A 107,016-nucleotide genomic window follows, 5' to 3' on the forward strand; every position below is an offset into this window, starting at 1 on the left:
GCTTTTTGATATGGAAATATTTGAAGCTATAGTATATGAAGTTTTATCCAAATATTTTAAGGAAAAAGACAGACACTATGGTAACTACTATTCTTTAAAAAAAATTATTTAGCTATTTCTTATGTTTATTTTAATTAAGGGAAAAACTTAAAAAATTAGGATATATAGTAGTAACTCTTTTTGATCTCCTATTAACTTGTTTTGAAGTCCTGTAATACTCCCAAGATCTTGTTTTGACTGATTAGACTCTGTTCCATTCTGTGCGATAGTAGCAAGTTTGAAGGTATAGGCAACTAATTTGAAGGCAATAAGATTCACAAAGATGCCCATTCTGGTTTGACTATTGTCTCCTTTGGAAGTCCTGTAATGTTCACAATGCCTAAGTTTTATTGGTCTTGTTCTCCACTGTTTTGTCGGGCTTTATAATATCTAATGAGATGGACAATTCCTTTTAAGGAAACAAGAGACAATGTTGATAACCATTGTTGATGACCTTGTACTCTGTTCTACATCATGTGCTATGTCTATCCTTGGTTTGGACTTACAGCTTTGTTTTGCCATATTTGACTTTATTCTCTCCCCCCCAAGAGAGTAATGAGAACTGAGGAGTAATAAAATCCAAAATGTATAAATTTTGTTATAAAAAAGAGAGGGAGGGGAAAAAAAAAGAGCTCTAACGGATATAACAACAAGTGTGTTTAGGGATGTTAAATAGCTGACTATATTAATGTTTTTGGATCATTGAACACAGCTGTTTGCAGTCTCTCCGTTTGAATGTCTACTTTGTATTCTTTGATACTGTGATTTGAGCAACTATTTCCAAGATGATATTATGTAATCTATTAACAGGTGATTTCTTACTGTTATGTTGTTTTTTTGTAGTTATGTATTATGTGTAACCTTACACTGCTTTGTTCTGTTTTGTGTTTTTCTCTTTTTCCTCTTAAATAAAAAAAAATAATGTAAATAATAAGCATTAAAAACTATGCAGATGGACATCAAAATGACAGCAGTGTGTTAGCGAAGGAATAGAAGAACATCGCACTTTTCTCTTAGTTTGATTCTCATATATTAGTGTATCCAAGTATCAGCACATGTTATAAAAGAAGAGAATACAATAAAGCAAGGCTAAGGTGAACACTTGCCTTCATTTCAGCATTTCTTGTTGTGCAGTGTTTTGATCTTCTGTGCTTTCCTTTTCTTGAACCTAAGGTGCTGCAATGAAGACTGGCAGTTATAATTAAAAAATGAAAATGAAATAAAAACAGATTGAAGTGTTATAAAAGCCACAGTATACTTTAGTCATGCAATTTAGATTTAAAACTTTGAGATGAAATGTACACATAGATACTATTAAATAGAAATTTCATGTCATTGAGAAAGGAAAACCAAGAAATACAGAGCAAGCAGAAAAAAGAATTGATGTTTATTTTCAGAATGCTGTACTTGAAATGTGTTGTTGAACACATTATCTGACCTCTCTAAACCTGTATTTTTTCATTTCAAAACCAGAATAAAGCCTCTTATCTCAAGGCATAGAGCATAATATTGAAAGCTGTAGTATATGAGGAAAGGATTTATAAGATATAAATTCCTGTATATATGCTAGCTATTGTTTTATTGTTAAGAGATAGATAGATAGATAGATAGATAGATAGATAGATAGATAGATAGATGATAGATATCCAACTCACTAGAAAGAAAGAATTACTTTGGCAAGAAATTGAAAATGATTTTGATATGAAGAGTAGAATCAGATTATTAAGGTATTTAAAACAAATACAGAAATTTTGGATGGATACAATTGGTCAAGCCTCCTGGACCTCTCGCTGCTTTTCTGTGATTTTGGTACTGGGAGTCGACCTTAGGATGTTGAGCTTGCCATGCAGGCGGTTATGCGGCTGAGCTATAGCCATAGCGCCCACCGCCTTTCAAGGTAACCCAAGCAATAGCCACTGCATTCAACCGCTGGGCTCTGGCACTAGCTTCCTAGTAAAGCGAGTAACTGTCTTTGCGCATGCACATCTCTCCCGGCTCGGAGCTGTTCTCCAAACCGCCTCTGCGCCTGAGCATCTCTGGCTGACTGAGCGTGGCCTCTCCGCAGTCCCCCAGCACCGTGCCTAACTCCTTCTGGCGTCCTGCTCTCCGCTGTCTCCTTGCATGCTCACCTAGCCTTCCCGGTGCTGAGGAGTAGGCTCAGTGCCAGCTGGGGCATGGGGGGAAACCGGCTCCCCTGTGCTGTCTGTCATCCGCGAGGGCGGGATTTGTCCAGGCTGCCCTGGCTGAGGGAGGGAGGAGGAGGGAGGAAGAAAAGAGGGATGAGGCAGGAGGTGGGTGGGGAGAGCCCAGCCAAGGAAGAGGATAAGAGATCTACTGTAATTCCCTGTGAAACACTCAGAATTCACATTGGTCATTTCTGCGGTATATGAGTCCTACACTCTTTTACTTCAAGTATTTCTGACACCTTTTCAAGGATTCCATATCTTTGTTGGTGCTGTCGTTCAGATTTTGAACTGTTTGTTTGGTTTAGCTCATGCAGAGGTTTACCTATTTCCCTGAAATTCACCAGAGGCAATATACTGAATGTAATTACTGAGAACTTTCGGTACAAAGTTGCCTGTTTTTTTCATCTTTCCTAAGAAATTTTCATTGATTTCTGCTACTTGTTATTTGTTTTCTTCTCCCTTTGTGATCCCTTGCTCTGATTTAAGGGGGCGTCCAGAGCTCTTCTACTTACTTGCTTCCCCATTCTTTTAGTTATATCCATGTTTCTTTGTTTATGTTTATACACATATATCTCTTTCTAAAATTATATATCCCCCCTTTTCTCATTTTTTTTTTTGGAAGGGGGGAGATGTTACAACAGGTTCGAGACTGGAGAGGTGAGGAGACTTTGTAGCTTATATGGAGGTTTTTAGTAGAATTTTACCTCCCTGTGAATAATATTCAGCTTTCAATTTCCAGTGCTAGTAGTTATTCCTGCATTCAGCAGTAATTTCGTAGAATCAGTAATGTAAAGCTCAGGAGTTTGGGGCACAGGTAATGCCAGAGGAGGGGGGAAAAGAGAAATAGGGGAAAAAAAGAAAAATTGGGTGCTATTGATGTTAAGGGTATATTTAGAAAAGAATAACAGGGTAAACTATACAAAATTGATAGTGAGAAATGGGAATCGAAAAAGATTCTATGATTGACAAATAGAAAAGTTTAAGGTAGATAATTGAGAAAGAAGAAAGGAGAGATAAGTAAAATCGAGAATGATTAAAACACAGGAGAAAGAAGCCAGTCAAAGAGATATGGTACAAGTAGGAGAAATATAATGAACTGAGAGAAATTCCCTTACCCTCCATACACTATTGGGAAGGAAAAAAAGAAAAATAAGAGTAGGCAAAGCACTGATACACGGACACACTCATAAAGGAGAACAATGTAGAATAATGGGGTAGAAGTGTGGGGAAAATGTATAGAAGGAGGAAAACAGCCAAGAGTAAAAATCAAAAACAATAAAATTGTTTTTAAAGTACAATAAAATAATACGATCAAATAAAGAATAATAAAAGAAAATTTTCTATTGTTTGGGGCACATAGTCCCTTCTTCAGACTCATGTTGAGAAGCAACTCTTAGGGCAGGGCATGTCTTTATACACATTGGAAGTCTAAACTGGCAGTGTGTGCCCAGAAAGGCGCGCTCAGTATAGAGGTCTGCTTATAGTGGAATGAAGCACCAATGTGAACTTCCAGTCCTGTGCATTCCTGCTTTTACTTTTTCATTTTTATTTTATTTTTAATTTTTTTCTTTTTGGTGATACTAGGATCAAACACATAACCTCACGCTTGCCAGGCAGGCCCTTAGGCCAGTAAGCTGAATTCCCAGTCCTAGTCATTTTTTTTGTACTGGAAACTAAACTCAAGACCTTGCATTTGCTAGGCAGGCACTTATGCCGCTGAGCTATTTTAACTACAGGAACCTAGTCTGTGATCACCCACACTGGCTCTCAGGAGGGGTCCCCACATCTGCTCTCCAGCTGTCTGCACTTTCCCCTAACAGTCCTTCCCTCTTCCGTTTTGGGAACCTGGAAGCATGACACAGCTGCAGGGCTATTCTGGCCCCTGGGTTCAAACACCCAGCCTTTTCCTACAACTGCAACACCACCAACTTCAGCCCTGTGCATCTTGTCCTCAGGTATTAGACCACAGTCACTCACCAACTATTGACTCTGGAAGGACACTTGGAAAACAGACTCACATTCTTTGTGCATCTCCAAATAGTCCCAGCATAGGTTTTTGTTTCTCTGTGAGCAAAGATGTTATTTTTACTTGGCCTCCCAGCTGGCAGCTGTGCAGCCGCTGCCCACAATGCTGTGTGATCTCCTGTCAGCAGTAGTAATCTATTTCTTCTGTGTCACTTAATCCTATTTTCTTCTCTGTCTGTTCTTTGTGTACCTTCCACTCACTTTGGTTTCTCTCCAGGCTGTTATTTTCCAGACTCCAGACACTTTGTTCTCAAGAAACCGAGTTGCTAGCACTCACTGTTCTGCCATTTTCCAAGATTCTGATTATATAAGTCTATTTATAGGAATCCTTATAGATGCCAAAAAAATCCTTAGTACTAATTAGTGAATTCAGGAATTCAGCTCAATATATAATCTACTTTCAGAAATTAGTTCTTTGCTTTATTATTGAGCTATCTATCCATAAAGTTAAACAATAAATAAGCTCATTTATTATAGTATGAAAAAGAATAAAATACTTGAGAACAAATGTAATCCATGTAGAAAAAGACCATTACACAGAAAGTTAAAGTATTCATGAGAGACACTGGAGGAAGCATGAGTACATACAAAGACATCCCATGTTCATGAATTGGAAGAATTAGTAATGGTAAATTATGCGTAATCCCTAAAAATTTTATAAATTGAGCATAATTCCTATCAAAATTTCAGTGACATTTTCATTAAAAATCTCAGGAAAAATTGAATTTGCTTGAAATCATAAAGTTAAGAAATAGCCAAAGCAACCAGAAGAAAGTAAAACAGAGCAGTCCCCATCACATTTCCTGACATCAAATTATATTCAAAGTTACATTAATTAAAACAGTATGCTAACCAGATAATAGGGCAATGGAACATTAGGAAGAGGATAGAAATAAGCCTAAGTATATTTGGTCAACCCAAAACAAGAATATACAGTGAGGAAAGAACAGTCTCTTCTGTAAATGGGCTTGGGAAAACTGGGTATCCATATGCAAAAGAATGAAATGAGAACTTTATCCAATACCCTGAAAAAAGTCAACTCAAAATGAATAAAGGCTTAAATATATGAGCTGAAATCATAAAATCTTGAGGAAAATGCATAGGTGAAAGATACTTGCTATTGGCCTTATTAATTTTTTTTAGAAATCACACCAAAAGAAAAGGCAACAAAAACGAAAATAAGCAAATAGGATTGTATCAAACCAAAGTGCTTTTTTACTACAAAAGAATAGTCATAAAAAGAAAATGTTAGCCTGCACATTTGGATAAAACATTTTCAAATTCTAAAACTAAGATTCAGTTAATATCCAAGATCTGTAAATAATTTGCATAAATCAATACAAAAATTCCAACTTACTCAATTGGAAAATGAACCAAGGGCTTAATACACACTTTTCCTCAAGGAGGACACAAAAATCAGGCACCCAGTAAGTTGTGCAACATCAGCAACCATCAGGAAAATGGAAATTAAAAACACAATGGGACACTATCACATACCTGGTAGACTGGTAGGACAGACATTGTGAAAATATCATGAGATAACCGTGTTGAGAGTGTGGAGAAAGAGGGTACCTGTGCCATGCTGATGGGAACACTCATCATATAGCCATTACAGGAGACAATACCAAGTTTCCTCAAAAACGAAAACTACAAAAGATGCAGCACATTCTGCTGGGTATATACATAAAATAAATCAAATCAGCACCTTCCAGTAACATCTGAATTCTCACATTCATTGTAACATTATTCATACCCTAACCCTACCCTAAGTGTTCATTGATGGGTAAATGTTAAAAAAAAATTGTGTATGATGATATACTATTGTGTTTTTCACACATGACCCTAGATAACTGATTTAAATAACTCCCAGAAAGATCTCAAGTGACAAATAGCATGTGGGATGGAGAAAGAGCTGGTGCAAAAGATTGGTTGCTGCTAATGGAACTGGACGGAAAACATGATGAGAGCTGGTTGGGGCAGTGTACCAGCTGATTGATTCATCTGGCTGGATAGTCACATGTTATCTCCAACTTGGATCTTCTGCCAAGGAATTCATAGTTCACTTCTGCTCTGAGTGGGTATGGAGTTATTCAGTTCAAAAGCCCTATGTAAGAAAAAGGAAGAAAATGTCTTTGCTAACAATATGCAAAATAAGTGCTTTTATTGACACTTGCGTAGGAATGAAGCCCACAAGTGTTGGCTAGGATTCTCAGCTTTTCACAAGCTACCTAGTATCTGTTTTCTCCTTTTTTTCTCTCTTTTTTTGGATGTCTAAACTCAATATGGCTCACCCACCTTATTTGTTGTAAGTCAAGTAACAATTTGCCCATTTTTCCACGCAGAATACAAGTTCTCATATATTCTGCATTCCTCAGTGTCTTTCTTCTGTTGGGTAATTACTGTGATCCAGATGGTATTTTCTCAGTGCAAGAGTTAAAATGTATTATTCTAATACATAAATATGTGTATTAGAATAATACTAGAATGACATATCTAAAAATTTCTCTAGCATATATTACAGCATAACATATAACACACAGAGAGAGGGAGGGGATCAAAACATGACACAGAAACCATCAAGAATAAATAAAATGAAACTGACTTGGGACATAAAATCTACCTTCTAGTTCCAAGGCTGGATCAGGAAAAGAGCCTTCTTGACCAGGTTGAGATTTTCTCCTCTATGCACACTACAGAGATGAGACATAGGAACAAGCAAAAAGCTTCTGTGCATGTGTGTGAGTTCCAATATATGCTTATTGATAAGGGTAAGAATTGTGGAGAGACTGCACCTCCATACACATGGAGGTAGGGTGGGGGCAGGACCTCAGCTGGCATCTGTGTCCACAGACCTAGAATGCTGACCAAAGTCCTGCCATGGACAGGACAGTCCCTATGCTCATAGTGTAGAAGCTTCTTGGGGAAAAGAACAATACTGCTACAGTTTAGAAATCCTGATGGACATTTTTTTTCTCAAAATTTTCACCTTTATGTGGCATGGTGTCTAAATTCAAGTGCTGCTGTCAATAGGACTCCCAAAATACCTTTCTTTTTGGTGAACTCACAATAAATACCCTGATGAAAAAGGATCAAAGGATCTAAACAGATGTTTCACCAAAGACACAGATGTGGTTAAGAAGTCTATGAAAAGGTGCCTGATACCACTAATCACAGGGAAAGGCAAAATAAATCCACAACCATAATGACACAGCACCTTATATGCATTAGAGTGTGTATAATAATTTTTTTAAAAGAAAGTATAACAAATGTGGGAGAGAAAGTGTTAACAGAACCTTGTACACTGCTGTTGGGAATGTAGAATGGTACAATCACAATGGAAAATGCTGTGGAGTTTCCTCAAAAAAAAATAGCACCACTTGACCTATCACCCCCTTTTTTGGGTGTACATTCATAAAAACTTAAATCAGAGATCCCAGCCACACTCAGCTGTGTTCAGCAAGTCTCAGGCCTGCCTTTCAATCCAGAAAACTCAGCTGCCAGCAGGAGTGAGTCCTGTGCACCATCCCGAGCCATGGGAGACTTTAAGATCAACACCCCCAGTGCTCAAGGATCCGCCCAGCTCCCAGCCACACTAGACTAGCTTTGGGAGGTTTGGCGGCACAAGTAGATTATGCCCAGGGACCTTCTTCAATCAAGGGAGTTGAGAGCAGGTGAAGTGAGTTCCAGGGCATTGGTCCTTGCCCAGGGAGAGCTTTAGTCCATCATCCACAGTGGTTAGGTGCCTGCCCAGCTACCTGGAACACTGAAGGTGTCACAGGAGGACCTGAGGACCTGACTGGACCATGCTCAGCAACCTCCATTCAGTCCTAGGAGCCCAGGGCATAGGAGACAATTTTGAACACACCCAGGGGAAGCCTTGGAACAACACTTAAAACACAGAAAAATAGGAAAATGACAAAATGAAAGATCAAAATGCAATCTCAAACCTCTAGCCCATCCTAAGAAAGCCTAGTAGCCATGTACATAGAAGAAAATATATGCCATAGACCTGAAATATCTGTAGTAATAGCAACTGAAATAAAGAAGCAATCCCAGGACGATTTAAAGGAGTTCAAACTAGAAATAATCTCCCAGGTAAAGAAGAAATGATAAAAGTAATGAAAGAGATGCTGAACACAACTAAAGAAGGCACAGTTAAAAAATTAGAGGAACAAAACAAAAAGAATCCCTGGATGAACAATTTAAGAAACAAATAGAATGCATGCAGCAGTTTCAAAGGGATATATAGGAAATCAAAAGTTCCATCAAAAACTGTCAAAACCGACTCAACAAAAGTGAAGATAGACTTTCAGACCTCGAAGACAAGATTGCAGCTAGTGAACAAGAAAGGAAAAATCTTTTATAAATAACAAGGAATCAGTAAATAACAATTCAACAGCTGCAAGATGATGCAAAGAAAAACAACACAAGATTGATAGGGATAAATGAAAAAGAAGAGGACAACACAAATGATATCAAAAGGATATTTAGAGAATTAATAACTGAAAATTTCCCAAACATGAGAATAGAAACTGACATCAGGATCAGTGAAGCATATAGAACTCCAAATAGCCATAGACAAAATAAAACTACACCTAGACATATAATAATCACCACCCCAGAAATTCAACATGAGAATGGAATGCTAAAAGCTGTTAGAGAGAAAACACAGATCATCTACAAAGGAGAGCCTATCAGAAACACAGCAGACTTCTCAACACAAACAATGAAGTCAAGAAGAGATGGAGTGAAGTATTTCAGATCCTAAAGGGAAATGATTTTCAACCTAGACTGACGTACCCTGAAAAACTGTCATTCAAAGTGGATGGAAAAATAAGATACTTTCATGACAAAGACAGCGAAAGAACTTCATGAACAACAAGCCAACCCTGACAGTCTCAGAAAAAAATGCAAGGTAGACAATTAAACAGAATGGAAAGATAAAGACACAAGAGCAGCAAGATAACATGTCAGCAGTAAACCAATATATAACAGTTAAAACCATTAATGTAAAAATCTCAATTCACCAATTAAATGAAACAGACTGGCAGAATGGATTAAGAAGCAACATACAGCCATATGCTGTCTGCAAAAAATCCATCTAACCCAAAAGGAAACATACAGAATGAAAGTCAAAGGATGGAAAACAATACTTCATGCAACAGGAACCAAAAAAAAAAAAAAAATGGGGTAGCTATTCTATTTGCAGATAATGTGAACTTCAGACCAAGAATGATCCTAAGAGATAAAAAGGTCACTACATACTGGTTAGGGGAAAACTTTAAGAGGAAGATATAACTATCTTAAATATATATGCAACAAATTTCAGAGCACTCAGTTATACAAAGCAAGTATTAATAGAAATGAAAAATCAAATTAGCAATAACACAATTATAACAGGAGACCTTAACACACCATTGACACCAAGAGACAGATCAACCAGAAAGAAAATCAGCAAAGAAATAACAGAACTGAATCACATCTTGAACAAATGGACTTGATAGACATATACAGAGTGTTCCATGCAACAACATCAGAAAATACATTCTTCTCAGCAGCACATGGGGCATTCTCTAAAATTGACCATATGCTAGCTCACAGAACATATTTAAATAAATGCAAAAAAAGTGAAATTATTCCATGCATGTTATCAGATCATAGTGCCATGAAACTAGAAATTTATGATACAAGAAAGTGCAAAAAAAAACCCTCACAAACACATGGAAATTGAATAATACACTCTTGTGCAATCAGTGGGTCACAGGGGAAATAAAAGAAGAAATTAAACAATACCTACAAGCAAACAAAAATACAAATACAACTTACTGGAATCTGTGAGATGCAAAGAAAGCAGTCCTCAGAGGAAAATTTATTGCACTGAGTTTCCACATCAGGAAAACAGAACGAATACAAATAAACAACCTGATGCTACACCTCAAACTTCTAGAAAAACAAGAGCAAGTCAAGCCCAAGGCTAAAAGAAAGGAGGAAATTATAAAAATCAGAGCAGAAATTAACGTAATAGAGACTAAGAAAACAATCCAGAAAATCAATGAATCAAAGAGTTGGTTCTTTAGAAGAATAAATAAAATTGATAAGCCCCTAGCCAATCTTATTTTTAAAAGGAAAGAAAAAGTTCAAATTCATGCAATAAATGAAAAAGGTGAAATCACTACAGTCTCTGTGGAACTACAGAAGATCATCAACACCTATTTCAAAAACCTCTACTCTCATAGGTTCAATAACACAGAAGAAATGGATGGATTCCTAGAAACATATGAAGTATCAAAGCTGGGTCAAGAAGATGTAAAACTGCTGAATAACCCCATTTCTATTAATGAAATTTAAAATGTAACTAAGTCCTTACCTACAAAGTAGAGCCCAGGCCCAGACGGATTCACTACGGAATTCTACAAGAAATACAAAGAAGACTTAATGCTGACACTCGTCAAACTCTTCAATGAAATTGAAAGGGAAGCAATTCTTTTTAAGTCATTCCTAGAAGCAAATATTACTCTAGTACCAAAACCTGAGAAAGACACAACTAAAAAAGAGAACTACAGGCCAATCTACCTAATGAACACAGATATAAAATCCTCAATATAATATTGACAAACAGGATGCAGCAAATCATCAAGAAGATTATACACCATGACCAAGTGGGATTCACCCCAGGAATGCAGAAATGGTTCAACATACATAAATCAATAAATGGAACCCACTATATCAATAAAGCCAAAAGTAAGAATCACATGATCATTTCTATAGATGGAGAAAAAGCTTTTGATAAGATTCAACACTCACTCATGATAAGAACCCTGCAGAAAATTGGAATAGTTGGTCTTTACCACTATATGATAAAGGCCATCTATGACAAACCAACACCCAGCATCATATTAAATGACCAAAAACTGAAGGCAGGCCTTTACCTTAAAATCAGGCACAAGACCAGGATGTCCCTTATCACCGCCCCTATTCAACATAGTACTGGAAATACTAGCCAGAGCAACAAGACAAAAGAGAGAAATAAAAGGAGTAAAGATAGGAAAAGAGGAAGTTAAATTATCATTATTTGCATATGACATGATATTCTACATAGAAGACCCCCAAAACTCCATTGAAAGACTCCTAGATATAATAAATAAATTCAGCAATGTAGCTGGGCACAAAATCAATACTCAAAAATCAATAGCATTTTGATACACTAACAACAAAATCACTGAGAGAGAAATAAAAAAGCCACACCCTTCGCACTAGCATCCAAAAAATTAAATACTTAAGAATTAATCTCACAAAAGAAGTAAAAGATCTATACAGGGAGAATTATAATACCCTGAAAAAAGAAATTGAAAAGGATCTTAGAAAATGGAAAGACATCCCTTGCTCGTGGATAGGAAGAATAAATATTGTAAAAATGGCCATTCTCCCAAAACTGTTATACAAATTCAATGCAATCCTAATGAAATAACATCAACATACCTCATAGATCTAGAAAAATCATGCCTAAAATTCATCTGGAATTAGAAGAGACATAGAATAGCAAAGGCAAAGCAGGAGGCATCACAATCCCTGACTTAAGGCTATACTACAAAGCAACTGTAATAAAATCAACATGGTACTGGAATATAAACAGATCTGAAGATCAATAGAATAGATTAGAAGATACAACTAGGACTACCAATACACTCAACCACCTTATCTTTGATAAAGGGACCAAACATATTCACTGGAAGAACGACAGTCTCTTTAATAAATGGTGCTGGAAAAACTGGCTCTCCATTTGCCGAAAACTAAAACTAGACCCATGCCTATCACCATATACTAAACTAAATCTAAAAGGCTCAAATATCTGAATATTAAAACAGAAACACTAAATCTGTTAGAAGACAAATTAGGTAAAAATCTTGAAGACATAAGGGTAGGTAGAGAATTCATGAGCAGTAATCAAACTGCACAGGAACTACAGTATCAATAGCTGGGATCCATCTTTTAAAAGTTTCTGCATGTCAAAAGAAATCTCCAGCATAGTGAAAAGAAAACTCACAAACTGGGAAAAAAATCTTAGTGAACTGTGCCTCATACAAAGGACTTCTGTCTAAAACATATAAAGAATTAAAAAAAATCAGACCCTGAAATTCAAAGACCCAATCCAAAAATGGGCAGCTGAGATGAATACACAGTTCTCAGATGAAGAAATACAAATGGAAAATAAATACATGAAAAAATCTTCATCATCATTGGTCATTAGAGAAATGCAAATTAAAACAACAATGAGATTCCATCTCACTCCAGAAAGAATGGTCAGGGTCAAGAAAACTACCAACAATAAATACTGGAGAGGCTGTGGAGGAAAAGGAACACTCCTGCACTTTTGGTGGGAGTGTAGACTGGTGCAACCACTATGAAGATCAGTCTGGAGACTCCTCAAAAAGCTGGGAGTGGAATTTCCATTTGACCCAGCTATTCCACTTCTAAGGATATTCCCAGAAGAACTGAAAACATCATGCCACAGTGATATATGTGCACTTATGTTTATAGCAGCACAATTCATAATAGCCAGATCTTGGAAACAACCTAAGTGTCCATCAACTGAGGAATGGATAAAAAAAGTTGTGGTATTTTTTTTACACTGGAGTACTATTGAGCTATACAGAATGATCACATTGAGATATTTATAAATAAATGGACACAGGTTGAGACCATATTCGTAGACTTCCGGGAGAATATGGCAGATAGATAACAGCAGCATAAAGGCTCTCTGAGATAGCCAGCTTAGAATCCAGGAATGGTGTGGTGTGAGGAGTCCTAAGCAAGGGGAGATATACCCTGCCAACCCAGGAATGAACTAAGCTGAGAGAAACCAATTGGAAATGCAATCCTGGTGCTATAACCGGACCAGATAAAATCTCAGAGCTGAAGTCGGACCCCATGCCTCTAGAAGCCGCAATTTGAATTTCCTGCTACTGCTGCTGCATCTGAATCGGCTCAGCAGGGACAAAGAAGTGAAACCTCGAAGAGCAGGAATCGGTGAACAGAGTTGAGAGTGGGACTGGTGGGAAGCCCTGCATTGACTTGCAGTGAGTGAGAGGAACGGGGACCCTTTCATAGACTAGGAGGCTTCAACAGAGGACATTCTGGGACCGGGCAGACTAGCCAGAACAGGACACTGCAGTGACTTTAGTTACATATTCCCCTCTCGAGCAGGATTGGTGGGGAGCCCTGACCTGGGTGATGCCATGGACTAAGACCCAGTAGGCTAGGCCAAACCAGGTCCCAGCACCTGACGGTGCACCCTAGCAGTGAAGCCTTCAATAGGTTGACTGACCTGGAGGGGCAGGCCCAGCAGAGGCTGCCCAGGTCTGTGTCTCCCTAGTACACTGCAGTGGGTGGGAATACCTAGCCAGTGCAATTCAAACAAACTGTAACTGACAAAGAAAGAAACTGGGCCTCCTCCATATGCTTGTATGGAAGGAACAAAAAATATGGGAAGAGGGAGCAACAAGAAAGGGTCCTCATCCCCTAATCATGAGAAGACTGATCCAGTAAAGGTAAATGTAAAGGAGAATGAGGACAGAAGACATGCAATATCAGACACGGCACCAACAGACATAAAGCAATATCTCTGGAGCCTCATAGACGAGTTCAAAAGTGAAGTATTTAATGACCTAAAGCAAGATATAAGTAGAATAGTTAGAGAAATGCTAAACACTTCCCAAGAAAAAACAGATGGTGGAATGGAAGAACAGAAAAAAAGGGGAGAATTGTTTGATGGAGAAAACATAGAATACGTGAAGCAGGTTCAAAGAGATTACCAGGAAACTAAAAACTCTATTGAAAGCTGGCATAACAGTTTGAAAGAAACTAAGGATAGATTATCTGAACTGGAGGACAGATTTGTAATGTGGGAGCATGAAATGAAAAACTTCTCAAAAATAACAAGGAAACAAACAGCAATAATACAAAGGCTTGAAGATGATAAGAGGATCTATAATTTAAGAATTAAGAATGTAAAAGAAGAAGTAGGGACACAAACAAATGAACTATAAAGGCTATTCACAGAAATAATCCAAGAGAATTTCCCTAATTTAGCAAAAGGTAAAGATACTCAGATGTATGAGGCATACAGGACCCCAGCCACCTACAACACAAACAGAGATATACCCAGGCATATAATAATCAAAATTCCAGAAATGCAATATAAGAACAGAATATTAAAAGCTGTCAGAGACAAGAAACAGATCACTTACAAGGGAACACCCATCAGAATTACAGCAGACTTCTCAGCACAAACCATCAAATCATGAAGAGCATGGAGGGAAATAATTCAGGCTTTGAAAGATAATAACCTCCAGCCAAGATTGATATATCCTGCACAACTATCCTTAGAAATTGATGGAAAAACAAGGTGCTTCCAGGATAAAGAGGAACTAGGGTAATTTGCAACCACCAATTCAACTCTACAGAGACCATACTCATAAGCAAAATAAATCAAACTCACATATATAAATACCATATAGTCTCCCTAGTATAAGAAATGGTAAGAATACATAAGAGTTTATGGTAATCATAAACTCCATTACATTGCTTTGAAGCCTTATAATGTTTGCATTCATTAGTTGGAATGGTTTTATCTTGGTTTGTGTGATTTTATTATCTGTGATAGTATGAACAGCTATTTTGAAGAAAACAAGACATTAAAATAGCCAGTACTGATTTAATATCATCCTACTGTGAAGTCCTACTATGCTTTTGTTCTTCTATTTCCTTTGGTTCTATCATGTTATATCTTATTGGATATTATTATGTGTGATAGTATAAACAAATTTTCTATGGAAAATGAGATACTATAGTAGCCATTGTTCATTCTTTGTTATTTGGTTCTGAAAGCCCTGTAATGCTTTCATTCTCTTGAAAGGTTTTATACTGTTTTGTTATGTTTGATACTATTATATATGAAGTTACACTCAACTATTTCAAAGGAAGAGACATTATGGTAGTTACTGTTAACAATGGGTTGTCTTGTGGTAAAATGCTGTGTTGCTTGCATTGTTCCTATCTGATCTGCCTTGTTTTGTCCTCTTTTGCCTTAATATCTTTAAAATAAAAAAAGAAAAAAATTAGTTTCTCTCAGAGAGAACCTGTATTCCTATGATCATTTCAGCATACTTATAAAAGCAATGATTATGAAAACAACCTACTGATTTCCATAACAGTTGTTCCAGTTTACCCTCCTACAAATAACCTAGGAGAGTTTCTTTTTCATTACAGCCAGTGTTTGTTATTTTTTGACTCTTGATGCTAGCTTTTTTTTCTGGTGTAAGATGGAATCTTAGTGTTGTTTTAATTTGCATTTCTCAATGGCCTGAGATGTTGAACATTTTTTCCATATTGGGCCACTTACATTTCCTTCTCTGAGAAGTGTCTGTCCATTTCACTTGCTCATTCTTGACTGGGTCTTTTTTTTAGTTCTTTGTATTTTCTAGATAACAGTCCCCTGAGAAATAGCTGGTGAAATTTTTGCCTGTTCTTTAGGTTGTCTCCTCACTTGATTCATTGATTCTTTTGCTGTGCTGGAGCTTTTAAAATTAGATGTGATCCCATTTGTTGATCTTCTTGTTATTTCTTGTGCAATTGTCATTCTGTTTTGGAAATCCCTTCCTATACCTATGAATGAAATAAACCAGACACACAAACAAATAAAACACATATCTCTCAGCTGAGTAAAGAAAAATACAGAGAGCACAATAAAAGATGGCTGGAAAGAGGAAAGGAATAGATTTCCTGTAAATGGAAAGGGGTCCAAGAGATCAAGGGTAAAGAGAAGTTTAAATAACTACAATAAAGGTGTATCACATACAGGAACCTAATACCCTCAGTGAATGCAAATATATGTCATAAACATGAGATAATAGTTATGATCTCAATAAGAACAAACATGAGGAAAAGGAGTAGGGAGAAGGAAAGGGAAAAGGGATTAATAAAATAACCAAGCTATATACATATACCCACTCCCCAAGATGATTAAAAGCTGCATGTATTATAAACATGTACTAATAAAAATTTATTCATAATAGGTATTACTGATATCAGTAGTAATATCAGTACAACTAAACACTGACTTACTAGGAATTTAGATTTAGAAATAGGTATAAAAATAAAACTGACAGCTGCTGAAAGTTATTATTAGTAAAATCTCATATACTGGAAAACTTTGATTGATAAATAAAATCATGATACAATTTAAAATATGAAAAGGAATGTACTCTAATTAATATAATTCTTTAAAAGAAAAAAGAGAAGGCAACCTAAATGTCCATTAGCAGATGAAGAGATAAAGAAACTGGCTTATTTATATAATGAAGTATTACTGTCTTAAGAAAACCCTGTGACATGGTGGACATTGTACTAAGTGAAATAGGCTGGACATAGAAGGACAAACTGCATGTCCCATTCTTATGAAGAATCTAAAATGTTCAAACTCTGAAGCAGACTAAGATAGTAATTACCATGTTCTAGGAGGAGGGGATAAAGAGAAGGGAAGGTTTATGGAGTACAAAGTTTTAGTTATGAAAGATCAATAAATTATGGAGGTCTGTTACACAACATAGGGTTTATGCTTAACAGTAGTCTATTGGCTCCACAAATAACAGTTTGCAAAGAGGATAGATCTTAAGTTACATGTTCTATCACCCACATTTTTTAATTAAAATTACTGAAGAGGGTAGGAGGAAATTTTGGGTAATGATGAATATGAATGGCTTTAATTTTATTGATGGCTCCACAAGTGTATGATCACCTTCAAACTTACAAGGTTGTATACATTAAATAGTGCATCTTTTTTACATGCCAAACATATCTCAGTTAAGTGGTTTGAGAAAAGAATTTATGATCTGAGGTGACAGAGAGTGAAAATGAAAAGCTCACAAAAGAAAACAATATAGAGTGACTGAAAATAAAGGGACATGGTCATCTGGCACATGAAAGGCGATAAAGAATTGATAGTTCAAATATTCCATTCAATGGAATTTAAAGGAAAGTGAAATTCAGTGGATCAGTGTTAACAGAGGTATAGGTTTCAGAATGAGCAGATTATCTTTAGAAGCTAGACTGGTCAAAAAAAATCAAAGAAAAATACATGGGAACGCTAATACTGTGGTACCTAGAAACAAGAATGGAAGTCAAGGCCAAGAGTGTAAAGCCACAAACCAAGAGAAAGCAACAGCAAATCAGGCTGGGGTGGGAAGTGTTTGTTCAGCACACCTGCTGTTGTGTGAAACTTCCTCGTGGTTCAGTGGCAACAGAGCATGTAATACATTGATCAAGGATTTCTACTATGTTGTGGATAGCCAAGTGTCACAGCCCATAACTTAGTACAGATAAAAATGTGGCGAATAACATGCACCAGAGATAGCAAATATGGATGAGGTTATGTACAATATCAGTGGCTGGCTACCAAAGCAACTCTGTGGTCATCCTAAGCTTTGTCTTGGGAAGAGAGTGGTTCAGGAACACTCTGGAGGACGGCCAGGTGACTGCCACTTGATATCTAGTCTCATCTGCATATGTGTAACTGAGGTAGTCATCACTATTAGGGAATAAGTTGTATTAGAAATAAAACTGACTCTATTACAGCATGAAGCTGGAAAAAACATATACCATGACCTGTTTTATAATAGGATTCCAGTATAATAGCAATGCCATGTGCAAGAACCAAGCAACACTGAGGTTTGGAGATAATAATCAGCATTATTACATGGGTGGACCTGACTGGAATTGTTTCCAAGGAAATTGTTCCCTCACAGCTGGAGGAAAGAGCCATTTGTTAACTGGAACTTGATCTTTACAGCATGCACAATAATGGCCAGCCATTTTTGGAAAACAGAAACTTAGCTGAGAAAACAGAAACTGAAGTAAACTGGCAGGAACCAACACCATCTTATATTCCTGAGGAGACAATTTTCTATTACACCAGAGCATTGCAAGAACCTATTTCACAAACTAGGAGGTGGTAGATGAGAGATGCCTGATTAAAAAGAGAAACAAATCACATGGCTCCTGAAATAAGTCATCATAAATTAAAATGATTAGACTAGCCCCCAGGATAGGACCTGACAGCTAGTCTGTGGGAAGAGTGAGCAATAGTCCAGGGCATCCACCATGCTGCTCCATGGCTCAAGGAGACATTCATCCTAGGATGAAGATAGCTATGTGTTAATAATAAAACAGCCCTATTAGCACAAGTACAAGTGGCTTTGTTATGAAATCCTGCTTCCAAAAATTGAAATGGGAAAAATGAACCGTTCCCTGCCAAATGGAGAGACTGGGCATTATAGGTTCTACAATATGTGAAATGTCATGAGCAGTATCAAAAGCTAGGAGCAAGTCAGCATCACCAGTGGGATAGCCCAAGGGGAGGGTTGGAGTTATGGGTTCGCTGGGATGTGGAGCTAGGCAAAGAAGATAGAAGCATCAGGAAATCACAAGACTCTAGAAGCACCAAAGATGATAGCACTGACTGTGCGATAAAAAATTATGGTTTGGGTACTGAAAATTAGACTGGCTAGAGTGTGGCATCAGCAGAGAACCAAGAGCTCAGGGATTCTAACTGGGACAATAAGGCAAACTAACTAAAATGGAAATATGAGGCCTGGACAGGCAAAGAGTTGAAGTGAGCCAGGAGAAGTCAATTCACAAAAGGCAAGCAAAGGGTTCTCTGAACCCTAGAACAGTATGCAAAAGAATGGATAATTCCCAAGGCAGCTCCCCTAGCCATTGCCCACCAGTTGCTTCCTCTGCTGCCCCATAACCTGCCCCTACCCATGCCTGAATAAATTAAGTAGCTCTTTCACAATACCTGGGCAGTTGCTTTTGAGATGAAAAGACAAGTGGATACAGTAGGGTCCTAGATCTCAAGATATGCAGACATGAGTTGTTTTTGCAATCATAAGCCATTGTGCAATGTCCTGGTCCCTGGACCCAGAGTCCTGGCTATTCAGAAAGCACAGATGTGGTGATGCCACTTAACTCACAGGTCTGCAGGGAAGGTGCAGATGTGATAATGGATGGAGAGCATTCATGAACTCTAAGGTGACAAGTAAGCACAATGTGACTGGTAACCACATATAACAGTGGCAGTTGTCCAGAGAGCAGGTGGGATAAGTATGAGTCAACAAGGAAGAAAATTGTTACACTTCTTTAAAGGAGTTCTCAGGAAACTGGGACTGAATGGCTCAGGTTACAGGGCAGACATAAATATGGAGTGCCTGCTAAGCCAAGAATCATTTGCCAGGAGCTCCTGGGACTCTAGAGGAAGGGAACTGTGAGTATCTCTGTCCATTCCTTATTCTATTTTCCCCTTGTTCTGTGACTGTCCCCTGCCATCAGGGCTGTTTATCCTACTGGTATGGAAGAAGCACTGGTCTGGGTTCTGGTTCAAGGCTCTAGTGCAGGAGTCATGGATGTGGGAGGTGGGGGTCATAGTGGGGTAAGAAGATGCTCTTCTGCCCTTGATTCAGCTTCTATGGTTCAGGTTTGCTTCCTGAGTTGAGTTAGAGGGGACAAGTATGCTGTGACACTCCTAAGACCTCAGATGCTACTGTGTGGAAATACTTCAGTTTATGAGTAGAAATGCCTATGATTTTTCTTAGTCCCCAGAATCAAAGGAACCCAGAGTTCAGCTGATGCAGACCAAGGGACATCAGCCTTGCTCTGGCATGAGTCTGGTCTTCAGTGCTCAGGACTAAATCTCTGCCAGAATGAGGGCAATGAAATCTACTACTAGATTCTGAGTTCACCCAGGTATTTCTAAAGACCCTTAGGATACCCAAGAAACTTATGAAGTCAAAACTGAAAAAAGTTAAGTGAAAAATAAGTGCTATCTACAGCTCAGAGTTGCCAGCAGCTGGAGAGGGAGGAATTTCTCTGGTCAACAGCACCTGTCCTCCACCACCCCTGTCAGCATGCTGAAGTGCTTCACCTTTTCACAGGGCTTCTGGCTTCAATGCCTCAGTGGCTCCCACTGGCTCTTTCCAGTCTCCTAATTTCAGTTTCTTTCTTTGAAAAAATGTTGCTGTGGTATGGATCTTAAGTGTTCCCAAAGGCCCATGTGTTGAAGGCTTTGTTCCAAGCCTTGGGACAATAATGCAACCTTTAACAGAGGTGGTCTAATGAAAGGAAGCTGGATCTTTGGGGCCATGTCTTTGAAGGGGATATTGGAACCCCAGGCCCTCTTCTGTCTCTTTGCTTCCTGGCTGTTATAAGATGCATAGGGCTCCTCTGACATATGCTTTTGCTATGATGCACTGTCTTGCCACTGTTCCAGGTAACCATGGACTGAAACCTCTGAAACTATGAACTAAAATAAACTTTTCCTTCTTTTAAGTTGGTTGTCTCAGGTACTTGTCACAGTGATGAAAATCTAACAAGATGTGCAATGTAGGGTTGACCCAGCTCCCATACCACCCTAGATGCCTTATGGATGGTTTCTCTTGCTTACCCCCAAAACCAACCATGTGACACCACCCTCTTCCCCTGTGCACCCCTCCTCTATTCTCTCTCACATGGTCTGGGCAGTCCTCTATGTGTCTGGTTCCTCCAGATGCTAATTTAGTATCTCTGAAATGCCTCACCTGGGCTCCCTCTATCACTTTCTCTGTGGAATCAGTGCTTGGTTCAGGGATGCTAATCACTTGGTATACAAGCAGCCACACTCCTGGATGGAGCTAGGGACAAACATCATAAAGTAGTCAGAATTCAGGCTCATTTTCAGACCAGCATGTAGACTCCAATGCAAACCTACTCATCGCAGCAAGGAAGAGGAAACAGATTTTCCTGGTCTTAGATGATCCAACTGCCTCAATAGCATATGCAAGGAAAAGGAGGCCTAGAACGGGAAAGGGTCCTGCCCAATGGATCCTTCTTTATGTGACAGGTGGCCTTAGAGAGAACATTATATCACAGCCACAATTTTATGGGCCTCTAAGAACAGATGGTCACTGCTGTGCCCAGACACCCACATCACAGTTCAAACAGAATTTATATCCTCCAAGATCAGGTTATATACCCATCTCCCTGAATTGTTTTTGAATGCTTTTTCCTCTAAGTCGCACAGCAAGAAGAAGAAGGTAGAAAGGGAGATTTCTAATCAAAACAAATTAGGTCAAGCCCTATCCTATTTTCTCCAAACCAACAACATGACCTTTCTCTTTCTATCCTTCTCCCCAGGCCATGCTGCTTCCCCTTCTTTCCTTGCTGTATCTGCTCACACAGCCCCAGGGGAACCTGGGAGCCGTAATGAAGAGCTACCAGCCTAGAACACTGGCCAATGCCTGCACTCTGGTCATATGCAGTCCTGCGGAGAATGGCTTGCCTGGCCGCGATGGCCGGGATGGGAGAGAAGGCCCCCGTGGTGAGAAGGGTGAACCAGGTAAAGTGGGGACCAGGGACTTATCTGGTGGGGAGAGAGACCTTGAATGATAAGCAATCTGCGTCTGGGTACTCAGTGATGAAAGATTTTGTGATAGGCTTCTTTTACCCCAGGGAGTGAGTTTCTCCTCACTGTTCATTCCACAAAAAAAAAAAAAAAAAAACAAAACTCCTCTACTAGCTGGCAAATGTACAAGATATGATAGAAACACATGATGAATGTCTAAACGAATTGTTTCAGTTTACTACAGTTAAAGTCACACTGTGATTAATCCTCCATGAAAAAAACTTCCTCCTGCTCCAAACATACTTACCCATCATTTTTACCTCTTTGTGAAGCACTTTTGGAAGTCCTCTTTCATGAATGTCATTAGCTGTGCTATCACAGCTGCCTTGATGCCCTGGATTTATTCAACAATTGTCTATCTCACATTTGTTTTGGCCATGGAGCAGAGTCAGAAGTTGCATGGTGCCTGATCTGGCGAATGTGGTAGGTGATTGTCTCTCTGTTGGACATCAGTCAGCAACAGCAGTCACTATTTTTTGATCACTCTTGGTTAGGACACTCACAAAAGAGGCCTTTGGGGGCAAGAACAATGGAATAAATTTGTTTGAAGTGAGAAGGTACTTTGAGGGTGATTAATGGCAATGTGTCCTTTACTGTAATAATTTTTAAATTTAAACATTAACATATTTTAATGACACCTATATGTCAATCTTGAACACCCAACCTAATTCTCCCCAATTATCCAAACAACCCAACACCTCCCCTGGGATCCCTGGGTTCTCTTGACCCTCAAGAAAGGATAAGTAATGAGTAAAGTATTACACTGGGAGGCTTTTGGGGCCCTGGTCTGGAAGTTAGCAGTTGTTCATTTTGATTAAATGTTGCCTGTACAGGATGTCAAACATTTTTAATACTTAAACTTGTTCCAAGGACAATAGGAAGGAAAGAGGCTCTATGGCCCCCACACAGACCAAATCAAAAGAATTTTCCTTAAAACTTCACAAGGTGAAAAATAATAATAATAAAAACTTCACAAGGTGAGAGAGGGACCTCAGTTTCTTTGTACATCCCTATGCATGGATATTCACTTGAGTAGTTCATGTACTTCTACCAAGAGCCTTACAAGGAATTTACTAATCTCCTTTGCCAAATAAGAAAAGTATTATTGTCTTACTTTTTTCTCTTTACTGGATCAAAATACCAACACTCAAAGTTAAAGTTAAAAGATTTGTTTAGCTCACAATTTGTGGAGGTTTCAGTCCATATCAGCTCGCTCCAAGGCAGGGTGGCATGGCAGAAGGACAACAGTTCATGACAGTGGAAAACAGCAAAAGCAACAAAACCAAAAAGGAGAAAGAGCAAGCCTTTTTTCTTCCCTTAAATTGTAAGCAGGCTCCTCATTCTAGGATGAATGTAGCACTGACCCTATCTCTATGCCCTCTTCCTGCACAGACTCAGGATATTTACAAAGTGAGGACCCTGGGCCCCTGCTGAGTCACTTAGTTAAACTTTAAACTTTTCAAACTGACACAATGAACAACATCCTACAGTGATAAAGGCCCATCATTTGCACCCCAGAATGTAGAACTGATGACTTACTTAGTGAAGCTTCTGGACTTCTCAACTTGACACAAAGTAACAACCATTCTGGAAGGTTAAAAGGGCATGGAATTCTGAGTTAGACAGATGTGGACTTCACTACAACTTCATCTCCAATTTAGGATCCTGTGGGACAAGGCACATGTTGTCAAGGAAACCAAAATAATATTTGCCACCCAGAGACAAATAACTGACCCAAATCTTTTTTAAATTCATCTTCAGAGTAAAGTTTCACCTACCTGCTAAACCAATTCCGAGGTTCCCAGGGGTGCTAGTAAATAAGGGAATTGTCAGCCACCAGTGGTGGCTCATACTTATAAGCCCAGCTATTCAGGAGACTGAGAAGGAAAGTTGCAAGTTTGATGCCACTTTGGGCAATTGAGCAAGATCCTGTTTCAGAAAAGGGGGGGTTGAGTGTGGAGATATATCTCAGTTATAGAACATCTACCCTGTCATGTACAGGACCCTGGGTTTAAGCCCTGGTACTGCTGAAGCAGAAATCCTGACCTCACTGTAGGTATTCCATTCTCTGCCATTGAACTCAGCTAAATCATATGATTTGTCATCAAACTGAAACTTCTATAAATATGCTAAAAGCAACTTTACTACATACATCTATGCTCACTACAAAATACCCGCTGTACCATAACCTTCAGTGAAAGCCTATCTCTTGTAACTTCTGTTTACCACCCTATAAATAAGACAAACTCTATATAATCAACACCTCAGACTTTGGAGATTAGCCCTTTCTTCTCCTTATCACCTGCCTACTGTTGAATCAGTTTTCCCTTAAACACTGCAAAACAAACTACGGACAATAAGCGAATTGTCCCAGGAAACATTATGCTTGCCCTGGGAGAGGATCCAAGTCTTGTGGATCAGTGAATCAAGGGTGGTTCTGGCCAAGCTTTGAAGAAATCAAATAGTCTTTATCTTTTGGGAGTTTTCATTTTGAGTGGAGAGGAAGCAAACTAGTGACACTTAAGAAAGAAAAAAAGAAAGAATAAGCCCTGGTCGACCAAGAGAAAGGTATTTGTCTTTCCAGTAGGGATTAAAAGAGCTCCCGGTATGAATGAGCTGGACTTGGACATGGCTGCCCAGGAATGATCTTAGAAGGATTGGACTCAATTAACCAACCCACTCTGAAATTTCCAGTTTTCTCTGCTCACAGAGAGGGTGGGGATTGAATCCTGGGCAGCTTTCTGCAAGGAGCATAGAAGAGATCTCCATTTGCTAAGCAGGTACTTTGTCCCTGCTCATTCCAAACCCAGCTTTGGGTCACTGTTTGGTCAGAGAACAGTACACAGTTGGGCAGGAAGTATGGTCCACTCTGGTTTGTCACTTCCAGTCACTTTAATCACGTGTCTGAGAATGTCCTTGGGAGCTTGGATGTAGGTCTGTGTCACCCAAAGTCTGCACTTGTAAAAATTTCCTCTGTAGACTTTGAAATCTGTGGACCCCAGAAATTGCTGAGAGTTAAGGCATAAGAAGAGAGATCCTTGATCAGGGATGGAGGATGCAGCTGGGGTACCTCAGAAAGCTCACAGACTCACCATGGAGAGCAAGTAAGGCCCAGGCAGGGACAGTTCCCTCATCATTCAGCACCTCAGTCATTCCTGCCCAGAAAGATTCTCCAAGAGTCCTTCTAAGGATACTCATCTCCCTCCGAGTAAACCAACACCTTGCGACAGCCTGTGAGATTCCCCAAGACCACTCTCTACCCCTGCTTACTTCTCTGCTCTCAACCCCTTGACTCCCACATCCACCTGACTCAGCCACACTGGTTTCTCACTGGTCCTTAAACATACAAAACCCCTCTCTCCTGGGTTTTGTCATTTGATCTTCTCATAGATATTCCTTCTACTGGGAAGGTTTCCTGTCCACCTTTTGTCATTCACTTCTATTGGACACTTTGTTTCACTAGTGTCTTTATGAGAGTGATCAATAATGGTGAATGCTGCTAAGTGCCTTCCAATATAACAACAGTTCTGTAAAAAAAAAAAAACAAAAAAAAAAACAAAAAAAAAAAAAACCCTATCTATATTATTCACCAGATTTGGCACAACGGAACTTCTGACTCTTCCCCAGACAAAAAATGACCAATTTCCAAAAGAAGAGTTCCACAACCACCCTACTTAAAACAGATATCACTGTCCCCAACACTTCCTACACATTATTTGATCTCTGCGGAGCTTATTATAACTTAACATGCCATGTGTCATACTTTTTAATTTTCAATTGTTTGTTTTATTTGCTGTAGGGTTGACAGGACAAAGAATCATTTTTTGTCTGTTTTGTCCACTGCTACACCAAAATTTAGACAGCAGCCAGTACATGGTAGAAGATTGATAAATATTTGAAGAATAAGTGAAAGAATTACCGCGACCCAAGCGACTCCTGAAGTTCTGGAGTTAAGGGCTGTGAGAGGATGAGAAAAATAAGAAGACACAAAGCTGGGGTCAGGTGGAGCCAGTATCCTCCTGATGGGAGGAAAGGTACTGACTCCCCACTGCAAGGATGTTTATTTATGATACGGGCAGAAAAATGACGGACTCCAAAAATTAAAAAAGAAGCACTTTATTAGCTGAGCTCAGCGGTGACACTGTCCCAGAAAAGCAGCCAGGGAAGTGTGTGCCCCAGCCAGGGGCTGCAGGGAGTTATAAAGTAGCAAGCCACCAGGGTCAGGGTCAGGGTATTAGAATCAGTTTATCCCCAAAAAGGGAAACAGGGAGGTGGAACAAACAGTTACAGGAACCAGGGAAGCACGGAGAGGGTTGCATGGTGGGTATGTTACAAGGTTGCACCTTGTAACAAGGCAATTACACAAGTTTTACAGGGAGATAACAAGTTATAATAAGTAAAGCACATTTTGAGTTTTTTTAGCTTATAACAATTTATACTTTTATAATGTCACATGATACCCTGTTGTCCTAGAAACCCACTGTTCAGATTGTCTTGGGGGTAGGTGTTTTCTGGGCTGAAGTAGATTCTTCAGGTGGCTTAGCCAGGTGCTCTTTGTTCTTGGAATGGTCATGCTCCAGCCTTGCCCATGTGGTAAATTTCCAGCTTCAATGGCTCCCAACAAAGAATGAAAGATTGAAGGGAAGAGGAAGTTCAAGACTGACTAAAGTGCCAGATCATAATGTTTCGCCTCAGGTGGTCCTAGGGTACAGGACTAGGTGACTGGGGAATCCTGGAATGTAAAATTAGTGCTTTAGGCAGTGTACTAGTCAATTTTCATGTTGTTGGAACATAATACCCAACACCTACTTAAAGGTGGAAAGATTTAATTTGACTCAATTTGATGATTTCAAAGGATTCAGAACATGGTTGACTGTCTCCAAGGCAGGAACATGATGGTGAAATGGTGGGATGGAGCAAAAATGCTTAATTTGTGACAGCCTGGAAGCAGAGCAGAGGAACAGTGTCAGAGAGGAGGGACCAGAAATGGTACCTGAGGCCACACCTCCATGACCCACCTCCACACACCCATGTACTTTACTAATTTGCTAAGCATAACTTAATCCATTCAGGATGACATATCAAGATTAACAGTTGCAGAACACATGTGCTGCTCTTGAGGGGGAAGACCTTCTTCCACTTGGGAGCTCTCACAACCACCAGAGTCCATGTAGCAGGGACTGGTGGCCTCAACCCACCCCTTCTGTGGCTGTTTTCTTTAGCCTACTATGCTGCTGTCAGCCTAGCCATGGACCCAAGTGATGCTGAGGCTGAGCTTGGGCATCTATGTCCTCAGCTCTGTGCACAGCTGGATGTGGGGCATGGATCTGTCCCTCTTTGGAGTTCTGGGGGAGAACTCCTCCCACATTGTCTCACCTGTTGCCCCCTTTCACGAAATATTATTAATCACTTATGGACCAGTGCTGGAGCCTAGTAGTCACATGCAGCCCAGTGCTAATCACAGAGTAAATGTTTATAGATGGTTTTTAAGCTTTGATTAATACATGTTAGTTGTATATATTAACGAGATTCAGTGTGATATTTCCAGACATGTACATAGTGTGCACTATATAGTTGATCAAATCCAACTTCTCTTCACCCCATACACACCCTTTCTAATCTTCAAGAATCTCTATTCTACATTTAGGTCAACATTTATTAACTCCCACGTGTGAGATGATATTTGTCTTTCTGAATCTGGATTATTTCACCTAAAATATTATGTCCCAATTCCATCTGTTTAGCAGTGTAACAAGGCTGAATAGTACTCCTCATGTATATATGGCACATTTCTGTATTCATTTGTCTGCTGATAGGCACATGGAGGTGCAGGCATATCTTTGGGGTATAATTTCATTTTCTTTGCATATACACTCAGAAATAGGATAGTTGGAATCCACAGTAAACTTATTTTTAGTTTTTTGAAGACTGTCCATACTGTTCTCCACAATGGCTGTACTAATTTACATTCTTACCAGTGGTGAGAAAGAGTTCTTTTTCTCCACATTCCCAATAACATTTGTTGTTTTGTTTTGTTTTGATAAAATTAGAACCGTGGTAATCTCATTGTAGTTTTGATTTGTTTTTACCTGATGGCTAAGGATATGGAGCAATCTTTTTCATATTCCTTGACCATTTGTATTCTTTAGAGAAATATTTGTTCAGACCATTTGCCTATTTTTAAATTGGACTCTTTGTTTTCTTATTATTAAATGTTTTGAAGTCCATGTAAATTCTAGATACTAACCCTTTGTCAGATGGAGAGCTGGCAGATACATTCTGCCATTCAATAGGTTGTTCTTCACTCTACTAATGGTTTCCTTTACTATGTAGCTTTTTCACTTTATGTCATCCCATTTGTCAATTTATACTTTTGTTTTCTGTACTTTTAGGGTTCTTCATAAACAAATAAATGTTAAAATGGGCAAATAATGAGTGTTTGTTCCATTTCTGATATAACTATTGATTCTCCATGTATTTGTATAAAAAGCGAGAACTCCATGGACACAGGTAAATACTGGAAAATTGCCTTCTTGTCAGGGGAAGAAACACGTCTCTGGAAAGCCTTTTTCCTCAAAATGAGTATACAGACATCTGTTTTCTGGTTTACCGCTGGACCAAGATGTGTGCCCGCAGAGGTCCATGCTCTTCTGAGCACTGAATGAATGCCAGGGCTTGACTCTTTTTTAGACACCCCTCCTGAGCCTTGGACCAACTTTACATTCCTTTGTTTTTTCTGCTTACAGGTGTTCCTGGAGCTACAGGGCCAGCAGGGATGCCTGGAATAGCTGGCCCAGTTGGGCCTAAAGGGGACAATGGCTCTGCTGGGGAGCCTGGACCAAAGGGTGATGTTGGACCAAGTGGTGAGCAACAAGGCATATAATTTAAAAGTCTCCAAGCAGTGCTTCTGCCAGTAGGATAATCCAGTAGCCATCATGGGGTCCAACCCAGAAAAAAGGAAGACAGCTGTTCTGAAGGCAGCACTGGGCTATCTCAGGATGGACTAGGCCGGTCGTGGGTGCCTCTTTGCCTCTCATTCTAGGCATCCCCACTGCCAAGAAGGCTCAGTGTCACTGACTAAGATGGTCTTTTCCCCCAGGACCTCCAGGACTTCCAGGTGCGCCTGGTCCAGTGGGAAAAGATGGTCCCCCTGGAAAGCAAGGAAACATAGGACCTCAAGGCAAACCTGGCCTCAAAGGAGAGGCTGGACCCAAAGGTAGGTAAATGTGTTGTGGCTGATCTTGGAACAAGAAAAGAGGAAGAAATAACAGTATGATCTATGCTGTAACATGAAGCATACTCAGAACACCAGAAGGAGCCCAGACCATCTCTGTCAGGAAGGCTTTTCCATGTGCTCCTGCCCACATTCCCGATGTTGGCACTATCTTACTCTTAACTTGCACAGAGCAATCCCAAGCAGTAAGGGTCCCTCTCTAACTCTGGGGTGTGGGTTAAAAGCTCTACTACAGGGGAGATGACACTTGCTGAGAGCACTCTCCACAGCATTCATCCCTATTTGTTTGTTCCTCAGGAGAAGTAGGTGCCCCAGGCATGCAGGGCTCCACAGGAGCAAGAGGCCCCATGGGCGCTAAGGGGGAGAAAGGTGCCCCTGGTGAACTCGGAGCCCCTGGAAGTGCTGGGGCAGCAGGTGAGTGATGGGGGGATCTGGTCCAGTTTGTGAGGACCAGTTGGATCCCGCAGCCCAACCACATGATGCCAGAGCTGATACTGCCATTCATTCAGGCCTCAGTAATTTTTCTTGTTACCGATACACAGTACCAACACCCACAACTCTAAGGAGGAAAGGTTTATTTAGTTTACAGTTTGTAGTTCTAATCCATAGTTGGCTGGCTCCAAGGCAGAGTGGCATGATAGAAGGGATGGCAGAGGAAGATGCTTATGGCATGGCAACCAGATAACAGGGAGTGAAGGGAGGAGCCAGCAAGGAAAACAGACCCTTCCAGGCCACACTCTCAGTGTCCCACCTCTTTTAACCAGACTTCGCCTCCTAACAAGCATGCCAGCTATAAACCCCTACTGAGAAGCTCCACCTTGAGTGCATGAGGCTGTTGAGGGCATCTAGATATAAATCATAACAGAGTCTGTATCCACAGAGGATGCAGCTCTAGGCTCTAGGAACCATCTGCAGGGAGGGGGCAGTGTTACTTTGTATCCAAGGAAGTCAGTTGCCAATGACAGGGACAGCTGTGCATGGAGGAGGAAGAGACAGACTGCTGTGTTCTGAAACTTAGTCTGTGTGTGGGAAGGTTGTACTGCTGGGTAATAAGGACAGGGTGTCTACTACAGAGAAGGTGAAAATTCTGCAAAGTGGCTGACTAGTTTACCCTGCTCTTCTTGGATCCCAGGGTCTGCTGGAGCTGTGGGTCCACAAGGACCTGTGGGTGCCAGGGGACCCCCAGGACTGAAGGGCGACAGAGGTGCCCCTGGAGACAAAGGAGCCAAGGGTGAAAGTGGGCTTCCAGGTAAGGCAGTGGCTCCTGGCTCAAGGAACTTTACTTGGGAATGGCATGAGAGGAGGAGCCCTCTCAGCTCAGGATTCTCCTCCTCTGGGATGGGACTGGAGAAAGGCTAGAGGGCTGGAGGGCAGAATCAGGCTTTGGTCTTAGCTGTGCAAGTAAAAGAGCAAATCTAGGCAGTTTCCTCAATCAACCTGAAAAAGCAGCAGCCACCCTCCCAGCTCATGCGATGGTGTTGAGCATCCAATGAGCCTGTGGATGGGCAACACAGGAGGACTGTATATTCTCACTCCCCACCCACACATGGAAGAACGGGGATGCCATTATTATATTCCCAGAATTTAGAATGACAGTAGCATCTGGATTGAGTCAGTGAGGCTCATGGCTCAGTTTGTCCATAACAGAACCCTAAGAAATCCCTGTACACAGAGGCCCCCTAGATTAACAGATGCTGCCTTACTGGGAGCTGCAGCCCAGCTCCCCACAATCACTCCCACTATCCACCTGCAACTGGACACCATTCCCCAAGACCCAGGCTCTGGGTCATTCCCAGACTGTGCTGGACAAACCTTCACCTGACATTTCCCTCCTTTGCAGACATCACTGCTCTGAAGCAGCAGGTAGAGGATTTGAGGGGACAGTTACAGAGCCTCCAAGCTGCCTTCTCTCGCTACAAGAAAGGTGAGCTCCTGGACCACTATCAGCCCTAACTGATCTGGGTCTTGGGGTGGGGTTGAGCTGGGGTAAAAGCTTTGGCTAGGCCTGAGAGTGAGCCTCGCCCTAGATCTCCAAGAGGGATGAACAGGGACATATCTGGAGCTAGGAGTGCGGTTGAAACAAAGGCTGGGCTGGAGCAGGGAGGCCATGTTCTCCAAGAATTAGAAGTAGATCCAAACACATGTAAGTGGGTATGGCCTTGTTAGAGGCTCACCAGGCTGGCAGGAATACTCTCAAAGTGACCAGGTATCTGAGCACTCTCCTGGCTTCTGTGCCCTGAGGTGGTTCTGCGGACCTGCCCCTTACCCCTGTGCATGCCCTGTGCTGGTCTCTGCACCACATAAGAGGATGTGTGTCGCACTCCTAGGGGCCAAGTGTAGGGGGCCATAGATGACACTGCAGCCCAAGGAAGCACTGAATCCAAGTGCTATTCTAAGGGACAATGCAGGTGGGATCTAGCCTTGGTGTGTGGCCAGTGTGCATCTCCTTTCCAAGTGCTCCTGAGCCAAGCAGGGACCATACCACCTCTGGGCTCCAGCTGTGATGGCTCTGCCTGTAGCTCTGAGACATGTGGAGCAGAGGTCCTGCCCTCACCCTGCAATCCTAGGTGCCCCAAACATCCAAGACTACACCCCTTAGTTCCCTGTGACTTTTGGAATCCACCTCAGTTCCCAGCTGCCCCTCCTCTTCTTCTGTCTTCCTAACATAGGTTTTGACTCCATGCCTTTCTAAATTAGAAAAAGAAGTTTTCTGACCAAGTAGAGCATGAAGGGGCTCACTCAGGTAGGATTGACTTCTAGGTTTCCAAACTCAGATGAGTTTCAGTCATTTGGCATTTCTCCCTCCTTCTACAAACACATTCATAGATGCATTCATTTGTATAGGCACACTGATAGAAACACAAAACATGCATGTAGGTGCACTTAAATATCACCCTTCATTCCACATCAATCTACATATATGGGCTCAAATGTATATCTAGACACACATCCACAGACACACACATCCAGAAAGAGCTTAAACACTTTTTGCAGAGTGTTCCATCACTGGAATGCTAAGCATGAATTATTTGTATCCTACTTTTCAAGGTCATTGCCATGGTCTAGTTTTTCAAATAAGGACTCATGGGCACATTTATATGGCATGTGTATACCTACCTAAGGCAGCATGAACCCAGTGAAGATGCACAGATCTTGTATTGACCTTGCTCAGGGCTCTCTGGGTTTGATTCTGAGCCCACAGCAAATCTTCCCTCATGTTTTTGTTAAAAATGCTCAGAGATAGACAGTGAATCAGGGTGTAACCTGAACCCTGCCAGCCTGAGTCAAGGAACACAGCCCTCTCTGAAGCCTTGATAGCCCAATGTTCTCTGTGGGTTTCCATGTGTAGACTCAGAACCACAGGGATGGGGACAGATTGGCATAAAGAGCTGCTTGGCATTTATGCAGCTGATGCTTTCATGAAGCAATACCTTACTTTAGAGAGATCAAAAATTGGAAACCCTACCCCATCCCAAAGTCCAAAGGGAAATTACTTCGTCTTGTCCACCTGGACAGTCATAACCAGGGTAGGCCTTGATATTTGACCTTCCAATTCCCTTTTAGGGCTCTCTCCTATACTGCCCCACACAGAGGCACCTGTCAGACACCCTCACTCCAGCATCCAGCATTGCCAGGACAGACTGACTGGAGGAAGCGCCACACACACACACACACACACCAAGAGGCTGACCTGGGACTAAACCTGAGCAGAAATTGACATATAGCAACCTCAGATGTCCTCCCTGTCCTCTCCTAGGCCCACTCCCCCATCACACAGCACAGACACTCTCTTACAGTTCAACATTTTAGCAACGGGGTGACAAAGGAGTCCCTGCATTTTTTTTTTTTTTTTTTTGGTACACTCAGAAATGGGCACAGACCAGAAAATCATTTCCCTGGGAAAAGCTGTTTAATTCTACATAGTAAAAATCAATTCCAGCGTACAATATGGGCTGACACAAGAAAAGAGCATTGGGGCTGGGGGTTTAGCTCAGCGGCATAAGCGCCTGCCTTGCAAGCAGGCAGTCGTGAGTTCGATCCCTGGTACTGATGAAAAGGAAAAAGACAAAAAAAAAAAAAAAAAAAAAAAAAAAAAAACAGAAAAGAAAAGAGCATCTCTAAGCTTTTGATTCAGGCTGGATAAGGTGCCCTCCTCAACTGTGCATTTGATGCCTGCATGACTGTGGCACTGAGGCTTCTCTGAGTCTGTATCTTGCTTGCATCCTTTCTCATGTCCTGACACCCTGCCACTGCCACAGAAGGCTTGGGTCACAGCGCAGAGATCTCAGACCCTTGAGCTCTGACCAGCCTTAACCTGACTCTCCTTCTTCCAGCCGAGCTCTTCCCCAATGGCCAGAGTGTTGGGGACAAGATCTTCAAGACAGTGGGCTCTGAAAAGACTTTTGAAGGGGCGCAAGAGATGTGCAGTAAGGCTGGTGGACAGGTGGCCTCCCCACGCTCTGCGGCAGAGAATGCTGCTTTACAGGAGCTGATCACAGCACAGAACAAGGCTGCTTTCCTGGGCATGACAGACAGCAAGAAAGAGGGCACATTTGTCTACCCCTCAGGGGAGCCCCTGGTCTATTCCAACTGGGTCTCTGGGGAGCCCAACAATGCTGGTGGGGTAGAGAATTGTGTGGAGATGTTTACCAATGGCAAGTGGAATGACAAGAATTGTGGAGAGCAACGCCTCGTGGTCTGCGAGTTCTGAGCCTCCCACCCCTGAGAGAGGTGCCAACATCCCAGTGAAAAGGTGATCTATGCCTGTGAAAAGCATTGGAAAGGAATGCTGCAGATGCCTCTCGGAGCAAATGCAAGATGCCTTCCCACAATGAAGCCCAGCAAAGAAGGCGTCATCCAGTTCTCCCAGTTGCAAGTAATAAAAGTCGGTTTCCATTACCCCATCCCAAAGTCCAATGACTCCTTTCCTCCTCCTTCACCAATTCTCAGCTGCATCTGACTCAGCTGAATATCCCTCCTCTTTCAAACTCTGCCTTCTCTGGGTTTTCAGAGGCACTATTGTTGCCTGCCTTGATTCTCATCATCCAGCTACTACTCACCAGCCCCTGTTCATCCTCATCACTCTCCTTGGCCAATGGATGGGGCAGCATCAAGGTTCAGCTCTCGCTCTCTGCTGTCCTTACTCTCACTGCAGGATGAGCACATCTGGCTCTTTCCCCAGTGTCACATTCTGTCTACAAGGTGAGGACTCTTGCATATAGATGCATGTTCAGGACCCTTTCTAAACACCAAACTTCTCTCTTGCAGGATGGAGCCCCAGAGCTGAAAGCGTAAGTGGTTGCTTCCTCCTAAGTCTAGGAAGCTGCATACAGCTTCCTCTTTATCTCTCTGCCTAGCATCTCTGCAGCCTTGTCAATGGGACAGGAGTGTCAGCTCACAGTTCTAAAGCCACCTAATGGAACTTAAGAACAAAGAGTGTCTCACCAGGTTCAAGTCACTTCAACCCTTTTTTTACCTGGCAGTTTCAGGAACCTTCTTTCTCACTGTGCCTCACAGATAATCTAGCTAACTCATCCTCTTCTTTTTCCAAATATTGAAACCAAGGCACAGAGAAGGGAGGGGATTTGTCCAGGGACACAGTGAATGGCACGCTTAGAAATGGGTCACAAACAGGTCTTTCAGACCCCAAAGCTTGTGCTTTGGATCTGTAAATATATTGGCCAAAGACTGCTGAATATTTGGTTCATTTCATTACTAAGGTATTACAAAAAAATTTCTTAAATGACACCTGTGTTCACGAAATGGGAATGACACCTGGGTAAACCACAGGCTTGCAAAAGGGACTCAAGTTCCTCTTCCCAAGACAGGAAATCACTCTCTCCTTTGTTCAAAGAGACAAAGGGGATTGCTCTTTCCAGAAGAGGCCTCCAAACCCCACCTCTCTTCCTAGAAGTCCTGAGGCACATAGAATGTCCAGAAATGAAAGCCACATTTCCAGATCACATGCAGGATCTCTGCTAAGAAATTTCACCTATACTGGAAAAGTTCCCACTTACTGGCAGTTTCTGAAATACACATCTGTTGTGCAATAATGGGTAAACAATTCTCAGGTATAGAGGCCACACTTGGGGACACTCAGGAAACCTCTTTCTGTTGCAAGTAAGAAGAAGCAACTGGATGTATTTTGAGTCAAACATAAAGCATTTTTCTACAAATAGATGGTTCTGAACAAGCTCAAGAAGTACCAGAACATCAAAAGCAAAACCATGCCATCTCCCCAGCTTCTAGGTCCTCTGTGCTTCTTTTCCTCCTTTCCACATTGGCCTTTTCTGCTTCCTGGGTCTCTACTGCTCATGGATAGTGAGGCAGCATCAGATACTACACAGAAGTAAGGAACTCTCACTTGCTAAGGAAATGAGTCTTCTAGGTCAGGGCTCACCCTGGTCCAAGCAACTGAGCTTTGGGGCATAGTACCCTAAAGCAGTGGTCTCGGTTGAACCTCTCCAAGACCAATACCCACCTACCCCAATACTTATGCCAAGATTTTTTCTTTTGAAGGGGAAAGAAAGAGTAGTCAAAAAGTATGAAGAGAGTAATCTCCCATAGTGTTGTAGGTCTGGAATACTGAGACCTCAACCTTTTTAAAAGACCCTCCAAATCCTCCAGCATCATGTCTCATGATGGCAAGAAGGGACTCTGCATTTCCAGTCTGATTAAATAGAGGACTAAAGCAAATATTGCAGAAGTTCAAGTCCTAACTTGAACTTGAACAGAGGCTGTCCTGTACTCACATGCGTGGATAAAGTTCAACCAGGATCTGAAGCAGTGTCCAGTTCCCCCATCAACCTATTAGCCAGGGTCCACCCTGATTCTGGGGATATGATGACCCTCAGAGTACCAGGTTCCACTATGGGAGTGGCTGACTTCCTTCTGTTTCTGGAAGAGGAATCTTTTGAGCAGTTGAAGTATGAAGGCCCTGTTCAGTTTAATAGCATATTCTCAAATTTCCTTCTGCTTCTCCACCTTCCTGTCACCAAACCAGCCCAAATACCATATTGAAAAGCCTTCTGATGTTTTCTTTTCTAGTAGGATCCTATTTTTGTTCTGAATTGTTTTGATATACAGCATTGACAACTGAATTGCATAAATTCAGGGAATCATCAATAACTCTTACCTTCCAGATGAATTAAAATTAATTCAAGTTTAATGATGTACTTGACTTTTCAAATTAACTACATTTTATGTACTAGAGCAAATAAGCATAGCTAGCAGGGGAAATAAACTGTTAATTTAGATGTCAAATATTTATCCAGGCACTGGATACAAAGATGGAAATGACTGGTCATGCTTTTGTGGATCCCACAGCTGTGTATGCTTCTGACCCAACAGAGAAGTAAGCTGTAGAATTTTCTCCCAACAGTGGGCGGCAGAGGTTCTATTCATATAGATGAAGAATGAATGGATGGATTCTAACCAGGAACTAGAGGACAGCTTGTGCAATCACCGAGCTGCTCAGAGACCAAGACTCACTCAATTGCTGTCCACTATAGTTACCTATGACAGTTATCAGGCTTCCATAAGGAGAGAGGCATGGAAATGCAGAGTGTAACATTTCTGAGGGACTGGACAAGAGCAAGTGCTTACTTCTGTGGCACCCTCTCCTCCAAGGCATAGTGACTGCAGGAGGATTAGTGGCTATAAAGTGGCTCTGGAATCCAACATTCAGAACTCAGAGCAATCACATGGAAGGCAACTGAATCCAAATGGACTCACAAAAAGGTCTGGGGGTCTTGGACTGACATATTTTGAATATTAACATTTTTGACCTTCACTTAAAAATTTTCTAGGTGCTCTCTGGTGCCAGTTGAGCCACCTTTGTGCCACAAAGAGGGATTTAAGGACCTGCCTGAGCAAAGTATCCCAATGTATATGTACTTAGTAAGTAGAATGAATGGAGTAGAAACTGAAAGAGTCATGTGAATGGCATCCTTAATTCCTGCTTGGAAGTCAGAGCAAGGTGCTGATGAGCATAAAGTATTTTTAAGATGTCACCAGGCCCTTTGATCTGAGGTAGGAGCACAGTGACCTCGCTGCCAGTTCTTCTGCATATTTATTTTTTAATTTGATTAGCACTTCATTTCTTGTGTAAGTGGCTAGGGCCAGGCCAAGGCTGAAGGGCTCCACATAACTTCAGGACAAACAAATGCATTCTTGGACTAGAGTGAGGGGCCGCACTGAAAAGAGAGGAGATAAGCAGGGGGTTTTGAGCAAACCTGAAATGCTCAGCCCCAGATAGAGGGAGAGACTGGGAAAGCAGAAAGTGGGTGAGAAGGTGCAAATCTCCAAAGAATGTAGAAGTTTAGTGCACTTCCTTATTCATGTTCACGGAAAAAAAGGGAGCATGATTGACTCTGTGAGGACTTCATGATGCAGTTGTAAAGCTGTCAGGAAACAATGAATCATAGCTTAAAATATATAAAATAGACTTGGTCCATCTTGTGTTAAAAGGTTTCATAAAACTAGCATGGTTGAAATAGTATATTAATGATATTTCAATATGCAGAAAAATAAAGAATAGAAGTTCAAAATATATGACAATAACCAAAATTACAGGAAAGCAATGATTTGTGAATTAATAATGCTTTATTAAATGACAATATTTAGAGAAAAAGTAAAATCAGACTCTTTTAGTTACATTAGGATCAAGATTAAGACTGAAAATGTAGCTCAGCAGTAGAGTTTTTCTTTCATGGGTGTTACTCATTGTCAAGACAACAAATACTTGACACACAAAGCTAAGGAGGAAACGTTTATTTAGCTAACTGTTTGCTGAGGTTTCAGTCCATAATCAATTGGCTCCAATACAGGGTAACATGGCACAGGGGCAACTGTTTAGGTTGGAAGAAGATAACAAGAGAGGAGGGAGAACGAGTCTCTTTCCTCCCTTCAGTATGTAGGCTATCTGCCCTAGGGAAGGTGTAGCACTTACATCCTTAATCTCAGCACTAGATCACAAATCAATCACAAACTCTAGATTAAGCCACCCCAACAAACCCACCTCCCATGACCATATGAAGCTCTGAAGGGACATCTAGATACAAGCCATAACAATGGATGTGGCCAGAGATTTGATCCTCAACATTGAAAATAATGATTGTACAGGGGAAAGAAACTGCTACCCTGATAGATATCTGGCACAAGTTTGTGTTCTCTAAAATCTAAGAGTGAATTTTAGGAACAATGGAGGTTCAGAGTAGAATATATTTATTGGGGGAAAGTGTCTGTGTGAGAAGACCCTGCCTTTTGTAGGGGTTTTTATAGAGAAATTCACAATGTGAAGCAGGCCCAAGGTGGGGAAAAATGGGAAATCACAAGGTGGGCATGAGACGAGACAAAACTATGATTAGTAATTGCTAGGGTAAAATTGATTAAATTGGGATCAAATGGGGAAGCAAGTCACAAAGCTAGTGGGTGTGAAACAGAAGGAGACATTTCCTGGAGGGCGTTGGGTTAGTAACTCTTTCCAATTTCCTCAAAGTGATCCATGATACCTGTTTAGAACATCAATTGTTGTTGTTCATACTTGAGGGAAGTATGTGGGTGCATTTCATTGTTCGGGTCTGGCCCATGACTGATATGCCTGCCCCTTCCATAGTTATAAGGTATCTTGTCTTGTGCACTGGCTCTACAACTGCCTATAACACTTTTATCTAACTTAGCTGCACACACATCATTTCTCCTGACTCCTTCTCTGGGAGTGTTTGAGACCAGAGTCCTCCAGAATAGGAAAGATGGCCCAGGATCTACTTCCAGATGCAAGGGAAGAGTCAGCACAGCTCAGCCAAGGAATCCCCCCACCCAAGGATGTTCTCACTGAGAATGAGGTCTCACTGGCAACTGGTACTAACTTTGTAGTTGTTATGGCCACAGGTTCTTACAGAAACAGAAAGTTGGATATTTCAGGAACACTGAACAGAACTACCTGAGTGCTTTCCCATCCATCATCTCATATCCCCTGGTAATGTCTTTGGAGTTTAATAGCTTGCAGGGTCTTAACCAGGCAGTCAATGGAGTAGCTGGTGACCTTTGTCTGCCATCAACATGGGAAAAGAAAGGGACAGTGTTAAGTTAAGTAGAAATACTATAGACAGTCAGACAAAGCCAGGGCCTCGAAGGACAAAGTGCAGAAGAGGAAATACATTGCAACCATGGGGGAAGCAGACACCTCCCCTATAAAAATCCCTAAAAAATGTAATTCCTTTGCAACCCACTTGGGATTCCTTCTGTCTCTTTCTGACAGAAGCTTTCTTTTCCCTATAAGTATATTCTGCTTTTAACCTCCATTTACCTAGAATTCATTGTCTAATTTTGGAGAAATGAATTCATACAAGACATCTAGCAGATTGGGAGTTTCTTTCCCCCACATCAGTTACCTGCATCTGCCATCAACATGAGGAAAGAAAGTATTCACCATCCTTAAGTGCAGTGTTTAAGAGGGCACTGACTTGCAGGACCACAGGGACAGCATAAGAGGAAAGCCCTAGAGTCACATCAATGAGTCCTTCCTAAGGCCTCTGCAAGAATCCTGATGCTTCCACCACTAGACTCTTGGGACAAGAAGCAAGGACTTTGTTCCAGAGTTACAGCAGGTAGAACAATGTTATATCTTCTAGAGACCTTTGGTAATATCCGCCCTCTGTGTACTGTATTCTGTGCTGGTGGTCCCAGGAGACTGACAGCACCCCTAAAGTGTCCTCAGTTACAGATCTATAGCCTGAGGCCGTCTGCATTATTGCAAGGTTGTGTGGTCATCACAAAAGCACAAATAAACGTTTTGAGCTCAGAAAGAATCTGATTCAGGGAAAAGTCCAGAAGTGCTGAGTAAAGAAAACTATATACTTCAAAGATACACACAGGACCCCAGGGGAAGCCCCCCAGTCCAGCCCCAGAGCAGTGAGGAGACCCTTAGTTTAAGGTGATTCAGAAGTCAACCTGGACAGGAATCTGTGAGTGAATCTGGGAGCAAGCTGGAGGGGGTATACCAGTCGTGCCCTGAAGAGTTCATCTTTTAGTTCGGAAAGGAAACAGATGGGGAACACTGAGTACTATTAGAGCCTTGGTCTTCTGTACAGCGAGGACTATTGGGGTCCAGCATGCTAGATACCTGTAGGTACCTAGAGGGACCTTGCCTGTGTATATGACTCTGAAAACTGGAGGCACAACTGGTTGAAATAAGTATAATAACCAGGCAAAGGTGAAGAGAAGGAGCAGGAGCGTCTCAAGCAGCAGGTAAAGGCTGTCTGGGTTTGCTGGCCTTGCCTCAGAGATAACCAACAAAGGGCAGCACGAGGCCACAGCACAGCAGGAGGCCAGGAGACCCCTGCAGACTAGCTGGTGCAGCCACTTTCCTCAGAACATGAATTTTGCTGCTTCTCTTGTAGATCCATCTTAGAACGGTGTTAAACTTCAGAGGAAGGAGTTAGGTCCTACACTTAGGGAGACAACTCAGATTTGTTCACTGGATGCATTCATTTGCTGAACAGTTATTGATTGCTTGTGTCTGTGGTTTCCTGCATTGGCAGGTACTGGGGTGCAGAGATGAATACCATAGTCCTATCATAATTGCAGCAACAGGGCTCATGCTTTGGTGGCATTATTGGAGGTCATGATTGTTTCACTTGTATCAGTTTATCTAATCCTCTGAGGTGAATACTGATATTATCTTACTCATACCACAGAAAGTATACAACCCTTACCTAGGGCTACACAGTTGCAATGTAGTGGAGACTGGATTTAAATCCAGGGAGTCTAGGCTGGAGGCATTTCTCTTAGTGACTTTGCTGCAGTAACATAAGTAAACAGCCAAGATATCCAAAAGCTATCATAGCTAAAAAGAATAGGAGACATGTGTTGTGGTGAAGACTTTGGGTGGGGGCCACTGTGACCAATCAAGGACTGGGGTAGAGGGCAGGGATGCCATATGATCAAAGACCTGCACAGTGGAAAATCATGCTCATGCCCAAAAACTTGTGGCGCTCCAGTGTCCCACTGCTCAGGGCCCCTGTGGACCTTTCACGCATGGCGAAGCACCCAGCCTCCTCCCCTATCTCTGGAGCCACTCAGAACTGATGCTTTTCAGAGAGGGGAGAGATCTGGGCACAGATGGAGAAGCAGGTGTGCAGAAAGATGTGAGAATTTCAGGCATATGTCTGTCAGTTTTCATACAGACACACATCCATACATGTGCAGATGAAAACAGTCCAGGCCTGTTGACACACATGGCCCCCTTGGGATCTCAGATTCTGACATTCCCCAGGACCTCTTTCAGCCCTTGATCCACTTCCTGAAGTCCCAGGGGTAGCAAGACCCTGGGGATACGCTGGGGAGATTTGGATAGATAGCAGGTTTTAGAGAGGGAGATTGGTTGATGGAGAAGAATTACTTAGCCAGACATGATACTATAAAACAGGACCTCCTTACCTCAGACAGGGCCTCCACATAATAAAGAAGCCCTGATTTCCAGTGCTGGGACACCTCTGTGATGCTGACATGTATGCAGAAAGCTACCATGATGGCAGTATTTCTTAGGAGCAGTTTCCAAAACTGGTCAAACAACCAGGTCCTACAAGGGCCTTATTTAGATGAGAGAGCTCTTATGTTTTAATTCATTGGGTCCAAATTGGGGCCAGTGTCATATGAATTTATCAAGTGTTCTAGTAAGTTCTTCCACTCACTATTCTGAAGAGCTGGAATAAGTCAGGCTGGCTTTGGTCTGGAGTGGAAGCCCAGTCCAAGGCATCTGTATGGTTAAGCAGTGGCTACCTGCACATTTCTTTGAAGCCTAACACTTGTGTTTGCCTGAACAAGAGTGGTTCCAACCTAGGGCCACAGCCTCCTCCCACACAGGCTGCCATCTGTGTTGGGAGTGCTCCTTCCCAAACAGACTCTAGCACCCTAAGCACCTCCCACCTTCCCAGCAATCTGCCACCACTTTACAAAGCCCGCTGCCCAACATCTCCAACCCAGGCCCCTCATGACATCTGAGCCTTTTCTGGTTAGTGGGAGGTGGAGATTCCTCATTCCTGGAAGTTTCCAAAGCACAGACTATTTAATTTACACAATAAGCAAACAACCTTCTGGGTCACAGGCTGTACTATGACACATGCAACCAGGGTCTGATTGCTGATGCTGGCTGATCACAGGGAGGGATGGAGGTTTCACAGATGTAATACTGGGCCTCCAGTTGATACTCTGTCCAGCTCTGGCTTGGCCATAGCACATTATCAGCAGAAGACTTGTGAGACTCTAAAGAAAGACATTCCTTAGGAACAAAACCTCAGGATTCTAGGGCCTAGAACCTATGCCAACACCAGGGCCTTGAATGTCAAAAGCTTTGGTAGCTGTTTTTGCTGTGTGACATGAAGTAAGTAACAGTCACCTTGGCTATGTCTGTACCTCCACAAAGCTGACTTGCAGACTAACTTAAGTCAAAGTCCCCAGCTCAGCAACTTGCCTTTCTGACATTCCCTGCCTGGCTTCCTATAAGATTCACAAACAACTGATACATACTTAACCCACAATTAGCTTGCAAACAACTGATGGGCAACAGAAATTGAGAACAGTCCTCAGATCTCCCAGCTCTGCCCCTGGGTAGTCCACAGTCGGCCACTGACTTGTGCAGCTTTTAAAAAGAAGCCTCAGAAACTAAGGTACAAACAAAGAAAGCAAGGAAAGCACTTGGTGTGTAGGGAGGAGCCAACCTCTTTCTGCTTCCAGACTCTGACGCTCCCAGACCCCAGGCCCTCACTCCTTCAATGCTAAGGTGGTTCAGGAACCCTGGTTTCTGCTCCAAAGGCATGGTCACAGGGTTGGAGCCCAGGATGCAGACTTCTGAATACTAGCTTCTCTCACAGGGTGCTTGGAGCCATGACTTTGGCTTCTCTCTCTGTACATAGGCACAAAAAGAATCTTGTATTTTCATTAGCTCAGTTTTTCCCAGGAAAACTGGCAGAATTGGGAAATGAAGCTAGGAAGGCAGTTTGTCTCAATCCTAGCTTGAAGTCAGAATAGCACCTGTGTGTGGCAGCAGTTCTGGTAGGATCGTCAGGTGTAAGAACAAGCCCTGCCCAGGATCCAGCTTATGGAGGAGCCTTCTACCCTGCGTAGGCAAGGAGAAGGAATGAGAAAATCATCTCCAAGGGGCAGAACATGGGGTGAGGTCATGAGTGGGGGAGAAAGGGCAGTGCCTGGGCAATATGGAGAAGGGCATGAGAGGGCATAAGGCCAGTGATAAAGGGTGAGGTCATGAGTGGGGGAGAAAGGGCAGTGCCTGGGCAATATGGAGAAGGGCATGAGAGGGCATAAGGCTAGTGATAAAGGAATGGGATGGTGTGGAGGTTGGAGAAGGAGCAAACCAAAGCCACCTGGGGTTGGGGGGGAGGTAAAGGGATGAAAGACCTGTGCTTGCCCTGACATCTGTGTCTCCCTTTCCCTAATGCTGGGAGAGAAACTCAGTCTTCTGCATTTTTACAGCTGCAGACAATGTCCTTTGTCACAGTGTGCAAAGGGAGGGATTCATCCCAGAATACATTCCCCCTTCCATAAGACGTATGTGAGAGCAACCTGTCAATTTCCTCATCTTTTTCTTGACTATGAGGAAATTCAGGTGAAAGAAAGTCTTGTGCTTGGTCATAGTAACTCTGTTATTCTGGGTCATCTTTGGTCACCTTTGGTCTAGATCAGCTTCCTCCTTTGTGTAAAGCTTCTAGCCCATCCTTCTCCTATTTGCCTTAATCTAGGGTTTCATGGATGCTTCTAAATTTTAAGCAGTTTCCCATGCCTTTGGCAAGCAGTGTGGGTCTGAATTAGAAGAAGAGCCTCATTCATCACAAAAGTACTTTCTCCCAGCCCCCAAGTATAGCACCTCAACAAGAGCTTTGTGGGACTGAAAACTCAATCATGTGACAGTCTTGGTGTGCTAGAGATGCAGGGCCAAATTCCTGCCACCTCCACCCTGCTGCCCCACTCCTTCCTGAAGAGTCTTGCAACAGGAGACCACCTGGCTGGAGAAAGTGCTGTCCATAGTCACTTCTCATTAGCCAATCAGTTCATTCATTTGTAATTTTTAAAATATATCCAGTCAACAAATCTTCATCAAGCACTTATTAACTACAGAATGCTTTTCCATGGGTTGGGGCTGCATAGCTAGCACAGCAGTGTAGCCCACCTTGGGCTGACCAAATTCCTCACCCTATTATTAGTTTCTCTTTACTTCTTCATCCAGAGGCTAAATAGTACCCTTCCCTCCACCCCATAAAGGAAATGCTTAACATTAGGCAATGGAAAGCTATCACTAGATTCTCTTTCAAAGGAGCAAAGAGCTCAGCAAAAAGCCAGGAAAGAGACTAAGGACCAAGGACCAACGACTGAGGAAGGAGCTGCTTCAGGCTGAGAACTCACAGACAGCCAAGAAGGCAGCTGTGCAGGTGATGTCATTCCACGTCCCATCAGTCTTCAGAATGACACAGTCCTCCCCTGTGCCATAGTCATTAGGCTCATCTTTCTTCCAGTTGCTGTAGGCCAGCCTCCCTCCTGTCACGTACATGAATTGGCCTTCAGTCACCTCATCCGTGATGCCCAGGAAGACGTTGTCCTTAGCCACCTCTTGGACAGCTTTGTTCTCTTCAGCATTCCTGGGAGTGGCCACAGTGCCCCCAAGCTCTGCACACAGACCCTTCACCTTGGCAAAGCTCATCTTTTCACCATTGGTCACGTAGAACTTCTTCCCAGACTTTTTGCCCAAAGAGAAGCCTTGCACTAAAATCATAAAAAGCAGATGAAGCTGACACAGTCTGGCACTTACCCAAGATTGAAGACCTAGCTCTCTGAAAACTCAGGATTCTGAAGAGAGTCTCATACTCACCCTTCAGGCCAGAGCCTTGGAAGAAGGCAGATCCCAGATGCAAGGCCAGGGGAGGGACACTGGATGCCCCCTGGGCTCTCTTGGGGAATCAAACCCTTAATACCAACATCCATTAGAAATCACACCAGCAAGTGGACATCAGGGCCATGCTGGGGACCAGGCTTGGGCACAGTGGATGTGGAGGGAAGAGCAGAGATTTTGGAGACCACATTCACCTCTGTTTCTGCTCCTTCCTAGTTAGGTGATGTTGAAAGAGTTTTTACACTTCCTGACTTCTCTTTGCTCTGTCTGTAAACATAACAAGTATAATAACTATCCTAGGGGTGGTGAGGGGACCAAATGAAACCATATTACAAGAGGATGCCAACCTAGCACAAGTCCAGGCATTGTCAACACAGATTCCCAAGCATCAGTTCTCTTGTAACTCCCCAAATCTAGTTCACACTGAGGAAAAATGTGAGTGCCTAAAATGATTGGGAACAGAGCAAAAGCTTACGTTTTCTGATGGAATTCAGTTCCGATTTCAGGGTTCTTATTTCCCTCTCTAAGTTAGCCAGCTTACTCTCAGCAACTGCAAAGCAACAGAAAAATGAGTATTTTATTGAGAACTTAAATTGGAAACCAAAGCATCAGAAAGAAATGGCTTAATAAAAAGTAAGCCTATTTCAGAAAAATAAGAAAGCTAAAAGAGGCAAGTAGAAGAATAAGTAAGTAACTATATTCCTGTCTCCCTGGACAGTGATACCTACTCTCAACAACTTGTTGAGTATACAGTAGCTTTGGAGTTTTTCTTCATATAGTGTTTAAATATTACTACATCATAATAATTTAGAAGATAATACACAATTATTATTTTTTGAAAATTATTTTTGTGGGGTCTGGAGATTTAGCTCAGCGGCATAAGTGCCTGCCTTGCAAGCAGGCAGTCGTGAGTTCGATCCCCGGTACCGATAAAAAGGAAAAAGACAAAAAGAAAATTATTTTTGTGATTCATTTTCATTTCTCCTTTTAGGTGAACTCTTTAAAACCTTCCTTATTTTGACAAATACTACTAAAAGGGTTATGGTTTTTCTTTCGTCTTCACACAAGTGTACCTAAACCGAGTTGAGTTTTATGGGACAGATCATTTTCATGCCACTCCTGAGACAATGGACACAAACACAATACCAGAATCCAGGTCCCACCTCTTTCAGACCGCTGATGAGACAGTGGCCCTGCAGAGTCTGGTAGTTAGGCCCCAAGTCACACTGGACTTGAGTAGCAGACAAGGACACTTGAACACCTTGTCTACTTTGGACAAGGAAGCAGAGTGGAGCATCTTTCAATGAAAGCATTGGAAAAAGGTTGCCTCCCACCTGCCCCGGATCCCAACGTCCTGGTCCCCAGTGGTCCACGCTGAGGTGCATTCCTTACCAGAACTGTCTCCACGTTCTCCTTTTTGGCCTTTGGATCCTGAAGGACCAGAACCGCCTGTTTTCCCTGGAGGCCCTAACTTTCCTGGAGGCCCCTGCAAGCCTCTGAGCCCTTGACCTGTTGAAAGACCAAGGGAATATGACCCAGAGTCTGCTGTTCATTTTTCCCTCTCTTCAACCCATCCTGATTTCTGTGTAGGAATGGGGTCACAAAAGCGGGATGCAACTTTGACTGGGAAGTGGTGACCTTCCCCATGGATTATGCTATGTGGGCTGGCCTCATTCAGAACCATCAGGGCAAAAGCTGAGGCTTCCCAGGTCTCATGCTCACCCTCATATGGCACAATCTCCCAAGAGAGGCAGAGACCCCACCCTGTACCTGGGTCTCCTTTCTCCCCTTTGGGTCCATCTCGTCCATCTCTGCCTGGGGTGCCATTGGTGACAGGGATCCCGCAGACAACCACAGAACATGTCTTCTGGGCATCCTCACAGGCTTTTACTTCTGAGCAGCAATCTCTCACCACACACAGGAGAAGGACAAGGAGCCACGGAAACAGCAGCATAGTCCTTTCTTGGAAAAGAGAAAGGCAAGGGAAAGAAGTCCATCTCATTTTGTTTGTTTGTGCTAGAGACACAACAGCAAGCAGAAACACTGAAATTACACCCTGGATTTGGAGGTGGATTTATTTATGTGGATGGGCACTGATCAAGATAATTTCCAAAATATCGGCCCCTGTCTCTGGTGGTCCAGGGCTTCTATATGATGCACAAGCAGGAGGTATAAAGGAAGTACAAAGATGAGACAGAACAGCCTGGAAGTTCTTCTGACCAGCTAGCAGGGTGAGATCATAGATTACAAGGGATATTAATGATCATCAGTTTATGAAGCGTGGTACAATGGTACAATTGGGCATTTTGTATGTTTCAGTTACAATCTCATGGTTATGGGCGTCAAGAAAGCAATTACAAAGCCTTGAGGCAGTTATAGAGCTAGGTATTCTCAAAAGACCAAAGTTTTAAAAAAGAACAATTTCTCTTGTATAGTTTTTCCCTTTCAGAGACAGCAGACCCAGAGAAAAGTATCACACCGCAGGCTACTAGGCAGATGACCAAGTAAAAAATACGAGAGTCAAATCAGTGCTGAAAAAAAGGCAGATGCCACAGATGAGTGGCCCATTCTCCTGTGGATCCTAGACCCCCTTGTCACAGGCCTAGTAGTTAGGTAGCCTGCAACCAGGGTCCTGGACAGTATATAAGTTACGGTGGTCTTGTGCAAACACAGAGAGCTCAGATGCTCCCCCATTTCTCCACTATTTTTCTTGGTCTCAGGAGCCTGCCTCTTTCTTCTTCCTACTTATACAGCCTTGGAGTAGACAGCAGTTTCTGCAACAGCCTAGAAGCTGTTTTGTGACAGGCACTTGCTGAGAGATCAGGACCCAGAGTGCCCTAAGATAGGCTCTGAGCTCAAAAAGGAAACTTTCTTGATCACTGATCCTGATCACATGAGACAACCCTTGGTTTGAGATTTCCCACCACCACGCCATTCCCACCTGGAGAGAATCTGGGCTCCTGCCATCCCAGTTCATTCAGGTGTGGCAGAGCCCTGGGCAGTGCACAGAGGCACTCCAGCACTCAGGTTGCTACCACCTTTGCTGGAGCCCAGGAGACTCCTCCATTAGGGAGCTTTGGCAACCTGACCTCCACAGGGCTCCAGGCGTCAATCCCAACCTATTGAACTGTCCTTGCCTATGGGCTCCCGAACCTTCCCCTCCTCCCAGACTTGGTGGTGCAAGGTGCCCAGATGGAAGGGACCTTCCATTGTAATGACATCCTTCTCCACAGTTCTGTCTTATATTTTTTTAACCTTGCCTGCTGGTACTAGAGATAACAGACAGAGCTGTGCTTTTCAAAGTATACATACTCCTCAATTCTAGCCCTCCCCTTGAAACAAACTGCCCTTTAGTTTGCAGATGGTCAGCTATATCCAGATCAGCAGACAGAGGTTCAGGTGGACCTGTCGACCCCACTATACCCTTACCTGGACCTCACAAGGTTCAGGCTGGGTGGTCAGACTCTCCACCTGGCTCCAACATTTTCCCCTAAAAATGACTTACAAAGGCTTCTGCAGAACACAGAGACAGTGTCAGTGAGATGACCCTTCAGAACAGACTTCTGGTAGCTATGTCCACAATGCTGGGACTAAGTGGCTGAATGACCAGGAGCAGCACTGCACTGGCCTTGAACCCCAGATTAATAAACAACCATCACTAGCACTTCTGTAACTGGGCTAATCCCTGGGCTGCTGAGGTGGGGGGCTCCAGCATGGTGCTGGGCAACTCTGTAGTTTGGCATCCTCAGCCTCTCCTTCAGCTGCCCTCTCACATACAGCCATCCTGCCAGCATGGCTGGCCTAATCCACTAAAATCTTAGGCTTTTAATATATTCCCTCCAGATATTTATTTCCCAAAAACTGCATAACCAATGTACTATACACACCTATGTTCATCTACATACAAACACATACATTATGAAGTGGGAAGAAAATGTTACATGGGAAGGGGAATAAGGGAGGGGAGGAGGGAAAGTAACGGTGCAAATGGGGATTACAAAAAAATGAAAGAGTGCAAGGAAAGTAATAGAAACAAAGTTTTATAAAATTTTGCAAATGGAGAGGAGAAGAAGGATTGAAGGGAGGGGAGGCAAATGTGGGAAATGAATTAAGATGTATTATGTAAAGTACAAATTCTCTATGATGAATATGATCATTGTGTATGTCAGAAGTATACCAATAAAATTAATTTTAGAACATAAATGAAAGAAAAAAAGAAAAGAAGCACACACACATGTATGAACACATACTTCTGTTTCAGTTTTTCTAATTAGTTTATGATTCTATCTGTGCTTTCATGTATTGTAGTGCCAGGTGGAGAAATTGAAGACCAGCAGCCTTGGGTCACCTGGTTCCTTGTTCCCAATCAAAACATTTATCAAGAGGCATCTTTGGGCATTCATAGGGGTAGGCCTGAGGAGAAAATATTTGTAGATAACTTAAATTCAAAGCAGAGTGTGAATATTTGCAGTTGTCCTCTCTGTTAGCTGTTTGCTAGAGCTTTGTCTTGTTAGTTGTTGTCCCTCAGATTTTACATTAAACTATTATCTCAGGAGTAAGGCTGCTCCTAACAATTTAATTTTAAGAACTTCTCAGTGGATAAATTGTATGTCTCTGATCTAATTGTTTTCATTTTTGTTTTTATTAGTATATATTTTCAGCATATAAGATTATATTTTTATTTTACTTTACTATTGAGAAATACTGGTCTGCTGAGTAACATCTATCAATGGAGATGGTGGAGTGGGAAACAGCAGAGAAAGGGCCTCTTTGAGAGCTGCCATCCAGATGCTGGAGTACAGCAATGTGAGAAAACAAGGAGGAAAGTGGATTCCCTGGACCCAAGAAAGATCTGAAGTGTAAATTGAAGCCTACAGAAAGAATGAAGAAACTTCAATGAAAAGAGATAGCTAGCGGCACCTTCTCCCTTAGACAGGACTCACTGATGAGAGAAGCAAATCAAACCTGCAGACACCCGGTGACAGCTGGTGACCCTGGAGATACAAAAAAAAAAAAAAAACTGTTTACAGATATCATGAGAGAAAACATCCTTGGTAGAGAAAAAGAATTTGGTATACAGATAAGTGAGGCATATAGATATCCAATTAGCCATGACCCATCCGCCTGCCAAAAAAATCTAAGGCCAGGCATATCATAGTCAAGATTCCAGAAATTCAACACAAAAAATAGAATGTTAAAGCTCTAAGGGAAAAGAAACAAATTTCCTATAAAGGCAAGCCCATCAGGATCACATCTGACTTCTCAGCACAAACTCTCAAGTCAAGGAGAGTTTGGAGTGAAGTATTACAAACTAAAGGAAAACAACCTCCAATTCATATTGATGCATGTTGCAAAACTATCTTTCAAAACTGATGGAGAAATAAGATACTTCCATGAAAAAGAACATCTGAGGAAATTTATGACCACCAAATCAGCACCTCAAAATGTTTGAAGAACACTCTAGAAAGAAATAACAAGGACTATAACTTCATGGACACCAACAGAAAGAATCTACCAGGCAAGACAACCAATTAGACAGAGGGAGGAGGATAAAAGAAGGGGAGCCAACAACAGGTAAATAATGTGACAAGGATGTCAACACATATTGGTTATAACTATCAATATTAATGGTCTCAATTAACCAATTAAAAGACACAGACTGGCAGAATGCTCACATGTAAACATTGTATTGTTTTTCTAATGTATGAAGCTAAAACAGTAAATATGATCCAAAATGTACAATAGATATTGTAAAATGAGAAGAAACTTCAAAAGGGGAAAGAAACTGGGATGAGTGAATGGAGAAAAGAAGAGAAAAGCAAAAAAATACATCACATATAATGTATATACATAGATGTGATAGTTATACTAATAATTTCTCTAGTTCATTGTAAAGAAAGATTTGTGCTCATATTGTTTGGACAATTAAACATCAATATCTTGTATTATGTTCAATTAATTTAATGATAAAGATATGCAATGTATTAACCATTGTTACTGTCTTATTATCTTGTTTTGAGATTGTTTTATTCTTTTTCCTCTTTAAAAAAAGATTATGCTGAGGATTTAGCTCAGTGGCTCAAGCACTTGTCTGGTAAGCACAAGGTCATAAGTTTGATCTCCACTACCAAAAGCTTAAAAATAAATAAATAAATGTTAAAAAAGATTACATTCATCATGGAGAGTTGGTACATGTACAAAACACATCTTAATTCTTTATAACTGCCCCTTCTCCTCTTCTCTCTGCTATTCCCTTCATCCCTCTCTTTTGAAAAAATCTATTTCCCTGTTTCTTATTATTTACCTTTTTATCTTGCTCTTTAATTTATTTATATTTGGGGTTTTCATATAAGAGAAATCATATGATATTTAAGCTCATGACTCTGATTTATTTCCCTCAGTATCATGGTCTCAAGGTGTTTCTCAACTGTTTCTCATGGTCTCAACTGTTTTCCTACAAACAATTCAAGTTTATCTTTTTTTCACTTCCAACTAAGTTAAGTTTTTTTATTCTTTTGGCAATCTCATCCAAGGTTAACTACTTCCACTGCAGGTAATTAAATATATAAGGCTCCACTTCAAAAGCTGAAACTGCAATGAGCAACAAAATCTTTTCCCTTCACTGCAGCTCACTTTAATTCTTGTCTTATGGTTCAGTCTCAGAGCAGTTTCCACTGCAGAAGGTATCTGAAGACAGTCATACTTTTTAGCAGTGGTCTGTGACCAGGCTCTATCTTCTCCACAAATACTGCTTAAAAGACTTAGTGTATATACATATTAAACTAAGAGGCATTCTCTCAAATGTGTTTCAACACACTTTATTTTTAGGCAGCCTACATGACATGTGTTTTTTCCTTAATGCTTTCACTCCAAATAAATGAAGCATTCAAGATGACATCTGTCCCATTTGTTTAAAATCCTGGTGGTGTGTGCATGACAAGCAGCAGCCAGTATGACACATGATAGATCCAAAGTAACCACTGAATCCATTAATATTTTTCCACTTCTAAACCATCCTTAAAGAAAATCGTAAACCACACCATCCTCACTGCAGTGCAGGAGAGCAACCATGCCACTGCAATTCAGGTTTCATCAATAAAGAACCGATGGTTTTTGCAATGAGCAAGAATGTCCTTAATTTGTTCTGCAGCCCCTGTCATAAGCGATTTTACTCTTTCTGATCTTTGTTCTTCAAGTGTGCCTCAGATTGATTTTATATAATCTTTGATGTATTTCTTGTAGGCCTTTTGGTGAAGCTGGTTTCTAGCAAGTGATGGTTCCTGACAATATCAACACCAGCGACTTCTGTACTTTCGGTGCCTCTGCTCTCTGGGCCTTCAGGGTTGGCATTTCCACCAGTGAGTGAGTCATCAGTGTTACTCTCTGTTCTACAGACCATCTTGCCCTCCACCTCCAGGCACAGACCACCCACAATCTCCCAGATCTTGTAAATGTCAAAGAATATCTCATCATGGCTGATGAGGTCCAGACAGATATCATGATTTTGTTTGGCAGGAGACAGACGCTGTGCTAGCTCAGCAGGAGCCGAGAGCTCAGAGCAAACAAGGTGCAGCCACAGCTGGAAAAGCAGTTGGGAGGAGGGGGCTTGGGGGTTGACAGAGACACGGGCTGAAAAGCAAGTTTTTCTTTCTGTAGAGCAGAGTAGTGCTCCATTCTGTATAAATACCACATTTTCTTCATCCATTCATCTGTTGATGGTGACATAGGCCACTTCTAAGATTCAGCTCCTATGAATTGTGCAGCTATAAACATGGGTATACATTATGATATGATGTCTTTAACTCTTTTGGAAAGTTACCTAGTAGTGCAGTTGCTGGGTCGAATGAAATTTCTAGTTTTAATTTTGTGAGGAATTTCCATACTGATTTTCGTATGTGCTGGTTTACATCCCCATCAACAAAATGGAATGGTTCCTTTTCCCCGCACCCTCACCAACATTTGTCATTATTTGATTTCTTGATGATGCTATTCTTTCTGGAGTTAGATGGAATCTCAGTGTCATTTTAATTTCCATTTCTCTGATATTCAGAGATGTTGAACATTTTTTCATGCATTTATTGACACTTTCTACTTCTTATTTCAGTTGTCCACTTTCTGATTGACTTTCTTCACAATCATTCATCTTCATATGAAGTTACTGGCTGTCTGTTTAGGACAACTTTGTGAGGACAGTGGTCTCATTCCCAAGACTAGATGCTCACCTGGGTGAGCATCTGCAAATTTCAGTGCTCACAGAGCCAGATAGAACATGTGAGCCACTTGCATGATGACCTCAGAGCTTCCCTCTGGCTTCTCTATGGCCACAATTAGCATCTTTATTAGTGTCGTGCCTGTTCTGGAACAAGTGCTGTGTTCAATTCACTTCCTTTTCCCTACAGTGCAACCCAGAAGTGGGCATATGGGAAGGCTCTGGTGAGACTGGGGAAGGGAGCAGTGGCTTGGAGCAGTGTGGATGCCAGGCCAGCCTGTGGCTCCTCCAGGTCTGGTTTCTGGAGTGTTCACTGCTTATCACCAGAGCTTGTTGTGACCTTCGATGTCTCTGCCTTTTCCCAAACTCACATTCGCTCCTTGAAACACTTTATCTCACCAAACAACTCAAGATATTTGCACTTTGCTTAGTGGGATCAGACCAGGCCACTTCACTTTGACTCCACTTTATGATTGGTGATCAGCTCTCAAGGGCCATCAGCTTATGTACCTAAAAGTCACTATGCCCTGTCCACCAGCCCATTCCTGTCACAGGGAAGTTGCCAGATGCCAAGAGGGCCTCACTGTTTAAAAGCCCACTTTGAAAGCTGTGTTTCCTAATGTCATGAGTACACTTGTGCAGGGCCTGTTAATTCAACTTACGTATGTTCTGAGGACAAAGCACACTCAAACCATATATTAATTAAGTAGGTGATCTCCTAAAAAACTAGAAATTTGAAATGGAAGCATGCATGCAAAACCAGGACCCTAAGTGTTATACAGAGATCTAGTGGGAAAAAAAGATTCTCTTTTTAGGAATATAGATCCATAGGACTATAGTTGCATAAGATTTAGGGTTTGGATTTACATTGGTATTGTTATTGCCACTGTTTGTTATTTATGCCAAGATGAAAATGGTGTTTGAAGTGTCCTAGCTCATCACAGCCTAGTGCACTGTGACGACATAAAGCAATAGAGACCGTGCCCTTAACCCAAACACCCCAGGGTCTTCTCAAGGAGATTAAAAGAATTATGTCTGCTTTGTAGAAAAATCACCAAACACTGTAGGAGACAAACAGAATTAGAGCTGACAGAAACAGCAGGCTCAGAACTAATCCTACGAGGACAATGGACTTAAACAACAGGTAATACAAGTCCAGCGCCTCATTTGTGGGTTCCACATCTGCAGATTCCATACAACATAGATCAAAATATAATGATGCCTATGGTGGTTATGACCCGAACACACACAGACTTTTTTCTTGTCATTATTCCCTAAATAACGTGACATAACAACTACCTCTATAGAGTTAAGTGTTATAAGGAATTTAGAGATGATTTAAAATTTACAGGACATGTATAAAGGTTATATACAAATACTGTCCCTTTTTATAAGCAATCTGAGCATCAGTGAGTTTTAGTATCTTAGTGATATGAAAATTGATCCCCACTAAACACTGAGGGATGGCTGCACTTTTAAAAAGAAAGTATAATTAAGAAATTAAAATTAAATTAACAAATAAGTTATTTCCTAGAATAAGGAAATAACTACAGAGTCAGTAATAAAATTATTTCTTTGGCTAAATACCCATAAATTCAGTCTCACTTCCTCATTGTTATGTAATTATACATGCATGCTCTTTGCACAGTATTTGCCAGATACTCCCATTGGGCTGTGCAGAATAAATACTCCAGTCCCTTGGATATCCGTTTTGGCCATATGACCAGCACAGATAAGAAGGGCACAGCAAGCTCAAGCATGCTTATAAGTGCAGTCTTTTGTGTTCCTTTCCCAATCATAGGAAGACTATGTCCCTGGCAGCCAGTCACACCAGGATAATTGCATGATGTAGAGTAGACACAAATGCACCAGAAAGCCAAGAGTCCAGCCCAAGGTAACTGAGTCCAGGAAACCTGAGATCAGTTAGCATCTGGCATGCTGGAAAACTCAGAGCAAGAAATAAAGCATGTGCTGTCAGCAGCACCTGGAAAGAGACTTACTTTGGCATGAGCTGAATGACATATTACCAACAATTGAAGAAAAATGTGTAAGAAATAAACAAACCAGAAAAGAAAGGGAGTATTATACTCAAATAGATGGTGTCAGAGTCACTTTCGCATTGCTGAAATGCAATATCAGCATCTGCAATTTAAAGGAGGAGAGGGTTAGTTTTGCTTTCAGATACTTCAGCCCATGTTCAGCAGGGTAAACACAGGAAAGGCATGGTGGAACAGCTTGGGCAGAGGAGAGCTGCTCGGGTTGTATTAGCCAGGAAGCAGAAAGGAAAATGATAGCCCCTTGCAGCTCATGCCTTCAGTGACTACCTCCCCTGACCACACCCCACCTACCAACAAGTTAGTCCCACGCCCCATGACTCAGTCACCTTCCAAAAGCCCCAACAATGAGCTCATGAGAACTTTTGGGGCAGTTTATTGATCTAAGCCATTACATGTTGATGTAACAATATAAAATTGCATTATATACACTTGACAGCATATATTTGAAAACTAGATAATATAGATATTAGAAGGCGATTTAGTTGGCCCAAGAAGTGTAAGAATAATATATCATTGATTACAAAGTATGGAAATGGAATTGAAAAATAACCAATGGAACAGGTAATTCAAGGGACATCTGAATTACCTGCTTCCCATCTATCTATCTTCAATTTTGCTCCTCATTTGCATATATACGTATATATATACATATACTTGAGTTTCTCATATAAGCAAAACCATGGAATATTTAAGCTTGTGACTTATTTCACTTAACATTGTATTCTCAAGTTGCTCCCATTTACATACAAATTCCTCAAGTTTATCTTTCTTTATTCCTGAGTAATACTCTGCTGTGTATAATGTGGTTGTATAAATCACATTTTCTTATCCATTTGTCTATTGATGTACGCATATGCTGTTTCCAACATCTAGCTATTACAAATTATTATAAATGTGGGTATTTATGTATCTCTGTAATATAATGGTTTTAAGTTTTGGGGGAAGCTATCAAAAAAGGGAAAACTGGTCAAGCAGAATTTTTATTGTAATATATATGCTACTTTGTTTCATTTATATTACTAGTTTCTCTTCATTCATGAAAAGAAAGTTTTGTGCTAATATGTTTGTTTATTTTTTGTAAGAAAGAATTATTTTTCCATGTCTTTTATTCTGAGTAACTACTCTGAAAATAATGAATGCACAGTGTGTTACCTGTTGTTATTCTTTCATTTTGCTATGAAATTTTGCTTTATTTTTTCATAAAATAGAAAATTACAAAGAGAAAAAAAATTACCAATGGATCAGGGATTTAGCTAAGTGGATTAAGCTTGACCAGCGCGAGGTTGTGATTTCAATTCCTGGTATCACCAAAAACAAACAAACAAAAGAAATTATGAACTATCCTCCACATCACCCCAAGTGGCTTTAAGTTGCTTTTTATTGAATCTCCAGAAAAGAAGTACTTTCTCTCTCATATAAATGACTGTATCCAAAAAAGGGTCTTAACTAAAATGTTTAATGAAACATGTAGGTAAGAACATATAGCCGGGAGTGGTGGCACATATCTGTAATCTCAGCACACAGGAAGCTGAGACACCACAGAGTGAGTTCAAGGCCAATGTAAACAACAAAACTCTGACTCCAAACAAACCAAACAAATAAAAAAGGATAAAGATAGGCCAAAAGAAGGGAAGTAAATAGCTGCAAATGCAAAAAATTATAAACTTAAAAATGGCTACTGAAGTCCAACAGTGATGCTTAATAGCCTAGTCTCACTAATATCACCGCCTACTTTCCTTAGCCTACAAATCAGCCACATGATCTTTGTCAAATCACTTCAGCCTCTAGGTCTAAATACTAATCTTATTTATCACTGGGGAGAGTAATGCCGCAGATTAGCATCAACAATGTTACATGAATTAATGCAAGTTCAGTCCCTGGCATATATTAACTGATGAGAATATCAGTCATCACATCAAGAAAGGTGTAGCCCAGGGATGCAAGGATAATTCACTATCAAAAATTGTGAAATTTACCAATTTATAATGTTTTATTAAAATCCTGAATTCAGATGTATACAAATTTGAAGCTTGACACTCCCTCTATCCTTGAAATTAACATATAATCTTAGATTTTTCATAATGAGTTCTTTCCAGACCTCTCAATGTCAAAAGCTCCTGGAGTTGTTAAAACACAGTTCAAACATAGTTTTGTTCTCAGGTTTTCTCATTACAATCTTCAGTCTCTTATCTGATTCATTGCCAGTGGGGGCACAGTGGCAGCTAGGTCAAAGCAGAGGTGGGCAGGGGCCTGTTCACTCGCCCACCTTTTTGCAGATGTAGAGAACGGAGATAATGTCAGGTCCAAAGGCAGGCAATACCTGCTCAAACCCAGAACAAGCCGTATCTTCAATGGTAAAGTATAGGAAAGGTTCACAGGATGCATTGAGAACCTACTGTATCATTGAATTTCTTCAACGATGTAGAGGGCTCCTGGCACTTATAAAAAGACAAACACCCAAATATAAGAATTGTGACTACATAAAGGAACTAGGTAAATTTTCCATTGTTTGTACATATAATCACATATTTATAAAACATAGAGATCAATTATGCTAAAAGTATTAGGGGTTAAAATGAGAATCTAAAAATATAGTTGAGTATGATAAGATCAACAAAATACAAAGCAGATTTTCTCACAAACCACCAATAATTAATTTTAAAGCATGGAATTAAAACAGCAAATAGAACATGAAAAGAAATGGGAAAACATCAATCTTAAAAGCTTAGCCTTAAAAACAGAGAACATGTATTTCTCCTTCTTGTTTTCCTTTGAGCACAGTGGCTCAATAGTTCATATTCTGGACCCTAGTAACATGTGCAGGATGATAAGATTAAAAAATAGCATTCACATACAAAAAATGAGAAGTAGTACCCTTCCTTCTCAACATGTTTTCTGCGTTTTGATCTAGAGTTTTCTTCTGCCCAAGAAAAGAAGTAATGCAGGTGAGACAATGTGTTGGAAGGTGTGAGGCTGGGTGAGGATGAAGTTTTCTGGATGAGGTACATATGTGGTTGCCCTACAAAAGGACATGGTCCCATCACCCCTCAGCCTTTGGACAGAAGACATAGCCTCATTCCCTGCAGGTCTGAGGACTCTACCCTGAGTGCCACTTCCAAACCATTCGGGTGGCCAAGTAGGGGACGGGAGACTTGCTAGCACCACCCGCAGACAGACCGTGTGACCTCAGGCCTGGAGACACCCTGACAATGCTGTCCATATGTCCTTCCAGATATAGCTCCCATCTTCACTGTGTCCCCTGGAAGAGTTCAGGTTGCCTCCCACAAAACAAGGAAAGCATAACCTGAGACTGAATTTCCCTTTCCTCTTGCAAGTAGGGGCTCCGAGCCAGAGCTAATTTGACTTAGAAATACATTAATGGGATGTTCCTGGAAACAAAAGCAACAGAGGCTCATGTTAACACAGATGATTTATTACACTTAAATAATCACTGCTTGGCTTGAGAGTGAGGCAGTGACAAGCATGAACTTCAGGTCAAGTAGACAGATTTGAATCCAGCCTCTGCCACTTGTGGATATAATAATATTGAAGACATTTCACCTCTTTAGGCTTCAGAGTCCTTATATAAAAAAATAGAGAAAACAATACTCATTCATGGCATTGTGAACAGTAAATGATGTTTATTAAGAAATACTCAAAGTGCTTGCCAAGGTGCTTAGCATACAGCAAATGTTCAAGGAACAGTGACTCTGCAGTAGTGGTAGTGGTTATCATCATTTTGGTAGTCAGAATCATGTTAATATTTAGACAGCAACTAGTATCTGATCTCCGTTTCAAAAATGCAGAAACAGGCACAGAGAAAGAAAGCCTCCCAAAAATCACAGGGCACCCATGCTGAGGCACAGCCTAAGGCCTGGCACTCAGATGATTTTAATGAAATGGCTGAGTGAATGAATTAATGATAGACGAGAACAGAGGCCATGATTTGGCTGGAAGTGTGAGGGCCTCACTGATGTCTGCAGTGGGCAGAGATGTGTCCGTCAGCAGGAAGTTACTTGGATCAGGTCTGAGGTAGAGGGGGTCCCTCCCTACAGGCTCAGCTGAAGAGGAGGACCTTGTACCCCAGAACCCAAGGATGTGGATCACACCTGCCAGTTACTAGGGTTGCATTCCAGCATCACTGCACTGGGCACTGCCTGGCTGCCTAACTTCCCAGAGACCATGTCATCCCCAGACAGTGCATGTCCTTAGGACTTCATGACTGGAATTTGCCAAAAGTCTTTCTACTCTGCCATTACGTTTAACCAGGACTGCTACATCTTGATGGGACCACACAGAAAAAGACATCCTGTGTGTAATTTCAGAGGCTTCTTCCATTCTGGGACCTCACTATTACTGTCTGTAAATGAAGGAACCAGATGAGATGGGAAGAAGGAGGTCTCTGCCTCACACTGAAGACAGAACCTGGGGAGCACGTACTACCCAGGAGCTCCAAGGGAGTTTTGAAATGGGTTTCTGGGTATGAAGGAGCAATCAGGGCCCATCTAGGGAATGAAAAGACTAAGGATACATCCAGCTCTAATAGCCACAAATAAATCTGTTTGCAAAGGAATTTTAGCATCTCATAAACCAAATGAGCTGTCAAGATGGAGAATGGGAGTTCAGACAGGAGCTGAGCTAGCCTTTGGCCTCAAGGCCTGCTCAGAACTCACAGATGGTCAGTCGGGACTGCAGGCAGTTCTTGTCATTCCATGTGCCATCTAAATACATCTCCGCGCACTTCTCCTTGCCCCGACCTCTGGGTTCCCCTGGGTACCAGTTGGTGTAGTTCAAGGGGCTCCCATCCAAGTAGTGGAAGTCCCCAGGAGTGTGGCCCTCTGTCAGGCCCAGGTAAGAGTAGATGTTATACTTCTTCACAATGCTGGAAATGGCTGTGTTTTCCTCCGAATTCCTTGGGGCAGCAACATCACCACCTGCTCTGGCACAAGTCTCTTTAATGGCATTAAAGTCCACCGACTGGCCATTAGTGGCGAAGACCTTGTCCCCCACTGCCAGCATGGACCCCTGCAAGCTGAGGACTAAGAGCAGAGGAGTTTGGGTCAAGCCACCAACTCTACATGCATTGTGTTCCCTCCAGTTCCCACCACCAAGCTGTCTCCAAACTCTTCATTGCTATCTCTTTCTTGCATGTGTGTGCACACACGCATGCATGTGTGCACACACGCACATATGTGTCTGTCTTCCCTTTCTCTTCCAATTCTAGTTTTCTAAATTTCTCTCTGCTCACATCCATCCAATCATTCATCCATTCATTTAACAGTTACTTATTGTCAGAAAAGCTTAATGTCCTGGAATTCAACCAAAAGCTAGTTAAGCACAGAACATGTGGATTGAAAGAACGTCTGTGTCCATTTGTCACTTCTGGACCATTCAAAAACATTAGAAAAGGACAGCATCATTTCTCCCAAAGCCCACATGTTTACACTCATTTATTGGGCCTATAGTTCTGGAGGCTGGTACCAAAAGGACAGGAACTTATGAAAGCCACATACTCACAAGACCCCAAGGCATTCCCTTACCTCCTGTCAACTGCAGGATTTTATGTTTAAGATTATGGAAAATGGTTTGGATTTCCTCATCTAGAGAAGCTGGAAGCCCTGTGGAGAGACCACCACTCTACATGAGGGCCAAGGCAGTAAGATCTCTGCTTGCTGCCAACTGGTGTCAGCCGCAAGCCTGAAATTCTGTCCATCAAGTGTCTAAGTACAATGCCCAGGCCCCACGTTATAAGGGCACACAAAGTGGGATGTTTCCGCATGCCTAAATCTTCTAAAACATCCCAATACTGCTCAGCCCTTTCCTGCTCTCCTTTCCTGCTTTGCCCACCTGTGTCTTACTCTGGCATCTGGAATGGGCCCTGTCCCCTACCCACCACCAGATCTGATAATCTCTACTCCTTCCTGATGAACCTCCAGATTACACAGAACTGCGGGGTTCTTTTGTGTGTGGGACTCCAGCCTGAGTCCTGGACCCACAACCCTGCATACCTTTCAGAAAGGTTTCCAAAGCTTCAGGCACAGGAAGGGTCTCCTCTCTTCCCAGTGCTGTCCCCCCTACCCTCATGACAGCTGTGTCTCTCCATCAACATCATGATGCATGGACCACTACCTACTCCTGTAATGCCATGAATGATGACCACTCATCCAATATTTCTTGTTTATCTCCTCAACTACATATTCTGTTACATCAGTTAAACCATATGCCTTGGGCCCCTCTGCCATTTGTCTAGTCCTTGCTGTCCTCCACGTGGCTGACTGCATGACACTCTGCCCATGTCACTGCTGCTCATCTCTACTCCCTGTTCCTACTCACCTGGAGGGCCCCTCTCACCAGGATCCCCCTTGTCTCCACGTTCTCCAGGGGCACCAGGAATTCCATTCATGCCATTACACCCAGGGAAACCTGGCATTACTCCAGGGGGACCCATGGGGCCTGCAGAGGGAAAAGGGTATGAACTTGTGGACTTGTGGGCCTCTATCATCACTGGAATGGCTCACCTACTGTTCCTTGGGAGCTTTGAAGATAGATTCTTCAGGATGCCCTAGAAAAAAGACCTAGGAGATTCCCATCAAGCCTATGTCAGCTGAACTCTTGGACCCAGCCTAGACCCCTAGAGAGGTGGGCCTCCTGAAAATGGGTCTCCATTCCTCAGATGAGCTGAAAGTCTGCCCCACAGTACCTGGAGGTCCAGGGTCTCCTTTCACACCATCTCTCCCATCTCTACCAGGCAAACCATGGGATCCAGGAGTCCCAGGGATACCAGGGCTTCCAACACAAAAGTCTGTCCTGTTGCACATGATGCCAGAAACTGTCACCAAGATGAGGATGAGGGCCAGAGAGCACCACATGGCTTCCACTCCAGCTGCTGCTCCTGCAGAAAGGAAAGGCCACAGATCTGTCTGAGGCATTTTCACAACTCTCCCCCACCTTGTGCTTGTTGGTACTTAAGAACATGGCAGAGCTTGAGGATCAGGCAGATCCAGACAGGAGCCCTGGGAAGATCCAAACTATCCTCACATAATTCCTAGTGTCATCAGGCACCTAACATAGCCCTATGCCCTCCTCTGGTTTGCAGTGATAAGTACCTCAGGTAGCTAAGGAGCAAAGTGAAGAGTGTGCAAGTCAGAGGCTCAGGTCTGCACCGAATTAATGCCTCCCGGAATGACCCTGGAAAATTCACTGTACCTCTGACCTTAGCCTACTTTACTGTGCTTCAGAGACAATCCTGACCCATCCTTCTCAGGCCTTGGGGAGGAGGGACATGTTCTCTCATTCACTCCATCTGTCCTTCAGCATTGTCAGGTACCCTTTTTTTGGCTTCTAAGAAATCATGGACCTAAAGATGAGCAGACACAATCCAGGCTGCTGGGGTATCTCTGCTAATTCACCGGTGATGGGGAGATTCTCTTCCCTTTGGCCTGCGGCACTCAGGCTGACTCTCACTGCCTGATTTGACCCAAATACCCAGGGCTGGGAGTTAAGCTCACCCACACTCAGAGCCTCAAGCTGCTTAGATCTCTCCTCCAGCTTGAAGTGGAGAGAAAGACAGCACCATTTATAGGGGTGAGGACTGCTAACCTTCCTCTCCATCCCTGAGAGGCCCACAAGGCTCAGCTCTAGAGAGGGACAGGCGGAAGCAGCCATCCTGTTTACACAGCACATTTCTCCACAGAACACTCAGGCTGGAGGAACACTTAGGCCCTTGAGGAGAGCACAGAACTTATGGAATAAAACTCCTCCGGGCTATAAGGAGGGCAAGCTCCTCTGACTGAGGCTACCCATTCTATTCCTAACAAGCAGTGGCAGATGGAAGCCTTGACCAGACACAGGCATCAGTCCATCACATCACTGGTGTGGGTCCTCATGTGCAGGGGCTGCGCTCAAGGTCAAGGGGGCAGTTGAACTGAGCACACTCTCTGTCCTGGGATCTGCCTGCCTGCTTTCATGTACCTGCCTAGGGAGCCCACAGCTGAATTGGTGAGCAGATGAGCAGAGCGACAGGTAAGCATACCACACATTCCTAGTCTCCCTGTCCTGGGTGCTTCTGCTGTGAGAAGACAGAAGAGGGCCTGGGGATTGCAAGACTGTGCCCTTCCAGGCTCAGGCATTGGGTGATGTGGATAATCTCCTGTGGTGCTTACTCTGTGTGGTCCAATGATGTCCCTAATTGGTGAGATCTCCTGTTCAAGCCACCTGAGGGGGGATCTCTATTTGCAGAGGCAGAAACCATCGGAAAACAAGACAAGAAAAAGTCCCTATACTTCCTTGAAAGTGGTCTGGAAAATCTTGAAATCCTTGGGGAGTGTAGAGACTTTTTTAGGGAATGAGAGATCAGCTAATGGAACTCTTTAATCGCAAGAGAAATGCAAATCAAAACCACAGTGATACAGCACCTCAACTCAATAAGAATGGCTATTGTCAGAAGGAAAAAAGATAACTGCTGGGGAAAATGTGGAGAAAAAGAACACTTGTACACTGCTTATGAGAGGGCAAATTAGTACAAGCTTTATGGAAAGTGGTATAGAGGCACCTCAAAAAATTAAAAATAGAATAACTATATAATCCAGCAATTCTGCTCCTGAATAAACAGCCAAAGGAAAAGAAATTAGTACATAAAAGAGACATCTGTACTACAGTGTTTATTGTAATACTATTCACAATAACCAAGAAACAGAAGCAGCCTACATGTCCATCAACTGATGAATAAATAAAAAAGTACAACACAGAAAGAATACAATCCTGATACTTGTGACAATGTAGGTTGACCTGGAAATCATTATATTAAATGAAATAAGCAGGGCAGGGCAACACTGAACTGTCACCTTGCATCAAAGACTTGCATCAGCACCTCTGCAAGACTCATTTGCATTGCTTAAAGCCAATTGAGGGTACAAGGGAATGTCATAGCCAACTCTATACATAACAATTCATGGAGACAGGGCCAGCTTTAGCCAAAGTGGAGAAAATTGGTCTTCTTTCAAGAAGAGTCAGCCAAGGTCCTCCAAAGCAAGTGCAGCACAATATATCATGCAAGAAAGCCAACTGGAGACTTGAGAGTAAAGGTGTGTTTGCAGACTCAGGGGAGATGGGAGGGCAGAGATAATTGGATTTAGTCAGTGGGCACTGACTTGCAGTTAATAAGTAGAAGAACTCCTGACATGCTTTTCAATGGTAGGGTGACTGTGGACAGCAACTGAGTACTGTGAATCTCAGTAAAAGCCAGAAGATAGGAGTTTGAATGTTTTTGTCAACAAAAAAAAGGTAAGAATTTGAAGAGATTGATATGCTTCATCTGAGATATACACATGTACCAAAATTTCTTGTGGTACTTTATCAATATGCACAATTCTTATGTTTTAAATGTTGGGAGCCATTGAAGCTGAAAACTGACCACAAGTTCAGGGCTGGGCATGGCCAGAGCATGGCCATCCCAAGAACAAAGAGTGCCTGGGACAGCCGTGTGAAGAAGCTGCTTCAGCCCAGGAAAGCACCAAGCCCCATACAATCCAAGCACTGGGTTACTAGGCAGCAGGGTTGAAATTGACCTCATCTTTCTGAGTATATAAATGAACATACGATAGTGTTTGAGGAGTTCCTTTCCTCCCATCAAGCGGGTAAGGGCTCCACCTGACTCCAACGTTGTCTTTTCTGTATTTTCTCATCCTCTCATGGTCCTTCACCCCAGGGACCGCTAGAGCTGCAGCTGGTCACTATGTTTTAAAACTTATTTTTTTTGGTACTTGGAATTGACCTCAGGTTGCAAGACAGGCACTATGCCACTGAGCTACTTCCTTGACCTTTATGTTTTCACAGATTGGTCAAGATAATTTTACTTTGTAAAAATATACAGTAATCAACACAGTGTAATAGTGGTGAAAATGTAGAAAAACAGACCACACAGAAGAGAGTTGAGAGCCTAAAAGTACATAAGCCCACAAATACAGTTAACTTACCTTCAACAAAGGACCAAAGATAGCACAATGGAGAACACACAGGCTTTGTCAAATGGAGTGGAACAACTGGGCATCCACAAGCAAAGCAACTTAGATAGAGACCTTATATCCCTCCCCAAAATTAGCTGAAAATAAAAGATAGACCTAAGTGCAAAATGGGAAGCTGTAAAGCTCCTAGAACAGAGATGGCAAATCTTCTAGGGCACTCAGTGTTACAAATGGCCCACTGTTGCATACATGCCATAAGTTCTCACCACTGCCTTAGAAGATAACACAGGAGAAAGTCGACATGCCCTTGAATTTCATTTACTTCTTAGATGTAACCTGAAGGCATAATTCATGAGAGAAAGAAGTGATGTTGGACTTCACTAAAACTAAAATTTTTTGCTCTGCAAAAAACAATAAACATCCAAAAACTTTGCATGTTTAGTGAAAAAAGAAACTCTCATTAACCCCCAACTCACCAGCAAAAAGACGCAAGACTATTATTTAAAAAAGGAGAGGTGCTGCCAGCTGTGACATGCGTGCGTAGCTCCTCACACTTTGAATAGGGCACTAATTTTACTAAAAGTGAGGTTTGTACCTCGGCAAGAAGGGGAAGAAAAAAATAAAGACCTCAGGGTATTGGCTGCAGGATGGACATAGAACAGTGAAGTGAACTGGAGACATAGAAACAGACCCACACAAACTGTCCAACTGATTTGTGACAAAGGAACAAAGTCAATTCTATAGAGGAGAGATCCTTTTCAACACTCTAGTACTAGGGAGATTAGACATCTACAGGCACTGTGGAGGAAGAGGAGGAGGGGGAGCAGGCAGGGAGTGGAGAAGAGGGAAAGAAAGGGAAGGAAATGAAAGGGAAGGAGTGAGAGGAAAGGAAAGAGCAGGGAAAGACAGGGAAGAGGAGGGGAAGGGAGGGGAGAGGAAGAGAGAGGAGAAAAAAAGGAGAGGGGGAAAAAAGGAGGCAGGACTAGAACATGGTTAGCAGCTCCCATGCTGGGGTTCTGCTTCAACCTGCTTCCCTGAGAGAGGTGGGATGGATCACACCTGAACCACACCTTGGGGAGTCCAGGAAAACTGTCCTCTGTCTACAACATGAGAACAACGAATTTTCCAGGGATTGCAAGATCCCCAGGCTGATGCCAGGTGGCTGGGGGTATGATTCCTGGTTTGGAAGGATCCTTCTCTCCTGAGCCCATCACTCCTGTTGACCAGAGGATTGTCACCTCTCTGGCTGCTGTGGCTCGAGCAGCTCAAGAACTTAATTCAAGGAAACCATCTACAGGATGGTCACCTCTTGTTGCTACAGTCAAAATTCAAAGAATTGCAGTAAAGCAGCATGCAGACATCAGATTTCAAGAGAGTTTGACCAGCCTGACCCCATTTCCAAAATATTTCCCAACCTTGTGGCACCCAACCTCCCTGATAACACCATTCATTCATTCACTTTCAACTCTCACCAGTATTCCCCAAGGACCTGACTGGCACCAATCTGGGGGGCACACAGGAACAAGGGGCAGCAGAATGTGACTCAAACAAGGGTGCCTAACAGTGATGCTTTGGGGCAAGGTTTTGGGCTGCTTCATGGAGAGGCTTTGGACATGTCCTTCAGTCTTGTGGACTCTCATATTCCCATCTATGCATGCAGGTATCAATAGGATCTCCCTCACTGGGTGAAGCAATGATAAATGCACCACTTCTGGCAGAAGACTGGTGTGAGGAAAACCAGCTAGTGAACCTGGCAGGAGTCTCCATGTACATCTCCATGATTTCTAAGTTCAGGGTCTTCATATCTATCTCTTATTAGGTTACCAGTGCTTTCCTGTGTAAGACCCTGAGAGGATCTGCTGAGTGGGCACAGGGCTCTGTATTCACTTGATATAAAAAAAAATAAAGGTAGCCAGAAAGAAGACAAGGAAAATCACAATTTGAAAATTATATTTTTAAGAAAAACTGCAGCTGCAGAACACAGAAAGTAATGGTTGCTACATTGTACCAACTTAAGAGGTTTAGAAGTTTGACTAAGGGACTCAGCAGAGGGCCAGCGTCTTCACTTTGTAAACATCCTCATCATCCTGTGCAAGAGGAGGGCTTGGAGATAGCATCAGTGCTACACCCACACTGAGTGGGTGGTAGCCTGCTTATAATATAAGGGAGGAGAAGAGGCTTATCTCTTCCCTACTTTGCTCTGACAGCTTTTGCTGTCTTCTGCCTCCTTGAACTGCCGCCACCCTGCCTTTGAGCCAGCTGATTGTGGACTGAAACCTCCACAAACCCTCAACTATATAAACTTTTCCTTCCTTAATTTTGTGTGCAGGCTATGTTGACTCAGCAAGAAAAGAAAAGTAACCAAGACACAGCATTTACTCGTCTTTTTCTTTTTCAGGAAATTCACTCAAAAACAATTTTTAGAGCCTCAAAGACACAATAAGCCTACAAACTGGGCAGTGGGCCCAGCTTTTCTTCTGTAAATTGGCATTTCTCCTGCACATTGAGCTTCCTCTCACCTGCCTTCATCCTCAAGGAAGCATAATGTTACTGGGCAGCAGATCTCAGCTTCAAACAGTGTCAATGGTTTGTTTACCACCTGGCAGTCTGTAGGAATCCACATCCCAGGTCACCCATCTCGAAGAACCCCCCCAGGAGCCCACATTAGAATGTATCTCTCCTCAGGGCCCTTGCTCTGTTCTCTCTGGGTGTACTTCTAACATTCTGCCTAGGAAACCTCTTTATACTTCTTACTGATGTGCCTTGAAACTTCCTTTTCTGTGGTAGAAATCAGCAAACCTGTAACCTATCCCATAGGTAGGGCGAATTGAGGTCCCCATCTTCTCTCTAAGGAGCCCCCTCAGGCCCACTTATATAAAAATTTAAAACATGAATATAAATATTAAAAAGTGAGTTTGTGTTTCATATGTGGGTTGAATCAGGGACTAGCCCCTGTAAACCTAGGCCAGACTCCTCCACAGTGAGTGCCACCCTAAATCCAAGCCACACAGTCACATTTTCCAGCAGCAGGCCCTGCTCAGGTTCGAAATAGGTGCCCTGATCAAATACCACACTCTGTCCAAGGCCACAGTCAGGAACCCCAGGAAAAGGATTTTTCAGAAAGGACAAGACCTGCTGCAGAGTGGCTGGCAGGTGACCACTGTAGGGACATGGTTCCCTAGCCACGTCTATTCCCACCATAAAGCCTTGTCAGGACATCCCAGTAGCGCTGTTTGTGGGGCTGCACTTGCTGCCTTGGCTCCATCTGCTCATGACCCTGCAGACCCAAAAGGACAAGTGGGGCACCTGTATAAATTCTTGTCTGATATCCACCCTGGTTCTCAGAGCAACAGGAGCAGTAGAAGAGCAAAAGAGAGGAGAGGAGAGGAGAGGAGAGGAGAGGAGAGGAGAGGAGAGGAGAGGAAAGCCCCTGGCCAAGGAGACCTGCAGAAGACAGGACAATGCAGCAAGTGTTACAGACACTAAGTTAGGTAAAAAAATAAATAAATAAAATAAATAAATATATATATATTGTAGGTAGTCAGACAGTTTCAGGACCTCAAATTAGCCAATGTGGAAGATGAGTTACATTGCAACCTTGGGGGAGACAGGCACCTCCCCAAAGGCCAGTCCTTAACATGAAAGTAAAGGGAATACACCTACAAACTATGGATAAACAACAGGTATCCATCACTTTGGAGAAGCCAGGAAGAGCCACAGACCCTACCCCTCCAGGAAAAGCCGCATTCTGTGTCATGCCTGCTTGCTGCATGACTCACTTTCCCATTTGATCTCTATTTAATCAATTGTACCTGAGAAATTATATTTGTAATCTTATTAGTTGACCATAGTTTGGCCCCACCTCATACCCACCTTGTGATTTTCCTTTTCTTTTTTTTTTTTCTCTTGAACCCACCTCGCATTGTGGTTTTGCTCATAAAATTCCCTAGAAAAGGCAGGGTCCTTCACAACCCACTCAGGACCCCTTCTGTCTGTCTGTCTATCTGTCTATCTCTCTACCTATCTATCTATCTGTCTCTGGCAGAGGCTTTCTTTCCCCTCTAAATATATTCTGCTCTTAACCTCTGTTGTTCCCAGATACATTCTTTGATTTTAGAGAACAGAAGCTCGTACTGGACATTTAGCAAGTTGGGAGTTTCTTTCCTCTACTGCTATAGGGCCAGGAGGGCCTTCCCTAAGGGGCCAGTAGCACAGCATTACCTGAGGACAGCATTATGGATAAACATCAACCTGGGAAGGTGGGCAGGGCCAACAAGACTCACAGGGCTACTACTGCCTCCAGTGGAAAGCAAGAGCCCAACAGAGCCATTCCACATGATGTGATGTTCTGCCCAGGAGGAAAGGAGTGTACAGTGCCTTGCTGCACATGTCATGGATCTCCAACCAGCTATAGGTCCACTTTGCTCAAAGTGAGCCTGTCAGTCCCCGAGAGAGTATCACAGAGCTCAGGAAATGACAGGCTGTGCACTGGCAAGGATGTGGACTACTGTCCCCAAGCAGAAGGACCCTTGCCTGCAGTCCTCCAAATACTGAAGTACTTTACACCCTAAGTCGCTGTCCCTAGACCAACAGAACCTGTGCCAACCACTACTTTCCTTTACCCAAAGGAGGGCTAGAATCCTTCCTCCTCTGCCATTGAGAACACCAGTCGTCAGCATCCCAAGGCAAGTTGAGAAGATGGAGAAGGCAAGTTTGGTAAGATTGTACACTTACCAAATTCCACTCCAGGCTCACCTGGGCGCCTCTCAACAACAGGTCAGTTCTCAAACCTGTACAATGGGCTTAAAGAGACAAACTCTAGTTGTAAACACTGCCTTTGGGTGCACTGTCCTTACCTCCCAAGAAAAGGAGAGCATCCTGTGAGACATGAGATGGGTATGGGTACATTCAGGCTCCAGGAAATTTAGTTGGATTCATGCAGTAACCTAGTATCAATTATGAGAATTAACTGTTGCCATGGGACACACGGAACTCCCAAGAGAAAGCCCTCTCTGTCCCAGGGAGTGGGTCAGCTCTGCCCTCTGCTGGCTGCGTGGAAAGCTATTACCAGCTGGCTGGCTGTGCAGATAAATGTTAATCATCACTGTTTCTGTTCATTTATTCCAAGTTTACAAAGGTTATTTCTTGTAAGGTGCCATGATATCATAAAGGTAGGCCTAACTGTAAATTCTCTCCTGCTTTTCCTCAATCTGATAAGAAGAGTCTTACCCTTATGTGCCTTCCTGTGTCTGGGCTTGTTATGGCTGATATCTTCACAGCTTCCCCCACAACACCTCATGCACTCATAGGTCGGGGTTTGGGGAGGTGACTGGATTTGTAATAATTGAATTAGTCCATTTATTGCTCTAGCGTGATTGTGGATAATGGGTTACTGAAGAGGAAAGCCCTACTTGGTATGGATGGTACCAACCAAAAGGTTTTCAGAAAGAAGGAAGGCAGGCTTCTAATTTCTGTCTGCTATGCCATGGAATAATTCTCTGCAATGCTACTCTGCCTTGGAGCCAGCCAACTATGGACTGAAACCTCTACAAACTGTGAACTGAAATAGTGTGTGAAGCTGTGAGTATGAAACCAAAAGTTCAGCAGAAAGCCCAAAAGGTTGGAGGAACATGAATCATCTTGACAAAACTGTGAGGAGTAAACAAAGCTATTCCTACAGAGAAGCCACAAGGGGTATGTTAGGCAAATGGTGCGCACCAATAACAAAGACAGCCAGCCTGAACTTAGGCTTTGGAACAGTAGCTGTACTTAGTTCAAAAGAACTCAGACCTGTGGATTGTTTTGGCAGGGCTTGTATATGGAGGAGTTCCCAGGGTAATATGTCTAGGCAGGGATGGCAGGGTTGAATGGAAAACTTAGTGGGTTTTTTTTTTTTCTGGAGGGGGATTGTTTTTGTTTTCTGTAGGCAGGGCGTTCAAGATCTTTGAAGTTTTGTCTGTTGTGAGGTGTTTTCATCAGGGAGTAACTGGGTATCAGTTATGTGTCTGAAATCAGAGAGCTTGGAACCCACTGGGGATTTAGAAAGAGCTTCTATCTGTCAACCAGGTTTTCTGTGGAATCACACTTTATGTATATTGGGAAAGTAGGTGAGATCATGCTGGATGATTTGAAGGCTGCTGTGAACCATATCCTAAAATGGGAGGGTGTAAAGGTATGGGTTTTTGGGGGAGCCTTATAAAGGGGTCTGGCTATGAAGTCAAAGTTGGGAACCCAAAGGAAGAGAAAGCCAGCGAGGCCCAAGAATGAGACAGTTTGTTTGTGTTGGGTGCTGGAAATAGAAGTACAAGATTTAATATTTTCCCTGTAGATTTTGGTTTGCTTTGGTCCGGTTCCTTTCTTTTTTGTTTCTACTTTTGGAAAACACCATTTACTTTTCTTGCTGCTGAGACAAAATACCCAACACCCACAAGTTCATCATGGAAGTTTTACTTAGCTCACAATTTATAGAGATTTCAGTCCCTAATTGGCTGGCTCCAAGGCAAGGTGGCACATGGCAGAGGGGCAACCATTCATGGCAGCAGAATACAGCAAAAACAACAAGAAAGGAGAGACAAGCCTCTTTCTGCCCCTTATATTCAGGCTACCCTCCCAAGGGCAGGTGTACACTCTCACCCTTAATCCCAGCTTTAGACCATGAATGAATCACATATTCTAGATTCAGCCACCTCTGCAAAGTCTGCCCTCCCCCCATGACCACATGAAATTTGGAGGGAACATCTAGACACAAGCCATAAGATTTACTTAATGCCATCATATGTTGGAAGTATTTAATTTTCTTTACATTTTTACAGGGGCTTGTAGCCCCTGTATGTTTTTCTTATAAATCTCAGAGGAGTCTTTGAACTTAGACTTTTCAGCAGTATTGAAACTGTTAGCACTTGGCCAATTCTTAAAGATAGACTAAATGCATTTTGCACAAAGGGGCCAGGGATGGAATGTTTGGCTCATTTCTTGAAGTTCTTCCAAAGCCTTATGCACTCACAGGTGAGGCTTTGAGGAGGTAGCTGAATCATGAGTATGTGACACTGAATTTTGGGTATGATTACTAGATTAGTCCATTGATTGGCTTGGTGTAGTTGTAGGTGATGGAGTTATTAAAGAAGGAAGTCCCACACACTGGGTCAGCTGGCACCAACCAATAGGCTTGTAGCCTAGATGGAATATAAAGGGAAAGAGGAAGGGAGGCTCTCATGAGCCTGAAATAAACCTTTCCACTTTAACTTGTGAGGGTCAGGTAATTTTTCCCAGCAACGCAAAAATAATGAAGGCAGGGCTCTTCTGGATGCTCATCCCCTCCTTGTGTGTCCACAGAGGTAAGATCAGTGCCATGTCCCTGGAGAAGCAGCCATGACCCACTGTTGACTCTGTATACCTGTGTGACAGTAAGCATTAGATAGAACTTTTAGATTTACTGTGTCCTCCCCAGGTTCCCCTCAAGGTGGTGCACATCTCCTCCTCTTATAGATGTGGAACTGGAGGCTTGGCAAGATGGAACAAGAGATAGGACAGCCTGTAGGTTCTGAAGCTGAGCTGACATCTTATCCTGCCAGACCCTAGACTTAGTCCAAGGTCCCTTAAGACCTTGGTGCATACTCTGCCCACAGAGGCCTCAGCCATGGCTGAAGCTCAGGTCGGCACGTCTGGCCTTCCAATTTACAGCCTTATTTGATCCGGGCTTAGCTCAACATGTTACCCCCAGGTTCTGGCCTTGCTCTGTCTAGAGCCCACATCCAGCCCTGGATGTGCTGGGGCCTTGCCCAGCCAGGCTTCTGGGGACAGCAATGCTTGTGTCCCAACGTTCCCAACGTTCAGTCCTAGGGTTCCAGGCATCCCAGAGCATGGCTCAGGCTTCCTGTGCCCTCAAAACACGTACCATATAGGTAGTGGTAACACCAGGTCAGGCTCTTGTGGCCCAAATGCCCTAGGGTCGGGAGGAGCAGAGCACAAGAGCCTCAGCACATGAGGAAGTTCTCCAGCTTTGGGAAGCTGGGCTTAATCCAGCCCTGACCATGACAGCATGCTGGGCCCAGACTACAGGGGAGCCCTCCTGGGACCTAATCCTACCCACTGGCCCTTCTTGATGAGAGCCCAACACAGCCACAGCTGCATCAACTTGCATTTGTGGGAAGCCACACACAATCACCACTATTCTTATCACTGACTGACAAACGTCAACCCAGAGAAAGCAGATTGACATTTCAAAGGCCTGTGGTGAACAGCTCCCAAATAATAGCATGTCACTGTCCTTAGAAAATACTGAGCTGTACCATGGAATTAAGGATTTCATAAAAAAGAAAAAAAAGGAGTTAACTCCCCATATGCTCTGGACATCATAACATAAGGCACAATTTATTAAATACTAATGAGATGAAATTAGAGAAAAAGTAAAAGGCTTATGTAAAAAGAAGTTTTAAAATTAAAAACATTTATTGATAATTCAAAAATACATTTAAAGGAAAGTTACAAATTATACAGGATCTCCTGGTGACCAGAGATTAAGACCAGCAGGGTCACATAGAGATGACTGAGTGAAGCAAGATGACCGTTCCTTTTTAGGGGCAAGATGTCCTGGCTTCCAGGGCCCCCGGAGGAGAGGGTGGGAGAGGACTGCTCTCTGAGAACTTCACACATTTTTCGCTGGAAACAGGCTTCGGGACAGGACGACGGGGAGGCCACACCCCCAGCCCCCTGCACAACCCCGCGACAGCTGAAGGTGTCATCTAGAAGCTGGGGCTGAAGAGGCTTCCCGTGTCTGTTCTCCAGTCTGCGCTAGGGGTAGACAGGCTTCCTGCACACCCTCCTCACGCTCACCTAGTCCTGGCCAGGAACGCTCAGGGCGAGGCCAGGATCTGGTCGGGGCAGACAGGCTTCTCTTCCGCACTTCTTCCAGAGGGTTGCGCGGGTTCTGCGGCCGCAACTCACAGACCGCTGAGTGAAGGCGCTTTTGTCGTCTCTACTGCACTAGCTGTAGCACTGAATTCAGCATTGGCTGGTGGGTCTTTCATCTCAGGACGGAAGGTTTTCCTGTCCCTGGTTGAACAAATCTGTCGAAAATGAGAGAATGGCCCCCACACCACCCGTGTGACGCCCCACTGAATTCCAAGGCAGTGAAACTTGGTCTCACTGCCTAAGAATCTTCATGCAGGAGACCTGTCTCCTTCTGAGCTCTCTGGCATACAGCTCCGCAGAAAGCTGAAGTCCCTCTCTGCCTCCCCAGGCGCTGCAAGGGCCCTGTGGCCACCACAGCCTGAGGTCACAGCCCCAAGACCACTGACCAGGGTGTGAATCCAACCAGCACCTGGCAAGCAGGCACCCTCACAGGACAGGGCTAGGTGGAGACCAGTCAAGCTGCCCACCCTCAAACACCTTGCTGAAGAAATGAGCCAGTGAGTGGAGGAATGAAGGGGGCCAAAGCCACCCCTCCTTAGAATTCTCTTTTGATTGTTGGATCATTCTCTTATTGGTTGCTTCCCCAAAGAAAGCTTAAAAGTCCTGTCTCAAAATGGCAGGCAGCCCAGAAAGTCAGGGAAAGAAACAAGGAAAGCAGAGAGATAGAAATGAGACAAAAATATATCTTAGAACTCAGGAAATCAAAAGGTTTCGAGCTAAGCTAATTGCAAAGTGATGGTTCTTTGTTGGGAGTCCCTGAGGACCACACATGCAGGGCTGGGCAGGGCCAGGGCATGGCCATCCTAAGAACAAAGAATGCATGGGGCAGCCATGTAAAGAAGCTGCTCCAGCCCAGAAAATCACCAAGCCCCATACAATCCAAGCAATGGGTTCTAGGCAGAGGGGTTGAAATTGGCATCATCCTTCTGGGCATATAAATAAATGCTGTTACAAGGGTTGATCAGTTCCTGTCCTCCCATCAGGAGGTAAGGACTCCGCCTGACCCCAGTTTTGCCTTATTTTCTCATCTTCTCACAGTCTTTCACCCCAAGAACCTCAGGGACCACGTGGGCCTGGGCAGTTCTTTCTTTTTTTTTTTTTTTTTTTTTTTTTGATAGAGGCAAAAGTGTACAATTGAAGATGAGACACATAGAAAACTGAAGACATAGACAACTGAAGAAATCTTCAGAGTTGGGACAGCAAGGCACAGGACACAGGAAGTAAGAGACTGGCCTGGCCAAGGCTATCCAGTCACTGCCAGATCAATAAGCCAGTCCACCTCCAATATATACAATTTTATTTTATTTTATTTTGTTTTGTTTTATTTTATTTTATTTTATTTTGTTTTGTTTTGTTTTTGTACCAGGGATCGAACTCACAACTTTGCACTTGCCAAACAGGTATAATTTTCATTAGTCAATTGAACCTTGATAAAGCTGAAAAAAATTCTTTTTGAGATTGATGTATCATCTTCAGTGCATGAGCTCTTATTATTGCTATAACATCATTATTAATAATAAAAATATTTAGCTACTATAACATTTTCAGTCATTGATAAGGATGGTGTTGAGCATAACTTATGGAAAGAATGTAGGGTGAGTTTCTGCAGGATGATTTTTGGGCTCAAAAGTTTCAAAGAAATCACCTTGTGAAGAAAAGCAGGAAGGAAGAAGGGAGCATGGGAGGGTGAGGATGAGGTCAAGGGCGAGAGGCAGGCCTCAAGGGGTTAGACAAGGAAATCAAGAACCTAAATATGGAAGAGTAGAAAAGAGAGGACATCAAGAAATCTCATCCGAAATAGCGCATCCATGACAGAAGCACATGTGCAGAGGTCCTGCAATGGAAGGGCCGAGGCCTAAACCCCAAAACCAGCAAGTATGTTGTGCACCTCACCACCAGCACCCGCACCGGCACCTGCACAGCCCCACATTGCTCTGCAGATGGAGCACAGCCAGCCCAGTGTAGACACCACGAGCTGCACCTCCAGTGGACTGGCTGTACTAAAGGATTGCACTTGAGGTGAGCCGCTTCCCACATTACCAATCCTGACTGGCTGAATTCACGAACATTCCCAGGCCTCGGATTTCCTCATACCATAATTCTCACAGTTGACCCCTGAAATGCTGTTTCCACCTGGCTTCCAAGGACCCCACTCCTCTAGAATCACCTCCTCCCACCCTGGCCACTCCCCTCGGCTCCTTTGGAAATTATTTTGCCTTTTCTGGCCACAGATCCCTTCTACAGACATCCCTCCCAGATGCACTGTGCAGGTCGTTTTGTCCACGTATGTCTCTGCAATGCGTGTATTGCATTATAGAACATGTGATAATTTTCTTTGGGGCACAGAAGCTCTCCCCTCCCCTTGGCCAGGGTCCTGGGTCTTTGCTACACCTTTTACCTTTCTAGAATTCTGATCAGATCCTCATCTTAACAAGGGCCAAAGCCACACGGGCCTGTGCTCGGCCCACAGGGCAGGCCCTCGAGTCCTTCCCACCTTGCTGTGGCAGCTGCATGGGCTCCACCTCCCTCTGCTCCATGGCCAGGCACTCCTCAGACATCTGCTGCTGAAGAAGAATCACTGACTACTCTCCTCACCACTGAAAGAGGAACCGTGCATCCGCTTAATGGCATGGCCACGCCATGTTGAGGTTTATCTAGCTGTTCCCCCAAAGGCTCAGGTACTTTTAGATGGGGCTTTTTTGGTGATAGCTGAATCTAGTGTTTGTGAATCATGGTTTGGTGCTAGGATTAAGGGTGGATGACTGCTGGATCAGTCCACTGGATCAGTACCAACCTAATCACAGGTGTCTGGATAAAGTAAAAGGCAGAGAGGCTTGTTTCTCCATTTTTCTGTCATATGCTAATTTTGCTGTCTTCTGCCACCAAAAACTGTGGCCCCTCTGCCATATGCCACCCTGCCTTGGAGCCAACCCTAATGGCTTGAAACCTTTACAAACTGAGCTAAAAAAAAAAAAAAAAAACTTTCCCTGTTTAATTTTAAGTGCCAGAAATTTTATCATAGCAACGAGAGAAAAGTAACTAAGACAGCTGGTAAATAAGACTCCGTCCCTTGTGAGCAGCAAATCCCCCACAGGCTGGTTTAGGGTAACCCTGATGAGAGGCCCAACTTGCTGGGAGTAGCAGAGGTGAGTATTGCATCTCTGGGGGTTTTGCAGACAAAAGCTCAGCATACAGTAGTTGCTCCTTGGTTTCTTTATTCACTGTCCTAGAAGGAACTATTAATAAAGGCTTTAGATTCATACGCACAATGTAGGCCAAAAAGATCTTTCTTCTCCAGGGGAAGGAAACTTCCATTTCAAAACAACCCAAGTTGGAGGAACTCAGACATCTGTGAGCCTGCCCTCCCTATACTGAAAGAATGCTGAGGCCTCTACACAGCCAAGGCCTCGAGAAAGGCCACAGCTCCTAAGTCTCATGGAAGCTCAGGGTGCAGAGGCAGCCAGGAACTCTTGCAGCCAGAACCAGTACTGTGCACCTTGAGAAGAAGCCAGGTCTCCAGCATTCCCCTGGGGCCATGGAAAGCCCTGTCTGAGCTGGTGCCCTAGCTGCTAGCAAGGCGGCTGAGATCTGCTGTCCAATGCCCAGGCTGAGGACAGATAGGGTATGTGGCACCAACCACTGAGGAAAAACCAGAAGAGTTTGCAGCTTCTGAGACCACAATAGACCAATGGATCACTTGTGCCCTTTGAGAGCAGATGTGTCCTCTCGAATCCAGCAGGCAAAGGCAGAATGTCCTCATACATCAGGCACCCTGTCCACCACCAAGAGGCAGTGCTATGCTTAGACACACAGGCCTCAGGACTGGCCTCTCTGGAAGGGGGGTCAGAGAAGCCCCACTTACCCACAGCATCACCAAACGGGGATGGGGCCAGGGAAGGGGAGAGACTCAAAGGTCACAGGTCCCAGCCTTCACGCAAGGGCCACTGCACTGGGACAAGCTACTACACCTGTGCCAGAAGACCCCTGGAGGCACTGGATGTGACTTGGGCCACATGCCCCAGGGGTCCAAAGTCCAAGCCCACTTGCCTCTGAGATATAAGGCTGCTTGCTTCCCAGACCTAAACTCCAACCTAGCCTGAGGGACCACACTCCTTAGCCTGCCATGGACTCTTTACCAGGGCAAGCATGGTAGTGAAACCTGTTGTTGGCTTCGTACTGGCTCTGCAATGTGTCATACAGAGCATCATTCCTGGCTTGCCTGGAGCAGTGGGTTCACTGCATGACTTCCAGTCAACCCAAGCTTAAGCCACAGTCTTGTCCCAACCTGCTTTGCCTTAGCCTGAGCCATTTCTAGCCTGACATGTGTAGCTGTGGGACCCAGCACTGTGCCTCAGTTTCCCTCATTTGTAATAGAATAACAAAAGGTGCCACTTTATAATATTGGAAATAAGAAGGCTTGAGGTCAGTCATTGCCTTGGCCTTGCACATAGCAGTTGCCCAGGAGATGTCAGTGCCCAGCCTGGACAGGGCTTTGCTAAGGCCCTGGCCAGGGTACTGGCCACACATCTGAGAGGAAGGTTGGTGTGCTTGGACCACATAAGTCTTGAGATCTAGTTAGGTCTGGGTTGTGGGAAGGCTGAGGGAGATTTTCTCTTGATGAAGGTGACCATTCCACTCGATTGACATTGTCCTGCTCTGAGGGACAGGTAGGAGAACATTATGACGTTGCTCACAAGGACCCTGACCCCCAGCACCTAAAGGCTACCTGCCCTCCTCCAACATCCATGATGATAATGGGGAGGGACAAAAGAGAGGGATGGGCTTTGCTCACAGGGGCAGGGCGGGGTGGGCAAGATGCCAGGAGGAGCTGAGGAAATGGAGCATCTGAGATCATGAGAAGAGTGTGGAGGGCGAGGTCAGGCCCACTCCAGTGAGTGCTAAAACACGAGCTTCTTGGGTACCTCCCAGGGGAACTCGCTCCGCCCAAAATGCCCGTAGCATGCTGTCTTCTGGTAGATGGGCCTCTTCAAGTCCAAATCCCTGCATGCCAGCAGAAAACAAGAGAATGGATTTTGGAATGGATCTCTTTCCCTGAACTTGAGCCCAGGAGCAGGGACAGACTCTAAGGGCAGCATAGATGGAGCTTCACCCTGTGCATGTCCTTCCTTTGCCACTGGCCCTCCTGTGTCACAGCTTAGGAAAGAGGCTCAGATGCTCCCAAGGGAGCTGACCACACAGATACGCCAGGGAAGGTAATTAAACTCTACCTTTCAGTGCCTGTGTCTTCCCCTGCACCCAACTGCCTGGCCCAGGTCAAGGACTATGCAGCCATGTGGCATGAGAAACAAGCATGTGCTGTGCACTTGCAACTTGACTTCCAGCCAGTGGGCCTTACTATCACTTTCCTGAGGAGCTGCTGGGCCATCAAGGCTCTCAAGCCACCTCTTCCACTTGGAAATTGGGCATCCCATGGACAGGGGCACTACATGCTGGGTGGAAAGCCTGCAATCCCTGACCTGTGGAAGCTGGATAGCCCTTCTCTCTGCTTCTCTTTCAGTCAAGCATGTATGTGGGGCGAGGTCTCATGCAGCAGCTGGCGATCCTTTTACCTGACAATGACACCTGGCCGGAGGTCAAAGTTCCTGTTCACCACCTCCAGCAGCTCCTGCTCTGTCTTCTGTGAGGTTCCATAGGTGAAGATGGAAATGGAGAGTGGCTCTGCCACTCCGATGGCATAGGACACCTTTCAGAAAGACCACACTCAGAGATGTTGGTGTCCTCAGGTAGGGATGGCAGGGCCAGGAAAGTGGACTCAGAATATGGGGGTTGACCTACCTGCACAAGCACTCTCCGGCAGAGCCCAGCTTTCACCAGGGACTTGGCTACCCAGCGGGCAGCATAGGCTGCGGAGCGGTCTACTTTGGTGGAGTCCTTTCCAGAGAAAGCACCACCACCATGAGCGCCCCAGCCACCATAGGTGTCCACGATGATCTTGCGCCCAGTGACCCCTGCGTCCCCCTAAAGAGGAGAAGAAATGGAAGGAAGATATGAGCCCCTGAGCCCCTGAAGAGGTAGAATGGGCTGAAGATTTGGAAAATGGTGCCCTGCAGGTGCCTGTGGGTCTTTCTCAAAGACCCTTTGTCTGAGAATTTCCAGAAACCCCAGATTTGCCTCCTGGTTCTATCACTGACTAACTGTGGAAATCAGTTTATCTGTTGGGACCTTACTGAAAAATGCAGAATATGGCCAGAGGCTGTGTAAGGTCACAGCTGCCTCACTCATCATGGTGTTGAGTCCATGAGGCTAAATGCACCTGCAGGCAGGAATTACAGTGCAACATACATAGTGTTGGGCCATGGCCTCTCTGGTACCACCAGCTACTGCCATGTCGTGCCTTTCCCAAATATTCCCTGTGCATCTTTGATCAATGTGTCTTAAATCCTGACATGTCAACTCGATTGGATTAAGAAATATCTAAAAGATACTTCTCTGTGTGCCTGGGAGATCATGGAAGTGTAACCTTGGGCCCCGTATACAGTCTTAGGCCAGTTCCTTTCTGGCTCTGTTCCCTGTTCTGCTTCTGGTCTGCCTTGAACTAAGCAGGTTGGCTCCCCACACTCTTCCACCATGACAATCCCACCTTGGAACCAGCAGACCATGGACTGAGTGCCCTGAAACCATGAATCAAATAAACATTTCCTAACCCTCTCTTCCTTTAAATTACCAGTGTCAGGTATTGTGTCTCAGAAAGGGAGAGCTGATTAATACATAAAGATGTTTAAAGGGTGGGGCTCTATCCTAAATGATTTTGGGGGAGGCTTCTTACTCTAACCCATCTTTTTATGGTTTACCCTAGTGTATCTAGGCTTTGAAAAGTCCTGCAATAGAAAATTTCCTTTTACCCCATTTTCTACCCTCCATCTATCCCCAGAGCTCAACCCACAGCTGCACCTGCACCCTGCACCAGCAGCAGTCAGTTGCCTCTCCAAGGTTCTCTGTCATTTGATGTCTAATGTCCTGTAGTACAGGTGGAGGGAGCCGCTACTAAGAAGTCCCTGCCCAACCGTGGTACCCACAAGAGCTTATAGCAACCACAGCAGCTACCCAGCAAGTGCCACCTTGGCAGGAGCAGCCAAGAGCAAGCATGGTGGCGTTTTATGAGGGCAGTGGCTGCTGTTTGCAAGTAAGATGGCATTTGAGACTCCTAAGGATATGTCCTCACTTCCATGGGCACTAACATAGCAGCCCGCCCCCCAAAATGCACTAAATGGATGAGACCAAAGTTCAAGATGTCACACTCAGTCCCCAGTCAGTCCCGCCGAGCTGTGAAAATCTCTCTCTTGTAACCTTGCTCTGGGACCCAAGACCCAGGAATGGGTTTCACTCAGAGATCCAGACACACCTGAGGCCCACCGATGACAAAGCGCCCACTGGGCTGCAGGTGGTAAATAGTGTCTTCATCCAGGTACTTGGCAGGCACCACAGCCCTGATCACCTGCTCCTTCAGAGCCCTGCGCATGTCCTCCAGTGTGATGTCCTCATTGTGCTGCACGGAGATGACAACAGTGTGGACGCGCACAGGAATCACTGCACCATTCTTCTGCGTGTACTGAACTGTCACCTGGGCATCCAAAGGCAAGGAGAGGCATTGTGAGGCTGTGAACATCACTGCTAGACATGGACCCCAGAGGTTGGCAGGACCCCCAGGGACAAGTGAGGCCTCCTGTCCTCAAAGAACTAATAGGACAAATTTTTATATTTGAAAACTTGCCAGGCACTGTGAAGTGACTGGGCATAAGGCAAAGCTGCTCCATGTGTGAACCCAGTAGGTACCATTTAAAGATGAGCTTCCTCTCAGCTGTGAGCCCACAGGTTCCTCCCCTGCTGTTCCAGAAGATGCTGGATGCCCACAAATGTCCCCTGGCCAAAATCTCTCTTTTGACTCTCCAAAGCTTCTGGCCAAAGTATCCTTGTCTTACCAGTGACAACAGGAACCCATTGGCCGCATGTCATAGGCAGGGACAGGAACCTCTTGGCCTGGGCTATGAAGGGTTGAGAGAAGGCTTTGACAGTGACATTTATTATCAGAGCCTCTGACACAGTGGTGAGTAGCCCTGTGGGTACCCAGCACCTGCAGTGGGGGATCCCTGGCAGTGTCTGGGGCAGTGGACTGGCCTCTGTAGGGACCAGGGTAAGAGGGACCGCAGCCAGGATGGCTGAGATAAGAGAAGGCAGCTGTCTCAGACCAGCTCTGGACTGTTTTGCCAAACGAAAGGACAAGGAGAGTGCCTCTGAGGGGAAGGACCACCTGTGAGGTCCTGGAAGGTCAGGTTGCAGGCATGGATCTCACACAAACTCCCACCTCCACAGGCCAGTCTTGCTCCTGCCTGGAGCATTCTATTAATATATCAGACATCCCCATGCAGAAAGCACTTTTTATCCCTACCCAACAAGAGAAAAGCAAAGCAAGGGGAAGGGAAAGCACTTGTCTGGTATCACACAACCAGCTGGGGAAAAGCCAGTAGCCAATTCCTGCTCAGCCCTGTGCAAAACCCACATCCCTTCTACCACAGCACAGACAAATGTTTCTCCAGAGATTCTGCCCTTGCTGACACATCCCAGGGCACATTGTTCTGATATCACAGAATGACCTGCCTTGGCAACAAAGGAAAACAGTCTGGGCCCTCTGGGTTTGTAGACTGCATGGGAAGAAGATGGGGGAGGACAGTGAGAAACGAGCATCGGCTGAGCATGCCATGTCCTAGAAGTCATGCCCAAGATGAGAAGCTGTGACCAGCCCACTCTATAGACCAGCAAGTTGAGGGTCTAGGTTGAAAATATGTGGTAAAGATCACACAGAAGAGCCAGGGCCTGCCTTCTAGCTTTGTGGCCTAAGGGGAAGATGGTCCAGCAGAAGGTTACCACTGGAGAGTCAAGAGCTAGATCACAGACCTGATGCTGCCCAAAGCACTGTGTGCCATTCAGAGTCTTCCAGATACCTGTGGGATCCCACTATGGCCAATGACAGAGGACTGCGCCCAGCCTGAGGCCCACTCAGGGCAAATTCTGCAGGAAGTGCCTCCTGTGGGCTTAGCAAGATCTCTGCCTTATGGAGACTGTATCAGATGACTCCTGCTCTGGGTCCTTCCTGGCCCAAGAGCAAAAGGGTGAGATTTAGAAAAAATGATGAGTGCCCAGGCCCCTGAAGCCAGATACTATGAGATTACAGGTGCATGGGGACACAGATTAAGCCTCAAATTGGGATGAGACTGGGATTGGGGTTCCCAGGAGGGAGGCCCCAGGCAGGCTCAGGGGAAAAGCTTTGCTCTGACCTCCACCAGGCTCACCCCAGGAAAGCTCTACAGAAAGACAGAGCTGGGTAGATGGAGAAAAGGCTCTTATCTCATGGCGTCAGCAAGATATGCGGAAAAATACACCATGGAAAACACAGCTCTGGCCAAGGACAAAAATAGCCACCGTCCTGCAACCCAGTTCTCAGTATCAGCAGCAGGAGTTTGTTCAGGTGGAAAGCCTCATTCTGTTCACAGTCAACACTGCACAGTACTGAGAATCCTTCACCAACAGGGTGCAGAGAGAGAGGAACAAGGCTGCTCCCCAAGGGTTGCAGGAGCTCCACTGGCAACTTGCATGCTCTGCACAGGGCGTGCTGACCTCTGGCATTCATGGCAGCCTGTCTTTCCCCTTCCCAAACATCCTAGACTTGGACACTTTTTTAAATTTTGAGGCATGGTCTTGCTAAGACATTAAGTTGCACAGGCTGTGCTGGAATTGAGATCCTCCTATATCAGCCTCCCAACATACCTAGCTTTGACTGTTTCTCATCTAAACATCGTGAAGAAGGGCTTTCTCCTCTGGTGTGGCTGGTCTGACAGGTGGATTACTACCACTCACTCTCAGCCTAAAGGTGCTCAGTAGGCTCCCTCACTTCCTCTGCCACTATTCTGGGATCAACTTTCTGAGGATCACCACAGTTTTAAATCCCAACAGCATTCCTACACAGATCCCCTCCCCTTCTTTATGTACCACTCTTTACAATAATGCCTGCTCTGTGCAGGGACTCATGCTTACAGAAAGGACACTGTACTGTGGGAAACAGGATAGACCCACATGCACCACGATGAGATCTAAAACCCTGTGGGTCAATGCTAAGTGCAGGTGCAGAAGGTACTATCTGCTGGCAGCTAGGGCTGGCACTCACAGAGACACCCACACTTAGCTAGCCCCTGTGGATATGTAAGGAACAGAGACCCCAAGCAAGGCCAAGGGTAGGGGCAGATAGGAAGCACCAAGAGACAAGGGGACCTGATGGACACTGGCAAAGGAAGGTGAAGTGGGAACCACAAATGGCTCCAAGTACCAGAAAGAGAAGGAGTTTCTCTCTCCTGCCACAGCATATGGAATTCTGAACAGATACAGGAAGTCAAAAGTGAAGCCTGTAGGAAGTGAACTGGAGATTTCTGGCAGGGAGAACTTTGGGAGGAGTGCATCCTGGGCAGGCTGGCCTGGAAAGACAAGGGTGCTCAGCAGAAAATGTGAGGCCTAGGTAGGGTAGAGACAAGAAAGCACTAAACAGGGCTGGGGACCTGGAGCACAGTCCTTCAGGAGCACAGAGGGGACAGGAGCACCACGCCATAGGCTCTTGAGTACACGTGCAAGTGGAGCAGAGAATAGGGCAACTGATTCCAAATGACAGGGTTGGGGGAACTGGGAGCTGAGTGTGCGGAGGAAGATGAGGTCCAGGGTGTGCGGAGGAAGAGGTGTTCAGATATGGGGCATTGGGTGGGGGAATGCAGAAGCCCAGCAGAAGCAGGAGGTCACAGGGAATGGAGCCATCACAGTCACCAGGGTTCATGGGGGAGGGACATGGAATGAAGGCCAATAGGAAGGGTCCATGTGTGCCACACTTGCGTTCCTCCAGCCTCCAGGGCCACCCTTCAAACAGAGGCAAAGGGCAACTTTAACACAGCGGGAGCAGAGATCAGGGCCTGCTGGGCCAGGACCTGACCCAGCAATCATAAAGCTTTATTTTACCCTGAGAAAGAAAAATGAGCATGAGGGCTGCAATGACCACAGACAGCCGAGACACCCTGTGGAGGATATAGGGACCATGCACATGCGAAGACAGAGCCCAAGACACCTGCATCCTGTGCAGCAGCAAGGCCACAGCAGGAACCAGAAGTCATTAGTCTACAGATGAAGACAAAGCAAAACAGACAGACAGTGGCTCTTGAAACCTTTCTATGATTTTTAATTTTGGTATTAAAATGTGGTAGGGGTGGGGGAGGTATATTTACAGTAAAAGCTTTCAAATAAATAACATTTTCAAATAAACAAGTTGTTGAATGCACAGACTGAATATTTTGATCTTAAACATGTCAAGAGTGAAGAGGACTTGGTGGCTCTGGGAGGTGCTGGAGGCCACTCACCTGGGTCTTGGAGTCGGGCCTCAACCAGGGGAGCACACCGGTGCGCCGCAGCTCTGCCATGCGGGCGTTGAGTTTGTGCGCCAGGACAATGGTGAGGGGCATGCACTCCTCCGTCTCGTCAGTAGCATAGCCAAACATCAAGCCCTACAGCCGCAACCAGGCAGACTGAGCGACACCCAGCTTCCACCACCAGGGTGATGGCTTTCCCAAATCTACAATTTCAACATTTACTGGATGTCTCATACATAGAAGACTTTGCACTCGGTAAGTCTGAAAGGGAAAGCACCATCCACACCCCCAGCCCTCCACAAGGGAAAGAAACCCCTCAGGCATCAACTGCAGCCTTCACATGCTGCCCTCAAATCACTGCCCTAGTAGGAAAACCACCTCACTCTAGGTGGCTTCTCCAGCTCAAGTGTGCATGGTGGGTCTACCCAATAGTGTGAAGTACAATTAACTTTTTTTTTTTTTTTTTTTTTGGCCCAGAGGATCAAACTCAAGACCTTGCACTTGGTAGGCAGGTACTTATGCCACTGAGTTAAATCCCCAGCTGTGAAGTTCAATTAAAACACTACTCTCTCTTTTTGTCTTTGGCAATATACTGAGGATTGAATATTGAAGGAAGAACTTTCACATTGAGCTATATCCCCAGCCCTTATTTAATTTTCTATTTTGAGACAGGGTAGGTTTGAACTTGCAATCCTCTTGCCTTAGCTTCCCAGAGAGCTAGGACTATGGGAATGCACCACTATTCCCTCAGCGCCTCCATAGAGTTACAGGCCAGTCTAAGGTGGACTACACTGGAGTGACATCCCACAAGCTCCCACACTGCTGAGATACCTGGTCTCCAGCACCAAAATCCTCTTCATTTTTGTCTAGATGGACACACTGGGCAATATCCGGGGACTGCTGTTCCAAAGCCACCAGCACATTGCAGGTCTTGAAGTCAAAGCCTGGGAAGATGGGGAGAGCATGGCTGAATGAGGATGAGAGTCATACGGGCAAGGTTGGCAGCTTTGGCCTTTGCACAGCATTGAGTGTCAGGTCAGGTGGTTTCTGACCAGCTGGGGTCTGTCTAGGCCCATAGCTAAGACCCAGGACAGCACGAAAAAGTCATGTCTCCTTCCCATACCATCTTGCTGAACTCTTCAGTCAAAGAAAGTTCTCTGTGGTGCATGTTATCATATTAAATTATACTTTGGCTGAAAAGATATATCTCACATGATTAAAATGTTATACACACCTACAAAAATATCACTCAAACCCAGGGTTTTGTAAAATTAATATGCACTAATGAAAAACATTTAAAAATCATAAACTACTTGAAATTGTGACATTAAAACCAGATATCATAGATGCTGCACTGGTGATGAGTGACTCCTGGCCCTATGTCTTCAGCTGTCCTGGAGAAGCTCTCAGGACAATGTCTGAGCATCACCAAACTGAGTGAAAATCAAGGGTGCTGCCACTGTGTTTCCAGTGCTGCCATTCAGAAGCTCAGGATCAAACACCTGAACAAACTTAGTGTACATGAACCATCTCAACAGAGTTGGTGTGCTGAGATCCCAAGATATGCCCAGGGTCTGCAGCAAATGGGAAAGCCAAGGCCCCAGTGTGCCATGCTGAGGCTAAGTTGGAGAGCCAGGCTCTCGCACAGTGGGCACTAGACCGGTCCAGGCAGTGCCATGAGGAAGCTGCTGTTCCTGCTAGTCCTCAGGGCCGTGCTGGGCTATGCTGCCGAAAGCCAAACACCAGATGCCCCACCACAAGTGCCCTGACCTCCCTGAGCCCTATCAACCAGCCTCTTCTTAGATGTAACCCACAATTTATGTGTAAGCTTCAGGTGGGATCTACCACCAAAGAATAAAAAACTGAAGCTCTACTGCACCACTCAGCCCTCACTACCAAAACCTTTAGACAACTGGGTTCTGGGTTGACCTTAAGCAATACACCTTCCCCTCAGTAGGTCTGTCTGCCTGCCTGGAGGGCTCTTCCTGGCTCTCAGGAAATGCACCTGTGTGCTTCCTCCTGCAGTCGAGCTTCCTGCATCTTACACTCACCATAGACACATCACTGAGTAACATCTCAAGTCCCTGGCCTCTACCCCAGGAGCACCTAGTCATCTTCCCCTTTGCACTGCCCTGATCCCCAGTGAATGTTTTAATACGCAAATCAATGAGAGGTCTTTAGAGAGCTGTCAGTGTTCTTCCATTGACATTAGACATTTCACATCTTGCCTAATCACTTCCTGTCTATATAATGAATTTTCCCAGCATTGAAAACTAAGCAGTACTCCAAGTGATTTGGAAAAACAATTCAGGAACCAAAAGGAAAAAAACCAGAACTTGGAAAGGAGGGGAACTCAGTGACTGCAACATAGAGTGCAGGGAGTAACTGGCTCTGGACTTGCAGGGCAGCCATCACAGCTATCCTGCTGACTGGGGAGTATAGAGAGAGACAACAGAGACCCAAAAGGAAATTTTTCTTTAAAGATTGGAATTAGTCTAAGTTCACTGTGGACTCTTTAAGATGGAAACCAGAAAGCCAGTGCAGGAACAAGGCCTGCAGCCCTCATGGAATAGCACTGTTCTCAGGGCCCCAGTTCTGGTGGCCTTCCACCCTGTGCTGCTGCCTGGCTTGAACACTGAAATACACGTTAAGGCCCTATGGTCTTTTTAGCTTGGACCTGCCCATTAGAGTGGTGCTTCTCCTCAGTCCCTGCCAGGCCTGGACCCCTCCTCTGGGCTTTGGCCCCCAGATGACTGGCAGTAGCACTGAACTGGGCCAGTCCGTCTCCTTCACTGCTTTCAATCCCAAAACTGGACATTCTCTATGCTAGCGGTAGATTTGCCAACCTGGTGGCCTTTCACTGATTGCCAACTATAGATTTTAAGCCTCAATTTCCTCGTCTGCATAAGAAGTACACCAGAGTTTCTGGAATGATTAAGGGAGATGGTGCCCACAAAAAGACCAGTGTCTGTGCCTGGCAGAGGGCATGTTCCCAATGGAGGCAGCTCCCCTTATTCAGTGCTAATTCCTTTCCAACACCAAGAAGGCAGGGCAGTAATGAGATTCAGCCACAGTGGTTGTGGGCGGATCCCCCTGCTGCTGTCCTACACAGTCGGATGTAATACTCTTGTCCAAGCTTTGGACCCCTGGAACTTAACACATGGGCCTAGTGATGATGCTTCTCCAGGCAGGAGTTGCACTGCTCTAACACTAAGGCTCAGATCCAGCAGCAGGTGCTCTCTCAGCAGAAACCAGCCAGTATACTGGCCCTCACCCTTTGCAGAGTCATCATAACCAATGTGTTTGATGGCATCCCGCACCACGCGCTGGTAATCCACCATGGCCTTGGAGGTGATCTCCCCACATAGCAGCACCATGCCTGTCTTGCACACTGTCTCTGCAAGGGAAGGAGGAAGAAAGATTGGCAGCCATGTGCCAGCAGATGGCAGTAGGAGATGTTTCATGAGCAATGGATTCCAGAAAGAAAATAACAATGCTGATAAAAAGCATAAGCCCAGCCCTCATCACTGAGCATCACCAGATGCTGCCTGCAGAAAGATGCTTTGAGAAGGATCAGTTGCACTTCAATTTTAAACTATGTGTATGATCTCAGACAATTTATTTAACCTAGTTCTCAGTTTTCTCAACTATTCTGTGAGAAAATACTAAAACTGTTGTGTGGATTAAAAGAGACAATAGTTCTATGTGGCTGTCACAGTGAACACAGGTCACTGCCGCCTGCCCTCCCTCCCCACCCACTTGTTGCTAAAACCCCACTGTGAGCTTCAGGGGGTTAGATCAAAAGATCTTTACCCCCTGATATATTGCAAACAGCTGGAAGTAATCTACCCTGTGAGAGCCATGAGTCCCTGAAGCATTTGATACAGGGGCTAGGATGCCACCACAGATGGCAGGGTAGCTCTGGGCAGTGGGCATGACACAGTGCTGATGATAAGAACAGTAGGGTTCTTATCTCTTGCTGAGTGCACTGCCCCATGCCTTGGCTGAGGCCCTGATCCAATGGCACTGTGATCCTTTTGTGAGGGGAGCAGGCTCCAGAGTCCCTGGCTCTGCTGCTGTGACTCAGGCTTCAGTCTTGGCAAAAGGTGAAAAACTTATTCCACAGATAACAGTGGACATCTTTAGCCTCCAGGAAACAAGGAGGGTCTGATATTAATGTGTCTTAGGAAAGCTGGTGCTTTTGTTATGGGCAACTGATGGAGAAGTTGGCCTTATAAATCAGTTTAATGTCAAAATCATACCACCAGCTAGACAGAAAGCAAGAAAGGAGCTAGACACTCCATGACCTGAAAAGGCTCTAATAGCAGAAATGCGGCTCATGGCCCTCTCAGCAGCTCTGTTGCTCCATGGTCTCCATCTCCTCTGGGGCACTGATCTCAGAACTTTGAAAGACCTCTCCACTCCTCAAAAACATCCAGTGTCAGGAGGCCTTGCAGTGATCCAACTCTCTGCCCTTTACTAAGACTAAGATAGTTAAGGCCAAATTCCTGCTGAAGATGATTACAGATTTATTTCATGACCTGAAGTGTTTTCTCCCCTGACGTAGCATGTGAAGGCCACTTCATGGAGACCATGCTGCAGCACAGAGCACATGGACATTCACCACTCCATGGCTCAGCCCTACTATGCGTGTCTCACCTGGCCCGCTCAGCCATTTGGCAGGAAGGGATGGGTCACTTACCACAGGCCACCTTGGCATTGGGATCTTGCTTGAGGTGGGCATCCAGAACGGCATCGCTGATCTGGTCACAGATCTTATCTGCACAAGAATGAACAGGGTATGAGTCATATAAGGAATGAGTATAACTGAAATATTAAGTAATCTGATAATCTGTCGGTTTTCAAATCAATTCTACCTACCTAACAGGATTCATAGTTTAACATAAAAATTAGGAAGATTTTGAATTTTTTATTTCTTTTCATTCCTACCTCACTTTGAAAATACATATTTTATAAAATTATAGAATACTGTAGAAGAAATATGCTTCAATATCAGCTCTTCTTAGACTCTAAAGCAGCACATGTACACACACATACCCAAGTACAGTGTCTCTCATTCTTACAACATGCTCTTCTTAACTCTAACATCTAGAAATTTCCTAGAAATAGAAAGAACCCTTAATAACATCAGTAATATTCAATGGTAAGATGTAAAATCAGATGGGACAAATAGCTGCACTGCATTGCATCATACAAAATCAAACACCCAAGTACATACCACCACCTGCAATCTCACAAGAGCAGCTGCTCACGGCTCAACCTTGAAATCTTAGCTACAGAAGGCTAAAGCAGGAGAGTTACATCAGAAATTTCACAAGCTAGCAAGCCCCTGTATCAAAATAAATAAAGAGCTGGAAATGTAGCTCAGTAATAAGAGTACAAGGTTCAGTCCTCATTATGACAAGAATAAAGCAAAAGGCCCAAGAATTCTCCCAAGAACACCCCTAATATCACTGTTCTTTTGAAGAACATTTCCATGACCATCTCCCAGAGTCTCCCCATGGCCACTGAAGACTAGACGGCCTGATAGCTGGGTTTTCCCTCTGGGGTCAAGATAGGAATGATAAAGGTTCACCCTGAGCTAGACTTGAAGACTACACATGGTCTAACACGTAGATCACTGTGGAAAATTTCTTATTTTGTTTTTTGCAAGGTGAACAATCACAAGTGAAGAATTAAAAGTGACCTCAATTATGCACATCACATCTCATACTATGTTCAAAATACTTATGGATACTCTTAGTAGATTAATACATTTTAAAACTCCAGATTCAGAATCAAACTATTCAACTCTCAAAAGTAATTGTTTTAAATATATATATGCCAAAAATATATGGCACCCATGTTAGTCTTATCCACCTTCAAAGGTTAACTTTGTAATTTCTTCTTGAGAAACATTACTAAATATGTGTTTGGGTTTTCTTGCCAGTGGCAGATCCCAGCTATAAATCTAGGTTTGCCTGAGACCCTGGTTTCTGTACGTACCCATCAAGACCTCGCACAGCTGATATATACTGAAATTAGTAATGATGGCCACTTCAGACCTGCCCACTAGGATCCCTAGAAGTTATTCACAGGCTGACTGTAGGTGTCTCCGCTTACTCAAAGGACCCAATGTAATGTAGCAGCTATAAAGACAAAACCAGAATGCAGCAATGTCATAAAGACAGTACCTCACATAAGATAATGCCCAAGGGTATCCTTTCCAAATTTCTATTATAATTACTCAGTAGTCTTAAGATAGCCAAGAGTCAGTTTTCCTGAAATTCAGAAAAGAAGTAAATTTTCTTTCCGATGGTTATGGAATAAAAAGCAGAAGCCACTAAGCCTTAGAAGAAACTGACTTACTTGTACAGTTAATTTATACTGACAAATGAAAGCAGAATCAGATAAGCTGAGGGAGTGTCAGGAAACAAAATGACCCACAGATTGGCTGAAACTGTCATCCTCTGATCACTAAGCACATTACTGCTGGGTATACTGTGCCACACTCAGGGCCACTAGCTATTCTGTACCAAAAATCTCACTTCCTCCAGGTGAAAATCCTTCTCCTAACCTGTATGTTGCCCTCATAAGCCACTGAAAGAACCAGAGTATATCAGACAAAGCCACGTATCCAAGGTTATTATTACAGGAAATCTATGATGTTTATCCATAAATGTATGTACTGTGAAAGAGGGTATTTACATTAAACTAAGTAAGTCTCACACAAAGCAATTTGGTTCAAGATTTTTGAACAGCTGCACTACTGACATTTTAAGCCACAGAGTACTTCGTTGTAAGGCTGCTTTGCACATTGTAAAATAAAGTTTAGCTGCATGCTTGGGCCTCTATCCAGTCAGTGCCAAGAGCACCTTCTCTCTTTTCCCCAATGCTGTAACAACCAAAACTATCTCTAGATATTACAAAATGTTCTTGGGAAAGATGGACAAAATTGCCTGCAACTGAGGACCACGGAGGAGCAGTGCATTGTGATGACCAGAGCCATGTTACAAGTTATGAAAGTTAAATCTTTGGGAGGAAAGACGACCACAAGGAAGATGGGAAAGGGGAGCTTGGTGGTAAATTACCACACACCCCAAGTTCTCAGGTGAAAATAAAGAAGTGTTTTAACACCAAATCTGTGTGTCTAGTGCTCAGGATTCTCCTGGTATAGCAGTCCTAAAAGTATGATTTCTGCAGCAGCATGTCCTAGGAACTTGTTAAAAATACAAACTCTTGGGGGTGGGGATTTAGCTCAGCAGCATAAACACCTGCCTTGCAAGTCTGCGGTCGTGAGTTTGATCCCTGGTACTGATTTTTAAAAAGACAAAAAAAAAAAAAAAAAAAAATACAAACCCTTGCGCCTTCACCAGAACTTAGTGCCCTATGGTCTTGTGTGGGGATCATTCCCTGTTGACTTAAATTGCTCAGTGATCACAGATAAAAGCTTCACTCAAAATAAATACCTATGGCTGGGGATTTAGCTCAGGGGCATAAGCACCTGCCTGGCAAGTGCCAGGTCATGAGTTTGAACCCCGGCATCAAAAAAAAAAAGAAATCAAAATAAATACCCAACAATTAAGATCTGATGGGACGTTTTGTATGTATCTTATGTTTATTGTCCTGCTGTGCTGAGATTCTGGTGATGGGCAGCTGCACGGATCCTCAGCTTCACTACAAGCTACTGTTTATGCTGTCTTTCCAGAGGACCCTATCACAAGTAACACTCACCATTCTTAACAACTCCCTGGGTCTAGACTGAGGAGGATGGATTTGCGGTCAAACCAGGACAACTCACCCGGATGTCCCTCTCCTACAGATTCTGATGTGAACATGAAGGCTCCTTCTTCAGTTAGCGAATGGCTACACAAGCCAACCACGGGTCCATTCATTGTCTCACACTTCTCCACTCCACTTTTCCAAGGCAACAATTTCAATGCTGTGGCTTTGCCTGAGCTTTTCTCTACCACTCCAACAGGCTTGTCTCTGGCAGAGGCACAGGGATGGCTCCCTTCTACTGCCTGGGTGCACTGACAGCAAGGTGAGGATGGGTGGTACAAATAGAGGAGGCTGTGTCACTCCCTCCACTGGTCAGCGCTTGCTCCTGAGTGACTCCTATATATGGAAAAGTGAAAGTACCTGAGTAATCATGTGAGGACATTGGAGGAGTCCATTTCCTCAGAGGGGAGGGAGTCTTTTTACTTTGAGGAATGTCAGTCCTCAGTTCTGATATCCCAATCCTCAAGTACCTGGCTCAGGGCAGGTGAAGCAGGCTGCAGGGCTTCTGCAGAACTGAAGCCTCACTGAGTTTTCTCTGCAGCTCTCCAGCTAATCTATGTATTTTTCCAGCACTCTCATCTCACTTTGGAAGGCAGAGGGTCTGTGGTGACTCAGAGGTACAAACAGGCAGCAAGAAATTCTCTCCCATTGGACATGGTTCAGGCTAAGATTGCAACACTGGGCAGCCCTGGTGGCGAGCGCCTCTTCACCCACCTCTGGTCCACAGTGGGTTCATGCCCACCCACTGTAGGCCCACAGTACTCACCTGCTCATTGAACCAGCTGCAGTGTTACACAACAGACTCATTTTGGAGACAGAGCCTTTGAATCCACACTTTCCTGCTAACAGAAATCATCCAAACTTTCAACTTCTCTAAGGTGCTGGAGGCAAATTAATAAGCAAGGTGTTAATTTTAAAAAAGTACCTGGGCAAGTAATATAGAACAATGGATTTTTGTTGTTGTTGTTTTCAGAGATGGACTTCTGAGAAACAAATTCATTGCAGAGAAATTATTAGAGTTCTGATCCCACAGCTGCCAGATATTAAATTAAATGTCCATGCATTCATACTAGATAAATACCTGTTCATGTCACCCTTCATTATTTTTGCCTTGACCAAACTATACTAGATCAGACTATATCATTAGTTAATAGACTGAGTGCATCACTCAGTTCAATCTCTCCTGCTCCAGGGTTGAGCTGCATCTTCACATGCAGGGATGATAGAGGTCACAGAGAATGAGGACAGGTAGAGAATGCCATTAAAAACTGTATATGTCATAGGTCAGACCGTGGGAAGCAAAGGCAGGAGACAGTAGCCTGGGCTTGCAATTCTCGTGGCCAGAAAAAAAGCATTTCAATATTTCTGGCACAGATTCTAGTGAATTTTAGTAATTGGTCCTCAGTAGCAGCCCAATCTCTTCAGGGAATGAAAAGCCTATTGAAGGGACTGCTTGTAGGGTAATACGAGGGATTTCTCATATACATATTCATCAAAGGCATTTAACAAAGTGGGTTGAACTGCTTAGGCATAACACTGCTGAAAGTTCAGAGAAGAAAAGACCCCTGGGGAAGGATGGACACATGGAAAATCAAACTAGGATTCTAGACTCTAAGCCTGATCATTGTTGGCACACAAGACCTTCCCTGTTTATACTTAAAATTTAAACATTTCTATTGCTTTGTAAATGTCTTTTGGGAACATTAGTTTTTTCAGAAACAATATGATCTAATGTTTAATTTGAACTCTACCCTAGCAGTTGCAACGGTATGACAGCCACTCTATGAAAATGCCCAGCATGGAAAAGTGGTGTTTCAGAAATGTGTGCCCAGACTTCTGCAGTTGGGCCACCAGCTCAGAGTGATGAGGGGTGTGGAGAACATCTTTCAGTGCTGTCACACACATGAGTTTCTCATGAGTCACCTATCATATAAATACTGAGCTACTTCTCAATCTTTCCAAGACAGATGTTAGACAGTTGCACAGGTAAGACAGAGGCTACAAGTTCAGTCTTCAGGCTGGAGCACTGACCTTGCCTCCAACTTCTGACAGCTTGGGCCAGACCTCCTAACCTCTCAGCCCACAGCTTTCTGAGCTACACAGTGTACGTTAAATGACAACCTATCTCACAGTGATTTTATGAGAATTATCTTAGGTCATTTAGGTGTGATAAGTATTGAACATACTACTGTCAAATGATAAAAATGTAATAAATAGTAGCAAGTATTATTATTAAGCGGTCTATGCACTTATATATGGTTTTTCTGTGCAAAATGAAATCACACACACATGCTCACACACACAAAATTTGTATCCTGATCTTTTTCCCCACAATTTATTATGGTCCTTTTTTTTTACATCTTTATATACATACAGACTTTTTTTTAGCACCTGAATCATATCTCACAATAAGGAAAAGCTGCAAATTATTTAATCATTCATTCACCAGTGGTTGAGTGCTTTTTTAATTTTCCAGTTATTCAATATCACAATAACTCCACAGTAAAGATATGTATGAGAGGCAGCTTTTTATAAAAGTCAGAATGAAAGGCTCTGGCAGTACTAAACTAGCAAAAAGATTCTACTTCTGCAATGAATTTTACCAGTTAGATTTTTAAAAATAGTCATCCGTGGTGCTGGGGATTTATCTCAGCGGCATAAGCGCCTGCCTTGCAAGTGTGTGGTCATGAGTTCGATCCCTGGAACTGATAAAAAAAGAAAAAGGCAAAAAAAAAAAGAAATAGCCATCCATCCAAAGGTTATTCTACAGTCCCTTTCAGAAAGAATTGGCAGATTAAAAAGATATAACTACTTTGGAAGCAGAACGCACAAGGGATTCAATCTTGATTCCCCTTCTAAATGCAAATACAGTCTTCCACATACACAGACCATCTTGTTTTCTTCACAGGGATTGTCCTAGTGCCACCCCCAACCCCACAGACTACCTAAGCTCAGCATGTCAAAGACCCACAGTTCATTTCATTTCCACATAACAACCTTCGACTCTGAACCTCACTCCCGCCCCTAAGACATTTGGCTTTGAAAATAGATCTTGCTTTGCCTGATTTACCTCTACTAAGTTTCTTGAGTCAGAAACAGAGGACTGGCCCTAACTAGCAGTGTGTGTGACCCACTCTGGCCAGTTAAGGAAGGAGTAAGGGCAGTGATCCCAGACAGCTGGAGGCCCTCCAGCTGGTGGAGAGGCCTGACCAGGCAGTGACTTTTACTGGCACTTGCACTGCCTACATGATGGCCATGCCATAAGGAGATAACCAGGAAGTTCTGATGACCTCAACCTCCAGATGCAGAGAGGTAGCCTGCTGTGCTTAACTAAACTAAACTCCACCTAGGGAGCAATTAGACAAGAGAAAGAAATAAAAGGAATAAATACAGGAAAGGAAGAAGTTAAACTATTGCTATTTGCAGATGACATGATATTCCATATAGAAGACCCTAAACTCCACCAAAAGACTACTACATTTAATAAGCAAATTCAGTAATATAATTGTATACAGTCAATACTCAAAAATCTATAGCCTTCCTGTACATGAATAACAAACTCACTGAGAGAGAAATCAGGGAAACAATACATTTTATATTAGCATCCAAAAAATTAAATACCTAGGAATGCAGACTGGTGCAACCACTATGGAAATCAGTGTGGAGAGTCCTCAAAAAACTATGACTCGAGGTCCCATTTGACCCAGCTATTGCCCTTCTGGGTATCTCCCCAAAAGATTTAAAAACATCATACCACAGCAATATATGTGCGCCCAAGTTTATAGAAGCACAATTTGTAATAACCAGATCTTGGAAACAACCTAAATGCCTACTGACTAAGGAATGCATAAAAAAGATGGGTATTTTTATACAATGGAGTACTACTCAGTTATACAGAAGGATAAACTAAAGACTTTTATAAGTAAATGCATGCAACTCAAGACCATACTCAAAAGCAAAAGAAGACAAGCATGTAAACATCGTGTTGTCTCACTAGTGTGAGAAACTGAAACATATGTACTTTTCATTTCAGAAAGTCACAAAAATAAGAGACCTACACAGGAAGAGCAGCACCGTTGCCCCACATAAGCAAGCAGGTCCCCACCAGGAGTGCAGCACCCCTGACCCAAGGGCAGGGCCAGCCAACAGCTCCAACCCAGGCTTATACTTTGCTTCCCCATGACAAGGGGCAGAAGACCTAATCCTAGAGGAGGACATCACCAAGGGGAGAAAGGAGCAACCAAACCTTACAACTGTGGACATATGTCCAACAGCCTACTTGAACCCTGAGGACTATAGAGACTGGAGCACCAAACACACTCCCCATCTACCAGTGGAGCAGGGACACGTCGTGAGTGATGGACAGAAGGATCCAATGGGTACTAGAAAGGCACCTAAAAAACTGGACAGAGGGGCCTTACGGTACTGCAGAGGCACCTAAAAAACTATGAGCAAGCTAGGCACAGCAAATTGGACTGGATGGATCCCAAGACTGAAGATCTTGGAAAGAAATCACTCATTCAGTAACTAGGAATTCTTTCTATGACTCAGTATTTTTTGACTTTTCTGTTTAGTATTATTTTTGTCTCTTCTTTATTCATATTTTTGGGGGGTGGGGGTTTTTCAGCCCTCTCCCCTTTAGTTTCTTTTATCTCTTTTCCCCTTTTAGCCTTTTCTCTTCCTTTAGTTCCCGTTTTTGCTCTTAGTTTATCTTTTTCTCTTTTTTGTTCATTCTTCTCTGTAAGTGCTGTCACTATTAATTTTCTTTGGCTTTTTAATAGGAGCCCCTAGCTCACTTTTCTCTCCTCCTCACATCTCATTGATTAATTTTTCAAATTTTGCTTTTTTGTATTTGTGGTTTCCCACCTACTCTATCTTTATTAGTATAACTGCTAAGCTTTACGACTCTCCAGATATCTAGTTAACTTTACACTATTGCTGTTGAATACTGTCCTACCAATATTGTTAGTAGAAGTAGTGTTGTTCCAATTAGTAGATATTTACTGTGGGTTGATAACAGGTCAATATTTGGTTTATCTTAGTGATCATACCATAATTACATGGTTAATTATATGGTTTGCTATGGTTAAGGGTAGTATTTTACTGGTCTTTAGGTTTTGTCAGTATTCAATTTGTATTTGATGCTATAATCAGTATGGATTTTATAACTATAGCCAAGTTGACATAGCTATTGCTCTTAATTGTGGAATGCCAAAAATTGGATTATCTTGCTGTCATTAACAATACTGTGGCTCATTGCTGGAAAACTGATTACTGGACCAAATAAGCTGCAACCTCCCAGCTCTATTAAAAAGGGATGGCTGAATCTTGGGTCAGAGGCAAAGGTCAATAGTTGGCTATGTCCAGAGGACACCACTGAAAAGTAGACATTATCTAAAGAGCACTTCAAATTAGAAACAAAGCTTTCCACTCCAAACAACATGAAAATCTCAACATAACAACAGCAACAAACAAAAAGAAGAAACATAAGACAAGCCAACAAGATGCCTACAAAATCTCTCAACTCCCCCAAAGCTAATCTATGCAGCACCATAGCAGGTTAGCTTTTCTGTATTCAGACAAAGTGAACTTTAAGCCAAAATTGATCAAAGGAGGGTAAAAAAAAATCTCTGCATATTGGTTAAGGGGTACAATCCAAAGGAAGAGATAACAATTGGTAATGTATTTGTGCCAAACAATAGTGCACCCAACTTTAAAAAACAAGAACTACTGGATATAAAAGACCAGGTAAGCATAAACAGAATTACAGTGGGAGAACCTCTGTACCCTGCTATCACAAATAGACAGATCAACTAGACCAAAAAATACCTCAACATAGAAATATCAGAGTTGAACAAAATCTTTGAACAAATAGACTTAATAGATACATATCTTATTATATATGAGTTATATATATATATAAACAGAATGCACACTCTTCTCAGGAGCACATAAAACTGTCTCCAAAATAGATCATATGCTAGCCAAAAAAGCAGGCATAAGTAAAGGTAAAAGAATTAAAATTATGCCATGCATATTTTCAGATTATAGGACAATAAAACTAGAAATCAATGATAAAAGTAAATGTAGAAAAATATTCAAAGGCATAAGTATATTCTTTTATAATTCATAATTTTCAATGCCTTTTTTTTTTTTTTTGTCTTTTTCCTTTTTATCGGTACCAGGGATTGAACTCACGACTGCCTGCTTGCAAGGCAGGCACTTATGCCGCTGAGCTAAATCCCCAGCCCCTATAATTCATAATTTTAAAAAATTTTATTAGCATATTTGCAATTCATGCAGTTTATAATCACCTTGCAGAGTGGTTACATTTTACAGCTTCTTTCTTTTTTTTTTATTGCTTTCCGTTCTCTCTCCCTCTCCCTCCTCCTCTGGTTCCCCTACCCATTTTTGCATACTTCTTGATATTATGTGTCTTAGCTCATCTTACGGCATAGAGTGTTTACAATAATTGGAGCCGACAGGATCCTGTACATGACGTATCTTTATTATTTTTATTTCTCCTTCCCTTCCTTCTCACCCCTCACTCTTGCTTCCTTGGACCACTTGTATATTGCAAGCGATTTGTCCCCTTGTCCCTTTCTACCTATCCTTTATTATTTTCTTTATACTTTCACTCAAATGAGAGACACTATACAGCATTTAAGCTTGTGTGTCTGACTTATTTCCTTCAGCAGTATACTTTCTAGGTACATTTATTTCCTGCAAATGTCTCAAATGTGCCATTCTTTATAGTCAAGTAGTATTCCATTATATGTATTTTTTTTCTTCATCCAGTAATCTATTGATGGGTATACCACTTGCTTCCAGGATTTAGCTATAATCATTACACACTTTAATAAGCTGAGTTATGGAAAACATTGGGAAAGAAATAAGGTAGTTTCCAGAACTAACCTAAAGGCCAGACAAAATATCAGAACTTTGGGACACAACAAAAACAGTCCCAAGAGAAAAATTTATAGCTGCAACTTCCCACATCATAAAAACAGACTAATCTCAAATAAATAACTTAACAATGCACCTCAAGGTCCTAGAAAGACAAAAACAATCCAAAGATAGTATGTGGAAGGAGTTATAAAGATCAAAGCAAAAAAAAATCAATGAAATTGAGAAAAACAACAACAAAATACAAAGAATCAAAGAGGTGACTCTTCAAATTAATAAAGAAAATAGACAACCCTTAGCCAATCTAACCAAAATAAGGAGAAAAAAATTTAAATCAATACAACTAGAAATTAAAATGATAAAACACAAAGGATATTGTCAAAATAAAAAAATAATTAACAACTACTTCATAAACCTGCATTTCAATAAATCAGGAAATTCAAAAGAAATGGGTTAGTTCCTAGATCACATACTTAGGAAATAATCAATACTTAATACTTAGAAATTAATTAAGGAAATGAATGACCTCTACAATGAGAATTACAGAACTCTGAAAAAGGAAATAGAGTGGACATCATATCAATGGAAAGATATCCCTTGTTCTTGGATAGCAGAACCATCATAGTCAAAATGGCCAAAATTGATACATAGATTCAGTGTAATCCCAATTAAAATTCTAAGAGCATTCTTCATGTGATAGCAAAAAGCAATCCTTGATAAACAGAGCAAAGCAGGAGGCATCAGAGTCCCAGATTTGACATCACCCTACAAAGCTACAGTGACAAAAACAGCATGGTATTAGCACAAAAAAGACAGGATCAATGGAACAGAACAGATGTTTCACAAACAACCCTAAGCTCATTCAACTACAGTTACATCAAAGGGCCAGGTTGGCTGTGGCACTCAGTAGACAGATTGATACTACTGGGAAAGATGTGGACAGGAAGCTTCCCACCGTTCGGGGGGCGGGGTTCTTAACCATGGCCATGCTGGCAGCAAAGGTGAGCAGTCACAAAGGGATGGCTCCACACCTGCTCCACAGGCATCTGCCCATTCCCCACCTCACACTCACCCACTCGTTCTCTCACCAGAGTGAAACACCTAGGGTAGGCTCTCCACAGTGAAAAGACCTAATGGGCAGCTATGTGCTGCCAGGTGACCTTGGGAAACACTATTCCAGGCAACAGAAAGAACATGCATGCAGGCTCAGGAGGGAGCAGCCAGATAGTAAAGAGCTCTATAGGTCCCATTAGTTTACACTTCATCCCAGTGATGACAATAACAACAATAAAGCAACAGATCTGAGCAAAACAGGAGCATTCATGGAGCATAAAATCAGATATAGATGTTTACAGAAACCATGCAGCTAGCTGCTGATATCTGTGGAGATGGACCCAAAAGCTGCCCTGGAGGGCAATGGCACAAGCAGAAGGGAAAAGCAGCATTCAACACATGATTGGATGTAAGTAAAGGAGGGTCCAGAGGTGACTCCCAAGTCTCTGCCTAAGTAAACATCGGAGTCCAGAATGGAGCAATAATTATAATGAACACAAATACTGTGTGCTGCCAGGACACACTAGGCAAGCCCCATGGTGTGAGCTGGTGGCCTGGAGGAAGGTAAGTGCTCCTGGTGATCCAGTTAGGAACCAACCACACAAATACTAGTGTTCCCTCCTACCTGCAAGTCAATATCTTGCTCAACAGGTGGTAAGGATGTATTTAATAATCTTCCAACAGAATCCAAAGTAAACATTCTTCTACAGATAAAAAATATAAAAAATAATCCAAAGCTCTGATTAAAAGAGCAATTTCTACAAGGAACTTTAAGAAAATAAGACACTATCTTAAACAAGCAATATTCTGAAGGTTATAGGTATCACTAAGCAAACACTACTCATCTTACATAAGCAGGTACATTCCCCATGATCATTACAGAGCTGAAGTAAAAACAACCGTCATGGGTGTGTTTAGAATTAGCCAGTAAATTCAGAGGGAAAAACATGCAGTTGGGTGGGATAGAAGAGGAGGATAAGATTGGCCAGTTCATCTCTCAACCATCTCTAACCTCAGGGGAAGTGAGGAAGGAAGACTGTATAAGCTCAATTGTGAGGCAGAGTATTATAAACTATTTTCTATGGCCTTTTCCATCTAGCTAAGAGTAAAACTTTTAAGGTACAAAAAATACTGAGCCAATTCACAGCAATCAATATATTATGAATAGGCAGGTGTGGTGGTACATACCCATAATCCCAGAATGAGAATGCAGCCTATGCAATTTAGCATGGCTTCAGGGAATTAGTGATAATCTCTAAACTCTAAAGTTTCCCATTTAGAATACTGCTAAGATGTTTCAAAATTCTAGTAGGCATCTTTTGGCATCTCTAAACACATATATACACACAAAGCTTCCATTTTGAAGTAAAATCATGAAGACCATAGCCACTCAAAGTAAATCAGTTTTATTTTCAAAACAGAAGATGATCTCAACTGACTTTATGAAATTTCTAGAGATATAAAATATCATACCCTTCTCTAAGTGAACTCACTGTAAATTCAACAGCACAGAGAGAATTCCTGGGATTCTCGCAGGTTGTATTTTAAGTGAAATAAAAACCATAATACTTAGGCAATTGAATACAACTATCTCTGAATGAAAATTCAAGTTTTGATTCCAAAAATACACAAAAGTTGACCCCTCCCCAAAAGAAAGAGTCACATGTAGAAGTGTCTATGCAATCATTTCATTTGTTGATTTGGGAAGAGAGTTTTAAATTTCTCTGTGGAAAGCAGCTTCCCACTAGTACTGCTTCCCTGGCACCAACTTTCCATATTAATTAACAGAGAGAGCCTCTTGCAGTATATAACGTCATTCATTCAAGAGTTACCTCACTCGGCTCTCACCATGAACTCTGACACAGGTCTTATTCCCATTTAGTGACAGAAGACGCTGAGGACCACAGATTAGGTGATCTATTTTGGGTTGTCTGGGGAGGTGGCACCACACAAACTCAGCTCTTCTTTCCCCACACTGTATGGCCTGCTAAGGCCATTTCCATTTTTTTGCCCAATTAAAGATTATAAGAAGTAGCTGTCAGCAATTTGTGGTTACTTACACATCTACCACCAGCTACTCTGATGCTTTTTGGTATCAAGGCTTAGGGGAAAAAAGTTTTCACACCTTCATGTGCAGAAAGTTTAATTCTGAATATTCTAGAACTATTCCCAAATCTCTGGATAATGAAGCAAACACTCGGTATGGCCTGCTTCCACTGGCTCTTGGTTCATAAGAAGCACCTGCCCTCAAGTACTATGCCCACTGAATCATCAGATATCAAGAAGAAGGGAAAACAGCAGGCCATGCAGACAGGGCTCAGAACCTGCAGCACAAGCACTCAGCATGAACCGAAGCCACAGCTAGCATGGTGCCCATCACCCACTCTCCCACCAGGAGCTGCCCCCCACATCCTAGGTTAGCACTGCTGCTCTGCCCTCAGATCTCCCCAGCAGCCCCAGCATGTACCAAACACCTCCTCTCCTGCCCTTTCCATACCTAACATGCTTGGTTCTGTCTTTATAAAATGGAGCATAACAGCTGAGCTACAAAGCAATCAAGATAATGCAAGTTATCTTCATCTTGCCTGGCTCAAGGTAAGTGTTTGCTTGATGCAAATAAACAGCTAGGATGCCCCTTCTGCCAGGGTGGCCACACGGGAGACACTCACAGTTGCATCTGCCCACCACTGTCATCCTGGCAGCCCTAGCGGCCACACATACACAGCTCCTGGTGAATCTTCCTGGCTAACTTGTACTTAAGAGTTCTTGAGTCCTAAACTCTTTCCTTTCCTCCTTGAAGACATTTTTTAATCAGCAGATTTTTGTTTGTTTGTTTTATCGGTACCAGGATCTGCACTTATGGCTCTGAGCTAAATTCCCAGCCTCTAATCAGCAGATTAAAGGGCCAAAAATAATGGCAAAGCCAGAAACAGGTTAATATGTTTACACTGCAATAGGTTCACTTTCAGCACTTAAAATACCATGGCAGCACAATCACCAATGCATAAATAATAAACTAGAATTTTTATTCAATATAACTGATAAAAGTATGGTTTATACCATTTTTAAATTGTTAGTATGAATTTTACTATATTTGAAGATAATTAACTTGAAAAGAGGGTCCTTAAATCAAACTACCTATTTCAGCAGATTTTCAGAATAAATAATGATTATGGATCTATGAAAAAGACAAAAGAGTACAAAACATGAATGAAAAAATGACTTTTTTAAACTTAGATTTCCTTTTTGTTTGGTGTTTTGTTTTGTTGACACAAGGTATCACTATGTAGTTCAGGCTGGCCCTGAACTCACTTGGTAGCCCAGGCTGACCTCAAACTCATGGCAATATTCCTGCCTTAGCCTGCTGAGTGCTAGGATTTATAGGTGTGTGGCACCAAAATTAACTTACTTAAATAAAATAAAACATACAATTTTTGCAAAACAATAAATGCTAGAGACTAAGTTAAAGGGCAGTACATTGCTCAAACAATTTCCCAACACACAAAAAAAAAAATCAATTAAAAAGTCAATAAGAAAAAGAAAAACAAATCAATAGCAAATGTAAGCAAATAATGACCACGCAATTCTCAGAAGAGCAAACATCATACAATAAACACAGAAAAGGTGTAACCTCACATGCAAATTAAACAACAAAAGAACTACCACAATTTCACTCCTGTGATGGGCAAGAAACACTGTAGTGTAATATTACCAAGTGTCAGGCTACACCATGACCAGCACTCCTGTACGTGGCTGGCAGGAGTATGAATTCAGGGCACTGCTTTGGTGAGCAGTTGAGCACTATCTAGTAGCTTGAGAATGGAGAACACCTGCACCTCGGCGCTCACAGGTGTGCCTTGTCTACCAGGACAGCACTTTCCAGAGCCACTGCTGATCAGCTACAGTGGCAGGCCTAAGGGCCTGTGAGAAACCCATGTTCTGCAGCCCCAGTCCAGACCTACTGACGTGGGTTCAGGGTGGGCTTTAGGAGTCCTCTGGCACATTACAACTCATGCTAAGCTTCACAACCAATAGAGAAACTTCTTGCTTGCTCTGATAATATACTGCACCAGAAGGGTACTGGAACATAGTCCTTGATGCATTCTCTAGGAAGGGTAGTATGAAAGGACTTTGTCAAGGGATGGTGTGGGAACAGTCTGACTTCCTTGAGGGCACACAGTAGCACATATATGCATAAAAATAAAAGCTCAGAGAATGTTTAAATAAAAATATAGAGTATAAGAGTGGGTACAGTATAAGAGTGGGTACAATCATTTATTATACAACACTTAAATGAAGTAAGGGATGGGCATAGCTCAGTGGCAGAGCACTTGCTTCGTGTTTGTGAGAGCCTGATTCAATTCCCAGTACTACAACAACAAAAGTAATGTAAATACAAAGCTTACTGTTGATGAAACCACCATATAACAAAGCACAAATACATTTCGCAAGAGTCCAAGACAAGGCAGGATCCAAGGCATTCAAAGGTTGTGTGGTGCTGCTCAGGGGTGGAAATGCTGCACACTGAAATTAAAGCTTTTCTTGTCTACTGCCTAGAGAACCCTAGAGCATTCAAGATCGTGAGCAAGCATTCACTTCCCATTCATTGCTACCACAGCAAAAAACGATGACATCACCATTTGAAGACTGGTTGTCTTGGTAACCTTCTGAAAAAACCTCAAGGAATTTGAGCAACTATCTCTAAGATGATAATATGTAATCTATTAACCGGTGATTTCTGTTTTTTGTTTTTGTTTTTGTTTTTGTTTTTGTAGTTCTGTATTACTTGTACCCTTACACTGCTTTGTTTTGTTTTGTTTTTTCTCTTTTTCTTTTTAAATAAAATTTAAAAAAAAAAAAAACCTCAAGGAAAGCAAAGCCAGTCTAAGAGAGGAGCCAGTGGGGGCTGTGATCACCAGCAATGTCGTGGGAAGAGGCCACCCAAGCCATGTGGAGTTTGTCTCTTACCACAGCTTGCCCCGGGTGCTGGACAAGATTTAATGTTTGCTCTGCTGGGTCTTAAGTCTGATGCCCTGTGCCACTTTGTGTTGGAAGTGCTTAACTTGTTTTTTAACTTCCTTTAACTTTACAAGGATCACAGCTAAAATTACATTTTAAGTCTCAGAACAGACTTTAGTCTTAGATATTTCAGCAATGTTGATATTATGAGTCTTTGGGGGGCCAGAGGTGAAACATTAAGGTTTATACCCCCAAGAGCTTCACAGGTGGAGCCTTTGGAAAGTGAAGAGTATGGAGGTTTACAGAAGACTTGCTGTTGGGAAGTTGCATCTGGTCAGAAGAGTGGGCCATTAGAACTGGCCTGGGACCTGGAAGGGATTATCTCCCTCACGGGCACCTCCCATCACCCTGTGACTCCCCGCAGCCAGACTGGGGGGAGCTGCCCTCCACTAGAGTCCTATACCCTGCCTTGGAGCCAGCCAACCACAAACTGATCCTTCTGCAAACTCTGAGCCCAAATAAACTTTATCTCCTGTAAGCTGTGGGTGCCAGACATTACCTCTCAACAGTGTGAAAGTGACTGAGACAAGGGCCCGCTTTCTAACAGCACATTAAGCTCTGGAAGCATGAACAGATAGATACTCTGATGAGCACAGCACCCCCATGGTCCAATCACCCACACCCGTATGAAAATTCTGGGGGGCTTTTAGATCTAAGCCACAGCAGTAAGGACCTGTGAAACCATTATATTGTCATGTTCTGTGCAGTATTCACTAAATCAGGAGAGACTCAACACTTTAATATCACCTGGAGCTGTGTGTTACATTAGATGATTTTTCTAACAATGGGCAAATAATGTTACCCAGTAGACTGGGGTAAGTC

At 43.2% G+C, this 107,016-nt stretch overlaps 4 protein-coding genes, 1 long non-coding RNA gene and 1 pseudogene across 9 annotated transcripts; 1 reads left to right on the forward strand and 5 right to left on the reverse strand.

Annotated features, from left to right (window-relative positions):
• Nucleotides 1-19,417: 19,417 nt before the first annotated feature.
• On the forward strand, nt 19,418-33,879 carry Sftpd (surfactant protein D). Of its 2 annotated transcripts, none has more exons than XM_003466092.4 (8): nt 19,418-19,569; nt 21,474-21,675; nt 28,488-28,604; nt 28,841-28,957; nt 29,273-29,389; nt 30,108-30,224; nt 30,816-30,899; nt 33,310-33,879. In XM_003466092.4, the coding sequence occupies exons 2-8, from the start codon at nt 21,477-21,479 to the stop codon at nt 33,684-33,686; spliced, it is 1,128 nt and encodes a 375-aa protein (XP_003466140.1). In that variant the 5' UTR covers nt 19,418-19,569; nt 21,474-21,476; the 3' UTR covers nt 33,687-33,879. The 2 variants fall into 2 exon arrangements, with proteins under 2 accessions (XP_003466140.1, XP_063089761.1); XM_063233691.1 differs by lacking the exon at nt 19,418-19,569 and adding an exon at nt 21,286-21,373.
• On the reverse strand, nt 21,675-23,591 carry LOC134472405 (uncharacterized). The gene is made up of 3 exons (XR_010042209.1): nt 23,520-23,591; nt 23,281-23,406; nt 21,675-22,253 (listed from the first exon to the last, which is right to left on the reverse strand). It is a non-coding gene; the product is annotated as an uncharacterized LOC134472405 (long non-coding RNA).
• A 3,853-nt stretch (nt 33,880-37,732) lies between the features above and the next one.
• Nucleotides 37,733-48,529, reverse strand: LOC100727376 (mannose-binding protein A-like). 4 transcript variants are annotated; one of them, XM_013148640.2, is made up of 5 exons: nt 48,385-48,529; nt 46,650-46,841; nt 46,272-46,388; nt 45,355-45,429; nt 37,733-44,752 (listed from the first exon to the last, which is right to left on the reverse strand). In XM_013148640.2, the coding sequence occupies exons 2-5, from the start codon at nt 46,831-46,833 to the stop codon at nt 44,379-44,381; spliced, it is 750 nt and encodes a 249-aa protein (XP_013004094.1). In that variant the 5' UTR covers nt 46,834-46,841; nt 48,385-48,529; the 3' UTR covers nt 37,733-44,378. The 4 variants fall into 4 exon arrangements, with proteins under 4 accessions (XP_013004094.1, XP_013004092.1, XP_003466202.1 ...); XM_013148638.2 differs by having other exon boundaries at nt 48,309-48,498; XM_003466154.3 differs by having other exon boundaries at nt 46,650-46,837; nt 48,385-48,489.
• Nucleotides 48,530-51,868: 3,339 nt separating this feature from the next.
• On the reverse strand, nt 51,869-52,359 carry LOC100727099 (translationally-controlled tumor protein-like; annotated as a pseudogene).
• A 6,407-nt stretch (nt 52,360-58,766) lies between these two features.
• Nucleotides 58,767-62,037, reverse strand: Sftpa1 (surfactant associated protein A1; the record flags this gene model as incomplete). The annotated part of the gene is given in 4 exon segments (NM_001173014.1): nt 58,767-60,184; nt 60,686-60,763; nt 61,479-61,598; nt 61,846-62,037. Coding segments are annotated over 4 exon segments (744 nt in total). The 3' UTR covers nt 58,767-59,807.
• A 15,178-nt stretch (nt 62,038-77,215) lies between these two features.
• Nucleotides 77,216-93,804, reverse strand: Mat1a (methionine adenosyltransferase 1A). The gene is made up of 10 exons (XM_003466091.5): nt 93,687-93,804; nt 93,236-93,552; nt 90,137-90,214; nt 88,709-88,831; nt 86,266-86,378; nt 85,426-85,569; nt 81,381-81,599; nt 79,814-79,996; nt 79,588-79,721; nt 77,216-79,018 (listed from the first exon to the last, which is right to left on the reverse strand). Exons 2-10 carry the CDS (start codon nt 93,327-93,329, stop codon nt 78,916-78,918), a joined length of 1,191 nt encoding a protein of 396 aa, XP_003466139.1. The 5' UTR covers nt 93,330-93,552; nt 93,687-93,804; the 3' UTR covers nt 77,216-78,915.
• Between the last annotated feature and the right edge of the window lie 13,212 nt (nt 93,805-107,016).

Source organism: Cavia porcellus, unplaced genomic scaffold, assembly GCF_034190915.1.
Source record: "Cavia porcellus strain 051 isolate PalLab524CR breed Dunkin Hartley unplaced genomic scaffold, mCavPor4.1 scaffold_23, whole genome shotgun sequence".
NCBI classification, from domain to species: domain Eukaryota; kingdom Metazoa; phylum Chordata; class Mammalia; order Rodentia; family Caviidae; genus Cavia; species Cavia porcellus.

Excerpts from the sequence above, each read along its gene's own strand:
- Sftpd (XM_003466092.4), top strand. The coding sequence starts at position 21,477 with ATGCTGCTTCCCCTTCTTTCCTTGCTGTATCTGCTCACACAGCCCCAG. Across the intron at positions 28,605-28,840 it reads GGGTGATGTTGGACCAAGTG|GACCTCCAGGACTTCCAGGT; the intron begins GTGAGCAACAAG and ends CTTTTCCCCCAG. Across the intron at positions 28,958-29,272 it reads AGGAGAGGCTGGACCCAAAG|GAGAAGTAGGTGCCCCAGGC; the intron begins GTAGGTAAATGT and ends TTTGTTCCTCAG.
- LOC100727376 (XM_013148640.2), bottom strand. The coding sequence starts at position 46,833 with ATGCTGCTGTTTCCGTGGCTCCTTGTCCTTCTCCTGTGTGTGGTGAGA. Across the intron at positions 46,389-46,649 it reads AGGGGAGAAAGGAGACCCAG|GTCAAGGGCTCAGAGGCTTG; the intron begins GTACAGGGTGGG and ends GTCTTTCAACAG. Across the intron at positions 44,753-45,354 it reads ACTGAATTCCATCAGAAAAC|TGCAAGGCTTCTCTTTGGGC; the intron begins GTAAGCTTTTGC and ends TTATGATTTTAG.
- Mat1a (XM_003466091.5), bottom strand. The coding sequence starts at position 93,329 with ATGAATGGACCCGTGGTTGGCTTGTGTAGCCATTCGCTAACTGAAGAA. Across the intron at positions 90,215-93,235 it reads TGTAGGAGAGGGACATCCGG|ATAAGATCTGTGACCAGATC; the intron begins GTGAGTTGTCCT and ends ATTCTTGTGCAG. Across the intron at positions 85,570-86,265 it reads ATTTTGGTGCTGGAGACCAG|GGCTTGATGTTTGGCTATGC; the intron begins GTATCTCAGCAG and ends TTGCGGCTGTAG.